This window comes from Muscardinus avellanarius (genome assembly GCF_963383645.1).
Source record: "Muscardinus avellanarius genome assembly, chromosome: 16".
In the NCBI taxonomy this organism is placed as follows: Eukaryota; Metazoa; Chordata; class Mammalia; order Rodentia; family Gliridae; genus Muscardinus; species Muscardinus avellanarius.
The window spans coordinates 40099231-40243409 of NC_137802.1; the positions used below are offsets into that span (position 1 = coordinate 40099231).

At 44.3% G+C, this 144179-nt stretch overlaps 1 protein-coding gene across 2 annotated transcripts; it reads right to left on the reverse strand.

Moving 5' to 3' along the window:
- Positions 1 to 44822: 44822 nt before the first annotated feature.
- On the reverse strand, positions 44823 to 98932 carry HLF (HLF transcription factor, PAR bZIP family member; the record flags this gene model as incomplete). 2 transcript variants are annotated; one of them, XM_080712699.1, is made up of 4 exons in its annotated part: positions 44823 to 45038; positions 49969 to 50189; positions 96543 to 96878; positions 98818 to 98932. In XM_080712699.1, 4 exons carry the CDS (start codon positions 98930 to 98932, stop codon positions 44823 to 44825), a joined length of 888 nt encoding a protein of 295 aa, XP_080568825.1. The 2 variants fall into 2 exon arrangements, with proteins under 2 accessions (XP_080568825.1, XP_080568824.1); XM_080712698.1 differs by having other exon boundaries at positions 44823 to 45041.
- Between the last annotated feature and the right edge of the window lie 45247 nt (positions 98933 to 144179).

The following is a 144179-nucleotide window of genomic DNA, read 5'->3' on the forward strand; positions in this document are numbered from 1 at the left end:
AAAAAACAAAACTAAGTATATTTTGAAACAGCGTCTCACTGAGTTGCAAAGGGCCTCACTAAGTAGCTGAGGCTGGCTGTAAATGGAACCTGGATCCTCCTGTCTCAGCCTCCCAAATGCTGAGATTATAAGCATGCACCTCCACTCCCGGCTTCTAAATACATTTTTTAAATAAATTTTTATTGGTGCATTGTAGTCATACATCTTAATGGAATAAAAAACTTGTGGAGATATACATGCATACATGCACACATCACCCAATCAGCCCCTACCCAAACTCTAAACCCTTCCCTCCCCCTCCCTCCTACCCATACTTGGCTTCCTGAATGACTTTGATATGTTTAAGTACATCATGTGTTTTAAAGAGTTTCCCTTATCCTCAGATATGTCATCTTCATTGCTCCTCTGTAGGGTCCCTTCTTCATTTAGAGTTCTTCCTGTTACCCATTTCTCCCTAATATTTTGCACATTAAGAAAAGCATCTGATTTCTTTTTCTTTCTTTCTTTTTTTTTTTTTTTTGGTGACGTTTCACTGTAAATGCCATAATTTTGTTCCCCCTTATGGCTGGGCAAAATTCCATTGTGTACATATCCCATAGTTTTGAAATCTACTCATGCATTGAAGGACATCTTGGCTGGTTCCACAGTTTGGCAATGATGAACTGTGCAGCTGTGAACATGGTTGTTCATGCATTAGTTTGGTGTTTTGGTTTTCATTCTTTTTGGTAGACACCCAGAGGTGGTATTGCTGGATCATATGGTAAGTTCATTTTCCTTCTTCTGAGGATCTTCTATACTGTTCTCCAAAGTGGTTGCACCAACTTGCAATCCCACCAACAATGTATTAGAGCTTCAATTCTCCACACTTATTCATACTTACTGAAAACCTGAAAGCAAGAAGGTGAGTAACTTTGACAAGATAATCCACTCACAACCAATTTTTTCTAATAGAGGTCACTTGGGTCTGGAAATCTGCTGAGAGGTTAGATGAGGCAGCAGCAGCTTCTAGGGCTTCCTGGCCACACACCTGAAGAAACCTGCTGGCCCTTTGCTGTGGAGCAGGCCCCAGTTCTAGGCCTGCCACGCAACAGGCTCCTGATTTAGGAGAGATTTTAGGACATGTATTTTAGGAGATAAGTTTGAAGAAGCTGGATCACAGAGCCCCTTGCAAGCCATGCTAAGGGCTGAGAATTTTCCCCGGAGACCATGCTGAGCTAAGCAGTAGGGAAGCCACTACCTCCATGGGACTAGAGGGCATTAGAAAGGTGGGAATTTAACCTTTAGTAAACCTTAACACAGGTATTTAATTCAGTTGTTGAAACATGTTTAACTATGTTTGGGACAATTTTTTGTTGTTGTTGTTCAGGAGATTGAACTCAGGGGCATTCTACCTCCAAACTACACCCCCAGCCCTGTTTTTTTATTCTTTATTTATCTGGTGGTACTGGGGTTCCTGGAAACCCTTCCACCTCAGGGCTACACTCCCAGACCTATTTTATATTATTTTATTTGGAAACAGGGTCTCTTAAATCAGAGAGGCTGACTTCGAACCTGTGCAATCCTCCTGTCTCTGCCTCCTAAGCGCAGGGATTACAAGCATGCACCACCATGCCTGGCTATTCTTTATTTTGAAACAAGATCTCACTAAGTTGTGGATGGCCTAAGTAATTGAGGCTGGCTGTGAACCTGCCTCCAAGTGCTAGGATTACAATGATATGCTAAGAGAATTTGGATAGGTACAACTGTCAAGCCATTGTAAATTTTATGAAATCTAACACCTCTCTCCCTCTCTCTCTCTCTCTCTCTCTCTCTCTCTCTCTCTCTCTCTCTCTCTCTCTCTCTCTCTCTCTCTCTCTCTCTCCCCCTCTCTCTCTTTCTCTCTGTGCTGAAGGTTGAACCAAGAGGTATTCTATGTCTGAGTTATACCCCTAGCCCTTTTATTTTTTGTCTTGAAACAGGGACTTGCTAAGTTGCTGACTCTTGCTAAGATGCTGACGCTTTCCTGGAACCTGGAACCTGCAATCCTTCTGTCCAGCCTCCCCAGTAATGGGATTACCAGTATGCACCACCATACCTGGCTTCAATATCTAACATTTTAGCAAGTCCTCCCGGCGATTCTGATGCATGCACTAAATTAACCTTCCTATCTTGCTCCCGAAGCTCTTAAGAACTTCATCATCTCATACCTGAATTCTTGTAATCATTTCCCATAGAGTGAACTTTTCCCTAGCCTGGTATCTCTCCAATCTAACCTTCTTCTTCCTAACAGGTTGTTCTCTCTAGAATGGAAAGGTGATCATGTCTCTATGCCACACAGAATTCCTCAGTATCACTCCAATGCACAAGAAGGACTGTCCAGTAGAAATACAATGTGAGTCAGACATCTAACCTTATGTGGTTACTAGAAAAAGTAAAGAGTAAAAAGAAGGGAGCCAGGCATAGTGGTGCACACCTGTAATCCCAGTACTTGAAAGGCTAAAACAGGAGAGTCATAGGTTCAAGTCCAGCCTCAGCAACTTAGCAAGGTCCCCAGCAACTTAGCAAGACCCTGCTTTTAAAAAGTGTCTAGGCATAATCCCGATATGTAAAGAGGAAAGTACTAGGGGGTGGAGCGGGATGTGGATGGAAATACACTAAGAGCTGTGTGCAGGTATGTATGCTTATATCCCAGTGAACCTCACTATGATGTAAAATTGTAATGCACTAGTAAAATAATTTTAAAAGAGGAAGGTACATGGTCACAAATGCCACTAAATAAAATGGAAATAAAACAAACAAACAAAAAAACTGTCTAGGGGTATACCTCAGAGGTAGAATACCCCTGGGTTCAGTTGCCAGTACCAAAAAAAAAAAGTAATTGAGCTCAATGTACCAAAAATATTATCATTTCAACCTGCAACTGATATGAAATCATTAATAATTCACAGTTTTTTCATGTCAAGCTTTGAAATCTGGTGTATATTTTCACACTTATACCATATCTCAATTCAGACGTTAGATTTTCACTGGAATGACTTGAATCATCTTTAGATTCATAACATTTACAATTTTAAATGTCTGCAGGTTAAAAATTAAAATCCTTCACACTAGCCACATTTGAAATACTCTGGAGTTACATAGAGCCTGTGGTAACCATACTGTAGGGATTTCTGCTGTGGCCACACAGCTAGGGATGGGAAGAGGAGCTTGTTTGGAACAAAAGAAGATGGTTTCAGTTTGAGTTTGAGGCTCCTTTGAGACCCTTAACAGGAAATATCTAGTGGGTAGTTGGATATGTATGACTGTAGAACTCAGAAAAGAGACTGAATTATAATTAACAACTTGGAAGTCATCAGAATATTGTTGGCAGTGAAGGCCAACTTTAATGGCAGTGAGATTGCCCAGAGAGAAAGTGGGAGCTGAGAAGACACCCAAGGATATAGTCACGTAGATAAAAATCAGTTTTAGTCAGAATCATCTATGCTCAAGAAAAATAAGATAGGCATGAATTTCCACTTGTCATTTTTAACCATATGCCTCTTGCGTTTGGTCACAGTGACCTAGGATTACATAACAATTACATTACATAGCTTCAAAGTCCTTCTTAGGATTCTAATCACCAGTTACCTATATTTCACAAAATACATCAAAACAAAGATTTCATTTGTGGATTTTATCAGTAATAAATTCTGGGAGGTAAGTAGCAAAACATTTCTGAGCTTTAATTTCTTCATCTATTAAAATATGGGTACCTATACCTCTCTAACAGAGTTGCTAGGAAAATGAGGATAATGTATGTGAAGCATTGTACCTGACTGCCACGCAGTACCATCTCAATCGAGATAATTATCACGGCCACCTGCTAGGTGAGACTACTTCTCTAACTCTATTAAGTGGAGGTCAAGAAAAGACTCTTTACAGGGAATCCCGTTCAATGCAATGAATGATTAAAAAATCAGAAATAGCCAAGCATGGTGGCACAAACCTGTAATCCCAGTACTTGGGAGTCTGAAACCGGAGGATCACAAATTCAAAGCCAGCTTCAGCAACACAGCAATGCCTTCTGCAACTTAGCGAGACCTTGTTTTAAAAATGAAAAATATAATACAGCTGGAGGTGTAGCTTGGAGGAAGGTAAAATGCCTCTGGGTTCAATCCCCAGTATCATGCGTGTACGTGCGCGCATGTGTACACACACACACAGAATAAAAAACAGCAGTAATAGTTTCAAAATTGCACATTCATAATTTAGAGAGAGAAGATTATTTTGAGCAATGTGTGTGGTCCATTTATTTTATAACAATTGAATTGGAAAGAAAATAGCCTTTGTGCTAGGCAGTCTGAATATATTATTTCATTTAAATTATCAATGTAATAGCTTCAAAGAAGGCCCTAGTGGATTTCTTCAAGTGTTTTATTGAGATGAGCTGGATCTCTCTGATCCTAACCAGGGGCCTGGCTAAGCTCATCAAAAGTCCGGTCATTGCAGGGGGATTGGGGCCCTGTATTCAGAGCAAGCAATAGTGGGCCTCTGTCTGACTCCATCGATGGGCAGGGCAGACCTGTGCACACTACACAGCCTCTTTTCTTCTCTTAAGCTTTTTCTCTATTACCTTCTGTTCTCAGCCCTGCCTTTGATTTGTCTCTGTATTTCACCAAACAAAACCCTTCTCCACCTGATAAAATCTTCCTCCTATTACCTTTAATCTGAGTATCAGTTTCAGCATCTTAACCAGAGAGCCTTATCTGGTCTAGCTGCTTTGATTTAGATGAGGTCTGAGAAGAGGTAAAATTAAATTTGTGAGGCTTGGCTGACATCTCTCTTAGTCCTCCTGGACTTTTATTTCCAGAGATTTCTCACCTCTCCCCAGGTCCTGGTGTGCTAATGAAATAGATATTCTTTTTCTGTTGCTGCTGGGCACAGAGTGAGGCCCAAATGCATTTGCTAATGGTTTGTTTTCCAGCTGAGCTGAATAGAATCAAAGCCACAAACCACCAACTAGAGCCGGAGATATCTGAAAGAACAGAGGAAGCCATTTAAAATGCTAAAAATAAAATCAAATCAGAAGCCAGTGGGATTTTCTGTTGTGATTTTATTAAGGAGTAGAAACAGATCATTTTATATGCATATGAATGTATATCATTAACAAATATTGTTATATTATTTACCAAACAACCAGCTATTTTGGTGCTACTATCTTTCTTTTTGGGGGGGGGGTGTTATTGGGGATTGAACTCAGGGGCACTCTACCTCTAAGTGACACTCCCAGCCCCTTTTTAGTTTTGAAACGGGGTCTCCTTAGGTTACCAAGGCTGGCCTTCAACCTGCAATCCTCCTGTCTCAGCCTTCCAAATACTGAGATTACAGGTGTTTGCCACCACACCCAAGCTAGTGTTATTTTTTTTTAGCATATCATATAACCTCCATAGATATATATGTATATGTATATATATATATATATATATGTGTGTGTGTGTGTGTGTGTGTGTGTGTGTGTATAATCTTTCCCTTCCTCCAATTCCTTTCACTCTGCCGCTAAGAACCCAATATGTGATCAGCATACTCACCTATATCTTCAAACACTTGTCTAAGCTGAAATCCAGCATAACTGCAAGGCCTTTGCCAGGGTCTGAGTGTTTGTGTCCTCCACCATTTATATGTTAAAATCCTGGCCCCCAAAGCAATATTATTAAGAGATCTGGTCTTTGGATTAAATCATAGGAAGAGAATCCTCACGAATGGTACTAGGGCACTTACAGAAATAGTTGGAGAAAGCTTGTTTCTCCCTTTCACCAGACATAGAAACAAGGCACCACCATCTGTGAGAAACAGGCTCTTAACAGACACCAAATCTGTTGGCACCTTGATCTTGAGCTTCCAAGCCTCTCAAACTATGAAAAATAATCCCCTGCTGTTTATTTATTTTTTAATTTTTTATTGGTGCATTGTAGTCATACATCTTAATGGAGTACGAGATGGTACAGGCATACATGCACACATCACTCAATTAGCCCTTACCCAGTTCCCACCCCATTCCCTTCCCACTCCCTCCTTCTCACGTTTGGTTTAGTGATTGACTTTGATATGTTTGTGAATGTACATCGTGTACATTAGGGAATTTCTCTCTTTCTCCCTCCAATCCCCATCAGTTAAATTGCCTTATTTGCTCATCTATACTATCTCCTTCTTCGTCTAGAGTTCCTCCTATGACCCATTTTCTCTCTAGCTTCCACATATTAGGGAGAGCATCCGATTATTTACTTTATGTGACTGACTAATCTCACTTAGCATAATGTTCTCCAGTTCCAGCCATTTCCCTGTAAAGTTGTAATTTTGTTATTTATGACTGAGTAAAATTCCATTGTGTACATATCCCATAGTTTTGTAATCCGTCCATCTGTTGATGGACATCTTGGCTGGTTCCATAGTTTGGCAATGGTGAGTTGTGCAGCTGTGAACATAGATATGCACGCATTAGTTTGGTAATTTGATTTTCATTCTTTTGGGTAGATACCCAGAAGTGGTATTGCTGGTTCATTCCCATTCTCTGAGGATCCTTCATACTGTTTTCCACAGTGGTTGCACTAATTTGCAATCCCACCAACAATGTATTAGAGTTCCCACTTCTCCACATCTTCGCCCAGCATAAGAGTCAATTCAAGATGGATCCAAGACTTAGAAATTAGACCAGAGACCTTGCAGCTCCTTGAAAAAGGCCCAACAAACAGTGCAACACATGGGCACAAGTGAAAACTCTCTCAACAAGACCCCCAAGGCACAAGAAACTAAAAGATGGATCAATACATGGGATTGCCTTAAACTGAAGAGCTTCTGAAGCTGGGCATGGGAGCACACTCTTGTAATCCCAGCATTTGGGAGGCTGAGACAGTAGGGTTCACAGTTCGCAGACAGACTCAGCTACTTAGTGAGGCCCTTTGCAACTCAGTGAGACCGTGTTTCAAAATAAACAATAAAACATAGTGCTGAGTGTGTAGCTCGGAGGTAGAAAGCACCTGGGTTCCATCCCCAGTACCGTAAAAAACAACAACAACAACAACAACAACAAGAACAACAAAAGCTTCAGTAAAGCAAAGGAAACTGTCAAGAAACTCAACAGAGAGCCGACAGAATGGGAGAAATTTTTTGTCAACTATTCCTTTTTTTTTTTTTTAAACAATCTCTCACTGTGTTGCTAAGAGTCTCACTAAATTGCTGAGAATGATTTTAAACCTGTGACCTTCTTGTCTCATCTTCCCAAGTACTGGGATTACAGGTGTATGACACTCTACTGGCTTATATATTGTTTTTAAACTCTCATTCAACTTAACCTGAATATCTTTCATTTCAATAAATATGCATTTATCACTTCAGATGTACTTAGGAATTTAGTTTCTAGTTACAAACCTATAAGACCACACTAGACAGAATCTTTTTAGGAATAAGAGTAGGATCTTTGTGACTAAGAAATCTTAGAGGTAGATTCTACACCTTAGAATAAATATCCAACAAGTGAAGAGTTGACACCTGCACTACCCCCAACGAAATATAATGTGGACCACAATTGCAAAGCGCGTATGTAATTATAATATTTTTACTTTTCTGTCCTAAGTTGTCTGAATCCATGTGTATTTCACATTTACAGCACTCCTTCCTTCCTTCTTTCCTTCCTTCCTTTTTCTTTCCTCCTCCTCCTCCTAGTCCTCTTCCTCCTCCTCCTCCTCCTCCTCCTTCTCCTTCTTCTCTTTCTCCTCCTTCCTCTTCTTTTTTTTTAAATTTTATTTTATTGGTGCACTGTATTCATACATCATAGTGGGATACAAACTTTTGTAGACATACATGCACACATCGCCCAGTCAGCCCCCACCCGATCCCCACCCCATTCTCTCCCCATCCCTCCTTCCCATGCTTGGCTTAGTGGTTGACATCTAGTATTATAGCAATTTATCCAAAATTAAAAATGATAATCTCACATAACAGTTTCATTTGTCTGATACCAAGCGTTTGATGATTTAAAGATAGCATTTCAATATTTCTTTTTGCTTTCTTTCTTACTAGAGCATATTTTTTTCTGTTTTTTTAGGTGAAACTATCATATATTTATATATTTATTTTTCAGAAAAAAATCTATCCTAATATGGAATATGAATTCTAGATACCCAAAACGATCTTGAAAAAGAACAAAGCTAGCAGATATATATTTTCTGATTTCAAACCATATAAAGCTACAATAATTGAAACAGTGTAGTACTGTTCTAAAAGCAGATATATAGACCATTGGAGTTAAATACAAGCCTAGAGCTAAATTCTTCCCTATATTGTCAAGTTATTTTTGACAAGGTTTCCACGAACATTTGGTGGTGGAAATAATATTCTTTTAACTAAATATTGTTGAAAAATAATAATTACATGGAAAAGAATAAAATTGGACCTTTACCTAATCCCATATACAAGTATTAACTCAAAATAGATAAAAGACCTAAATATAAATCTTAAGACTATAAACTTTTAGGAGAAAATCTGGGTCATAAAACCTCACAACATTGAAATTGGCAGTGATTTCTTGGATATGATTTCAATGGCACAGGCAACAGAAGAATATACAAACTCCCTAAAAAATAAAAGAAAATATTGTATATCCAAAGACAATGTAAACAGAGTTAAAAGTTACTAATAGAATTGGATAAAATATTTCCAAATGCTATATCTGAAGGTATATTAATATTCCAACTAGAAATCCTAAAAATTAACAACAATAAAGGCAAACAATACAACTTAGAGATAGGTAAAAGACTAACATAAATAATGAATCTCCACAGATAACCAATCTTAGTTGTCTGTTGGATGTAAACTCTTGTTTCTCTGGTTCTGGTGAGTGTTACCTATTTCTTCTTTGTAGTTAATCTCTTTGAGTATTTTCTCTAGCGCTGGTTTTGAAGACATAAATTCCTTCAGTTTCTGTTTGTCATGGAAGCTTCTTATTTCTCCATCTAATTTGATAGAAAGTTTTGCTGGATAGGAAATTTTTGGCTGGAAGTTGTTTTCTTTCAGAGTTTGGAATATGTTACTCCAAGCCCTTCTGGCTCTCATGACTTGGTTTGGGAAGTCTGGAGTGATTCTAATTGGTTTGCCTCTGAATGTCAGTTGGCCCTTTGTTTTTGTTGCCTTTAAGATTCTCTGCTTGGCTTCCACATTGGTCATTTTGACAATTATATGGCGTGGGGATCCTCTTCTCCGATCCTGTCTAAAGGGAGTTCTATAAGTTTCCTGGATCTGTGTATCAACCTCTTGCTCTATATTTGGAAAATTTTCTGCTATTACTTCCTTGAAGAGATTGTTGATCCCTTTGGTATCACTTTCTTTTCCCTCCTCTATTCCAATTATTCTTAGGTTAGCTCTCTTAAGATGGGCCCATATTTCTTCAATGTCAGATTCCTGCTGTTGGATATTTTTTTCTAGATTAGAAACTATGCATTCATTTTTGGATTGCTCATCTTCTAAGAGCGAGATTCTGTTCTCCATGTGGTCTAATCGGTTGTTTGTGCTTTGAATTGAGGCCTTTACTTCATTAATTGCATCCTTTATCTCTTTTTGGCTCTCTCTGAGTTCTTTTCAAAGCACTGCTATTATTTCTACAGTTATTTTCCTGATTTGATCTTCTAGAAATCTCTGATTTTCTGTTTTATCAGGTTCTGATGTTGTGGGGTTGTGGGCATTCATTTCTCCAGTGTTATTCCTCTTTCCCATGATTTCGGAGGTTTGTGCCTTCTCTGGGTTCTTCCCTTGGGTCACTATGGCTTCACTTAAGGTGCTCTGGATCTCGAGTCTGTATTATCTCAGACCCCACTACTCCTTTACTGGGTTGTATCACAGAGTCTCCGACCCAGGGAGTCGATAGAGGCTGCTTTAAACTATGGGGGGTGCCAGGTTGCACGTTCTCCTATGGTGTGATATCTCTGCCACCACCACTCCCTCACTGGGTCAAGTCCCAGGAGGCACAATACTGCGATTTCTCCTCTGTGGCCCGCAATTTGACTCACTGTTCTTGAGTACGCAGATGTAGCTGTACTGGACTCGGTGAATTCACTGCTGCTGCCGCCGCCGGTGGCAATATGGCGCCTCTGCCACGCCCTCGGCCATGAGGCTGGCGTATTTTTTCTTCTCTGGTTTTGATTTCCACTCTGAATCCCAGCAGCGTGTGCTGAGCTCAGCCACTGGGAGCTTTAAATGCTGTCTGCGCCGAAAGATCCCGCCTGGCTGTTCCGCTGCGGCTCACCTGGCTTGCTGTAGCCGTCCGTTGAGTTCGCCGCTGCCGCCGGCAGTATGGCGCTGCTGCCGCGTCCTCGGGCGCGTGTGTCTCCTCTGTGGCCCTGAGCTCTGTTCTCAGTCCGCTTTCTCTCTGGAGCCTGGTGGTTTTTTTTGTTTTTCTGGTGATGGTGTTTTCTGGCTATGAAAGGCGCTCTTTTTGTGGTAATGGAGATTGGTTGTTAGTGGGACTCTTAAGCCCCGCTTTTCTCGGTCGCCATCTTCCCCTCAACTATTCCTTTGATAGAGTACTAATATCTAGAATATTCATAGAAACCAAGAAACTCGGCACTAAGAAAACAAATAACCCAATCAAAAATGGGCAAGTGAGTTAGACACTTCACAAAAGAAGAAATTCAAATGTTTGCCTATAAATGTATGATAAAATGCTCAACATCATTAGCAATTAGAGAGATGTAAATCAAAACTACACTGAGATTTCATTTAACTCCAAGTAGAATGACAAAAACACAAACAACAAATCCCCTGTTGTTTATTAGCCACTCAATGCATGGTATTTTGTTACAGCAGCTCATATGGACTAAGATACACTCTCTCTGTCCTATAGCTCCAGGTCAGGTGACAGGATAGGGATCCCACTCTGTTGTCACTGCTCCTGCCAGACAATTATTTCTCTACCCTCTTATTAAAACAAAGCTAAAGCTAAAATCCACCACAATAAACCCAGCTCCTTTGAAGCTCATCATGTCCTACATTGCTGCCCTCTCCTCTTCAGTGATCAGTGTCTCTCCCTCACTGAAGAATTTAGGACCTGGTTCTTGGGATTTGTCTCTGGCAATCCACGCTCTTAATCTTAATAACTTTTCTGCAGGTAAGATGTTCGCTCAACACCTTAACTCTCTGACCTTCTCACCTCCATCTGAGCGCACACACTCACTGTCACACCCTGGGTCTCGTCATCTCCAATACAGGCATTCTTCCAAAACCATGACTTTGAACATTTAATTTTAGACTATCTCTTACATTTTGCCAGGAATTCCTTTTTTGTTTTCACAATATATATCTAATTCTTTAAGCTTTTTTATTGCTGTATTGCATCGTACATGAGAGACTCATATACGCACATAATGCTAGTAGGTGTGTTTAATTCTCCAGACCTTTCTTTTTCCTCCCTGCCTCCCTCCTTGGCCCCTCTTCACTACTCTATTGGTGGTTTTCCTTATTTATCTAAAGTTCTTTATGCTTCCTATTTTCTCTCTAGCTTCCACATATGAGAGAAAACACATGACTCTTGATTTTCCAAGTCTGGTTTATGTCACTTGGCATGATAGTCTCCAGTTCCATCCATTTTTTTCTCTCAAATGACATAATTTTGTTCCTCAATAAAACTTCTTTGTATTTGTATACTACATTTTTTTTTTGTGTGTGTGTGTGGTACTGGGGGTGGAACCCAGAGGCTTTTTCACCTCCAGGCTATACTCCCAGACCTATTTTTTTAAACTTTATTTGGAAACAGGGTCTCACTAAGTTGCTGAGATCCTCACTTAGTAGCTGACGCTGGCTTCAAACCTGTGCAATCCTCCTGTCTCAGCCTCCCAAGGACTGGGATTACAAGCGTGTACCACCAAGCCTGGCTATACTAGATTTTTTAATCCATTTATGTGTTGACAGACACATAGGTTGGTTCCATAACTTGGCTATTATGAATTGGACTAGTATAAACCTGGGTATGCATGTACACCTCTTCTGACTTTGTTCAGAAAGATACCAAGGAATAGTATAGCTGGGTCAGATGATAGTTCTATTTCTAGTGTTTTGAGGAACCTCCATAATGATCTCCAGAATGGCTGGACTAATTATAATTAGCAAGCACACTAACAATGTCTCAGTGTTCCTTTTTCATCCTCATGAGCATTTATTATCATTTGTATTCTTGATGATTGTCATTCTAACTGGAGTGAAATGGAATCGCAGTGTAATTTTGATTTGCATTTCCCTGATTGCTAAAGATGTTGAATGCTCATTCATATATTTGTTGGCGATATGTATTTCTTTTTCTTTTTGAGAAATGTCTATTTAGTTCAACTGCTCATTTATTTTTTATTTTTATTTTTTTGTGGTACTAAGAATTGAACCCAGATGTATTCTATCTCTAAGCTACATTTCTAGCTCAATTTTTTTTCACAACTGGAGGAACCCAGAGGCTTTTCTACCTCCAGGCTATATTCCCAGACCTATTTTATACTTTATTTGGAAACAGGGTCTCACTAAGTTGCTGAGAGCCTCACTAAGTAGCTGAGGCTGGCTTCAAACCTGTGAGATACTCCTGTCTCAGCCTCCCAAGCACTGAGATTACAAGCGTGAGCCTCCACTCCTGGCTGCCTGGCTCAATTTTTTTGTTTCTTATTTGGAAATAGGGTCTCACTAAGTTGCTGAGAGCCTCGCTAAGTTGCTGAGGCTGGCTTTGAAACGGCAATCCTCTTTTCTCAGCCTTCCAAGTACTGGAATTACAGGCATGTGCCACCTCTCCCAGATCAATTGTCCATTTATTGATTGGGTTAGTTTTGGTTTCATATTTATTTATTTATTTTTGGTGTTAGATTTTTTTTTAGTTCTTTACATATTCTGGATATTAATCCTCTGCCAGGGTAGTAGCTTTGCCAGGAATTTTTTAATCCTCATGGAAGTCTCTAATCTATTAATTGAGATGCCTTTTTTTTTGCCTTCCCTTGCCATCACTGATAGCTATATGGCCAATAGTTCATGACTTATCTGTATCATTTTGCCATAACCTTTACCCATTTTGTCTTTCTCTCCTTTGATCACAAACAGTTCCTGTGCCAGCCCTTCTGGGAAGGGCTATAGAAAACCACAAAATGGAACAAATTACTGTCACTCAAAATTAAAGACAAATCACTTGAAATGGGCGTGTCATGACGCCAAGGATTCCTACCAGAGCTCTGTAGTCAGCTCAGTCTCTGTGATGACTGATGGTAGGTGTCAACTTGGCTGGGCTAAGGGAAGCCTAGAGAGCTGGTAGGTTTCTGGATGTGTCTAGAAGGGTGTTCCTGGAAGAGATTAGCACCAAATCAATAGGCCAGTAAAGAATATCTACCCTCATCAACGAGGGAGGAAAGACATCAACCAATTCATTAAGGGCCTGAATAGAACAAAAAGATAAGAGAAGGGGTAATTCTCTCTTTCTCCTTGAGCTGGGACATGTCTCTCCACCTTGAACATCTGAGCTTCTAGTTCTTGGACTCTGGGACTTACACTATTTCTTTCCACTTTTTCTTTCTCTCCGGGTTTTTACCTCTGCTTCTCTGGAGACTTATTTTATCCCATGGTATGTATCTGTCTTTCATGCTTACAAATCTGCTCTCTGAATTTCTCCACCCTGCTCTGTGCTCCAGGAAGCTGATTCACAAGCCTGACCTGACTCATCTGCCCTCTGAGTTCATATTAGGTCCGTCCAGCCAATGGGAGGCTTCTACAGGAAATCAGAAAGCAGCAGGAGAGTAAGGATGCTGAACGTGTTGCCCAACCCTGGCCCAGAAGGGTTGCTGGGTTGACTATGTCTTACTATCAAAAGACTGTAACTCTATTTATTTATTTATTTATTTATTTATTTATTTATTTATTTATTTATTTATGGTACTGGGGATTGAACCAGTACCATACTCTACTTCTGAGTTACACCCTAGCCCTATTTTATTTGTTTTTCATTTTGTAACAGCATCTCACTAAATTGCTGAGGCTGTTAAGTTGCTGAGGCTGTCCTCAAACCTCCTGTCTCAGCCTCCCAAGTCCTGGGAGTCCAAGCGTGTGCCACCATGCCTGGCTCTCAAACTTTTGCGTTGTCTCTTTCTCTCAACCGGTCTCTCTGTGAAGGCAGTAGGGATGGTTTATTCAAAGCACAATGCATTCTCAACTAAAAGAGGACTGTGTTCTGAAGGCTTAGCAGGTGTTTAGAATTCTTTATGCTTCCCCCAGAGCGTTATGCTAAAGCTTCTGCCTAGATTTCGGGTCGACTTTGCAAAGGCTGCTGGAGGCATATTGTGCTTGTCGACTTCTCCAGGGCCAGAATCTTGTCTAATTCATGTTTTGAAAAATCGCTTCATTAAGATAGGACTCAAACACCACAAAACCCTCCCATTAAAAGTGTATAATCCAATGGTTTTAATATCTTCATAGCACGTCAATTCTCACCACGCTCTAATTTTAGAACATTTTCATTCTCCCCTCTCCAAAACAAGTCCCATCCTCATTAATAGTTATTCCCCTATCCTACCTCACCCGGTTCCTAGGCAATCCCTTTCTGTCTCTGTAGATTTGCCTGTTCTAGATATTACATATAGATAAATCTCATGTAACAAAGAATTTTTTGTGACTGGCTTCTTTACCTTAGCATGATGTTTTAAAGGTTCATCCATGTTTCCTGTTTGTGCTTGTTTGCTTGTTTTGGTACTGAAGGTTGAACCCAGGGACCTTCTACCTCAGTTACACCCCCAGCCCTTTTCTATTTGTTTGTTTATTTTGTTTTGCAACCGGGTCTTGCTAAGTTGCTGAAGGCCTTCCTCAGTCCTGAGGCTGGCCTGAAACCTGCAACCCTCCTGTGTTGGCCCACAAGTAGTGAGATTACAAGTGTGTGTCACCGCACCTTGCCAGGTTCATCCAGGTCGTAGCATGTATCAGCAACACAGCCATGCCCCTGCTGCTAGTTCACATCTGTGTCTAGTGAGTTATTCCTTTTGTTTATTATACTTTTCTTTTTCTTTCTTTACTTCCCTCCATTTTTCCTCTTTCTCTTTTTCTTCCTTCCTTTCTTTCCTTCTTTCTTGGAACTGGGGATTGAACCCTGGGGCATTATACATCTGAGCTAACCCCCCAGCCCTATTCCCCTGTTTTGTGGTTTTTATTTTATTTTTATTTTTATTTATTTACTTATTTATTTGCAGCACTGGGGATGGAGCCCAGGGGCATTCTACCTCCGAGCTATACCTCCAGCTATATTTTTTATTCTTTTAATTTGAAACAGGGTCTCATTGAGTTGCAAAGGGCCTAAGTAGCTGAGGCTGGCTGTGAACCACGATCCTGCTGTCTCAGCCTCCCAAATGCTGGGATTATAAGCGTTTGCAACCATGCCCGGCTTATGCTTTTTATTTTGAAACAGGGTCTTACTAAGTTTCTGAGGACCTCACTAAGTTGTTGTGGCTGGCCTTAAACCTGCAGTCCTCCTATTTTAACCTCCCAGTACTAGGATGATAGGCATGCACTACCATGCCTGGCTTGCTTCTTGCTTACTAGAGTTTTCCACTCCAAAATTTTTGCTTATTATTATTATTATAATTTTTTTTTTTGCAGTATTGGGGATGGAATCCAGGGGCATTGTACCTCCGAGCTACACCCCCAGCTCTATTTTTTAGTCCTTTATATTTCTAAAACAGCATCTCACTGAGTTGCGAAGGGCCTAAGTAGCTGACGCTGTCTGTGAACTGCGATCCTCTGGTCATACCTCCTGAATGCTGGGATTACAAGCTTGCATCACTACACCCAGCCTTCTGCTTCTTTTTTTTTTTTTTTTTAATAATTTCTGTTTCTGTACTGATATTTGGTGAGATATTTTCATCATGCCTTTATTCCAAAAAGCATATTTTTCTATACTGCCTTTTTTTTTTTTTGCGGGTCTGGGGATGAAACCCAGGGACATTCTACCTCCGAGCTACACCCCCTGCCCTATTTTTTATTCTTTATTTTGAAACTGGGTCTCACTGAGTTGCAGAGGGCCTCACTAAGTAGCTGAGGCTGTCCGCGAACCGCGATCCTCCAGTCTCAGCCTACCAAATGCTGGGATTAGAAGCGTGCGCCACCATGCCCGGCTTCATATTTTTCTTTACTTCTTTGAATGGCACAGTAGTCGCTTCAAGATCTGGTCCATCTCAAAAGCAGTCTTGTTAAAGTGGTGTTGCTTGCTTCTTCTTATTTCTTACTCCTGGGTCGTATTTCCTGGTTTCTTGCCTTTGTCTCACAATCTCCTTTGGACGCTGGACGTTTTGGATGACACATCGTAGTAGTTCTGAATACTGGGGTTGTTGTTTGTTTAGTAACTAGGCTGAAGCAATTCTGCAAAGTCTATTTTACCTACTGTGTGTAGCCTTTCATGACTGCTCAGATTCTCCCCCCATCATACTTTTATCTTTTCGCCTATCTAAATAGGGGTTTGTCCCCAGATCAGCATGAGCCACTAATTGGTCGGAGACGTGTCTAAGCCCCTTAGCTGTGCAATGTGGAGCTGTTATCAGAGCGCGGGAAGCCTTCCTGTTTTTGTTCCGTGTTCACCCAGGAGCTCGTTTTTTTTTGCTGGTTCCCTTTCTGATTTCCTCTTTGAGGGCGCAGCCTTGGGCACACACATGGTCTCCCCGGCTGCAAGAGATGACTGTGATATTTTAAGTCCAGCTTTCTAGGAACGGCTCCTGAGTCAGAATAGCTTGCTGTTCAGACAGCTTTTGATCAGTGGTTGTGTTTAAGCCCTTTATGCCAATAAAGTTTCCACTCTGCAAGAATGGGTCTGGGTACCCTGAGGACCGTTCTGAGGCTGCCCCATTTCCAGCTCTGATTGTTTCTGACTGAGTGCAGCCTAACACAGCCTTTCAGACCCTCGATGTTGACTGTGATCATCAGGTGTGCTTCTCTTTCCCTGTTCAACTTCCAGTCCCTCTGCCTTTTATTTTTTTATTTTGGTGGTACTGGGGATTGAACACAGGGACATTCTACCTCCAAGTTACATCTCCGGCTCTTTCTATTTTTATTTTTGGTTCTGAAACAGGGTCTTTCTAGGTGGTTAAGAATCTCACTAGAGCCGGGTGTGATGGCGCACGCTTGTAATCCCAGCATTTGAGAGGCTGAGACAGGAGGATCGTGGTTCGCGAACAGCCTCAGCTACTTAGGCCCTTTGCAATTCAGTGAGACCCTGTTTCAAAATAAAGATTAAAAAATGGGGCTGGGGGCATAGCTCGAAGGTAGAATGCCCCTGAGTTCAGTACCGAAAAAGAAAAAAATCTTGCTACGTTGCTGAGACTGTCGTTGAACCCGTGATTCTTCTCTCAGCCTCCCAAGTACTGGAATTCCTGGTATGTCCCACCATGCCCAGCTTATACATTTTCTTGAAGGTGTTTCTCTTTGTTGTATGTCCTTAGGATACTTTCCAGATACTTTAAATGATAGATGTTTTGAATAATTTTCTTTGGTTCAGTTGTTATTTTGGTGGGGAGAAGGTCCACTGAGCTATGCCATTGTTCAGAGGCTCTATCCCTTAACCCATCTTTATATAACCCATAAAGCTCTGCACATACTACAGGGCTCCAGTCTCACCAACCTGGATTCAAGTCATATGTATTCTGCCGCTTGCTAGCTATGTTTCTTGGAACATGTTATTAAACTAATTGTAGCTTCCTCAACTACTATTAGATTGTGGTAAGGATCAATGAACGAATCCATGGAAAATTCCTAGGATGGTCTTTGGCTCAGAATCCGGCACTCACTAAATGATGGCTGTTCTGTTCATCTCGGTAACTTCTGCCTGGTGACAGACCGCCACAAGGGGGCATCCAGAACCAGGTGTCCTGATGTATTCTTTGTCTTTCATGGGTTCAGTTAGGCCATCTCAATGGTTATTTCTGTAGTCTAACAGTTATATTAGTAACCTCACCAGAGGTGGACATTTTTTTTCAGGCAACAGAAGATGAAAATTGAAGTCATTTCCTAAATATCACCATAGCATTTCCCATAGAAAACAAATTCAGGACCCTTCTTAATTATTTTCAGGACATTTTTTAGCTATGCACAAAAAAGTATGCTTTGAAGTAGAATGTCTCCTCATTCAATTTGAAGGTACTGTTGTGTGCAATGTCCTATTCAATGACTCAGAAGGGTGCAAAGTTTTCCTTAAGGAACAATCAAATATAGTAAGTTGGCATTGGCATCCTGAGTGTCAGCTTTGCACCAAGGATTCTAAACAGACAACCGCCTAAGGCAGCATCTCTCTCTTTCTGATTGAAGAGGGCTCCCAGAGGCTGGGCTGAGGGTTTGACCTGTGTCCAGAAGATGATGAAAAGTCAGAAAATATTCGGGAGCAGGGAGGGGTAACTTAATGAAGAAGGCACTTAGCATGATTTCTTTAGAGTGAAGTACAGGAAACAAGAACAGTAAAGTCAAAGATGCTACTGGTACTATGGGAATAGATGAGCACAAAGTCAAACTTTGTCAAAGCAGAAAATCATAGTAGAACTAATTTTGTGTGTGTGTGTGTGTGGGGGGGTGTCCGGGGATGGAACCCAGGGGAATTCTACCTCCGAGCTACTCCCCCTCCCCCAGTTTTTATTCTTTACTTGAAACAGGGTCTCACTAAGTTGCAAAGAGCCTCACTAAGTAGCTGAGGCTGTCCATGAACCGTGATCCTCCAGTCTCAACCTCCTGAATGCTGGGATTACAAGTGTGCGCCACCACGCCCAGCTTATAAAACTAAATAAAGAAACCATAACAGTTGGTGGTTCACACCTATAATCCTAGGACATGGGAGGCTGAGACAGGAGTATTGCAGGTTTGGAGACAGCTTAAGCAACTTAGTGAGACTCTGTTTAAAAAATAAATAAAATAAAAAGGTAGTAGTTTGAAGGTAGAATGCCCCCGGGTTCAATACACCCCCCACCAAAAAAAGTAACAAAGAAGGAAAAAACTTATAAGATGTAAGAGAAATAAAAATAAAGCTATTGGAAGAGTATTTTTTAAATCACACAAGAAAAAAATTACAAACAAAAATCCACTCATATTACATTTTATATTCACCTACATAGTTGCTTTTGTGTCTTTATTTCTTCATGAGTGCTTACTTTATGCTCTAGGGTCTTTTCATGTCAGCCTGAACTTCCTGTAGTATTTTATAGGGTAGATCTGCTAAGTGACAAATTCTTTCATTAAGAAAAAAAAATCTGGTAACATCTTGATTTCTCCCCACTCCCACCTTGCTGTCTGTCTTTCTTCCTTCCTTCCTTTCTTTTTTTTCTGGGGCAGCTATTGGAGATTGAACCCAGAGGTGGCCTCCCTTTGAGCTATACCCCCTGATCTTTTTGTTTTTTATTTTTATTTTTTATTATTGAAACAGGGCCTCAAGTTGCTGAGGCTAGCTTCGAACCTGTGATTCTACTGTGTCCGCTTCCCAAGAACTGAGATTACAGTCATGTACCACTACTCCTGGCTCTCTCTAATTTTTGAATGACAGTTCTGGAAATAGAATTGTTTATTGACAATATTTTTTTCCTTCTAGCACTCTGAATATGGCCTCTGAGGATTCTGATAAGAAATCAGTAGTTAACAGAATGGCAGAAACACCATGAGCTGTTTCTATTTTGCTGCTTTAAAGATTCTGTCTTTTTGACAGTGTGATTATAATTTGTCTTTGTGTGTATCTCTTTGCATTTATCCTACTTGGAGTTCATTCGGCTTTCTGAATCTATATTAGTTGTTTACATTTGGAAGTTTTACACACACATTATTTATATTTTGGGTTGGGATTGAGCCTAGGGCTCCCCATGTATTAATTGCTCCTAAGTCTTCATCAGTTTTCAATTTTATTGCCCCATTTTTTTTTCTCCTCTCCGTTTAGAACTCCCATTATGAATATGTGGGTAGATTTGATGGTATCTCACAGGTATCTTGAGGCTCATTTATTTTCTGAATTCTTTTCTTTTTCTGTTCTTTAGACTGCATAAATGTAATGAACCCACCTTTGAATTTCTTGATTCATTTCAGCCATCATACTTTTCAATTCTAGAATTTCTATTTAATTCTTTTTTTTTTTTTCTTGGTGAAGCTATAGATTGATCTCAGGGGGCATCCTACCTCTGAGCTATACCCGCAGCAGTTTTTTGTTTGTTTGTTTTGTTTTGTTTTGACACAGGGCCTCATTAGGTTGCTAAGAATCTTGTTGAGTTGCCGAGACTGACCTCAAATCTGTGATCCTCCTGTTTCAGCCTCCCAAGCACTGGGATTATAGGCACACGCCACCACGCCTGCCTATTTAATTCTTTTTATAATTCTTCTCTATTGATATTATTCATGTGACAAGGCTTGTTCTCGTATTTTCCTTTTGTTCTCTACATATGGCTTCCTTTAGTTCTTTGAACATATTTATAATAGCTAATTTGAAGTCTTTGTCTAACATTTGGGTTTCCTCAGAGACAAGTTTCCATTGACTACTTTTTTTGCTGTCTATGGGCCATAATTTCCCTTTATTTCCATGTCTCATATTTTTTTTGTTGAAAACTGAATATTATGAATGATACAGTGTGGCTTTCCTAAAAATCAGGCCCCCCTCCTCTCCGCACTGCTCCTCTTTGGAAATTGGGGCAATATTAGTCTACCCTCACTATTTTTAGCCCCTCTTCCATTTCCCTGCATTTCACAAAGGACAATAGCAACTGTATGAAAATTAACTCTGTAACCTCAGCCATCTTGTCTCAGTAGATTGTAGTCAAATCTTTTGGCAACCTACTTAATATCTTTGAGGTTTCTCATTTATAAAATCAAATGATATCTCTTACAGGATTTGTATGAACGAAAACAAATGTGCAGTAAATCCCACACAAGAGGGCCAACAAATTGTACTTTGGGGAATTTAATTCCCTGGGATCCTTTCTTTCTCAGAAAAAAATTCTCACCTATACCACCAGATGGCGCCCAAGAGCAGAGCTACCCTTCCCAAAGGATTTTACCCAAAGGATTTTATTTCCACCCTTTGGTCGCTAGGTAGTTATCTTCTTCAGGGTTCAGGCTGGTATTTAAAATCCAATGCGGCACACAGACTTTGTGTTTTTTGATCCATCTGCTCTATGAGGAACTGTGAAACTCTGAATTACCTATTTCTAGCTAGACATCCATTTCTCCTAAATGGATTTGTCAGATAATAAAACTGTGATGTTAACCATGCAGCTGGGTGTTCGAAAGAAATACAACAACACTTAATTAGGCATGGTGGCTCATTCCAGTAACTCTAATACATGGGAGGTTGAGACAGTAGGGTTGCAGGTTCAAGATCAGCCCCAGCAATGTAGTGAGACTCTCAATAATTTAGTGAGACCCTATTGTAAAACAAAACATAAAAAGACTGGGGGTAGAGCCCAGAAGTAGAATACCCCTGGGTTTAGTTCCCAGTACAAAAAAAAAAGTAGTAATCTGTTTTTTGTATGCTTGCCTGTATTATAAGTTAGAGAGGCTAAAAGGATTCAGAGTCTCAAAGTCTGCTCTTTGTGGGTTTGAATCTCAGTATCAGCAGCCACTGAGCAACCCTGGGGAAATTATTTGATCTCTCTGAACCTTGCTTTCTTCATTGATAAAGTGGTAATAATAATGGTAGCTGCTTCATAGGATTGTTGTGAGAATAAATGAAATCATACACACAGGATCCCAACACAAACCCTGGTACACAGTGCGTGCCTACTAAAGAGAAATAATTTCAACTATCTGAGCATGAGCTTTGAAGTCAGATGGATAGATGTGACTCCTCCTAGCACTTAGACTTAAAAGGCTGCGTGACTGAACAAATGGTGTGACCCCCTGAGCCTCACTTGTCCTGACAGATGCAAGATTATTATGAAAATCATAGAGATGTGTGCACAATACCTTTTACTTGTTGTTTACTTCTTTCATGACCCATTTTGGGCAGGACTTGCATTTACTGGCCCCAAAGAAAAAATAGCCCAAGGGACATTTGGAAGACAAGACCAGTTAATTGAAGCAGGGTGAAAGGAAAGCAAGGGTAGGAAAAGACAAACAAACAAAAAGGTCCTGGATCACAGGTTAGAGTCCTGGATCACAGGTTAGAGACCTGGATTACAGATCCTGGATCACAGGTTAGGGTCCTGGATCTCATGTTGGGGTCCTGGATCACAGGTTAGGGTCCTGGATCACAGGTTAGGATCCTGGATCACAGGTTAGAGTCCTGGATCACAGGTTAGGGTCCTGGATCACAAGTTAGAGACCTGGATTACAGATCCTGGATCACAGGTTAGGGTCCTGGATCACAGGTTAGGGTCCTGGATCTCAGGTTAGGATCCTGGATCACAGGTTAGGGTCCTGGATCACAGGTTAGGATCCTGGATCACAGGTTAGGGTCCTGGATCTCAGGTTGGGGTCCTGGATCACAGGTTGCATCCTGGATCACAGATTAGGATTTTGGATGACAATCTAAGATTTGGTGTCCTTGCGAGCACTGGTTTTGCTTTGAGCGTCTGTGCAGCCAAGGCAAGGCAGAAGGGAAATGTGGTTGGCTAGATGATTCACCGTGCCAAGATGAATGCAGAGGAGTTCTGAAGAAGCAAGGCAGCTATTCCTAGTTCTGAGACTTAAGAGACGGTGGCACATGGTGGATACACAATAGATATAGAAATGCTAGCTGTCCTCATCTTTGAGCACAGAGGCAAGACTGAGTCTAAGAATAAAAAGCAACCAGGAAGAGGTAACTTTGGAGCAGAACAAACTCTAATTTGAATTTTCCAGGACCCTAGAGGGCTGGAAAAGGGAGGGAGTCTGTCCATAAGGGAGGTCTGTGGCAGTTTCTGGCTGGTCCCCACACATTAAACAGGGCAACTTTGGAGCCCAGGCTCCATCCGGTGGAGATGAAGTTCCCATCAGGCTAAAAGGCACAAGAACTTGTGGTATGAGGAGCTGGAGGGGAGGATGCCTGGGGAGCATTGTCCAAACAGCTGCTTCATTTTAGAGTCTCTCCCTGCTGGACATCTGGTGTTTAATGACTATCCTCAGAAGGGGAGATGGTTGTCTTTTTTTTTTTTTTAAGTGTGTTTTCTTTTGTTCTGTTTTCCTCTAGACCCAGAATTATGGCTCTAAGAAGAAAGAAAATGGTCAGAGGAGTTGCAGGGCATGTTACCTTCTTCCCCCCGGACTTATTAAACATTAAAACCAGTGAAGGAATAGTCCTAAGGCAAAGGCATCAGGCTTGGAGGTTCAAATGAGGAAGGAAGGGTTTTGGTATTATTCAAAGAGTAGGGAAAACAAACACACAGGGATATTACTGTTAGGGTTTGAAAGTATAATGTCTCTGGGACCTCATGCTAAAGGTAGCCATGTTAGAGTAGGCTGCTGGGGGTGTGGCATGAGGACCATCTACAGCCCTCACCTTCCCATTTCTCTCTGCTTCCCATCACCATTCCCTGGGGACCTATCACCCTGGCTCCTGCTTGGCAGCTGACATAAATAAACTATATATACAGATTGAAATCACCAGACCCATAATCTTCTTTCTCTAGGTGTTGGGTACCAGGTGTGAGAACACGGAAACACCACTTTAACAAGACACCTACATTCTTTTGCTCATCACAGAGAGAAGACACTCAGAGCTAGAATGTCTGCATCTGGCCCCTCAGTTTTCAGATGAAGACTGAGGTGGTGAGAGCTGGATGAATGTGCTTGGGTCATCTTGATACCACAGGTAGTAAGCCTAGGGCCTCTGCCACTGGATTCTCAGGCTTTGGACAAACTGTTCTTTCAGAACATATGTTCTTAGTTGAAGAAGAGGCCTGAGGAGAAAGAAGTCTGGGTTTCAGCTCCCACAGCAATAGGATACATGTGAAATTTCTTTAGGAGAGTAGAGATCTTATGATTAGATCTAGAATGTTCACAGGACATTCTTCTTCAGGAAGAGCTGTGTATTAATGTTCAGAGTTGATGTAATAGATTTATTGGGTGGTAACCTAGGCAGGTGGGTGTGGCTGGAGAAGGTGGGTTACTGGGGGTGTGGATTCAGAGACTGTGTTTTTGTTTTTGAATCCCCTTGCTTGCTCTCTCTTGATTCTGGCCTCCATGATATGAGGAAAAAGAGCCCTCTCTCTCTCTCTCTCTCTCTCTCTCTCTCTCTCTCTCTCTCTCTCTTTCTCTCTCCCCCTCTCCCCTTTCTGCTTCTGTGCTCTGAGAACCACAGACCCCAGTTTCACATGGACCAAACCTGAAATCTCCAAAAACTGTGAGCAAATAAATCTTTCTTCCTATAAATTGTGTGGTCAGTTGTTTTGGATTATAGCAATAGGACTGTTGACTGAGCCACGGTGCCTTCCTGCAGCAATTGCTATGTGTTTGCCTCTTGGTGCTGCATTGGCCACAACTTAATGACTGTAATCTCAATGGAGTTCTCACTGCTGACTTGTTATGGAAGATCCTGCATTGTCTTCAACCCACCTGGGATCATATTCAACAAACAAGTCCTAATCAATCACACACTGGCTATCTACTACAGGCCAGGCATTGTACTAGACTCTTATACTAAATGGCAGCATACCTATCTTAATGAGCTGAATAGTCTATTAGTCAAGGATAAGTGGAACCATCATCATTACATTATGAGGGTCTGAGAATTTGGAAGAGAATAGTTAGCTTTGGAGTGAGAAGTGGTTAGGGAAGGTTTGCTGGGGGGAAAAAAAAGGGGCTACCTGAATCCAGCCTGAAAGGAGAGTAGGCACTGGTAAGAAGAAGAGGGAGGGGGCATTGCAGGAAGACAGTGTCCCCTGAGCAAGGGTGTGGTGGTATGAGAAATCAAGACAACTTGCAAAAACTGAAAGTGGGTTGATTTCCTTGAGGGAGCAGGGTGTGTAGAGAAAACCTACCTGGTTTCTGGGGCTGCAAGAAACCACAAACTGGGTGTTTTAAAACACGAGAATTTATTTTCTCATAGTTCTGGAGATCAGCAGCCTGAGGTCAAGGTGTCAACAGGGCCAATCTCCCACTGGAGGCTTTCAAGGAGCATCCTTCCTGGGCTCTTCCTAGCTGCTGGTGTCTTCCAAAAGCCCCTGGCATTTCTTGGCGTGCCCTGTGTTGTATATGCTTTATGGATCTCTTCCTCCATCTCCACATACTCTTCTCCACATAAGAGTTATGTGTCATGTGTCTTCTGCTCTTTTTATAAGGATACCAGACACTGGATTCAGGATCCACTTTGTCTTAACAAATTACATCTGAAAAAATCCTTATTTACATATTAGGTCAAAAGTCTAGTGTGTATGCCTGTAATCCCAGTGCTTGGGAGACTGAGTAAGGAGGATTCCAGATTTGAGGTCAGCTTCAGCAACCTAGCAAGATCTTGTTTCAATACAATATTAAAAAGGGCTAGGTGAGTAGCTTGGTGGTAGGATAGGATGTCCCTGGGTTCAATAACCAGTCTCCTCTCCCACAAGAAAAGCCATATTCAGAGGCTCTGGGTGTCTAAGTATACTTAAATTTTGGGAGGAGACACTATTCAACTCACTCTAAGTACTTTTTTCTGGAGAGAAAATTCACAGCTTTTATTAGATTCTCAAAAAAAAAAAAAAGCGTCCCTAATCAAAAATGTTTGAATCCCTGCCCAGGTGAATTTTGAATGGGGAAACTAGAAAAAGTACAAGAAGCAGCAAATTCATCTTTTTTTTTTTTTTTTTTTTTTTTTTTTTTGGTGGTACTGGGGGTGGAACCCAGGGGCTTCTACCTCCGGGCTATACTTCCAACCTATTTTATATTTTATTTGGAAACAGGGTTTCACTAAGTTGTTGAAAAACCTCACTAAGTAGCTGAGGCTGGCTTCGAACCTGCGCGATCCTCCTGTCTCAGCCTCCCAAGCGTGGGGATTACAAGCGTGCGCCACCACGCCCGGCTGCAAATTTATCTTGACCAGGACCCTAACTCACGCATTCCCAAATCTCAACACCCAACCGTCTGAGCAAGTCTTGCTGTTCTTCCAGTACCACTCACCAAAACATACCCAAGGAACCAATGGGCATGAGAAACAGGCTATTGCTGGGATCTACGCCTCTTTGAAACTCTCCAGGTCCCTCATCTGTAAAATGGGGAACGAATCATTGCCCAGCCCGCCTTCAGTTCTGGATAACCAATTGAGAAAGTGTTTTGCAGGCTGTTGAGACTGCAGAATTCTCAGGGAATGATGCTCTAATTCCATCTCTCCTTCCTCCTTTTTTTCTAATTCTCTCTCTCTCTCTCTCTCTCTCTCTCTCTCTCTCTCTCTCTCTCTCTCTGTGACACTGGGAGGAGGGATAAACTTTTAAGAAATCTATGCTTCCCTTGGCTTTAGACACCCAGAGGGGCCAGGCTCTGTGGAGTCCTCTATCCCTTTGGGATTTTGCCCTAAGTAAACTGGTTTGTAAAGACAGCGCTCAGTTGCTTCGAGGTGTTCGTGGCCAGGAGGCTGAAAATGAGCTAATTAGTGATGGCAATGAGGTTTGAATTCCCGAGCACGCGCTTGGTGTTAGAGCCTCCCGCTCAGAGATAAGAGGTTTGATTTTCGGGAAGTCAGTACCCTTTGGGCTCTTCCTGGCTGTCCAGGTTACACAGCAGGACCACAGCAGCCTGGGTAGGAGCCTGTTATCTCAGCCATCATCCGCTTGCTAAGAATTCTCCCCAGGGCCAGTTCTGAGTATGATCGATGGTTATCTCTGCACACTCTGCGTGACATTTGAGCTCACTCTGCTCAGGCACGGCCACAGGGGACAGGATCCGCGACCCAGGATATGTGGCTTCTAGGTATGACTCTTACAGACAGATGCGGTGGCTTTGGATAAGTCGTTTCAGTTTTCTGGCCCTCTATTTTACCATTTGTGCAAAAATAAATAAATAAAAATTTTGTGTCTTTAAAAATGAACTTTCTTTTTATGGCACGTGTATAACTAGGGATTAAATCCAGGGGTATCCCACCTCTGAGCTCTGGCCCCAGCCCTATTTTATTATTTATTTATTTGTGTGTGGAGGGAAGGGGCTGGGGATTAAAGCCAGGGGTATTCTACCTTCGAGTAGAATACTCCAGCCCTATATTATTTTTTTTATTTGGAAACTGGGTCTTGCTGAGTTACTGAGGGCCTCACTAAATTGCTGAGTGATGGCCTCCACCCCGTGATTCTCCTGTCTCTTCTTCCTAAATACTGGGATTACAGTTGTGTGCCACCACACTTGGCCTCTTGTTTTTTTTTTTTTATTTTATTTTAGAACAAGGTCTTACTAAACTGCTGAGGGTCTTGCTAAGTTGTTGAGGCTGGCCTCAAACCTGCAATCCTCCCGGCTCAGCCTCCCAAGTCCTGGAATTATAGGTGTGTGCCACCAGGCCTACCTAAAACAAAAAAATTTCATGTACGGATTTTTCTGGAAGAAAGGGTCCATTGGTGTCACTGTTTCCTCAAAAGGGTCTGTCATTGGCAAAGATTAAGAACTTAGAAGAGTTCTTAGGTTCTTTTGGAATGCTATTCACCAAACTGTGGAGCAAGTTTTTGCTGATTGCCTACTGTATACCAGGTCCTTCGATATGGTCCAAGGATGCAAATTAAGTAGGCCAGCATCCAGAGCATCCAGAGTCCACTCTTCTGTGGGCGAGACAGACCTACAAAGAATTATAGTATGATGTGATATGATATAAAATATAATAATGCTGTCCAAAATATGGTGATATACGCAGGGCATCTGAGGAACACAAAATTCCTAGAAATGTCTATAACTTTTCTTCTCACCCCCAGAGGGGCAATGAGCTTCTGAAAATAGAGGGCAAGTTTTCCCGGGCTCCCCTGCGGGGTCCCCTGCAGTTCCTCTGAGTGAATGTCCCAGGCTCCCGTGATCCTCCCTCCCAGCACCCTGCACCTAAGGACCCGCCTTGTGCTTTCCAGCCAGCTCGTTGCTCCTAAGTAGAAAGGGGCAGTCTCTTACCTGGACATATCCTCTACCATGCATTCCTCAGACCTCCTCCTCGGGGTGAGGACCCCACACTGAGGAGCCCAGGGCTCCAGCTCTCCCTTTACTGCCCTTGCCGGGTGGGCTCTCCAGCCCTTTCCCTGCCCAGCGCCCCAGGAGAGCAAACTTGAGCAATTCTGATGAACACATCATCACATGCAATGTCACCCTTGCTCCTGGTTACAGCTCAGCGATCCCCAGGAACTTGGGGCTCGGCAGAAAGCAATGCCGAAGGGAAAATTCATTGACGAAAAGAAAAGCAGGCCAGTGGGCAGATGGTACGGTGGGCCTAAGTGCTTGTCTCAGTTCCTCTACTAACCTGCTGGGTTTTCCCACAGAACTGCTACCCCTGGCCCGGGCTACCATCGCTTCTGCCTTCGACTGCTCCATTTACCTTCCAGGTACGTCTCAGTGTAATTCAACCTCCATCTGGCAGCGAGAGGGAGCTTTGAGAAATGCAAACCAGAGCATGCCCCTCTCCTGGTAAAACCTTCTGAACATCGTCACTGCTTTTAGACTGAAATCCAAGCTCCTTACCACGGCCTGCCGCATCGCCCATGATCTGGCACCTGCCAACTTCTCCTGGGCCCCTCTGTGCCTTCTTCACTAAACTCCCTGACCTTCCGTCTGTCCCTGCAGCCCGGTTCTGCCCAAGGGCCTTTGCACCTGCCGGGTTTTGTTGATTTAATTGCTCTTCCCTCCAATTTAGGCAAGGTTTCTTCCTCTTAGGACTCAAGTCCCAGCTTAAATGACCCTCTTTTTAGCAGAGTGGGATCTTCCCTGACCAGCTCATCTAGAGTTTCCCCACCTTACCCTCATCAGACCTGTGTCCCTCTGCTTCGTTCACTCGCTTTATAGCACTTATTGGAACCAGAAACTATCTCGTTCATTTGTTTATTAGCTGTCTTCCTGCCCCACTCATTCTCTGTCCCATTTGATGTTATAGTCCTGTAATCTAGAATATAGTTCATCCCATAATAGAAAATATTGACATGTTGACGGACTGAATGACTATGGTAAAAAGTTATTGAATGTATTTGAGCCCCCGAGTGTTTTTTATAGTACTGAAGATTGAACCACTGAGCTGCACCCCAGCCCTTTTTATTTTTCATTTTATTTTTATTTTATTTATTTATTTATTTTTATTTATTGGTGGTACGGGGATTTCTGGAAACCCTTCTACCTCTTGGCTACACTCCCAGATCTATTTTTTATACTTTTTTATTTGGAAACAGGGTCTCTTAAGCCAGCGCGGCTGGCTTCGAACCTGCGCGATCCTCCTGTCTCCGCCTCCCAAGCGCGGGGATTACAAGCGTGCGCCACCACGCCCGGCTTATTTTTTATTTTAAAGTGGGGTTTGGCTGGTGTTGAACTTGGGATCTTCCTAGCTCAGCCTCCCAAGTACTGGGATTACAAAGAGATACCACCATGCCCAGTAAGCCCCCCAATTTATTTTAGCAATAAAACGGAGAAAGAAAAAAAATATTTGTCTACATTTTTGACCTTTTATGATCCTTGGAGAACTATCTGATGTAAATATTACTACTATATGGTTGTAATTATAACATGGTTTAATTATAATATGGTTTAATTATAACATGGTTGTCATAATTAAATAAATAAAAAGCCAGGTTGGGTTAAATGATTTGCCCCAAATTGTAGCTGTGGCCTGAAAATTTATCCTCATTAACACATTAAAAAGATTTAGGAGGGAGGGAGGGAGGGAGAGAGAGAGAGAGAGAGAGAGAGAGAGAAAGAGAGAGAGAGAAGCAGGGGAGAGACATTCTCTCAATTCTTTCAAATTTTAAATCTTACCAAAATGTTAGCCATCCACTAGGGACTGGAACCATATGCCACCTATCTAAGTACACTCAAAAGCAGAGACTGTGGCCAGGGCCCTATTCCCACACGGGATTCTTCTGCATCTGATTCATTCTGAAGACATCCACCACACCTGCTCACTCATTTACTTGAATATCAATTCATCACACATTTATTGTCAGCAGACAGCGGCAGGCGCTGTGATAGGTACGTGGTGGCTGTAGGGAAGGACTCTTGGTTCATATCAAGGGTATGTCTCTGCTCTTCCCCAGACATGGATAGATCCCAATAGGATCTAGTAGTAAAGTCTTTGACTAAATAAGATAATGAATGTCAAATGCTCATTAGCCAGGGCTCTGGCACAGACGAGGCACTCAGAACATAAGTAACAATGATGATACTGGAACTTGGACCTCCTTCCTCCACCAAGCTGTCTAGTAGAAGAGACGACAATTAAAAATGCCCTTGGTAATCCTTCCCTCCCAGAGCCATCCCATTAACAAACCCAGCGCACGTGACACCCATTGCCTTTCCCCCCATCCACGGCCTGCATAAGCAACTGAAACTAATAAGCATAATTCAAATGCTCTGTCTTTCCTAGTTAAAATCCACCCAGAAAGGGATGCCAGAGCTATTTTAGTCCGTGTGACAGAGGAAGTTCCATTATATAATTCTTAGCAGAGTCCAAGGGGAGGTGTGCCGTGTGTGTGTGGTCTGTGTACATGCAAGCATACATGCACATGTATGTCACATAAGTCTGGGGTGCTAACCGAGAATGCACAGTTGGCTCCGGACACGTTGGAAGATCTGCATTTTCAGAGGGAGCTGCTGATGGAGCCATTAGGAATTGCTTCTGAGGCTCCTTGAGCTGGCCAAGGACCCTGGGGCCTGCCTCCGCCCTGGCAGGCGGTTCTAAAGCAGTGCACCAGCACGGCTTTTCCATGAGGGGCTTTTGTCCCCCCTCTCTCTCGGCAGAGACCACGCAGGCTTGGCGGCCCTTTTGGGAGGAAACAGCTTTCCAGAGCAGCCGTGTCAGCCTGGCTTCCCCAGAAGAGACGGGCAGGCCAGAGGGGCGCCCTGTGCTAACCCAGGGGCCTCGTTCCAGGGATGACTCCCCAGAGCAGACTTCCCCAGGAAACCCCATCCAGATAGAGGAGAGATGACAATGGAAAACAACGAGGAAAGAAGAGAAAGAAGGAAAACCGAGAAGGAAGGGCGAGGAAACTTAGAATCGCTAAGGGACGTCCTCCTGGAGGGTAGGCTTGGATATTCCAGGGCGGGAGCTCGTTTCTGTGCAGGAGACGGCTGGCTGCAGCGTGACAACAATCTGGGACAACGTGCTTTTGATTTTCACCTGGCCCAGAACCCTCGCTCTAACTCTGCTAATGGTTCTGAGGCACATCTCAATTTCTTTTTCTCTTACCGATACATTGCTTCCAGAAGCCTTTCTGCCACACTGCCACCGGAAAGAAGTCCCACAAATTAAGACAGAAGGCAGATGAGATGTTAATAGAACTCCCTCTTAGGATTTAGGGGGCTGGAACAAGAGGGTCACAGGTTCGAAGCCAGCCTCAGCAACTTAGGCCATTGGCAACTTAGGGAGACTTTTTTTCCATATAAAAATTAAAAAGTGGCTGGGGGTGTAGCCTTGAGTTCAACCCCCAGTACCACAAAAAACAAACTCCTCACTCAACAGGAGAGGGGAGCAGATGATTTTAAGGTCTGAGGAGGAGATTTAGAAGAGAGACAAGACAGTAGGTTTTATGCTCCTCTTCTGGAGGTCAAACTTAGGGGTTATTTCAAGTAAAAGGGAAGAACAAAGGTCACACGAATAAGAAAATAGGATATTTTACTCCTGAAAAGTGCAAATGTAGCCGGGAGAGATGGTGTACACCTGTAATCCCAGCACTTGGGGTGCTGAGACAGGAGGATTGCAGGTTGAAGGCCAGCTTCAGCAATTTAGGAAGACTTTTAGCCACCTGGAGAAACCCTCTTTCAAAATAAAAAGTAAAAGGGACTGGGGTTGCACCTCAGAGGTAGAATGCCCCTGGGTTCAGTCCCCAGTCTCTCACCTCGACATACACACACAAACACACACACACACACGAAATGTCCTAGAGACAGCCTGTGGTCAACCTGCACAGCATCCTGATGGCTGCAGAAGGTGTCCAGGTGAGCTTAGCACAGGGACCACATCTGATGCCCCAGGGAGATGCAGAAAGAAATGAAGAACCTGAACAGACTGGGCCGCTCAATAAGATGGCTGCCAGGTGCAGGGGCCTCAGCTCTGGAGCCAGGTTGGGGACCACACACAAAGCTCCAGAAGACACAGCACAATTCTCCGCTCCCCAGGTATGTACCTGGAGCCAAACCAAACTGTCCCAGACAACAGCACAGACCTGCAGCCAACAGGTGGAAGTGAGACTCCTCCCCATGCTACCACAGATTTGTAATCGTGCCTGCAGCCAGGAATCACCTCCAGAAAGGGAAGGTGGAAAGATGCCTTCAAAGAGAAACTATCTTGGGCAATTTTACTTTGATTGAAGTCCTAACTCAAAGATATTAAGTTGAGTAAAAGAGCCTGTTTTACGAAAAAATTACCCTTAGTCGTTCGGTTTTGTGGGGACTCAAAACCAATTATAGATCAGTTTATTTTTTTATTTGTTTGTTTGTTTGGTACTGGGCTTTCTGGAAACCCTTTTACCTCCGGGCTACACTCCCAGACCTTTTTTTGGTTTGTTTTTATTTGGAAACAGGGTCTCTTAAATCAGCGAGGCTGGCTTCGAACCTGCGTGATCCTCCTGTCTCTGCCTCCCAAGCACGCACCACCATGCCTGGCTAGATCAGTTTTTAAGACTTGCATTTTCCCCCACAGTTCACTGTAGTATAAAAGTTTGACCTGTCTATAATAATGACCTTCTATAGCTGTGCAAGTCATTTTCACATTCCTTATGTTTTTTTTAACTTCACAAATCAAAATAGGTGTTATTACTCTAAATTTACAGATGCAAAATAAATGGAGACACAGCACTGATAGGAGCCCCACCCCCCAAAACACAAAGATGGCCCCCACCGGGGCATGTCACTACAAACTGCTGGATTTCAGTCAAGCACAGTGGTTCTCTTCTGGGGTGATTTCTGGAGGCGCAGTCGGGGAGAAGGAGGTTGCTAGTGGTATTTATTCGATAGAGGTCAAGGATGTAGCTAAACTACCTCCAATGTTCACAACAGAGAAGTGTGGGTCCTACACATCAATGTTCTCCAGGTTGGGAGAATCTTTTTTCTAAGGGATTCCAAACAGGAGCATCTCTCTTTCTCTCTTTTCACACTTGTGGAAACGAACAAGGACCCAGACCTAAGGTGATTACCATGTAACAAGAAAGCCCCAATGGAACGAACTTAGTGGCCAGAGGCACAGACTTGCTGTAGCTTCCCCTCTGAGACGCCGTGGGGGACGGGCGCGCCGCAGGCCTTGCCAGGGGATTGGGAGGAAATTGTGTTCACCAGAGATTGGGTAGTAGCCAGGGCTGTACTGGAAGCAGAGAGATTTTTATCTCCTCTCCTCTGTACAAGGCAATTATTTTCAAGAGCCATTATAAAATAAAACGCGGAATAATAAAGGCCGGAAAACCATAATTTATCTTTCTTTTATTGCCATATAAATAATCATGTCAGCAAGGCGTGGTGATGCACACCAGTAATCCCAGCACTTAGAGGGCTGAGACAGGAGGATCAAAGGTTGGAACCCAGCCTCAGCAGCTTAGTGAGACCACAGCAAGTTAGCGAGACTCTATTAAAATGAACGAACAACAAATGAATAAACAAACAAACAAACAAGTAACTAAATAAATAATGGGGTAGCTTGGAGGTAGAATGCCCCTGAGTCCAGTCCTCAGTTCCAAAAAAGTCATGTCAGTAAAATAAATAAATGTGATGAATAAAGAAAAAGACTGGTAGAATATTACCTTTAATTACATTACTGTATTTTTATTTTAAGGGGAAAAACTCATACTTGCATAATAGCTTGTTGGATTAATGAATAATAATAGTACAGGTTTGATGTCTATGCTTTAATTTCTGTAAATTTGTTAATCATTGTGTCAAATCGGCTTTGTGTATTCATGTTCAGTAAACAGTACAGCCCGATTTATCAAGCCCTTTTCACTTGTAGTTTATTGGGGAACTTTTTTTTTATTAACTTTGATTTTGAAACTTTCACATATATAAAAAGGCTTATAAATAGAAATTTTCGGTGGTGATATTGAAGGAGATTCATTTAAAAAAAATTTCCCAGTAAATTCCACAATTGTAACACTGCCCATATCTTTCTTCACCATCAGAATCTATTCTAGTAGCTTTCCAGAGTCTCCACAGTTGAAAAAAATTTACCAAAATACCTTCGGCAGAAATTTCATAATTTCTGTTGTATTTGGTAAAAACTTGGAAAATGGTTTCTTCTTTTGCAAATGGTTGGATAATAAAGAACATTGATACTGTTCCTTCTAAAATCCTTTAGACAAGGGACCCCCTTATTGCTGGCCCACCTGCCAGCTAGCCTTTAGCATGTATGTGTTCAGGGCTGATTCCTGGAGGAGTCAAGTTTCATTGTTTAGGAAGGGTCTATGTGGTAGGGCAGGCTTCCTTGAGTCACAGCTTTCCAAGATAATATTTTTTTAAAAAAAATATTTTTAAATAAATAAATGTTTGCAAAAGACATGAAAACACAAAAATAAAGAATCAAGATCACGTACTGAGCGAGTCAGGATTAGGTTTGGTTGAAATCCATAACATCCAGCCCCTGCCCTCAAAGGTACTGATATCTTCGCAGAAGGGGCTATGTTGTAGATGGTTGTGCGTAAACCACATGGTAGGAAGCTAGCTCTGGAAAGGGAGGGTTAGAGGGAGAGCTTGGGTTGGAAGTGAGATGTCGTTCAGAGGTGGGGGTGACCACTACTTAGGGGGAGACTAGCGAAGGTTTCATGGTAGAGTGACGTTTCAGTTGAAATGAAAAGTAGGACCTGGGTACTTGAAGTCAGTGATCAGAAATGAAAGTCTTTGTGTCTCTGTTTCTTCATCTGCAAAACAAGAACCAGGCCATCTTTGACCTTTGGATCCACTGTGGAAAACAGTAAAAGCAGAGACATGGTGTTTGTTATATTAAACGGCCTGGGCTGGGAAGTAGGGAGTTGCCATAATGCAATTTGTGTAGCTGTGTAGAACATTCAGCAAGTCACATGCCTTCTCAAGACCACAGGGGTTCTCATCTGGAAAGTAAAAGGATTCACCAAAAAAGAGAAAATACCGCTGGACAAGGTGGCCCATGCCAGCAATGCCGGTACTTGGGAGGCTGAGACAGGAGGATTGCAGGTTCCAGGCCATCTTTGGAGGTAGAATGCCCAAGATTCCATCCTCAGTAACACACACACACACACACACACACACACACACACACACACACACACGGGCTGGAGGTGTAGCTCAGTGCTACCACTAGATTGCCACTAGATTCAATCCCCAGTACCCAAAACAAAACAAAACAAAAAAAACAAGCAAATGCATCCTTTGTGATCCTAAAAGTGTTTGGGGAGTGGTTTCTGGCAATGGGAAGTGGGCTTCATGCCTAACAGGAATCTTTAGTGAGTGGGTCTCAGGACTTGTGTGTATACCAGGTCCTGCCAGGGGACCAGGAAGCCTGGGCTGCCTGGGCTTCTGTCCCTATCCACTACCCAGGACCATCCTCACTGCAGTCCTCTGACCTCTTGTCCACATCCACCCACTCACAACCCCTGCAGCACCCTGCACACACAAGGGAGGAAAGTAAGAATGGAGAGGGGAGGGAGGCTGAGAGAGAGAGGCTGAGAGAGGAGGACCCTTCGGTACACAAATAGCTCAGATCCAAGGTTCCCGCTGTGAACCCTGAGACCAAGGGAAGTCACATCTCCTCTTTGCTCACCCGCCTCTGTCTCTTCTTTTAAATTAAATTCCTGCTTCTCAGATTCATCTTCATTCAAAAGAAAGAAAGGACTTTGGTCTTTTAAAGGTTCTTTTTCATGAGGCTTTTCTGCGCCTCTGCTTCTCTCTATAGTCCTGGCAGCAGGGCAATGGGGGACCTAAAAGAAGGGTGAGGACTTCTGCATGGCTGCCCAGGGAAGGGGTGGCTGGGCCGGAGACAAGGAACAGGATTGCTAGGCTGTCACAAAAGCCTTGTCAGAGGACACTTATTTTCTGGTTGCAAAGCTAGGAACAAAAAAAGTTAGGAAGAGGAGAGGGAGCTGGGTTACAAATGGGGGAGAATCATTTTGGGAAAGACAGAATGTCTTGGAGGGAGTCTTCTAAACACTGGCTCCTCCCTCACAAATCGTAACCTTCTGTCTCAGAGGTGGGTGGGTAGAGAAGCACCCGTAGGCAGGCTGAGGCACCAGCCTACAAATGCATGTAAACTCTTTATTAAGATTATTTAATTATAGCTGAGGACATCAGAATATGTTTGCGGAATCTAGGAGGCACTTGTGAGCTCTCCCCAGCCCACACAGGATCGGGCAGAGGTCAGCACACACATTCTTTGTAGGGATGTCAAAACACACTCTGGGCCGGGCGTGGTGGCGCACACTTGTAATCCCAGCGCTTGAGAGGCTGAGACAGGAGGATCGCAGTTCGAGGACAGCTTCAGCTACTTAGTGATGCCCTTTGCAATTCAGTGAGACCCTGTTTCAAGATAAAGAATAAAAAATAGGGCTGGGGATAGAGCTCGGAGGTAGAATGCCCCTGGGTTCTGTCATCAGTACCACAAAATCAATCAATCAATCAATCATTCGACACACGCTGCTGCATAGGCACAGCCCTCCTCTCAGACCTTGGACAAGGCTGGCCATCTCCAAATCTGTTTTCTTCAATCTACACTGAGTAGAATTTTTATTCTAACCCGAGTACCTCCCAGGGTTACCAAAAGGGCTAAAATGAAATACAGATGGGAAAATGTGCAGCTCAGCAGTGGTGCTTAGACGTGGTCGGAGCCCTATCACATGATGGGTACCATCTTCCCTTCCCGAGAGCCTCCTTCTTTTAGGGGACGTTCATGAGGACACCCTCCCCTGTCTTTCCCTCCTCTTACCCCCTTCTGCAGTCACGGGATACTGCCAAGGTAAAGGAGAGAATGGCTACCGGAAGAAACCTGGATTGTAGCTGGGCCTTGTGACTCATGCTGGAAGATCATCTTGTCTCCTTCCACGCAATTTCCAATTGGCTGGCGACGGCAGGTTCAACTGAAGGGCATTGGCCTCTGATCTTTTATGTCATGGGACTCACTTTCAGTAGTGACTTCAGCGTTGCCACACATTGGGGTTTGGGGCTGCAATCTATGTGAGTGGTGGGGGCCCACAGCTAGACCTTGAAGTCATGCTAGCAAAACGAGAACTCGGGTTACTTGAGTGTGTCGATCTGCTCTTCAGTGCTGTGACAAAATACTTGAGAAAAACAACTTAAAGGAGGAAAAATTTACTTTGGTGTGCAGTTTCAGAGGTTTTAGTCCATGGACAGCTGGCTCCATTGTTACGGGTGTGTGGTGAGGCCAGGAAAGTGTGGTGGAGAGGATCTGCTTACCTCAAGGCAGTGAGAAAGGAGAAAGAAAGAGAGGAAGGGACAGGAACAAGATTGGGCATGCCCCAAATAACCTATTTCCTCCAATTGGATTCTACTTTTCACAGTTTCCACCACCTCCAATAGTCCCCTTTTTTGCATATGTGGTACTAGAGATTGAACCCAGGGGTGTTCTACCTCTGAGCTACACTCCCTACCCTACTTTATTTTTTTATTTTAAAACAGGGTCTTGCTAAGTTGCTGAGAGCCTTGCTTAGTTGCTGAGGCTAGCCGTGAACCTGCAGTCCTCCAGTCTCAGCCTCCCACATACTGGGATTACAGGTGTGCACCACCACACCAGGCTCTAATGGTCCATTTAATTGTGAGTTTTTCAGTGGGCTAATCCACTGAGAAGGTCAGTGCCCTCATGGTCCAATGCTTTCCCCGAAGCCCCACCTGGGGATATCGCTGCTTTGGCAACCAGACTTTCAACACATGGGATTTGGGGGGCCATTCTAGAACTAAATGATAAGTGTATGCCAATTTGGGGTGGCCTTTGGAAATGAGTAGTGATTGTGGGGTACAAAAGCCTATGATGCCTGAATTACCAATTTACTTTGAGGGTGCAAGTGATGGCTCTTAGGGGCAAGATATAATAGAGCATGAGCATGAGACTAGGGGTTTGCAAACTTAGGGTGGAATCTGGTCTCCATAAGCAAATATTTTATTTCCCTTCTTAAAATAAGGGTAGTGGTTGAGGGGTTCTCTCACACTTCTTTCTTATTCCATTTCCTGTCCTCTAAATATTAGGATAGAAACCTTACAAGTGCACCTACCCCACGGAACAAAAGCGCTACATGGTCTCACCAGGTTTTCTTAAGTCCCTGGGGTGAGTTGCTTGGTATTAAAAGGCCAGAGAGAGGACACTGGACCTGAGCTGCTTCCTTCTAGAGGGTTCTTACCTATCTTCTGCAATGTCCAGGGAGGGAAGGGAAACAGCACATGTGAAGGAGGAACCCATATTCATTGAGTGCTTAATACTCCAGCGGCTCAGGGCTTTATGTTATGTTGCACAATGCAAAGAGTACTAAGATAGCATTAAATGGCTCTGAGATTCAGAAAGATTAAGAGTAATGTTACCAGGTAAAAAGGGTTTCTCTTGGGTGGATGCTCAAGAAATATCTGCTTGTTAAACAAGTGGATGCCAGAGACAGGATTTGAAATGACATTTAATTCAACGTGTGATCTTTCTGTGTTGGATTCTCAAGCCCATCTTGGAGAAGGTGGCCACTGACCTCCTCCAAAGAGCTGTATGTCCCTGGTAAGCTTCATCCAAAGAGATGATACCACTCCGGAGAAGCTCTTTTGAGATCAGGCACCCAATTACTAAGGATGACTTGGTATGCCCTCTCTGGTGCTTGAAGTGCTCTGCAAGGCCTTTTGATTAGAACCAAATGACCTTTACAAAGCAGGGGTTTTGTGGCACCTGTGGTTGTAAGAAATAGAATCCCACTCAAACTAGCCCCAAAGGTAGGGTGGGAAGGGTCATTATAATGCTATGTAGAGTTTTGAATCCAAGAAAAGTTGAACAATTATATACCAGGAAGGGTAAGAATCAGAAAAGTCGGAGGATTTTATTATTATTATTAATTAGTGTGTGTGTGTGTGTGTGTGTGTGTGTGTGTGTGTGTGTGTGTGTGTGTTACTGGTGCTTGAACCCAGAGACATTCTACAGCCTCTGCCCTATTTTGTTTGAAACAGGGTCTCACTGAGTTGCAGAGGGCCTCACTAAGTTGCTGAGCCTGGCTGTGAACCTGTGATCCTCCTATCTCAGCCTCCCAAGTATTAAGATTATAAGCGTATGTCACCACAACCAGCTGCAAAGACATTATTGATCTGCCATTTGCTCCTCTACTGACCCATCTAGCCCTCTGTATCATTTAGAGGGGTATTTTGCAAACTTTAATGAGCTTTAAGCCAACACAGTCATCAAACTGTGGGGAGGGAGGGTACATAAAGCATACCCAAGGGGTAAATGTGCACAGGCCAATGTTAAGAGAATTTCCAAGTCCCCAACTTTCATATGTAAGTGTTTCCCTGAAAATTGACCTCCCCCAAAAAATGCCTGTTGATGAACCCTCATGCTTGTTCTTTTTCTCTTTTCCTTCCCTTTCTTATACTGGTGCTGACAGGTGTTAAGTAGTTAGGCCTAGGGTGGTTGCTTCTAACTGAGCATACATGGATTTTTAATTCCCCTCATCTGTTATTTCCTAGGCAATACAACTACTTGCACAGCATTTATATTGCACTGGGTATTATAAGTAATCCTGAGATGATTTACAGTATACAGGTTGATGTGCATAGGTTATATGCAAATACTATGCCATTTTTACATAAGGGACTTAAGTACTCATGGATTTTTTTTGTACCCATGGGGGTCCTGGAATCAGTCCTCCTCAGATGCTGAGGGACAACTCTAGCTGGCTGGGAGTTAGCTGAGAGAATTTTTTTTCCCCAGTACTGGGGATGGAACCCAGGGGCATTCTACCTCTGAGCTATACCCACAGCCCTATTTTTTATTCTTTATTTTGAAACAGGCTCTCACTGAGTTCCAAAGGGTCTCACTAAGTAGTAGCTGAGGCTGTGCTCGAACCACGATCCTCCCGTCTCAACCTCCCAAATGCTGGAATTACAAGCGTGTGCTACCATGCCTGGCATAGCTGAGAGAATTTTAAAAATTCAGGTTTCTGGGGGCCCATCCCAGATCTGTTTCAGAATTGCTGGATCTATATTCCTGTAACATGTCTCCAGGTGATTTTTATTTATCCAACAAGGGCACGGTCAGAATTGCTTTTGGGCAGCACCCCTTTAAATGATGCACACCGAATGGATGAGATCTCTACAAGTTACTGAAACCTTGTCACCTTAGGTAAGCTTCTTAGCTGACCTAGCCTTCAATTCTTCTTCTGTAAACAAGGATAGCAACTGAACCAATTTCATAGAGTTGATACGGGATTAAATAAAATATTCCATCTGTGTGGTACAGTGTCTGTCACATAATTATTCAGTAAATATTAATTTCATACTAATTATACAGTGGCATCATTTTATCATCAGTCATTAATTGCAGTAAATAGTCTCTTGGTTATGGAGGTGCAAACAGGACCCAGTTGCTAACTAGCGGTTAACAAAAATACATGAAAGAAAGGAAAAAATTCAAAGTTTATTAAACATGAAGAATAACAGACAGATAAAAGTTTGGACTTAACAGCATAAATACCACCAATATCATGGTGTACAATTAAACTAACCTCGTGTTAACTTGTACCTGTGTAACAGATGCGATCTTTGTGGTGTTGCCAAAAAGGTAATGCGTTATTGTTGTTTGGTAAGGTGCTCAAAAATTAAAGATTTTATGTCTTGACTCAAATATTCATACACACAAACACACACTTCCCCTGTATGTCCAGAGCCTCCCGCAAAGGGCACTAAATTTAGTTATGAAGTCCAGTTCATCCTGACCTAGGATAGAGTTTTGCTCAGTTTTTAAAGACATTAATTTTAGCAAATACCTGGAGAACTTGGTCTCACCGGTGGGGAGTACCTAGGAGCCCTCAACAGGAAGTGGGCACACTGGGAGAAGGCAGCGTCTGCCGCATGCAGAGGTAACCACCTCTTCTCAGTCACCTGCAGGGGACTGAGCCCAGTGTTAGTTAAGTGGCCAAGCAGGCGACTACCTTCGGATCCCACTGACTAACTCTGGTAACACATGAGTTTTCTTAAAAGAAATATCAAGAGGAAATTAGCTGAAATATATGAAAAATCAAGATCTAATGTTGTATTTTACAGGATGTCTATTGCTCTGCTCTGGGGCAGGGGGAGGGGTACCACTTAAAATTCTCCTTGACTCTTTTGAACATAGACTCTCAACCTTGTGAATGTCCATTTAGAATTATGAGTCTCCACCTCTGGGCTATCTTATACAGCTTCTCCCCCACACAGTGCCAGGACCCCGTCTGGTACCACTCCTTAAATAAATAGTCCTTCTGCCTGGAGGGATGATTCCATGGAGACATATTGTATTCAAAGACCAAGGCCCACCCCATCCTTGCCTCATGTGATTTCTGAATGGTCCAGAGTGAGACATCATTTAAAGCCCTCCTATCCCCTACCTCTCCCTTCAAGGTAGCAGGAGCAAAGAGAGACTGATTATTTTTTTGCCTTTCTTTGCAAATATGATCAAAAGAATTGAAAATGTGACCTTATCAGGAAGTCCTCTGCTGCTCACTCCAAACTGTGTCGATGTGATGTTGGCATCCTACGAGTTGTATTCATTTTCAATGGCCAAGTCATTCCTCTCTGGGGGATAAACAGGATGAGAAGGTGCACTATGACAGCAAGACCCTCATAATACCTGCAGTCTGTGGGCAGTCACTCGGCACTGGACCCAAGTCCCTCCAAGTCAGAACACGGCTTCCCACTGCACACCCCAGAACTGCTACTGGTTAACTGTCCTGAACAGACGGCAGCCAGTCCAGGAGCGTATGTGTATATGTGTGTGTGGTGACAATGACCTACATATAAGGCACCTGTACAGACTCCAAAGTGTTGATTTTTTTTTTAAGACGAGGTAGGTTTCTGAAACCTCTCCTGGCACATCAAAGAATACATTTTATTAAGATTTTTAAAATTTCTTCTGTAGAAAACATTTGTGATGTTCATTGGGTACAAACAACCTAATGTCCAAGAAAGACCACAGCTCAAATATGTTTTTACCATCTCCCATTTAAAACCTCCATAAAAAATAAGATGGTCCATGGTGCAACCCTCTGATATTTCTTCCCTTAAAGATAGAATTTGTCTTTGCTTTAATGACTATTGCCATTTAACAGTTCTCCAATTACTTTTTTCAAGTGTACAAGGGCCCACTCAGTTTCCACTTGTGGCTTTTACTGAATATCTCTTATTTAGTACTGCTTAAGATCATCAAAGGTTTTTTTTAATGTTGTTTTTATTAGTGACTTACCTAAACAATGTATTTTTAGTTCCAATATTTCCCCATCTGCCATCTGTGGCTTGGAACAGGTTGGGTACCTGGTAGAAATATCCTGCTGGTCACATTTTCCAAAACTGAAATATCTCAGAGAAGCACAACTGATGGACCAACAAGGAGATCACCAGATCATTGGGGAATTAAGATGCCCTGGAGGCAGGAAACTAGGAAATTCCCACTGGTGAAAGGGGATTTTAATCTAGCACAAAATGTTTCTTTGCGGTAACAGCAGAATCTCTTGACATTACACAACTGCGTGGAAGAGAAGAACAATCATCTTTACAGTCAAAACGTCAGCCAGATCATAGGCCATACACGTAGCACCGATGTCAGCCCTGTACTGCATAGGACGCACGGGTTCGAAGAGGAGGATAGAATTGTTTGGGGCACCGGCAGCGACGCTTCATCCCAGAAACTCAAGAATTTTGAAATGAACATTTTTTTCATTTCTTTCTTTCTTTTTTTTTTTTTTTGGCAGCAGATGCTTTTCCTAAAACACGCTGTATCATCCAATAAATATTTGACTAAAATCCATTTTGTGCTTTTGGATAATGTTAACTGACTTCTTTCTGGGACCTAATAAGAGATAAGAAAGCGTCGGAGCAGGATTCGTCACGGCAAGCCTTGATGCGGTCATAAAATTTTAATTTAAAGCAGAAAACATGCTGATGTGTCAATAATAGGCTTAAAATATTAAAGATTTCAAAAACTCCCAAGCGCCGCTTCTCTGTACAACATTGGCGAATATATATCTTTGCTATATAATTTTAAAACATGGAATAGTTTTCCGTTTCTCTTTTCTATATATAATATATGTCTTTCCAAAATACATTGTCAGTATTTATATCTGAAAAATACTGTACAAAAAAGAACTCCCTATAATTACTCTGTATAAACATTAAACAATTTAATAGTCTCTCCTTTTGGTCTATAGTAAACATTTAAATCGATCGGATGAACCACAGTTTGTGACAACACCATCCCCTTCTGAGATACGCCAGTGTCTTTTACATTCATTTTTCAGAAGTCCACTTTATAAGAGCACAGACTTTCAAAAGCAAACAGAATAAGAAACATAAGCTCCAAAATCATTAATTTATGAGGCATTCCAAAATGAGACCACGAGGAAAAAGGGCCTTACGAAACATCAACTTACTAATTAGCCAATTGTTTTTAGACATCAAAATATAATTCACAAAATATATATATATATTTAAAAATGGGACAACTGAATCTTAAGGAATTGTTTAAAATATTAAGAGGGATATGGGAAAAGTGAACTAGAAAAGTAGGAGTGGAGTGGGATGGGGAGAGGGAGACAATAAAACCAAACATGTCAATGTCAAAGGCTATTCCAAGACGCATTTGTTTTTGGCTCAAGTACTGAGAAAATAACCCCTCGTTGTTAGACCACCCATTGCCCTCTGCTTCCCTGTCCTGGGGATGTTCCAGTCATGCTCAAATGCATTCCTTTAAGTTTTTGTTTTTTAAAAGACAGTGAAATTCTTAGGTAGGGAAAAGATATCCTACGCCCACTAGTATTACTCAGGCAGCATGCTCTAGCGTACAATAGGATTATTGCTTTAGGTACAGACAGTGCAAAAACACACTCTGTGTTCGATAATAGTACTCTTACTTATCTGGGGCTGGTAGAATCAAAAAGGAAACTTAGTAAGTAGCAGTAAGTAAATATGGGACCTAATAAATCTAAACAGCACTTTAAATTTGAAGACCATTACCACCAAAACTGAAAAAAAAATGAGGAAAGCAACCTATAAATGAATAGAGCTGCAGTGTAGTGCTAAGTTAACTTTTGTGCACGCTATTAGCATGGTAACTTACGGATTAAACAAAAACAAGAGTTTGTACTCCCGAAAACCGAGATCGACTCTTTTGCCAGGGCCCTTCTTAGTGATTCCAAAGAGAGTCCTGGGGGAGTCGGTGAGCTGGACCATGAAGCGAGGCGGATGGGGCGGGTGGAAAAGGAGGAGGAGGAGGAGGAAGAAGAGGAGGAGGACGACCCACGAGGGGTATCCAAAGTCTAGTAAAACATGGCACCTTTCTTTGTTCAGACTAAAAGACGATGAGAAGGGCTATCTTAAAATGGCAAGTGCAAAGGAACACGCACACATGAGCACACACAGCTGACCACGAGCACGAGCACATGTACACACCCCCCCACACGCACGCACGCACATACACACACACACACACTATGCACACACACAGATGCACACCAAAATGTGAGTCAGTTGCGTTTATGCCTCTGGTAAAGTGCTGATGTCAGAAAGGTTGGTTTGGGTGTGGTGCTATCAGACAGGAAACAAGCCGTCCATCTATTCAGAAGCCAGCCTGCTAGGACGCTGGGCTACAGGGGCCCATGCCTGGCCTCGTACTTGGCAAGTATGTTCTTGCATTTACCCAGCTCCTTCCTCAAGTCAGCCACCTCCTGGCGGAGAGCTGAGTTCTCCTTCTCAAGGAATGAAGCTCGGATGGCAATCTGGTTCTCCTTCAGCCGCCGGGCATCGCGGGAGCGCTTGGCCGCCATGTTGTTCTTTCTGCGCCGTGCCCAGTACTTGTCATCCTGCTCATTAGTTACAGAGGGAAAAAGAAACAAGATATTAGATTTCAGCAATGTGCAGTGTCAGTGAGAGTGCGGGCAGCCTCTGGGGTTGGGCTGAGACGTTGGTCCAGGTTTCTGAACTTGCGTCTCTTTCCTTTCCAGTGTGCATGACTGAGAGAACGGTCAGGAGCCCTGGCTTCCTTCCTGGAGCAAGGACCCACCTGCCACAACAGGCTCCTACTCTCTACGCGCGAGGAGCATGTGCCCAGTGAGGGAGGGATCAGAGGGGGAATGAAAACAAGTGGCTTGCCTCACGCCCTAAATTGCATTCCAACTTTCTTTACTCTCTTGGCTGAAATCATTAAGAACCCTCTTTTCTTCCTAGGGCACTCATATGCTTTTTCTTTTTTTGGCAATAAGTTAGTACAATATTTTTAGAAGGCAATTTAGCAACATCTCTCAACTATTTTAATGCATATACTATTGAGTTAGTGATTCTACTTCTGGGATTCCATCCTATAGCAATCTTCATGCATGTGCACAGAGACACAGACACAAAATGTATACTGTTGAATTGTTTGTAATGGGGAAAAACCTATTTATCGGTAGGAGATTTAATATATTATGACAGAGTCATACTAAGGGATAGTCTAAGGGTGCTGTTAAAAATAATGACCCAGCTGAACCAAGAAAGGTGGTCATGATATATCACAATGTGAGTGGAAACAATGTCAGTCTAATGATAAATACTTATGGTTTCACCCCACTTTTGATGAAAAATTATAATACAATATGTTCGTAGAAAGACACCCAGAAGGATTTGTAAGGGGTGCCTCCAGAAAGGGGTCTGGAGAGACAGACAGAAGACAGAGTGGAAATTTTCATCTTTCATTTTATTTCCATCTGAACTACAAGAATATTCCATAATAGGTATGCACATTTTGGTAGTTGAAAATGAAAGTTAAAAAAAAAAAAAACCTTCAGCTTGACACTAATCAGTATATTCGTGTTGGGGGCTAGCATTTAAATAATGTGCTCTAATTTCCTGTTTGGCCATTCTCTAGGCCTTGATTACCCTGGGTAATATTTAACTGTGGTCAGTGTGAAAGCCATCCCTCCTCTCCCTGCACCACCATTCCCCTACCAAGAGAAAGAAAAAGCCTCTTAGAAAGGCTAAGAAATGTGAGTCTTCTTTTAAGACCGTCTCAAATCATCGATGGATGCATTTCACAATCCCCCCCCCTTTTTTCCCCAACAACTTGCAAAGCAAATCCTTCAGTCCTAGCAAAGCTAATACCTGAGCATTTACATGTCACTCCATAAGTGGTGAGGCCAGTCCCTACCCTCCAGTCCATTCCAAGGGACAGGTGGCTTTGGAGGATGTCACTCAGTTAGGTCAAGGCTGCAAAGAAAGTCCAAGATGAGCGTTCAGCCCCCAGACCTGCTCATAGCTCTGCAGATGTTTGCTTTGCGCAGAGACATGAGATGGAACTCCTAGGCGGGCCTCTCCTGCCAGCTGCTCACAAGGTGGTACTGTCATCATTATAAAGCACCCCTAGCCTTCTATATATTTCATAATAATATGTAACAGAGTAAACAAATGATCTTCGTTGTGGCTGGTACCAGAATTCTCGCTAGGGAGGAGGCTGCCCCTTGAAGAATACCTGGATGAGCAAGCTTGAACAGGTATGCTAGGGTTGTTGGCAGAATTTGTTGTTTGTGCTTCTGGAAGGGAGTCGGAGGAGCTGGAGGAAAGGGAGAGAGGCTGGAGGAAGCTAGAAAACCCAACGGTGTCACAGGGGTGGGGGCTCGGAGGCACATTCACATCAGCGAAGCCTCCGGTTCCAGTGGAGGTCTTTCGTGTCACTTGTATGTAAGCCCCTATCCCAACTCCTTCGTACTGTTGATACATCTACCACTCTGGTCAAAGTGCCCGGGAACGTGTCCAGGAGCATTCCAAAGAGGAGCTGACTCAGGGTTTGTCAAAACCTACACACTGAGGAACAGGAGGCCCGGAGGTGAGGGAGTACCTGAGAACAAGCCCCAAGGAAACCGCAGGATCTGTGTGTGGTAGGAGGGGGTGGGGACCGCCATAGGTCATGGACTTAGTGGTCTGTGATAACCCAGGACTTAAGGACCAGTCTCTTAGTGCTCCTCTTTTCACTTCTAAAGTGCTTTCATTTCTCAGCCTCACCTGTCCACACACGCAGGTGAGCCAGCAAAGGTGTGCAATGGAGAACAAACCTCTCAGGTGGGAGGGGAGCAGTGCACAGCGGTGGAACAAAGGATGCAGAGGCAGGAATGATGGAAGGAGGAGTGTTCTGGTCTAGAGAAACTAATCTGCCTCCCGTTGTCATTACAGAATGGCTGGTGAGGGGAAGCAGGGTCCGGAATGGGGCTCATCCATCCAGCACGACACCCGCTGTCCCCTTCTCCTCCACCTCCCAATGCTCAAGCCATCTGGGAACCCTGTTCCTCTCACCCAGAAAAGACTTACTCATCTCTGCCCCTTCTAACAGGTGAACAATCCTTTTTTCCCCCACCAGACTAGGAGATCCATGAGGCCAGGCAGTGTCCACACTGGCTCACCTTGGTAGCCCCAGCCCGATACAGCGTCTGACACACTAGCATTTGAAAGATATCTGTCAAGTGAACAAATGGATCCTAAAAAGTATTAAGGTATCAAAGCAAATAAGCCGATTTTCAGCCCAGAATCTCAGTACATCGTCGCTTCATTCTCCCAAGGTGGGCCTGCTAGCTCAAGAGAAGGGCAGGCAGCTGCAGTGGGGAAGACCATTTCTGATGCACATCAACCCATGTTGTCCAATGCTGGGGGCCACAAATTCCTTCCTCCTCCCACCCCAGCTCAGTCCTCTCTGCTTGAAGAATGTCATAGATCTTCTTCCTGTTTTATAGCAGCTCATGGTCTGTGACTTCAGGTTTCAACCACAAGTGAAAAAAAATCCAAGGGTGCATGGTGGGAGAATCCCTGCCTGTTCCCCAAGGCGACATGAATGGCTCAGACCCGGCCTCCACAGCAGCAATGGGTGTAATTCCAGCGTCAATGGTTTCTTTGTGGCTAAGGTCACCTGGGGTAAGTACTCTTGCTCTTTGGTTTGAACAGGTAAATTTGAAGACTCTGGGAAGGTCTGGCTGGAAGATCTATCTACTACTTGGCAGCAGCCTTTCAAAGTACTCTCCAGTCAAGAAATACATGCTAAATAGGCTCGCTGGTTTAGGATAAGAGAGAAGACTCTGAAATGCACAGGGAACTGGATGTCTAAAAACACAAGACCATGGAAGGTGTCCAGTTGAAAGCAAGTACCTACTTCCCCTGGATCTAATCCTGCAACTCCCTTGTCTTAGCTCATCCAGTCAATCAATCAATGCCTGACTAGTGCAGACTTTCTGATGATATTACCATGCACGGTCCTGTTTTGATTCTAAGGCTCTTGGTTTTTCACCCAGGGGCCCCTTCTATAGCTCTTGCCAGGCTGACAAGCCACAGGGATCTCTCTGGAAGCAAGACAGCCTGGGAGCCAGCCTTCCTCTAAAAGTAGAGTTCCCCTTAGTTCCCCTTTCTGCTTCTCTCTTTCCTCAACCAAGAAGTGATAACACTGGTCTAATGAATCTCTATGGTCTCTTTTAGCCCTGACATTTCCTCGTTCTGCAACAATCAGAGTAATCTCAGACATGTCTACAACAGTAGTAATTTAGATCTGCTAGGTACTTCTGCCTCCTGTGTTCTTCCTAGATATGAAAAACAGCAGAGACTGGTGTAAATCAGTTCAATGTCCCCAGCTCCCAACCCATTAGTGTCTCTACACAGGAGCATTATTTAGGTTTGAAAATGGTGTGTCAGATATTTGAAATTATGTCTGGCTCCAATGCCTTGAATACGCATAATCGTATCTCCATTTTCTTTATGATTGGAAAGAAGCGTACACTACAAAAAGTTCTAGAAATGGCTAGTTAAAAGGGTTCCGTGTTAGTATTAGTAGACGTGCATAATTTTAGAAAGAATTTTTGTTCTAAGGTACCCCTAAGTGTGTCAGGCTAATTTTAAGTTGTACTTGACTTCCTAAGAGAAATCTATTTCCCCCTTCTAAGTAATGTGCCCCTTCAGCACAGAAGAGAAAACCATCTCAGAATTAAACTTTTTCTGAGAGACTCCAGGGATCATTAGTCACAACATGAAGAGCACATGACCCATAAATTGTATCTAGGGACCCACCAGCTTTGTTTATAGTATCCCATGCTGGTCATGGAAGGTGGCAATATAGAGGGATGTTCTATCTCTGCCTGTTATTCTCTGAAGCCTTCAGGGAAACAGTAGTAGATAATTATCAATAAATGGAAGGTGACAGACACTGGGAGGACTATGAGGCCCAGATGGCCTCCCCCAATGATTCCCTTTCTCTTTCCAACCTGAAAAGGTTTGGGTTTAATAGGTGGGTCATATGTCATGGCTTTTCTTGAAGGTGGTAACAACACTTGTTTCTTTCACAGGCTGAACATTGCTCCAACATTTTACTGCTCCTCCTTATTTCTGTTCAGTATCAAGACATGAATGGATATTTCAGAAGACACCCAGAGAGGTTGGGCATGGTGGTACACACAGTATTTGAGACAGAGGGACCGCAGGTTTGAGGCCAGTCTTAGCAACTTAGTGAGACCCTGGGCAAATTAGCAAGATCCCGTTTCAAAATAAAAAGGGCTGGGGTATAGCTCAGAGACAGAATAGCCCTGGTTTCACCCTCCAGTGCCCCTAAAAGAGTAAATACCTAGAAGAGGAGGCAATGTGTTGAGAAGCTACCAGCCAAGAAACAGGATAAAACATCTCGAGTCCTTCGTTCATTAGCTTAAAAGATCTTCCTGGAGTCACTCCTTTAATTTGTCTCTTAATCCCACTCTCCATCTTAGCAAAGCCTGATTACCAGTTCCAATTTACCTTCAGATCATCGGGAATGAAGACTTTGCGAGCTTTCTTAATCATGGGCTGAGGCTTCAGTTCTTCCTCAGAGAACTTGCGTTTGCGGGGATCAAACATTTCCTGGCCAGGGATGCTGGAGAGCGCGAGATCGGCTGGATCCGGCTCATAGCCCACCGGGACCTGGATGGTGTCAGGATCGATGGGACTCGGCGTATTGCGGTTAGCTGGCAACAACTGACCTGGAATGATACAGGAGTTTTAAGTCACAAACATTCTAGGTAGACCCGGTAGACAGCTACTTAACGATGCTCCTGAGTGAGTGGCAAGAGTCTTTGACTAACGTATGGATGACCCTAACATCATTTGTCTTGTTCATCTTCACCACGTTTCTGAGACATATACAGATTTAACTCATGTCCCATCAGGCAAAACAACAACAACAACAACAACAAAGACACACCTGCCTATGTTCACAAACTGGGGAGGAAGAGAATATTTAAAATGCACATTCTTTCTTTCCCATCACATGTTCACAGAGCACCAATCATGTGTCAGGCATGCTGCAAGGTGCAACGGAATTTTACCTTTAAGGTGTGTTTGATGAGTCATAGAGATGGACCAATAATTAGCCAGTTAGGATAGAGTTTTAATTTTTTAATTTTTTTATTTTTTGGTGGTACTGGGGTTCCTGGAGACCCTTCTACCTCCGGGCTACACTCCCAGATACCTATATTTTATATTTTTATTTGGAAACAGGGTCTCTTAAGCCAGGGCGGCTGGCTTCGAATCTGCGCGATCCTCCTGTCTCTGCCTCCCAAGCACAGGGATTACAAGCGTGCGCCACCACGCCCAGCGTAAGGATAGAGTTTTAATACAATGATGAAACCAAATCCCATGTCTTGCCAGAGTGTGGGGAAATGGTAACATAACACACAGGAAGATTGGGAGCACACCCTAGAGATGATGCTTCGTGTAGCTGTACCTGGAGATAGACAGTAATTAGCAAAACCACAACAACAACAACAAAAAGGTTTTCTAGGCTCAAAAATAAAAACAAGTGAGAAGTTTGCATTTTCGAGGAACCACAAATAGTCTTCAGGAGCCAGAGTCTTGAATCAGGAGATGAGATGGAGTAGGGAGAGGCACAGACGCAAGAGACAGGGCCACCAGCAAGGCAAGCAGCGCGAATACAAAAGGCCCCGTCACTGAAGGATTCTGAGCGGTGAAGTGGCACGTAGCTGGAGTTGGGAGAAAAAGACTCGAGCAGTGTACCTAAGAGATGAGAGTGGTATGACAGGGGACAGGGCAGATGCAAGCAAAGGCTGTGGTGAGAAGCCATGTGCACATTAGTAGGGGCAGCGGGGACAGCAAGGAGGAGACGAGTTCAAAAATACTGAACCAATTAGCGAGGACATGATGGAAACAGCCTAACTTTCACTTGAGGGTTCTGCACCCTAAACCACCAAAACGCACAAACAAGCACAGAACAATGGGTTTACTGTGTTTCCGGACATGTCTCACTGGCAAAAGTGAGCTTCCTAACAGACCCAAATGTTTATGCTGGGAGCTTGGAATCTGAACTTCCGGTTTCATCTGAATTTTACCATTGTTCCTTTCACACCCAGGGAATAAATAGAGGAGACAGCTTGGCTGTGTTTGGCCCCTCTCTTCCTCTTCCTCACTGCCAATGGCAGGTAGCCTTGAGGTTTCATTAAATTCTACCCTACCCAAGCTGAAGCACAGAGCCTCTGGCTTGGTTTCTAGCAAAACTATGAAACGGTGCTTGTCTGTTTTTCCGGAAAGGCTTGGTGGGGAGCTTGCAGAATGAATGCTCCGGGTGACCTTTTAGGTCCTCACACTTTGCTTTGAGCTTGCTCTGGATCCTGCTTGCCAAAGAGGAAGCGATGGGCCCTGAAGCGTTGGCAGAGGCCGGGGATTTCTCATTAGCTGAGCTGCAGTTCAGCTCCAGCTTCGAGAGACCACTGAGCTCTGTACCGCATGGCGTCAAGCTAGATTTGATCTTGTGCCTCTTGACATTGCCCCAGAAAATGAACCGCATCTCAGTCAAACAGAGATTTTATTTCTCTTTAGAAACTCTCTTTGAAGTTAATAACAAAACTACCCAAAGGTCCATCCACACAGTCCCTACCACCACCCCACAGGCTGGGTACTCTTTTCCTACCCTCTCAAGGAATCTCTTGATTAATACTCCACAAGTCTAATTGCTTCTAGTTACTTCAAGTTCCTCTTCAATATTCCAGTATTTTATTATGCTATATTGTATTCTTAAGCTTTATGTGCTCTTGCATGCACGCGTGCGTGCACGCGCGCGCGCACACACACACACACACACTGCTGAGTCTTTTTCTCCCATCAGACCATAAGGTCTTTCATGTTTTGTCTGTTTTCTGCCCACCCATCTACTTCTCGCTATGGTACCTACTTAGGTGTTCAGCTTCTACAAAGGGCATTCTTCATCTTTTTCCCCTTCTGAGATGCTGGACTCTGACACCATTCGTGGTCATTCTAACAATAACACTGCCCATTGTGCCAGACTTTTCTCATCATTCTGTCTCTCTAGCCCTTTCCTCCAGGGGAAGCAGGTCAGCCCCAACTGCAGAACGGAGATAAACCTAACTGGACCACAGCCCAGGTAAATGGCTTCCCCAGTGTCAAGCAGCAAATGGCAGAGGACCAAGGGACAAAGCCAGGTTCCCCCCCCCCCCCGACTCTCCTGCCAAGTGATGTATCCATATTTTCTGCTGAATTAACTTTGTTGGACTCATTTCCCCCCACCCCTTTGTTCCAAAATGTCAACAGTGTCATTGTTGGGACTGTGGGGAGAGGAACTTTTACTATTTGTTCCTACCTTCTATGGACTTCAAGTTTTTAACATAGTAATTATTGATTCAAGAATGCATCATGACAGTAACTTTTACACTACCCCAAACTGTTCATTGTAAAATTTCAACAAGTACAGAAATGACCCCAGAAAATGAAAGTCCTGCTTGCTGCTCTCTTCTCTCCCCTGGTCCCAATTCATCTCTCCCCAGAGATGACCATCCGCAACCACCTGTGTGAACCTCTCATGGCTTGGTTCTTAACACACAAACTATGGAACATAAATGGGATTGTGTCACCCATGTGATCTCAAATTACCTTTTTAGATGAATCAACATACCAGATGCGATTGCTCACCTAAGTACAAAATAGTACTACTTTGTTCTTTTTAACGAACGAGTACTATTCCATAGTCTGGATATAAAAATTTATGTGACCATGCCCCAACAGATGGATTTTTAAAGTATATAATATTGCAGAAGACATTCCTAGAAGTGGGACTGTTCACACAAAAGGCACGCACATTTTTAAAAATATTCCTAAGCACACTGCCAAATAGTGCTCCAAAAATGTAATATCTACTTACACTTGCACCGACATATATGATAGCATACAGTCCTACCATTAAATATTCATTTTTAAAATGTTACCAATCTGCTATGCACGGATATCACTGCTAATCTCCATTTCTCTGGCTAATAGGGACACTGATTATCTCACATTTATCAAGTATTTATTTTTCTCTGTGTACCTTCTCTTCATATCTTTTGTTTTCTTTTTTGTTTATTCATTTCAAAAGATATCTTATAGACTACGGATATAATCTTCTCATTTGTTTTGTCTATAGCAAATATTTTCATTCTTATTATTGTGTTATAACTTTGATTATAGGGTTTTTCACTATTGAATGAACTTATATTGAAATTATTGATATATTGAAATATTCTCTTTTGAAGGGACATATGTTTTCTCTAATATGCTCAAGCTAGGGTGTATTAGGGATACCAGAGGAACTCCAGATAGTGGAGGGGAGACCTCAGCAAAGCCAGGAAGGAAGGGAAGGGGAGGAAGAAGGCTGAGGTTAATTAATGGAAGCGCTACATTACAGTATGTATATACATGTGACTATACCATTGTTTACCTGGACACTCAGTATTGGGAGGAAGGGAAAAGGGAAAGGAGGGGAGGGCACCAAGTATTGTGTGATTATATGCCATTGTCAACAAGATCCACATTATGATGTGAGAATATAGTGTACCAATAAAAAATAAAAATAAAAAATAAGAATAAAAAGATTCTCTTTTATTCCTTCTAATTTATATTTTCTCCATTTTCAAATCATAATATATATATGTATATATGGGTGTGTATATATATATATATATATATATATAGTATACATGTATATTTGGGTCTAACTATAATTTTCTCTAATACAACTATAACTGGCCCAGAGTTTTAAGTCACCTGTAATTTATTTTGGTATATAGCACAAACAAGAGAAAATTACTTGATGTTTTCCAAATTTCTTGCTAAAGGGGTATTAGTAAGGTTTTATATTTGATAAGGAAAATTCTTCCTTCCTCATTGTTCTTCAGAAAATCAGAAATATATTTTTAAAGTTATATCTAAATTTATTCTTGGGAATTTGAGTTAAGATTGCATGAAAGCCATAAGTTAATGTGGGGACAACGATATTTAAAATACGGAATATACCAAAACTATGTTCATTTATTTTATTTTGTAGTACTGGGGGTAAAACCCAGGGACATTCTATTTCTGAGCTGCACCCCCAGCCCTATTTTTTATTCATTTCGTAACAGGGTCTCACTAAGTAGCTAAGGCTGTCCTCGAACCAGGATCCTCCTGTCTCAGCCTCTCAAATGCTGGGATTATAAGCGTGCGCCACCATGCTCAGCTTTCATTTCTTTTTGGGGAATATCTTTTCTTTTCATTTATCAGTTCGGTTTTCTGTGTTTTCTTCATCTTTTCACATTTTTGTTACGTTGATTTCTTTCTTTTTTTTTTTTAATTTTGGTGGTATTTGGGTTCCTGGAAACCCTTCTACCTCCAGGCTACACTCCCAGGTCTATTTTATACTTTTTTATTTGAAAACAGGGTCTCTTAAGCCAGCGCGGCTGGCTTCAAACCCACGCGATCCTCCTGTCTCCGCCTCCCAAGTGCGGGGATTATAAACTTGTGCCACCATGCCCGGCTACATTGATTTCTTAAGTGTGTGATAATAGTTGTTACCAGTATAAATTTCCGTTTCCTAGTTGGTTATTACTGGTATATAGGAAGCTGCTGGTTTTAAAATGCTGGACTTATATTTTACTCTGCTATTAGTTCTAAGAGTTAGAAACGTTCTAAATTTTCTTAGTTTTTAGGTAAACAATCTTACCTATTACCTCTACGGGTGGTTGTGGCTTCTTTTCAATGTGTAGGAGTCCTACCATCTTTTATTTTTCCCCCTGTGGGTCTGGGGATGGTATGGAGGGGCATTCGACCTCCAAGCTACACCCTCTGCCCTATTTTTTATTCTTTATTTTGAAACAGGGTCTCACTAAGTTACAGACGGCCTCACTAAGTAGCTGAGGCTGTCTGCGAACTGTGATCATCCGGTCTCAGCCTCCTGAATGCTGGGATTACAAGCGTGCGCCACCACGTCTGCCTGTCCTACCTTCTTTTTAAAAAATTTGCATTCTTCCTGCCTTAGCTAGACTCTGCAGGATGATGAGGAAGGAGTCAGGGCACTGAGACAAGTGATCCCCTCCTTGCCCCAGATTGCAATGGACATAGACTTTAATGCTTTACAACCTTAAGTCTGAAGGGTTATTCTAGAATTCTAGTCGATGCACTTTGACTAGCAGAGGCCATTCTGTACTTACTAGCCCCCTTGCAATGAGGGTTTTCTTTTTTTTTTTAATGAAAAGTGATGCATTAAATTTTTTTTAGATGCCTTTCTTGGTATTTATTAAGATAATCATGAGGTTGGTTACGTGTGAGCTTGGTGTTCCTCCAAGACTTTATTTGAAAGATTCCCAGGGGACATGATCAACCCCACTACATAGACCCAACAATCTGCTGGACATTCCTTTCTTCTTCTAAAAACATCTCACAATGAAAGTCAACTTCCAGAACCACCATAGAGGATTTCTGAGGGAAAGGGTGGAACAAAAGGCTTAAAGAAATTTGAAAAAAAAAAAAAAAAGAGAGAGAGAGAGAGAAGTCATCTCCAAACCTCAAGTTGGTTTCCGCTTGGATCACAGATCGGGTATGCCTAAACCTCCAAAAAGTACAACTGAAAACAGGGTGTTCCTGGGCTTACATACTTCAGTAGAAAATTTTCAGCTCATGTTCACTTAGCCATTTAGTCACCAGTCATCAGTGAAGGGAACAGCAGCGATCCAGCTCCTCTATTCTCAGGTCAATGGCTTATTTTTAAAATTTATCACTGCATCAAAGTAATAAATTATGGTTTTAGTCATTACTTAATCCTCGAGGCTAATTGTTAACACCTCCAACCCTTCTGATGTGTTCCTCGCTCACGCAGTTAAATAAACAAAGCACGACATTTGCAGCAGCCTTGTCGAAACAGACATCGTCCTCCACGCTTAACACGGATGAACATTATCCTCTATCAAGAAAGGATGATTTTCAAGGGGAAATGATTTTTATTTTGGCTAGAGGGTTCCCTTCAGAATCGATGGGTAGAATTCCTTATGACTCAAAGCTTGTTCCTGGATCATTCTCTCCTGCCTGCTCTTCCCTCCGGCCCATCACCGGTTTGGGCATGTTTCCATGTCATGGTCTCCTGCACCCCAGAAAGCCATAATTTGTGTTTGACATAACATTCTTTACCCTCCTGGAACTTCTAACTTTCAGAAAAAAAAAGCCACCACCAGGGCTTATAGCTTCTTCAGGACAAAACATCTCTGCCTCTGGAGACCCTTTAAAACACAGGGACAATTATCTTAGGAGGTTGTAGTCATACTACTGGGATTCTAAGAGTCGATAAAAAAACCAGTCATGGTGGTACACACCTGTAATCCCAGAACTTGGGAGGCTGAGACAGGAGGATCACAGGTGAGAAGTCAGCCTCAGCAATTTATCAAGGCTTTCTGCAACGTAGTGAGATCCTGTTTCCAAATAAAATATAAAATAGGGCTGAGGGTGTAGTAGGATGTCCCTGGGTTTAATCTCCAGTATCACAAATAAAATAAATAAAAGTAAAATAGAAAATAGAAAAACAAATAGATTCAATGAAGAGTGGGGATAATATGTACAGATATGAATAAAAAACCTCACAAGTGAATCTTAAGGGGAGGGGCTCTTGGGGGTCTGAGGCAAGATCTCCAGCCTTTATTCCAATGGCAGAGACCTGTTAGTGCATACAACACGCACTCTGCAAAAGCACCTGTGTCATAACGGTCCAAGGTCTCATCCCTTTCTCTACCCACGTCCCAGTCCATGTGACCTTGCTGACTCAGCCAGAGTCTACTCCCTCCCTATGGGCTGGCCTCTTGACTTAATCTGAATGTGGCAACAGAGTGTGGCAGGAGTGACCTCGTGCCTGTCCCAAGGCTGGACCTAATGAGACTTTGTTTCTTCTTCTTCTCTGGCATTTCTATCACCACCATGAATGTCCCAGGCCTAGCCCGCTGGAAGATGAAGGATACATGGAATGGGCCAGTCTAGGTGAGCAAAGCCATCCTCCCTGGAGGTGTGAGGCCAGCCAAGGACAGACCCACCTGCCTGACCCAGAGCAGCTACAGAAGGGGGAACAACAAGCCTGCTTATGTATGCTGCTGAGTTTTCCTGACTTTTGTTAAACATCCTTGTGACAATGGATGACTGACCCATGAACAGGAGCTATTGTGTATGGGGGACAATTCCAATCACAATAACTTTGTAGCAGGATTTACACTTGCTCAGGGTGGTGGGTAAGCTGTGAAGTGAGTCACACCTGGGTTTGAATTTGGATTCTGCCACCTGTACGTTATACACCTGTGCATTTATGAATAAAAGGACAAAAAGAATTGCCCCTCCACGGTCTTACAGAATCTGTTTGGGGGAAAGAAGTGATTGGTGATTTTATCCCCCTCTTATCTCTCTGAGTTTTGGTTTCCTCATATGCAAAAGGAGATTACTCTTTGTGTATAGTTGTGTGAAAAAATTGACTAAGGTAATGTCAACAGGAAAAGTGCTAGCACGAGGCCTGGTCCCTGGAAAGTCCTCAATGAATGGTCTCTATATAAACACAAATGCAAAATCCACACACTGTGATCAGAGAGATTTTAAAATGAATTGCACATGCGGTCTATTCCCCCTATCTAAGTTAGGACCATCTCTCCTCTGGATTACTGTGATGTCTTCCTGTTCTTCATTTTTCCACCTACATCCCTATGGTGCTCCACAGCTGCCAGAAGATATTCTACAAATGCAGGCCCGTGCAGGTCACTCCCCGTATCAAACTTCCCCAAAGCCCTCCCTTGACACATGTGATAAGATTCAAGACTCTCCCGATGGCCTGCTTTCTGTTCCTCTCAAAACCCAAGCGTGACCCTTCCAGGCCTTTGATACTTAGCATTCTCCCTACTCACAACATCCTCCCCTGGCCCTGTCCTTTTGCTGCCTGGTCCTTTACATCATTTTGATGCCAGCTCCAGCACCATCTTCTCCAGTTCTCTGATGTCCTCCTACCCCCACTCAGTGTCTAGTAGACCCTGTTTGATTTCCTTTACAACATGTATCTCCATGCAAAGTGATTATTTTATTTGTTGGATATTATTGACAACCTCCCTCCACATGCACGAAAGCTCCACAGGGCAGGTACCTCATCTCATGTGCAGCTCCGGCTTCTAGATGGAGCCTGCAGGGAGGGGACAGAACAAGCTACTGTGTGGCCAAACATAACTTCCCCCCAGATTCTAACCAGGACTGATGAGGAACAGGGACTATCTTTTCTTCTTCTTCTTTCTATATTTTCCAAATTGCCTTTAATGGGCATCTTTACTTTCAGAATCAGAAAATGAAAACATATAATTATTATTACTATTACTATTACTACTACTACTACTACTGTTGTTGTATATGGGTTTGAACCCAGGAGCATTCTACATCTGAGCTAAACTCCCATCCCTATTTTATTTTTTATTTTGAAATAAGGTCTGACTAAATTACAGAGGACCTAAGTTGCTGAGGCTATCCTTGAACCTGTGATCCTCCTGTCTCAGCCTCCCAAGTACTGAGATTACAGGTATGCACCACCATACCTGGCTGAAAACATTATTTGTTAAAAAAAAAAAATGAACTTGGTTTTGCTTTGAACATGCCTGGAGGCCACACTGAATACTGCTGAGAACAAACTTTTCAAGCCCCTGGAAAAAATGAGGAGGAGCAAGAAGAGGGGACACAGAAATGAAGGGAAACGGAGTGGAAGAAGAGAAGGAAGAGGAAAAGGGAGAAGAATAAAGTGTGTTGCAGTGCCAGAGGCTGCCGCTTTGCCCTGGAGGGAATACCGTTGCTAATCCAAGCTGGCCCTGGTCAAGACATGTCACGTCCAAAAGGCCAGAGCAGCTGCGAGCCTGCAGATGTGTCATCAGTGCCCTGAGTGTGCTGGGGGCTGGGAGGGAGAGGGAGGAAAGGGGAAGAGAGAGGCAGGAGCTGAGGAAGCCAAGGAGGAATACAAAAGGAATGGAAGAGGAGATAAAAGAATAAGGACAGGGACTGTGGAAGGCAGCAGAGGCACGCCAAGAAGGAGGAGGAGGAAGAAAAAGAAAGGAGAGACAGAAAAAGCTCAGCAAAAGATTAAATTGCAAAGGGCCTTTCTGGGTCTCAGCAGCTAGAAATCTGTGATGACTTGGATGTTTCATTTTAAGTGGCCTGAGCATTATATGGCTGGTATGCTGAATTTAAAGCAAAAACAAATCACCAGTGCACATGCGCATGCACACACACACACACACACACACACACACACACACACACTTTTTCTTCATGACATGGTCAGACATGGTACCCAGCCAGTGCTCGGTCTATGACTGCAGAACAAATACAGTGAAAGGTCCACTGTAAAATGCCTTTGATCTCAGCGGCTCTTATCCAACAGCTCTCTTCACAGAGTAACAGGCTGTCAGCAGAAATCAGGGTAAAGTACAATTCTGAAAAGCCAGCTCGGTCCTTCTGTGTAAACACTGGGCAGGCCGCCTGTGTGTTACCACTTACGGCAGATGAAGCCCCGTGGGTGGGCGCGCGGGCTCCCGGCCTGCAGTGATCGATGTACGTATTACCAGTGGGCTACTGGGCAAAGCCGTTGCTTCTACCAGGCCCTTCAGACATACCGCCTCATTTAATCCTCCCAATAGCTCTGGGAGCGTGGGATTCTTAGAATCTCCATTTATTTCCAGATGTGGAAATACAGGAATGGAAACAGAAGGTTTAAGACAAGCTCAGAAACTCTGACGCCTGTGCCCTAGGTGGCCCAAGAGAAGATGGAAAAAATAGAGCATCAATTCCCCATTTTTTTCCTCTAAAACCCATGTTCTTCATCATGCATGGGCCAGCAGGTAGAGCCAGGAAGCCTAACCTTGCCTCCAGGGCCAGCCAGGAGAGAATCCAGCACCAGGACCTAGGCTCGGAGCCTTTTGAACAGCCTGGCACTGGACCCTCAGCCTGTCCCCCACAGGGGACACTGTGCCCCGCATCTTATGGCAGAAAAAGGGAAGGGTCAGAGGGCTAAAACCACCTGCATGAAGCCACTCAGCCAGAAAACTGCAGAAAGGCTGGGTGGAGCCCAGTCTCAAATTGGCCTGACCCCCTAGCCCAGGCCCTTCCTTCTTTAGCTCATTTGCCCCTCAGAGAGACAGAGAGGAAGAAAGGGGGGGCCTTGCCAGGTGCCCTTCCTCTAGTCCAGTAGGTTCCTAGACAATTGCTGGTCTCTCCCATCAGGTAGGTGCAGCCCCTAGGAAGCTGCAGGCACCAGCATCCCAGCTCCCTTCTTTGACCTCCCTATCCTCCTCCCAAATGGGAAGCTGGTGCCCAGGGCAAGACCACACTGCCAAAGCAACAGCCGACCCTCATGCCAGGGCTCCTGTCACTGCGGCTTCTCATGCACTGCCATTTGTAAGGAGCCTCTGGATACGTGGGAGGTCCTGCCTCCCAAGGAAATGGGTGAGGACTACAGGCAGACAGGGCATTGAATCTACTGTTATGTGAATGGAAAGTTGGCTTTAAAGATCACTTCATGGGAGGAAGAGTGTTTTAAATCTACAGCCTTCAATGACCCGTATGCCAACTGATGCTTGGTCTTGTTTTGAACAAAGAGACAGTCAGAACACTGTTCTGAGGCTCCTGCTCAGGTCTGGGCCCTCTGCTTGGGTCTGTCTGTCGGGCCATCATAGTTCATCAGAAAACAGAGAGAAGCTCAGGAAGCATCAGGGCTTTGTCCTCACATAGTTCTGTGATCAGGGGCTGGTCAGTCCACCTCGAAGAGTCCTGTCCCTCATCTGCCAAGCAGAGGGGATGACGCTTCCCCTCAGGGAAAGCCCAGGCAGGTGTGAGGCCTGACCTCCCACCGTCACTCCCTGGCTCCCGGGTTCTTCTCTCTTCAGCCCCGGTACAACTTGTCAAGGATCACCAAACGTGACCCTGCGCCCAGGACACGCACTCTGCCCCAGAGTGGTGCATCCGTAGTCAAAAATGACCCTGGCTTGACTCGGCAGCTTCTAACTTGGCAGGAGCATGAGCCGAATTACCATAGCCTCTCATTCCAAGGGCGTTTTGTCATCACACATCTTGCCAGTGCCGTCAGCACAACCTCTCTCCTAGAACATGCTGAGGTGCAGTGGGCAGAGTGGCTCACAGCCGCAGCCTGTCACAAGTCAGTGCAGTGCAGCATGGCCTTGCCCCCAAGAAAGGACAATGGAGCACCCCCTCCCTGCTCTGCCCTGGGCTGAGAGCCTCTCCCAGACACGAGGGGTCAGAGAGTGACAGGGGACGAGCACGTGTGGCTATGTGGCTTTTACATGGGCCTCCTCCTTCCTCATAACTGCACCTCACCTTGGGGTGCAGAGAACATGGGAGCCACAGTGCCAGAGGTCCCTGACACCAGCATCAGCCTAACACAGATCTTGCAACACTGGGCCCCCAAAGGTGGGTATGGAAGGTCATGAATGGGAAACAAGAGGCCCTGTGTCCCCCCAACACATGCCCTCATGCTCTGCTCCACACTCCAGCACAATGTTTGCAACTTGGTGGGACAAGAGTAGCTAGCTCCCTAGTTTCCTGTGCACTGGTGAGGAAAGGGTAGTTGGGTGAGTAAAAGGCTGGGGGATGCAAGAAGTCAGCCAGTTGCAGCTGGATTAAAGTCTCCAAATGGCCTAGTGCAGCAGCTGCCCCTATAGCCACACACACTAAAGGACAAGCCAGTGACCATCAGAGGGGACAGAATAGAGATCCAAGTTCCACGCTCACCTCGGCCCTTCGAGGAACTCCCTCCCCTCGAGTGTGCAGGGTGCTGACAAGACTCCCAGCTCTTTAGAGAGAGGCTCTGAGGGGAGGGGTCTCTGTTTTCAACACCAACATCTGGAATTGGTTGGATTATATGTATTCGACCTCTAGCCTCCTTCCGCCCTCCTGCGACCCTGTGAAATGGGAAGGAGCCAAATGGGGACATTTGACCTGTGCAGAAATCGAGCTGCTAGGCAATTTACCCAGCTCCCCCTAGGACGGGCAACCTCCTGGTCAGGCAGAGAAAATAGACTTCTCCCATACCTGAAGTCTATTTTCAGAGAGCGGCTCTTCCCACTTTTAAGGACGACAGGCACCACTTGAATCAGCACCACCTACATCCCGGGAGTCTCTTCAATTGTCCGACTATGTGGAAATGTGCAGGCCTGGTCATTTGAAACCTGAAGTTTTCAAAGTGCTGCCATGGCTAGTTATTGAACTGACCATTCTCGTTTGGGCTAGGTTAAGTTTTGGGTCATGGTTTAGGGAAGAGAGTGAGGCTGAATGAGCTACAAAGCTGATGTTTGCTGTGAACCCAGGACCTAAATACACACAAAAGGCCTGTCCTCTCCCTAGCGGCACCCTTCCCCTGCCCTCTCCAAGCCAAACTAAACAAAACAGAGAAAGAAAAACAGGATTGTTTCAAAGTCTGCATTTCCGGATGAGCATAAATAGGATCCAGGTGTGTCTGCGTTTCTGCGGCTTCTCCAGGAGATCCACCAAGATTCTTCCTTGCACGAGTCTCCAAGCTCAGCACCCAAAAGTAAACATGCTTTTCCCAAAGTTTCCTTGGCCTGGCTTCTGGCCAGTGTTTCTGTAATTCTCCGGCACCGAAGTTCACAGAGTCCTAATCTGATCCATGGACTACTAGTCACAACCTTTAGTCTGGCTAGCATCTAAACCCACATGTCCATCTAAACTTGTCCTTCAGCCTCTTGGCAACCCGGAGTCTCTCCTGCAAGCCTCCCAGGCCTGTGTGTTTCTTAATTCTGCTCCACATTAAACTTAAGCCTCCCTCCCAGCCAGGACGGCGAAATGATCCATGGACTGGAATACAAAAACGACATGGGTTATGGAAAGTCTCCCTGGGCCCCTATTTTCACACCCATTAAATCATGGAGTGAGAGGTTGGGGTGATAGCAAAGGTCTTTTCTTAGAAAAAAAAAAAAAAACGATTATTCTTGGAGTTTGGCAAGAGTTTTCCTCTGTGTTTTAGATCCCTGTCACAGGCAGGTGCAGGCCATTTCCTGAGGGACTTGGACAACTGCAGACCTGGCTACCTGCAATCCATCTCCCAACAGAATCACCACATTATTCTTCCTACACCATCTTCACCATGATCAAAAGCAACCAGTGGCTCCCACTGCCTCTCAATCCAAACTCTGGTATTGAAGGACTTGCGCAGTCAGGTACATCGCTCCTGTCTGGTACTCGCTGCTCCAGCCAAGCTGGCCCGCCTTGCCTCTAATTTCATTTCACATCTTTTCCTTCCCCAGTTACCCCAATGGCATCAAGGTCTGATTCAAGCCCCCCTCCCATCCAGTGTTAGTGTCAGTCCCTGCTCACTTCTCTCACACTTCATCCCTATTCCATTTTGTAACTTAGTATATGGCAGCCTAGAATTTATGTCAGGTAAAGTGACACTCTTAACTTTTAAGCAATTATCTACTCTCAAACTTGACTGGAAATCTTCCCAGGCAAAGGCCAGGCTGATGACTTGTACAGAGGATGATTAACAAAGGCTTGTTGATTAAAACCTTCATTTGCATAAGACACTCTTGGCACCTGCTCTGGGATGGGCTCTGAGTACACATAACACCCAAACTCTGGGCTCATGCAGTCTACACGTGGATACCGGAAAGTGAGCAGAGGATTAGAAATGTGGAGTGCCAAGTACTCAGGAAGAGCTTCATCCAGGGAGCCAAAGGTTGGGGTTCAAAGGTGGGTTGATTAATCTTTGGGGGTAAGTGCAGGGAGAAGGGGAAATGCTTCTCGGAGTGAGTTGGCATCTTGGCCAAGTCTTGAAACTGGCCAAGCCTGTGATCAGGGTAGAGAGCGCAAAGTATGGGAAGACACAGAGTCATGAAAGAAAGTGGCGGGTGGAGCTGGTATTCAGGGTCAAGAGGAGTAGTATGACTTGAGAACAGATAAAAGAATGGCCTTGGCTGTTTGGATTTTATCCTGGAGGGAATGAATGGACAACTGATAAAATCAGAGCAAGGGGTTGCTTGAACAATTCATTTTGGGAATGAAATGTAGCCACTGAGCGGGGGTGGGATGAGAGGGCAACCAGGTTTGGGGAGGGCTCACCCACATCAGGGACAGAGGAATGAGATGGGACCTACGCGAGTCTCAGCCAGCGGAATACTGGGAAGAGGAGCAGAGGGCGAGACTCGCGTGGTCACCTGGACAAGAGGTGTTATCATTCACTGAATTAGGAAATTCAGCAGAGCAGGCATACTTGGAGGAAGAGACCATGTCTGATGGTGAATCCATTAAGTCTTGGGTGTCCACAGATTCCCAAACAAGCTGCCTGGATGACATGGCTCATGTATGGAGCCATGAAGAGCTTCAGAAGAGCAACATTAACTAGAGGTACAGCTGTAATCATCCTGCTATCTCTCCGGGCTCAACTACAGCATGAAAAAATCGAAGAAAAGGCCCTGGAGAACAAGGACATGTGAAGGGCAGGTAGAAGAGGGAGACTGTGGAGGGCATTTAGGAGAGGCCAGAAAGCTAGAAGGTAATCCAGTTTGGGGACAAGCCAGAGAAATGGGACTGGCCCAAAAGAGGTCCTCCTAATTTATATTTGCTTATACCCCATAGACAGTCACCATGCCTCCTAATCAAACAGCTAACTACATTACCATCTCTATTAAATAAGTAAGAAACACTACCATTAAAGAAGTCCAATAGCTAATGGGCTGGAAGAGTTTATATTCAAAAGCAGAGCCAACTCCAAAGCCCTAACTTTCTTTTGATTCTTCCACCCCAAACCACACACACCCACCAGCACCAAAGACACCATGAATACCAAAAGCTAGGTAGTATCCAACAATTTCTTTCAAGCCACATTCCCATGGCCCTTAGGTGAGGCATGAAAGCTGGGGTCCTTCCATGCTTCTTGGGATGTTAGGTGTCCACCCCGCCGTCTCTGCTGAGGGGTGCTCACAGAGCATCTTTGGTAAGATGAGCCATGCAACCTGGACTGTTGTACCTATTGCCTAATATTTCGTGTCACTTTTTTTTTTCTTTGCGGAAATGGGGACAGAACCCAGGGGCATTCTACCTCTGAGCTGTACCCCGAGCCCTATTTTTTTTTCTTTATTTTGAAACAGGGTTTCATTAAGTTGCAGAGAAGGCCTCACTAAGTAGCTGAGGCTGGCTATGAACCTGCAATCCTCCTGTTACAGCCTCCCAAGTACTGGGATTACAAGTATACGCCACCATGCCTGGCTTCATTTCACTTTTTTTTTTTAATAGTTTTTATTTCTTGGTCTGAAGTATGATGTTATGGAGGTAAAGAGAATGCTAGGTAAAAGTGTCCTTAGAGCTACAATCTGAGATGTCTGCCCCATAGGGCACGGGCATTGTCTCCCTTATTAGTTAATGATAACAGTGAAAGGTTACTAAATAATAAAGATTATTAAATAACTGTTGCTAGGCAACAGGAGTTCCCTGCGGTGGTGGTGGTGGTGGTATATGCTAAGTCAGGAACATAGATTCTCGGGGGATAGGTCAACTTAATTCCACAGAGTCAGCTGGTACCCAAACAAAATGGCTTCCATGCCCCCAGCGTCTCATCTGGGATAGTGTGAGCGATCACTGTGGGGCCTTTCAGTGCCTGCTTCATGTGAGTATTCATTGCATAAGTCTTATCACTGCCCAACTGACAGATTCCTGTGTGATAAGGGGTCACAGGAAGAAGTGCAGTATAAAGAGGTGCCAGCTTGCTCTTCGGTCCTTCAGACAGAGGGGAAAATATAGTTTACAGCTGTCTATAATCCGAATTAACATGCGTGAAGGGCGTATTTAATTTTTACATTCAGATGCAAGCCAAGACTTGGGAAAAGGCATACTTGGGTTTTCTAAATAAGTCTGAGTCCCACATTGGAGAAAAATTGCCCAACAGCCACTGATTGAGATAAGTAATAAAAAAAAAAAAAGAAGAGGCTCATTCAATCTAGTTATTTCTGCTACCACAATGGTAGGGGAAAGGAGAGACACAGGTAAATTCTCACATGTATTTATAAGCCTGCAGGAATTTGGCCTTGAACTACAGCCATCCAGTTCTCTTTTCTACACTAGAATAATATTCTAGACCAGACATTTTCTTAGAAATGTGTTGCTTCGGGAAAATTGAAATCTCCCAGCTTGTGCAAAGATTAGCCAAGCTAAGCCCATCTGGCTCCTGCTTAATGTAGACTGTGGAGAAAGCTTCGTGGGACAAAGATCTGCCTTTCTATTTCATGGGCACAAGGTAAGGCCGGGGGTGCCTCCTGGGTAAACAGACACTAGACATTGCATCATTATCAAACACTTATATCCTCATCTTTACCCTTCTCCCTCCCACCAGGACCACCCACTAGCAGGAAATCCCACCATAGTCTGAAACCTTGCCCTGCACCAAGGCTATCCAGACACCTCTGAACTCCTTTGTCACTCAAATGTTTTGACAACCCCCAGCCCAATCAGCTTGTATTGCCTAACATAAAAACCCTCCCCAGCAAAGGGAAGTCAAGTCCTTCCCTAATCTTGGGAGTGAGCTGACTGGTAGGTAGCTGGACTGTGAAGATGTGTGGAGCAAATGCTAGGTAGGTTTCAGGAGTCAGAAAGAAGAAGGAAGCGCGATTAGACAAAGACAAAGCCTCTTCAAGGTGTGGGTGGTGTGTGGGGGGACGTGTCACCTGGCTTCCTGATGCCAAAAAGCGGGGGACACCTCAGGAGCCCGGAGGACAGAGGCAGCGACAACAAGGCGCAGCCTCAGAGGATAAGACTGAAGAACTGGAGGCTGGTGATTTTTTTTTTTCTGAAATAGACTGTAAAGAAGGAGAATACTTGAAATACTTAAGATGGATAATTCTGAGAACAGATTTTCTAGTGAAGCAATGCCTGTCTGTCTGTCTGTCTGTTTCTCTCTCTGGAGGCTACCGAAGCAAGACTTACTATTCTCTTGTCTCAGCTTCCCAAGTACTGGGATAACAGGTGTGCACCACCACACCTGGCTTCAAACTCTATTTTTAATGGAATTAAAAACACCACAAAGGGAATTAAATAATTCTTCCTTAAAAGCCTATGAAAAGAAGAAGTAGTTTATGGCTAAATAACCACAGAATAGTGATAAGAGTATCAAATGGCACCTACGTGCTACTTCTCCGGTTCTTGTGGTTTTTTTATTTTATTTTTTAATTTTTTTATTGGTGCATTGTAATCATACATGACACTGGAATACAAGATTTGAGAGGATATACAAGCACACATCATCCAATTGGCCCTCATCCAATCCCCATCCCATTCCCTCCCCCTCCCTCGATCCCATGCTTGATTGGTGATTATCTTTGATACATTTGTTTATGTACCTCCTGAGTTTTAAAGAGGTTCTATCCTCCCCCATCCCATCCCCTCTGACTGGTCACCTTAATTGCTTCTCTATAGGGCCCTTTCTGCACCTTGACCTCCTCCTGTTACCCCTTTCCTCTTAGATTTTGCTAGCTAGGGGAAGCATCTGGTTTTTACTTTCTGGAACACACCATTTGAATAAATAAAGATCCATTTAATGTTTATGTCTGTCTATATAGATATCACAGGTTATCAGGAATTTTGGAAGAAATGAGTCATTCTATTTCTGCCTACTGACTGCGAGGGACCTTGAAGGGCATGCCAGTGGCATCACCCTTAAAACTCTGAATCAACCTCTGGAACTCTCAAGTTGTATAGATGTTGGGTACTACTCCCCACCTCCTCGCTCGATCAAAAGATCTGAACATGGGGCCTGGGTGTTGTTGTTGTTGTTGTTGTTGTTGTTGTTGTTTTTAAATGAAAGAAAAAAATGGCTTTCTCACAGGCTTTCAGTGGGAGTATGAACAAGTTCATTCTTTTGGCGCCTACAGACTTTGATCCAGCAATTCCACATCTAGGATTTAAACTCAGGATCTGTTGTACTTTGACATCCATGGAGGAAAACAATCTAAATGCCTAGGGGCAAAGTTTAATAAATGACGGCACAACCAGACAATGGGATTCTATGCAGTTGGCCAATCTGCACGTATGAGTGTGGAAGGATCTCCAAAAGATATTAAATAAAAAAGGCAAGTTGCATAACACTTTGTATTGTGTGTCTGTAAGTATATGTACATATATTTCCATAGTCTCATATACAGAATATATATACACACCCACACACATACACATACATACATAAATTATGTATGTATGTGTGTGTATAAAGACAAAAAATGTTTTGAAGATGTATCTATAAGCATTCTTAAAGCCATAATCTATATTATCTGACCACATAACTTAGAGGTAAAAATATTTTCTTAATGTTTCAGATTCAGTCTGTGTGAGGCTAGGTACCATGGATTTCAGGGCTTGGCAGCCAGAGGCAAAGGGAAAACACTGGGCTGTGCTCTTTACATCATGGAGGTCAGAAGCCAAAGAGTAGGGGGAGGAGGGGCCTTATGTAATTTCCAGGGTCTCATTCCCCAAGGATCCACCCACTCCCAGACCTATTTTATATTTTATTTGGAAACAGTGTCTCACTAAGTTACTGACAGCTGAGGCTGGCTTCAAACCTGTATGATCCTCCTGTCTCAGCCTCCCAAGCACAGGGATTACAAGTGTGCACCACCATGCCCATCCAACCCTGAATATCAATAAATGAGCTCTTTAGGGTATATTTTATTTCTAACTATAATAGAAGAGTATTCAAGAAACTGTCCACAGTTAACCTGGGAATCGACTACAGGAACTCAAGCTATATTCCTGCATAGTCTGATGTTATTTTGACCATGATCCTATATTGCTTCTGTAATTAAATATTTTTAAATCTCCCGTAGTAGTTCTTATGTGAGGCCAAAGTTGAGAAATGCTAGTCTGGAGGAAATAATCCCTGTGGATAAAAGAAGCCTGCTGTAAAGAAATACAGGGCCCAGTGGGAGTTCACACATGTCATAAATATGGCTCGCCAGAAGGTGGCGCTGCAGAAGCAATCGCTTAAACCAATTTTTCATTAACCCAAGTCTATTTGCTACTCTACTTTATTTATGCCCCAAAGCATTCCACGCTACTGCTTCTGCCAAAGGCAGTTTACACACGTAGATGCCTGATACATTTATTTTTTCCCAGAAAGCCATGGGTCACTTAATACATTCAAATAGAACACTGGGGAGATGTTTTCCTAAAAAAAAGTTGGCTTGCTTAGGACTCCCCCTTCCTCTCTTCACCTTGTCCTTGTAGTCTTTGCTCTGGTTTACTCATTCTCTTATCTTATTTCAGGGCTAATTCCACAAAGACGGGCAGCATGTGGGATGTCTGTCCTTTTGAATTTGTCCAGACCTTCAGTCCAGAACAGGGAATGACACAAGGCACAGGGCAGCCTAGGGCATGGGGAGCCACGCGCTCCCCCGCCCTCCCACTAACACTGGTGTTCTGGAAGTGGGTGTGTTGCCACAGCAACTTTTAAATCACATCAATTATGCCGCCTCTAACCTCCCAACATCTTTAAACACACCACCACGTTTGAGACATGTGGCCCCGCTGTCCTGGTAGCTCAGAGCTTGGTGCCCCTCAAGTGGCAAAGGCCCCTTTATCTGGGTAAGGGGGAGACGGCCCCTTTGTGTGTTTACTAATTGTCATACACTCATTTTTCTTCTATTTTTTCTCTTATTTTTATTTTATTTATTATTTCTGACCCAGGTCTCATAGTACTCTGATTAGAATGACCCTTCCCTATGAATTGCTGGTGCATACTGACTAGAAATCCCCTCTTAGTCAAGAAAAGCTCACTGAGCTGGGCGTGGTGGTGCACGCTTGTAATCCCCGCACTTGGGAGGCAGAGACTGGAGGATCGCGCAGGTTCGAAGCCAGCCACGCGCGCTGGCTTAGGAGACCCTGTTTCCAAATAAAAATGTAAAAATAAGTCTGGGAGTGTAGCCTGGAGGTAGAAGGGCTTCCAGGAACCCCATTACCACCAAAATAAAAAAAAAGAAAGAAAGAAAGAAAAGAAAAGCTCACTGGGTCCTACTTACTGTACCTTCCTTTCTAGTGATTTCTTGTTTACTCCTTTAAGACACCAGTCAGGAAGCAACCTCTGATCCTCTTCTCTGTTCGCTGATCAATCTTGCCTTCCTGGTTCAACCTTATACATTCCCTTATGCCATCTATCACACTCCCATTCACAACTATTTATCTATTTGCAATTCATAAGCTTCTCCAGTTCAAAGGGCAACATCGTCCTTATCTCTGAATTTCCAGCACGGAGCTCAGTGTTCGGCAAACAGTTGCTCCTGAGTGAATGTCTGGTCAGAAAATGAACGCATTGACTCCCACGCAGACATCCCTGCACATGTGGGTCTCTATTAATTGTGACTATTTGATTAAGTCATAGGGGAAATGGCCCGATGACCATGTCTCTGGCTCGGGAGTCAGGCCTCAAAGCCATAGGTATGCAAATACTTGAGAAAACAGGAGACCACAGAACGTCCACTCCCTGAGATTTCCCAACCAGCCCTTTTCGTTCTTGCTTTTTTTTTTTTTTATTTTCCCAGATCCAAGAAGTACATTTTAAGGGAGGCTCCTCCATCTGGAGAGAAGCCACAAAACCCTGAAGAAGGAAGCCGTAACATTCCTTGAGTCCTCACAAGGCAGCCTGACATCTGGTCCACACTCGGGGAAAAGAGGCCACATCCTCACATGCAAAGCTATTTTTGCAAGCTGAGCTGCTGAGGCCGCGCTCTCCAACTTGCCTTATACACAGGAAGAGGAGGGGAACTAATATTTACCAAGTGCCCGCTACATGCCCCATGTCACTTCCTATTAAGTTTCTCTTAAGAGGTCATTTCCATGTTGAGTATGTGCACAGAGTGCCCACTAAGCATGCATCTGAAAGCACACGGGGCAGAGGGATACCGGGTAAGCCCTGGACTCCTTCCCCACCCCCTACCGATGGCAGAAAGCACAGCCAGAGACCCGACCCCCCCCCAAAGAAACACTTGTGGACTTCGAGCTGTGCAGGGGGCATCTAGTCCTGACAGACTGAGATTCTCTTGACTATCTGTTCCCCTGCTGGGCTGGGCCAGATCAACACTGCGTAGGTACCAGGGCAAGGGACCCTGATCTCTCCTGGGACTTCCATGGACCCTGTCCACAGGGATGCAGGACAACACTCAATGTTCCTGATACCCCCCGGTCACCCTTACGTCTTCCCGGATCCCTGTGCATATAATTTCATGGTGCTTCTCTTCTGAGATCACATCAGAAGGAGCTGTCTTTGAGATGCGTGCAGAAGCACAGGATTCATTTTAAACTAAATCCTTCAGGATTTAAAAATAAAGCCTGCGTTCTGAAAGCTAGCCTCTCTGTTCCTTCAAGGCAGATTCCCCAGGAGTTGGCAGAGACCTCGGATCTCCACAGAGGAACCTTTGGATGTGACTCCTTCCCTCTTCACCCCATCCACATCCGGGTTCCCAGGACGTGTTCTCCACCATGTTATACCATCCACACAGGTGTTCCGAGGGCTCCAGAGGCTTGGCTCCTTCCACAGGCAGAGAGCCTCTACGGATAATGGTGGCCACATGCCCGGGGTCTGTCCTGCCCCAGCCCTGCCGTCTACTGATCACTGACCACTGCGCCGGTTTGCTCACTTTCTCTGAGAAACTCTGGCCTCAGTTTCCGCAGATGTAAAAGGGCACTAACAACCTAGTACCTACCTAGTCCTGATATGAGTAGTACCCAGGGATAGTTTTGAGTTTTCCTGAGATAACAAAAACCACATAGCCTAGAGCACAAACTAATAAGCTCTAGAAAAGGGTGGTGGTTATCGTAGACTTTCATTTATACTCACCATTGGATGGAAGTTATATATTTAGAGAAAAACTGGTGTGCAGTTGATCGCCCGGGTCAGGTTTTCTCACTGTGTGTTTGTGTGCATGTGCGTGTGTGTGATGCTCTACTGCCTCTCCTGGGAACACCATGGTGACTGGCCATTGCTCAGTATGGCTGCCACAGCTAAGGGTCATTCCAGCAGCATCTGTCACACCGCAGGTGGGCGCGGCTCCTTGCAGCTTGTGGTTAGGCCAAGCCTTTTATTAACCTGAGCTCTACTCCTGGAGAAGGGTTGTCTGCAGGGAAGAAAGATCATTTCTGTGTGGGTCCTCCTCGAGTTATTCAAGGGAGACTCATCTTATATTCCAAGTGAAACACTCAGGACGTCTGGGCTGCCCGGCCTCCGCCTTCCCACTGTGTGGAATCCAGGGGAATGGAGGATTCAATAATCAAGGCTAAAGCCAGGCTCTCCTATTAACACAATGGATCCAAAATGCTAGAAAAGATTGAGAACTGAGGAGACAGAATGATTGCAGGTGGCCTTTAGAAAGAAACACATTTCTTTTATTTAATAGATGTTTCCCAAGACCTCAACTTGATCTATAATATTTAGATCTATAGATAAATACAAAAGTTAATTTACATGTGGGTATATATATATGCATTAATGTGTGTGTGTGTGTGTGTGTGTGTGTGTGTGTGTGTGTGTGTGTGTGTCAGATTGTTAATTCTGGGTGATAGGAATAAAGTTAGTTGTTACATATTTTTCCCCAAAAGTTATTCTCAAAATAATTTCCAAATGCCTTTGTTATTTGATTAATCTTATACTCTGTTCCATCCCAAGAACTTAGCTACTTCATCCTGGTAAGAGGGACATTATTTTCCTCAATAAACTAATAAATTAAGGCTCAGTAAGCTGAAGAGCAGCAGGAAGTGTGAGAAGTGTCGACAACTCCAGCTGTTGCCAGAGGCTCATGCTGTATTCCCTGGTGCGGACAGGTACCCACTGCAGGGAGGCTTGATGGACAGTGATCAATCCTTTCTATCCTTGACTTGCTGCTGTCAGGCAGTGAACCAGAAGGGCAGCTTCCCCCAAGTAGCTCATAACGTATTGCAGGTGACTGCTGGGGTGTGGTCCTTGGCAGCCTCTGTCCTCTTCAGCAGGGCCATGCCTGTTTAAGTGATCACAATTGGCCAGAGTGGACAGAAGTGAACCAATCAAGTCCCACACCCAAAGAAGCTTCAGCCTGACATGATAGGTGGAGAGACGTTCTGAAAACTCTCTTTATGTTTGACTGTTACACAGCCAATCAGAAAACATTAAAAAGTGAGAAAAGCCGTTCCTGGTAGGGTCTGAGGAGCACTGAGCAGGCACCACATCAGCCCCAGCGCCACACACTTCACCTCTTTTGAGACAGGGCTGACTCAGGTCTCCCTGGAGGAGCTCACGGTTCCATCAGTACCCCTTGCAGACACCAACCACATTGAAAACACACTTACCAGCACAGAAGCTTGCTTAACCCACTGCTAATGAAAGTAGTATCACTGTAAGGTCATTCATTCAACCCATGTTTACTGAATACCAACTCTGGTGGTTGGGTGATGGAGATAAAAGCCCAGTCTCCATCTCTGCAATCTTGCAAGTCATTGCAGGGGGTTGGGAGAAGTCATCCAGAGGTACAGAGTGTGGTGGGAGCCAGGAAGATGGGCTCCATCAAAGCTTCGTGCAAAAGGAGAAAATCCTGCAGAGTGAAACATTCACACTGGCAGGAGGGGAGGCCAAATTCAGGCCCCACATCCTAGAAGGGATTTCAAAACAGTCGAGACACAGTCTTGAAAAAACTGATCAGCTGTTATAATGTTCTAAGGAAATGCACCACGCGCGTTGTTTCAGTTAATTATAAAATACAATCATGTTCCCTGAACTTCCCAAGCGGGTTCAGGGGTAGGAGTCTTAAGATGCTCTTCTGCTGGGTGGCAATGGCCACCAGCCAGGGCTTACTTATTTACCACGGCTAATACACCAAGCAGATAAACCACACAAGAGTAGCAGAAAACTGACACTTGATGCTGACTACAGCTGAGTTATCAATCGTTGATGGGAAAAAAAGTGATGGGACTGGGGTGTAGCTCAGTTGGCAGATGCATATTTTGTATGTGGGAGGCTCTGGGTTCAGCATAAAAAAATAAAAGAAGCCGGGCGTAGTGGCGCACACTTGTAATCCCAGCATTTGGGAGGCTGAGACCGGAGGATCGCGGTTTGCAGACAGCCTCAGCTACTTAGTGAGGCCCTCCGCAACTCAGTGAGACCTGGTTTCAAAATAAAAATTGGGCAGGGTGTGTAGCTCAGAGGTCAAATGCCCCTGGGTTCCATCCCCAGACCCGCAAAAAAAAAAATAATAATAAAAATAAAAAAATAAAAGGAGGAAGAAGAGGAGGAGGAAAGGAAGGAGGGAAGGAAGAAAGGAAGGAGAGAGAGAAAAGAAAATATGACTTTAAAACAATACCAGCCCCATTTATAAGGGGAAGAAGAACACAGCTCTGGATATAGCAACTATTTCTCACCACCCTCAGAAGACCTCTTTGAAAGTGCAGGGCAACTTCATCTCTCCAATAACCTTATCTAACCTCAACTGGCATGACTGATGTGATTCCAACAGCACTGCTCTGTGAAGTAGCACTCCCCTCCCTCCAACTCCACTGAGCTAATGCCTCTACCAGCCATGTGAGAACTTGGCATTATTTTTAAAGCTAATTACCAGCAGGTTTTTGGAGACAGGTGGAGTGGGTCTCTGTCACCTGCCTTCTGCAGAGTAAGCAAAGGCTTCAGCAGGTGACCAGCGGGAGGCTGCTTCCTGGCTCCCAAGACTCTGGGCATCCTGCATGCACCAGAGCCGAGGCCGCCCATCAGTGGTGCATCCTATAGAGAAGCAGCCTGGCATGAGCATCTGGCTGGGCTTCTTTACATCTTGATCGGTGGCTTCTTGGCTGCACGATACTGACAGCAAAAGTAACCTTCCAAAGCAGTGAAGTCTAGAATCGGAAGAAAGCCTGGCCCTTGTTAATCCCTATGGAGTTTATGGGTTGGGGTGATGAGGAAAAAAGAATTTATCTTCACAAGAGCGGTCTAGTTCATTGAGAAAAGAGAAATCCCTACTATCCCAATAAATCTTTTGCTTTCTAACCATTCCCATCTTCCCCAAGGAGGCTTTAAAATTCCAAATCCAGCTTTATTTCCAAACCCAAGTTAAGCTTCTAGCAGCCACCTATAAGAACAGATTATGGGATGGTGGTGTGTGTGTGTTTGTTGTGGGAGGGAGATTGCCCAAAGAAATAAATCATACCTCCTTCCTTCTATGTTTTTGAAATTAGTTATTGTTTCACTGAAAGCAAAATAGTCAGCTTGGTCCCTGAGAAAAGTGAGCTGGAGATGGGAATGGGAGCAGAGAAGGCGGAGCGCTACAGAGTGGTAAAGGTACAAGGGGGGGGAGAGAAACCAAAATAGAGGCGTAAGGACAAACCGAATGGAAGAGGCCCATCTGTTTGCTTTCGCAGTGTTTGCCACTCCAGGATGCTCACTGAAGTTCCTTTCTTCAATGGTTGGCTACAGCCCAACATTAGAAAAGTCTCAGATCTTTAGAAAGAAAGATTTGGACAACAGCGTTGTTTTATCTGGGAGAGTAACCAGTTTACCCAAGAGTTCCAGGACTTTGGTTTTGATGTTATTACCTTGGCCTAAGTTCCTTCATCCCCCGCAGGGGGTCCTGACTACGTTTATGGATTTTGCAAAGGGGACAGGGCGGTCCCAGGAGGGAAGGAGCTTCTTGTGTGCTGCTACTGTGATAGTTAGCTGGATCATCTGAATACCTGGGCATCTCAAAGAAGATGAAGATGGGGGGAGAATAAAACATTTTCCAAAGGTCCTATCTCTCAACACTCGTAAGAGGGAAACAACACTTCTCTAACTTACTCCCCAAATAGACACCGCCGTGGATGTTCTGCCAAGGAGTGATGCGAAAGTGTGTTCCGAAGTGAAATGTAAGCTTGGCCCCGTGCCCGGCTCTCTGCTGTATTTTGCACAGAGAGCTGCAGGCTGGCGGACCAAAGAAACACATTTCCCTCCACGTGACTGCAAGAGCCAGGCAGCCTAAGCAGATTGCTTTGTGTTAATAAAATGTGATCTCTAGACTGTACATACACACCAACAACCCTGGGAAAACGTGAGTCAGGGAGAAAGACCTAAAGGGACAGTGGTTGCAGCCCCACCCTGTGGCACCAAGTCAGGGGGATACAAGAGGAGGACAGGGTCAGGTGAGAAGCCATGTCAGGTGCTGGGGTGGATGTGGCTTAAGACATGGAAATACAAAGGAACTGCAGTCAGAATATTATAGTGCTCCATGCATATCCACGTTTACAGCAGCTCAACTCACAACAGCCAAATTAGGGCACCAGCCTGGGTCCTATCAACAGATGAGTGGATTATAAAATTATGGCATATACATACAGTGAAATTCTACTCAGCCTTAAAGAAGGAGAAAAGGATGCCATTTGCAGGAAAATAAATAAATCTAGAGAATATTATGCTAAGTAAGGTAGCCGATCACAGAAAGTGAAGGGTCACATGTTTTTCCCTCATATGTTGAAGCTAGGGAGAAATTGGGATAAAAGAGGGACTCGAGATGAAGAAGGAGGAAACCCACTGGAGCAATGGAGGGAGTCTACGGGAGAAAAACTTGATGAAGGAAACAGTTCCATTGATGCTATGTACGTATGTGAAATTACCAATGCTAATCTCAGTATGATGTATGGTGAAGGGGAGGGAGTAGGAAAAAAGTCAGGGGAAGCTCACCCAGGGCCCTGTGTATGTCTCTGTCATTCTGAACTACATTATGATGTGAGATTAGAATGCACCAATAATTTTTTTTTCAGCACTGGGAATTGAAGCCAGGAACAATCTACTTCTGAGCTACAGTCCCAGCTCTTTATTCTTTATTATTTTGAAACAAGGCCTTGCTGGGTTGTTGAGAGTCTCAGTATGTTGCTGAGGCTGTCCTTGAACCTGCAATCATCCTGTCTCAACCTCCCAAGTACTGAGATTATAGGCATACACCACCATGCTCAGCTAAAAAAAATGTGTATTTTTTTTTTACAAAGATAGGAAAATAATCCATGGAATCCCATTGAACAGGATGCTATGAATATATTCGCTTATTCTTGGTGGGTCACAGGCCAAAGGCCTCAATGGGTACCTTCTCCAGATTTAGGGTGTACCTAGGATCTGAGGTATCTCTTCCCAAAATTGAGATCATGCCAACTCTGGTCAGAGCTTGATTCCTCTGGTAAATGGTGTAAATTTTTATCTGGGGCAAGGTGTGACGGGCACATGTATTTCTACTCTCTCACCTTGCAGGGCCTTGGATAAATGCAGTCAGCTTTCTCTGAACCAAGGCCACAATGGCAATCAACCTGATCACCATGGAAAGTTGGGACCCCGAGGGGCTCTGCAGCCCGCCCTGCCCTCCTGCCACCGTGACCTTGGCCTCCAATGACCTCAGGAGGGGCCCAGTGCTCACTGTCTTAAGCCTGTCCTTCTACATTTTTGGTGGGATGAGGTTTACAGGCAGAGGAGGAAAAACGGGATTAGCAGCCCCTGATCATGGGGCCTCCCTTCAGCATATTAGATTTCTAAATCTCCTGGCCTTTCAAATTCACCATGCCTTGTGGCCAATGTGAACTTCCTGATTTGGAGCAGGTACTAAGGGCTGGGTCTGGAAGGTGAAAGGGGTGCAGTGACAGGACCCAGGGTACTTCTGGGGCTCTCAAGGGCTGTCCTGGGGAAATACACTGCTGATTCAGAGGGCGGATGGACACGGCTGTTGAAGGGAGCAGAAGGTCCAGGCAGGAATTGCTCTAGGTCTTCCCCTGCAGTAGGTAGCCCAGCCCCCAGATCCCCAACCCTGGGCCAAGCAGGCAACCAGCCAGAGCCAGAAAAGTGAGAAGCAGCTGAGTTGGCCAGCACCTCCCAGGCCCAGGTGAGCTTTCAACTTGGTTAATCTGCAAACTGACTAGCCAGACTCAAGAAAATAGGAAGTTAATCGTATGCAGAATTCAAGTCCACACACTGGGGATAATGGGAAACAGCAGTAGCTGAGAAGTCAGGTCCACTTTCAGTGTCCTCTTCTAGAGTCTCCATAGATAATGTTTAACCTCCAGTCCACCTCACCCCACTGCCCAGCACACTTCTGGATTCACTACTTGTCACACAGTTACCCGGATCCCGGGGAGCACACAGTTGGTGCTCAATAAAAGGCAAATGAGTATGGTTCATGGGTTTCAAGTAAGGAGGCTGGGAGGGCTCAGAGACATTTGGCTAGCTACAGGAAACATATTGGGGGAGCTGTGAAAAGCACTACTCTTGACTGTTCTTTACAGGAAAAAGAAAATAGCTGAAGCATTCAAATATCACCAGGAAAGAAGACCAACAGCACAAAAATATAAAGCACATTCCAATGCTGATGACAAATAGACCTCAGATGATCTGTCCCACTAACATGGATAACTGAGTCACCCTCAATCCAAAGTAGACTGGCAAGTCTCCCGGGGCCCCCTTAAAGGCTTAAGGTGGCAGTGCTTGTATTTTTAACGTCACGATGGCAGATAATGGCCCACGAAGGGGCCCAGTTTCCAGAGAATTTGCAGCTGTGATCTCCGGTCACAGTCCACCTGTGGTTTGTGGCTGCCTGGGCTGGAGCAGGGGGCACCCACGCTCATGTTCCACTGGAGTATCCTGGAATTATATTGGGAATTTCAGCTTCCTTCCACCTTGCCACTCCTGCCTCGTGACCATGGAGCAGAATCAATAGACCTCCTTTATTCCATTCGCTCTGTTAACCAGAGTAAGCTTCTCTCAGAGAGTAAAGCAGAACGTGCCAGAGGCTTGCAAAAACACTCTTTCAGGAGACCGGAAACAACCCTGGCCTGAGTCCTTGATCCGCTGCCCAGTGTGGGGACAAGAACTAAAGGATCTTCCCAATCTGTTCTGGCAGGACAGCAAATACCTGGCATAAGAGCTGCCTCTCCAAAGTGCATGGCAGACATCACTAATTCATCACAGAACTCTTTCCACTCAGCCTAAGAATCTATCAAGATGACATTCCAGACACCTACTAATTGACTGAAGCTGGCTGCCAGGTAAAAATCTACTACCACGCACAGTCCCACAAGCCTGATCCAGCCACCCCGAGAAGGAGCCCAAAGCCCAGCTGTCCACTGTGCATCTGGAAAAGTTTCCATCAAAAGAGGTAGCTGTGGGCCTTAGGGGTTCTCCTTCTGTGGTTTTCTTTCTTTTTTTTTTTTAATATTTTGTCTGGCTAATAAATCACTGCAAAGAAATCCAACCCTCTAAGCAATGATTCCAGACAGATAACTGACTTCTTCCAGGGTTGCTCTGGAATGCTGAAGTCCAGAAAGCAGCCAGGGGCTCCCATTCAGAAGAAAGACCACTTCTCAGGAAGTAACTGGCTGTAATGTTGTTGCATTTCTCCTCCAAAAAGGTATCAAATGACTTTTGCTTTTGAGCTTTATGTTTTAAACTGCTATCCTTTGTAAGTGGCCGAATATCAGATTCTTCAGCCATCTATATGGCTTGAAGGCAGCACCATTACCCCTAGAAGCTTTATGTTATTTGCACCAAAATACAAATGGTTATCTTATAGTGCCTATTAGTCTCAGAGCACAGATCACCAAGCTAAACACAGCACTTGCATTTGACAGATGAAAAAACTGGAACCTTGAGAGATCTGGTGACCTGTCCAGAGATAGATGCCATAATCCTGACACATTGGCTCTAGGAACTACATTGGCTCACTTTATTGGCTCTTGGTAACTAACCTGCCTTTGAAGTTGTTGCTACGGGTTTTCCCCTCTTGCCATGCAAAACCTGGCAGAAATAATAATGTTAACCCAATTTGGACCTCTCTTTGAATTTTGTTTGGTCAACTTTCTATTTGGCTATCTCGTATTTATGACATACTTGGAAATTATGCATGACTGGACAAGCATTGTCAGGAGGGGTGGTGCACGCCTATAATCCTAGTATTCGGGAGACTAAGATAAGAGGATGACAGGTTCGAGGCCAGCTTCAGCAACTTAATGATACCCTGCTTCAAAATGAAAAAATAAAATTGAGCCGGGCGTGATGGTGTACGCTTGTTGTAATCCTAGCGTTTGGGAGGCTGAGACCGGTGGATCGCGGTTCGCGGACAGCCTCAGCTACTTAGTGAGGCCCTCTGCAACACAGTGAGACCCTGTTTCAGAATAAAGAATAAAAAATAGGGCAGGGGGTGTAGCTCAGAGGTCAAATGCCACTGAGTTTCATCTCCAGACCCACAATAAATAAATAAATAAATAAATAAATAAATAAATAAATAAAATTGGGCTGGGAGTATAGCTCAGGGGTGAAGTACTCATGAATTTAATCCCCAGTACCACACACACACACACACACACACACACACACACACACACACACACACACCAGGCATTATTCCCATTTTATAAATGAAGAAGTAAAATCCAGAGAGGTTGATAACTTATGGTTATATTTCTAGTGAAGAGCATAGCTGGGGCTGTCAACCAGATCTCACTGTGTATACCCAGACAAGTATCACTGAGTTTGCAAAGGCTCAGCCCAGCACCCCGAAAACCTGCAAGTGAGACTCCATATCTAGATATGAACCACAAATACCTCTTAGAAAATTATCTTTAAATGCCAGATTCTGACTCTGAGTTAAAACTTACTGAGTTGCAACTTTGAGCAGACAGAGTCCCAGGATGTTTTACTGATACCATGTCAATGTCATTTATCTCTTCAGACAATCCTATGAAACAGGCCACCACGTATAAATGAGGAAATGGGGGCTCGGAATTGATTTTCTCAAAGTTTCATGGCTTCCAAGAAATATTTGACTTCAAATCCAATTTAGTTTGGTGACTAAAGGGTCAAACAGTAATGTTCTGATGCCATTAGGGCTGTGTTGCTCTGAGTATCTTCGTCCAAGTGTGTTATTTCTGCCTTGACAGTGATTTCATCCCGATTTCCATGGTTTCTGGCCACTGAGATATGCCCAAATTTATTTTTAAGCTGCCTGCAGTCAGAAAGGAAGGGCTGATGGAGGAAAAAAATCAACAACAAAACATATTTTGGCAATGGATCTACAAAATACCAGCCTCTTAGAAGCAGAAAAAAATCTCAGGGATCACTATTAAGTCTGATATGAGTTGATCCTGTACATTTAGTGCTTAGCACTGTAGTGTCTTAAATACCTCCTGGGTATTGCCATGATTTCATATTGCATTTAGCTGATTTAAACTTAGGAGCACTGGACCCACTGTTTTATAAAAAGTGAAGCTCGGAGATATTTGATAGGATGTGAAAATATGCTGAGGGAGCTTTAGCTAGAATTAAACATCCCTCTCAAGAGGGGAAAATCTTGCTTTGTTGGAAGCTGATGTACTTCGTAATCCCTTAAGACTGCTGCACCTTTAATAGCTTTATCCTGCCACACTTATGTGTACAGTACACAATATACTGTATCAGGACCTGTGCCAAGAACCCCACACCTCAAACCTGGCTGAAAAGCAAAGTCATATCAGGTTAATACCATTTCTTGTGTCAATCAACTTCCAGTTGTCTCCTTTGGATAAAACTGGTTTTACACAATTCTCCCATATAATCTCCTTTTATTTCTCAGGCTCCCTCCATGTTTCCATTGTAATTTGACAGAAAGGTCCAGCTTTTCCTAGCTGAGACCTCCCTGCCACATTTCTAGTGAGTGGAGTATTCAAAATATTTGAGAGACTCATTGTAGGGAAAGTTGAAGCCAGAAATTTCCTTGAGTATGGGAAGCCATCATTCTGCCTCTTTCCCACTCAGCTAACGATCACCCACAACTGGGGAAAGAGCCAGCTCTCTTCTTTGTGACACAGAGGTTTCCCCAGAAAGAAAACAGAAGAAACCCAAGGCTCAAACCTAACACCACGTTGGAAGGATTGGAGAGCACTACAGGAAATGTACAGACGCTCCCGTTCACCCCTACCCACTCAAGCTCTTTCGGGAGGGTGTCAGAGGATGGGAGCATACGGAGATGCTAAAGCAGATGCTGGTTAGAGGAGCGATCCGAGAAAGCAGGCGGTTCCTGCAACCCGCTGAGGACCACAGGGCCACAAAGCAGTTGTGGGGCGGGTGCACCTTTCCACAGGTATAGGTATACAGGGTGCTCACTGCACTGCCACCCTGTGAAGCTTCTCTACCCTGGCTGAAAAGGTGGGGAGCAGTTTCTCCACTATGATCACCCTAGAAGAAGATGTGTTTCTAAGTGTCCATATGATGACAAAAGAGGTGGAAGAAAAGAAACAGTAGTGGTAGAATATAAATAAAAGTGGTGAAAGCCATTTATATACTGAGTGCTGCTCTATATGCATTACAAAAATCATCTCAGTTCCTCCTCCTCCTCCAGGAGTTCTCAGTAGCAGGCATTCTTAGCCCATCTTCAACACAGAAGCAAAGGCAGGGGCCTTACAGCACCAGTAAATGGTGGAACAAAGACTGAAGCCAAGGCCAGATGTTTAAACACCAGGTCGTTCATTTTTCTTATTGAGTTTTTTTTTTTTTTTTTTTTTTTAGTGTATTTTGAGTTCTTTATACATTCTAGATAGCAGTCCTTTACCTGGTAAGGATTTTCTCCCATTCCTTAGGCTCTCAATTCAATTCAATTGCATCCTTTGCTGGGTAGAAATTTTTTTAGTTTGATGCCATTCCATGTATTGACTCTGTTTTATTTCCTGAGCTTTGGGGGTCTTATTGATCAAGTCTCTACTAGTGTCTACATGTTGGAGAATTGGTCCTGTGTTTTCTTTTAGTAAATTCAAAGTTTCAGGTCTAATTTCTCAGTTTTGATGTATATTGAGGTGACTGGTTTTTTGTTTGTTTGGGGTTTTTTTGGTGGTACTGGGGGTGGAACCCAGAGGCTTTCTACCTCCGGGTTATATTCCTATTTTTTTGTACTTTATTCGGAAACAGGGTCTCACTAAGTTGCCGAGAGCCTCACTAAGTAGCTGAGGCTGGCTTTGAACCTGAGCTATCCTCCTGTCTCAGCCTCCCAAGAGCGGGGATTACAAGCATGAGACACCACGCCCAGCTTTGAGGTGACTCTTGTGCAAGGTGAGACACAGGGTTCTAATTTCATTCTTCTGTATGTGAGAATTCAGATTTTCCAGCACCATTTTTGAAAAGGCTGACTTTGCTCCAGTATACGGCTCCTTTGGCACAAAAGTAAATTGGTTATAAGTGTGAGGATTTGTTTCTGTGTCTTCTATTCTATTCCATGGGTCTGTGTATCTGTTTTTATGCCAATACCATGCTGTTTTTGTTACCACAGCTCTGTGGTATAATTTTTTAAATTTATTTTTATTGGTGCATTGTAATCATATATCACATTGGAATACAAGACTTTAGACGACATACAAGCACACATCATCCAATTAGCCCTCATCCAGCCCCCATCCCATTCCCACCCCTCCCTCAATCCCATGCTTGTTTGGTGATTAACTTTGATACATTTGTTTATGTACCTCCTGAGTTTTAAAGAGGCTCCATCCTCCCCTATTCCATACCCTCTGATTGGTCACCTTAATTGCTTCGCTATAGGGCCCTTTCTATAACTCGACCTCTTCCTGTTGCCCCTTTTCCTCCTATTTATTGCTGATTAGGGGAAGCATCTGGTTTTTATTTTCTGCGATATTTCTCTGTGCATGCCGCGTTGGAAGCACCGCTCTGTGGTATAATTTGAAGTCAGATATCATGATGCCTCCAGCACGGCTCTTACTGCTCAGAATTGCTTTGCCTATTCTTGGTCTTTTGTTCTTCTCATGAATCTTAGGCTTCTGTGTATATGTAATATATATTTGTATTACATTGAAACTCGCTATGATTTATAACTTTTTTGCAGGTCTGGGAATGGAACCCAGAGGTATTCGACCTTTGAGCTACACCCTCTGCCCTTTTTTTTATTCTTTATTTCGAAACAGGGTCTCACTAAGCTGCAGAGGGCCTCACTAAGTAGCTGAGGCTACCCGTGAACCACGATCCTCTGGGCTCAGCCTCCCAAATGATGGGATTACAAGCGTGCGCCACCACGCCCGGCTTCTATAATTATGATGCGCCATGTATATTAGATATCTGGGCATGGTGATGCACATTTATAATCTCAGTACTTGGGATGCTGAGAAAGGAGGAATGCAAGTTCAAGGATGGCTTCAGTGACTTAGCATGACTCTCAGCAACCTAGGAAGATCCTTTTTCAAAACAAGACGTTAACCAGATATGGTGGTATATGTTTGGAATTCCAGTACTTGGGAGGCTGTGACAGGAGGATCACAGTTTGAGGACAGACTCAGTTACCTAGAAAGGTCCTCCAAAAGTTAGTGAGACCTTGTTTCAAAATAAAGAATGAAAATAGGGCTAAGGGTATAGCTCAGAGGTAGAATGCCCCTGGGTTCAATGCCCAGTACGCATAAATAAATAAATAAATAAATAAATAAATAAATAAATAAAAGGCTGGGGGTATAGCTCAGAGACAGAATGCCCCAGGCTCAATCTCCAGTAAAACACACACACACACACACACACACACACACACACACACACACTCACTCTCTCTCTCTCTCTCTCTCTCTCTCTCTCTATCTATCTCTCTCTCTTTCCTCCCTCCTCCCTCCCTCCTCTCTCTCCTGTCTCTCTCCTCCCTCCTCTCTCCTCCCTCTCTTCTCTCTCTCTCTCTCCTCTCTCCTGTCTCCTCCCTCCTCTCTCTTCTCCTCTCTCTCTTCTCCTCTCTCTCTCTCTCCCTCTGTCTCTCTCTCTCTCCCTCCTCCCCCATGCTGTGCTGCCTCTCAATGAGGAAAGGAGGACTGAGAGACAGCTTCTCTGAAAGATGAATTTTTCACTAGTAAAATTCAAGAGAAAAGCACCATCTTTGGGGTCTGATTTATGACATCCTCTCTGATGGCAAGTAAATGAACGAAAATGCTCCTTGGGTTCCCTATACTTATATGAAAACTGAATCGAAAACATGAAAATTTAGCCAGGCACAGCAGATATAAATATGCAGGATGCTCACCTGTGCTGCCTTCTCTGTGAGGCTTCCCTACCCTTGCTCAAAAGGTGAGGAGCAGCTTCTCTGCCATGATCTCGAGCCTCTCAGGTAGTTGAGAGGCTGAGGCAGGAGGATCGAATGCTGCAGAGGAGTCTCAGCAACTTAGCAAGACCCTGCTTCAAAATAAAAAGGGCTGGAGGTATAGCTCAGAGGTAGAATGCACCTGGCTTCAATCCCCAGTAGCAAATATAAATAAATAAATAGGAATTTAGCAGTGGGGCAGCTGCAAATGGAGGAGGGGGCAGGTGGAGATAAACTGCAACAATGTGGTGGGAATGCTAATATGAATTAACAGAAATGTCAGCAATGGCAATTCTTTTGCTATCTACTAATATATCCTTGTGGTTAAGGACATTATTTATTTATTTATTTATTTTGGTGGTACTGGGGATGGAAACCTTCTACCTCCGGGCTATACTCCCAGACCTATTTTCTATATTTTATTTGGAAACAGGGTCTTTTAAGCCAGCGAGGCTGGCTTCCATCCAACCTGCGCGATCCTCCTGTCTCAGTCTCCCAAGCGCGGGGATTACAAGTGTGGGCCACCACACCCAGCCCAAGGACATCAATTTACACACACACAGTTAAAGTCTTTAGAAACTATTTTGTACTCGGATAAGCTAAATATACCTCCCAACGTTCTGTTTGCACCATTCGTCTGTTCGGTGATATCTTTCTTTAGGAAAAAGACAAAGGATATAAATTCCACTTTCATCCACTCGAGATCAAATGATTATAAAATCCTAGTCAATGCAATGTGTCTGTCTGCCAGGCAAGCTAAAGGCCCAGCAGAGAAGCAGAACATGAGAGGCTTCACATACGGCTGGTGGAATACGAAATCTTCCTGCCCTCCACCCTCAAACTTCTAAGGAATCCCCAAACCGAATACCACTAACTGGCCTACTCTGTTTTGGTGAATTTCACTTATAAACTAAGAAACTTAGTTTTTAAACATGAAAAATATTATTTTGAAAGTCACTCACATGTCACTGGCCATTTGAACTAAACCTACTTTCGATTTTATGATAAAACATGACACTCAGCTTCCCTGAGAAAGTGTCTCCATGTACAGAAATCAATCGTAAGGAAATGAATTCACTGAAATTCTTATGAAGTCAGTTCTGCAAATCTGACTTTTCTTATCCTTAGACGCACTATCAAAGATTTATTTCTATCTCCACATTTATTTCTATCTCCACCCTTTCCTCTGAAAATCTCCCAACGGCCTTTGACCTTTCAAACATAGGACTCCTGTAGTTGGGACTCCTATGTTTCATGGTTCTGTCTAGTAAAGCTTATATGGTTTCCTCCAGAGACATTAAGCTCATTCCATAATGAATCCATTCTAAGGCGAATTAAGTCTGTGCAAACCATGGGGGCAGACGGAGTTCATTTGCTAATACCCTTACAAGAACCTTTATATATCGCAGGGTATTTCGATCTGTGTTCTGGTAATCTGATTAGTGCGTACCTAGATGATCTCGTTGGTCTGGTTTACAGCACCGACTCCCATTGGTCAGGACCCAGTGGCATCCTTCTTCCAACAAACCCTCACCTTCCCCATTCTGTCCAAGTCAAGAGGCATTTATTGTGTATGAGTGGACAGTGTGCTTAACCCTCTCCATGACACGCAGAAGCACTTAGCAGCAGTGGGAGGGCTCTGCTGTCCATGCCTGGGATCCTCAGCGAAGACATGGGAGCAGGCTGCTACCCAGAGCTAATTAGAAAAGAAGCACTGCTCTTCCCCACTCGAGGAGCGGCTGCCAAAGCATTTATTTCTGCCGAACCATTTATGCAATTCCACTTTCTGAGAGAACATTTTGTCACAGATGATTTAGTGCTGCAGCTCCCTTGAGCGTCTTCTGCAGTGTGCACTCATTGTTTTTAGGAATCTAGGGTCTCCTGAGCAAGACCAAAGAGCCCCGGGGGGTTTAATTAGCCACAAGCATTGTCCCATGATAAGACCCCAAATTTCAAAGCATCCTTCCAACAATCATTACTACTAATAATGATGATAAAAAATCCCAGATTAAACTTCTAAAAACTAGCCTTTTAGGAACTCAGTGTGACAGGGGAGCTGTGTCATTTTTCGGGAGAGAAAATGAGACTGGATAAGTTGTGAGTGAAGACCGTAATGATATTTGTTAAAAGTCAGAAAAGAAGAAAATCGAATGTCTTAGAAATGAGCACACCCAGCCATGGCGTGTGTGTCCAGCAGATACTGATAGAATAGCACTGTATACATTCTTCCCCATCAGACACTCAATTCTGCCAACATTCCTGCAATTGTAATTGTCTACTGTGTATAGCTGGAGGTGAAACTACACACGTTGTTGTTGTTGTTTTAACTTAGGTGAACTGGTTTGGGGTATGGCAACATTTTCAGCATCCTGTAATGCTGGCTTGCTATCAGAGCACACTTTAGGGGAACTTGAACAAGTCATTTCATGTGCCTGTCATTCAGCAGCAACTACCTACCTGTCCCACAAAGACAAAGGCCCTTTCCTCCAGCAGGATTCCCATTGTATGTGTGTGTGTGTGTGTGTGTGTGTGTGTGTGTGTGTGTGTCACACACACACACACACACACACACACACACACACTCCCTACACCTAAGCATGATGTACAGTTCATTTTTGTTTCAGGGAAGACAGGAGCCAGAAATACAAGGTCAAGACTTAAGCATGTAAAACTGCAATAATGATTCCTTTGTCTCTCAGGAGTAAAATTAATAAGCTGGCCAGAAACTTGGCTAAGTATTTTTAGCTTGATATCACCGCTGCTGCAGGTAATCTTTAAAATCAAGTACTATTTGCGCCACTGAGGCAATAACTCCTCGTCCCACATATACATGCAAGTACACTCAGGTATGCATGCGTACACACACACACACTCATAAAAATCGGTTCCGTATACTTGTTTGCAAACCTAGTAAGCCATATAAAATAGAGGCATTTAAAATCAATGGATGTTAATGGGTTGAGTTTATTAAAATCTATTTTTTTACTCCTATGAGACCAGCCCTGCTTTTGGACGTCTAAATTCTAAACCATTCAAATCCCTCAAACCATTTTCTTGCCAAAGAGTGTTTCCCCCAATCACCAAAATTATGGGCTTTACAAGTGAAATATAAACCCTGTGTTTTGAAATGATTTCATTCTAGCTCATTAGAACATCGTGTTTTGAAAAGCTGTTTGATGTTCAGGGAGAGTATTTATTTTCAAAATAATAAAAAATAAGGAAATCCTGGTTTGCCAGAGGAAACTATTGTCAAGTTTCTAAAAATGTTCCAAATCCAACCTTGAACCCAAGTGAGAAGGTCCACATGCCATTTCCCTGCTCAAAAACCTTCCATGGCTCCCCACTGCCTACCGGACAGAGTTTAGGCTCTGGAGCCTGGTCCTCATGAAGCTGCCATCCTGACCCATCAGCCTCTTCCGTTCATTCCCCTGCCCCCTTCATACGAACTCTCTGCACTAGCCAAATTAGATCTGCACCTTGTTCCCTAAACACCCTGTAGGCAATCCTGTGTCTACAGTGTTGCGGCTCCACTGCCCATACTCCAATCTGGCTCTCCCACCTCTCCTTCCAAGGCCCAACTCAAGGTCCAGCTGTTCCAGGAAGCCACACCCCAGGTGCTCTTGCCCTGAGCCATGGCTGCTTCCTGTGAGGTCTGGCAGCGTTTAGGGTCTGCAATGCTCCCTTATTTATTTTTAAACATTTAACTCACTTTCCTGATTAACCTTTCACCCTCCTCTTTTCAACAGATATGGAAAGCCTCTCTCTACCCATCATCTGGCACCGGGAGCATGCTAGTTTGTCCTGGCATTCAGCAATTTGCCCTTAAGTTCTGCCTTCCATATTAAATGGTATCTCCCTGAGACTGGCAGCCGAGTGGTACTCTTGTCTGTCTCCCCCGTGGTGCATAAAGCAAAACAAAGCACAGACTGAGGCTATTTCTGGGACCACCCACCTTGCTCTTCTCCCCCTACCACCTCTTCTCTGTTCCATTCTAACCATTGTATCTCTTACTAGAGAAAACTCGTGGAGCTAACTTGTGGGAGAGGCTGGCCCACTGTGTGCCAGGCTCCAAGCTGAACTCTTCCTGCCCATTAGCTTTTACACAGCTCACATAAACCCAGTGAGGATGTTACCTTGCAGATGAGACAATGAAGGTTCAGAAAAAAATTAAGGATTTACCCATTAAAGGACAGCTTGTGGGGAGGAAGAATTATTTTTCTGGAATGCTTTATGGAAAGTCTTGCTTATAAGCAGAAGTATGAACTAAACTCCTCTCCTTTTCCAACATTGTAACATGACTTTATGGTTTGTTTTGTTTTTTTTTTTTTTTTTTACCCCTGAGGTCATTATATGGCCTTTATGTATAAATATGACATGGAAGAAATCTAAGTGAGAACTTCTTTGGACTGCATCTTGTTGGCTGGTTGGTTTTGTTTTGTTTTTTAATTCTTTGAGCAAGGAGGAATGAATAAAGTTCACCTGAGACTCAAAGACTAAGAGAGGACAAGCAAGATGAGGCCAGGGGAGCAGAGGAGAACTCCAAATTCCTTCTCCACCTTTCTTTGGCTAAGAAGAGGACAGTATCAAGATGCTGAGTCCCACACAGGGTTGTCTACAAGAAACAAGATTCAGTGGTGTTGAGGCTGCTGTTCACAGCAGCACTGTTTCCCAGCACTTACTGTGCCTTCGATCTACTCGTCCTGGCTCGTGTGACCTTCAACGGCCCTAGGAAGGAGATCACATGAGAATTCCAGAGTTCCAGAGGGGAAACTGGAAGCTCAGACCACCTAAAACGCCTTGCCTGAGAAAACGAACAGGCCTGGAAGCGGTAAATCGAATTCACATTCGGGTCTGTGTTATCAGATCCTGCGTCCTGAACAAGGTTGCCATGTTGCCTGAACAGGTAGATCTGTCTCAAACACTCAAACACAGGCAGCTCCTATAGACATGGTGAGTGGGGAGCCAGCGAACAACTATGTCTTCTGGAAATCTAAGTTTATAGCAAAACAAAGGTTCAGTGGTTTCGGCTCAAGACATTTGCTGGAGGAATGCTAAATATAACAAATAAAACGACATTAAATGCCCAGTATTCTCCACCACTCCTATTACAGAATCAGACACAGACCCTGGCCCTCCCTAACAGATTCTTTCCCAGTTTTCTTTTCCGTCTTATTACTCCCCCTGCTACCTTCCCTCTTCCCTCTACTTTCACCGCTGAGACATAAAAAATGATTCCTGGGTAAAGTGATTAGTGCTGGTTGGAAGAGAGGTTTCTGAGAAACCTAATAAATCACGGCTGTCTTCTCACACTCTGGCTTCCTACATTAGGATGTTATCAAGGCTCTTTTTTTTTTCTTCCCACCTCCCCCATCTTCTTCCCTTCTCCACCTAATTCTGTCTTTCTATTGCTATTTTTCTAGTCTGGTAGGCACAGCGCTGAACTGGAAAGACTCTGCCAAGACCCTTGGCAGGAGCCGGCCTCCACAAATCCTGCCCACCGCAGCAGTGTAGAGAAGACGAGGCCTCTGGGCAGAGGCAAGCAAGGGCAGGCTTGGGGTCTGGCTAGCACGCTGGACAGGACAGGTTGCCCTGGCCTAGGAAGCATGCTCCCGAGCTCAGCTTTTTCCTGCCAGGGCCAGGATGACAAGTGCTCACTGCCTTGCTGTCGTTCTCCCGGGAAGAGAAGCAAGAGGGAGGAGGAGGAAGAGGAGGAGGAGGAGGAAAAAAAAAAGGCAAGCCAGCACACCACCCAGAGCTGGGCAGGCTCCACAGGGTACAGCCACGTGCCTAGAGTACATGGTCCTGCAGGCAGCCAGGGTTGCCAGGGCTCCCACGAGAGCTGGGGTGGGGGGACCCAGAGAGCGAAGCGGCTGTTTCCACACCGGCAGAACAAGAAGAGCTGCTAGCCCGGAAGTGAGGCTATGAGGTTAACCCCCGGGAAGGGCTTCATCCTAACCCAGAAGGAAGAGTCAGGCTGGCTGCAAAGAGTAAGTGTTGGGCATGCTAGGAAAAAAAAAAAAAAAGAAAGAAAAAAAGAAAAGAAAAGAAAAGGAAAGGAAAGGCATGTCCTATTTTTGCAGAGGAAAGAGGACTGTATGAACAAATTCCTAAATAGAGAACAGGGGCTGGGAATTCTGTCACTCTCTTTTCCCCATACCCATGCCCTGCCCTCATAGGGGTTGGTGCACTGAGTCTTTCTGTGCCAGCACCCTGCGTGATCTTCTTTAACCATAAAACTCCATAGTGGAGGGGCTATTTATAATGACCGTTCTTTTGATGAGTATAACTGAGGCTTAAACAGGTTAAAAGATTGACATCGAGCCAGGTGTGGTTGTACATGCCTGTAATCCCAGTACTTGGGATGCTGAGATAGGAGGATCGAAGGTTCGAGGACAGCCTCAGCAAGTTATGAGGCGCTCAGCAACCTAGCAAGACCCTGTTTCAAAACAAAAAAATAAGAAGGGCTGAGGGTGTAGCTTGGAAGCAGTATGCCCCTAGGTTCAATTCTCAGTACCACAAAAAAAAAAGAAAGAAAAGAAATTGACACCAAATTATGAGACATACCATAGACAGATCCAGGATAAGAACCCAAGCTTACACTCCCACCTACCAAGTTTCCCTCCCTTTGCCATGGGTTCGGGACTACTGTTCTGTGAACGTCACCAACATCATGAAGCCAAGTGAACAAGCCTGTCCTCTACAGAGGATATAAATAATCCTCAGAAACATAAGCAAGGCTTCTACCTCCAGAAACAAAGTGGGATCCCTCCTCTACATGATCCCCTGGTCCTGACTCAATGAGAAGCCCTTCCAAGATACTCGAGGTGCTGTGGATGGCAACCATCCACCACAGTGCCCCGACCTACATATGTGTGTGCTGGACGGGGAAATGCAGGTTCTGCACGTCTTAAGGGGAGCTTCATCTCACGATACTGGGAAAAGCAAGAGAATCCTCTTGCCTTGGTAGAACCTACCATAACCCCCAAACTACCAGCACAGAGTTCCTTTCCATCATTGTGCAGATCCAATGATTGACATTCTCCTTCCATGGCAAAGCCTGTCATAAAGGATGGTCGGCAGAAGAGACTGCAAGTGCCACACTGCAAAGGCACCATGGGATTCCCCCAGCCCCCTCTCTAACGCCACTCACTTAAGCCCTTCTCTACCCACACCTAACACACGGAAAGGTTTTCACTGTAAACAAGCCTTCATCATAACCTGGTCTTTGTGCTCAGAACTGGAAAGAGAACCTTCTTAATTATCAGCTTGAATATGGGCCTGAAAGTGGCAGGACACCCCTAAGTTATTCAAAGAAAAACCACCAGAGGAAACAGTTTCAAATCTAGCTTTACAAGCATGGGATTTAAAAATAACTCTGCCTTTGTCTACTATAGATGACTTTCCCTAAAGGGATGGCTGTCCTTAAAGCAAGCACTGGATTCTCAGGGCAAATAGATTTTTATTTTTCTCAGTACCCAACACATACCTCCAGTAGCGCACCCCCCTACACCACACCCGATAGCATCTGAAGAGCAAACATCGAAGCCTTTGGAATGACTCCGCCACCCATGCTGGCCTGGGAACATCTGGGATGCCGCAGCTCGGATGACTAGAAGCCCCTGCAGGCAGCTCCAGCATCCAAGAGAGGGAGGCCCAGAAAGCACCGAGACTGCATCACCACGCCAGGTGTCAGTGGATCCCTAAAGGATTCCTTCTGGGAAAATCAGGTTTCTTCAGATATTTGATTCACTCTTTGATCATATCATAGTCAGGGGAGCAGAGTAGAGATACACAAACTAAGAAAGGGGGCCGGGAAATCAGTCATGGTAAATGGTGATAAGAATTCCCAAGAACGCATCCCTTATCATTCCAAGACACCCTTGGGGTACACCTTGCCATGCATAATTTGTTAATTTATAGCTTCCTTTCAACCAGACCAGGTAGCACTAATGACACAATGTCACTATGCATAACTCAGAAGATGCACGCTGAGCAGGCAACTGAAAACAAATGTTTGGCAAATTGCTGCTTAATCAGCTCCTGATTAGCCTGATGACTTAGTTGGATCAACTAAAAGTGTACAACGATGACAAGAGGACGGTCATCCTAATACTCTGGTTTTTGTTGTTGTCGTGGCTTTTGCGGTACCGGGGATGGAACCCAGGGGCATTCTATCTTCGAGCTATACCCCCAGCCCTTTTTAGTCTTTTTCTAATATTCTTTCTTTATTGATGTTCCCCTGACCTCTCAAAAGGTTTTGAATAAAATATTTGAGGAGGCAAAAAATCAAAGGTTTGTGTAGCAAGACCCTTAATTTTAAGTCCAGATTTTGCCATGCGAGTTGTAGGTTTAGATCAATGGTTCTTAACTGGGAGTGATTTTACCCCTGGAAGTGACTGGAGACACTTTTACGTGTCACAACTGGAGGGTGGGTGCTACTGCCATTTAGTGAGTAGAGGCAGGAATGTCACTGAACATCCTAGAACACACAAGGAGAGTGTCCCACAAGACTTACTCAAAATGTTAGTAGTGCCAAGGTTGAGAAATCGCATCCAGAATGGAATTATACAATTCCCAGAATGTTCAAGGCTACATCTGTACTCTTCCCTTTCCGAGGACTTTTTTCTTTAATATTTACTTAGTATTTCTATTCCGATCATTCCCATAAACTACATGGAATAATTGGGAGCCTTCAGCATTTTCAGGTTTGCTCATTTGTCAAGACCAAACCCCCAGAACTTTATTTTTTTCATTGTAATCTGCATAATGGCCAACACTGGATGAACAGCAGAGTGTGACTTTCTCTGTCTGGCACTGGAAGAAGAGCTTTAACTTCTTTTTTTTTTCCATTAAGACTCTCATTGAAGTTTCCACTCAGGAAGATTCTGCAGTGTATTTTCCATTATTTAAAAAAAGACATTTAAATAAAGAGCTTGCTTCTAGACCCTCAGTGTGTGTGCCTTTCCACCACAATCTAACAAAATAATACCCAATGAAATAAGACGATACCCAATGAAGCACTGGAGTTCTTTGCTATGGATCCCAACCCTGGGTGGAGCATCCCAAGTTCCTGAGAGTCACTGATGGATACAGGTGCTAACAAACTCTGGAAAAATGACTTAAGCATCCAATTCCAAAATCGTGATTTTTTTTTTGACTGAGTAGGAATACCCCAGTCCAATAACTATTAAGCAAAACCTCCTGCTCTTTTCCTCCAAAGGAAGGGCATATCCGACACCTAATTCCTTTAAGAAGGTATTTCAGAAAACAAGGACTGAAATAAATGGTAAAAAGTTCACAATGATATAAGAACCATGACCAATTCCATGACTAGAACACCTGGCATTAGTCACCGGACCCTTTATGCACACTCCCTCTAATGTTCACAATACCCTATCAAGTAGAAATCACACCCTTCTCCACCAGGGGAAACTGAGGCTCCAAGAGCTTATGCCATCCCCCAAGCTCACAGAGCTGCAGTGGCAAAGTCTCTCTGCAGGAGCACCAGTGCGTCCGCTCGCTCACCGGGCTCTGCTCCCTTCAGACCTAGTTGTTTCCCCACTTGGAAGGGTTATTTATTTTGCTGCTTGTCTGTTCCAGGAAGAAAACCAAGAGAGCAGCACTGTGCATTCCACAGGGGAGCAGGGGCTCAGGTTCACTTACGGGAGTGTTTGCTCAAGTTCCTGCAGCCTCTGGGGGTGGCTGGAGGCAAAGGCTTCATTTCATTCCAGCCTGTGACCTTGAGTTATCATTCAAAGTGGATTTTGGACAAGGGACAAGAGAGATGTGAAAGCCTAGAGACATCCAAAAGGGTGAACTCTAACTCCAATACTAATATATCAAGACATTAGGATTCTCTTCCTCCTCTACCTTTTCCCCTTCTATTTAAAGCTCGCTCTGGGTGTCGCAGAAATTTCTGCCTGAGTCGAGGACATGGAGTTCAGGAACCATCTCTAACACAAGTCTCACATTGTCCCGTGTCTGTCTTCCCCTGCAGGGAAGGCCCTCCACTCGGTGACCTTCCGGTCAAATTATCGGGCTGAATCTTTGTTCCTGGTCAGCTGTGTGCATGAAGCGATCTTTCCTTCTGTTTGTTTTGCAGGATGGGGTGCTAAAGGCACAAATCCGGGGCTGCCACGATCTGTGTTTATCTCTGAGCCTTCAATGTTGGGTTTTAAAGCGCTAGTCTTTTCAGGTGATGTTTCCATGTCAGATTCCAACGTTATTTACAGCCGACTTTGCAGCCTTGCGGGTTTTGAAGGGTGGACTTAAGTGTAACAGACAGATGAGAATGAAAACCAAATAGAAAAATGGTTTGGTTCACAGGGATAGCAATGGGTTAGAGATGGCATTTGGCGCTAAGGAGGAGGAGGCTAAGCCTCAGGGAATAGGAGATCTGCTTTCAGATTCTATTTCTCAGTGGCAAATAAGATGGATAAAAAAAAAAAAAAATACCTGCCCCACACCCCTACTTTCTCCCTGCACACGCTCCAGGCCAGAGAAGCATAAATGTCAATAAACTAAAAGAGTTTACCCAAACCATCCGGCAAGATCCTACTAGCTGTGGGTTTGGAGAATGGACAAAATAGAAGATGAGATGGATGCTTAAATTATCCAAATCATGAACTGTACGTTAGTATATCTTAAAGTGCAGCAGTTCATAGATTAGCTACATCAGAATTCCTTGGGGAGCTGGTTAAAAATGCATATTCCTGGGCCTTCGCCTCAGACTTGAAAAAAAAAAAACACCACAATTTCCAGGGGTGGTCTGTATTTAACTGGCCCTCCAGGTCAGAGACGTAGATGCTCATGGAAGGTGGAGAACCTGTGCTATGGGTGGAATAGAAGGTTCCCCTCTAAAGACATGTGCTGAAACCTCAAGTGTAAAGACAATTATGCCCCTGCCTCCACCCCTCTCCCCTCCCCATCCCTCCTATTGGAGGGGAAGACTTCCAGAGAGTTTACCTGGTCTGATGGGGCTCTGCATACAGTTGGGAGACGGGATGCCAGGGTGGATGGGAGCAGAGGCCCGGCTGCTGAGGTCCATGACCGAAGAGGCCACTGAGGAGGCGGGCTGCAGCCCCGGAGGGTGGGGGCTGTGGTCGTGCTGAGACGGGCTGGGGGGAATGCCATTTTCCGACAAAAACTCCTCCAAGTCCATGTACTCCAACTGGAACGTATCTCCGTCATAGGGAAGGGTTTTGTCCCATAAGGTGGGCCCCAAGAAGGCAGACTGGGGGACCGTCGGGCTGTTGCTCTCATCATCCAGCTTCTTTTCCTTGTCTTTATCTTTACTAAATGCTGCAGAACAAGGGAAAGTGGGGCTTTAAAAAAAGAAGGCAGGAAAAGTAAAAGGCTCCTTTACCACCCTTCCTGGCCTCTGTTACAAAATACTTCTTGGGAACACCAGGGTCCTCTGGCTGCTGTCTTTTGTGGATCTAGAGTTAAAAGTTCAGGCAGGACATGGATCTCTGCCTATTTTTTTTTTTTTTTATCTTCCTATTTACTTTGGAAAGAAGGCATTAGCCCGTGGGACAGGGTTACGGGCTGATTTGGTATAAAAACAAGAGACCGTCTTCAGCGCTTTACTGGAGGAGAGGAGCAAAGGAAATCTAAAATGGGAAAGCAATACCCCGGATTACATGAAACTGCTGTGATTTTTAAGAAAATCGCCAATAACCTGGCTTGACTTATCTTTCAGAAATTCACCACAGTATAAAAATGAGACCATTCGGACTCAAAGCCAGTGAGTTGGTGCTCTTAATCTTTAGTAAAACAACTCTCCATCCTTCTGATACCATGCCTTGAGTACTCAGAAAGCCATTGGGGCACAATAATTGTTTTTGTTTTCAAAAGAAATAAATAGGGTTTTCTTCTTTCTCTTCCCAAACGCTGAAGTATTACCCAATCTACAAAAATTCATATATCTATGCAACCTATACCTCTGATGGAAGTATGCAGCTATCTCTTAAATGGAAATACTGCTCACCAGATTAGATCTTTATGAGATAGGCACACGGATTTTGCCAATTCTAGTACTCAGGCGTGGGTGGAATCTGGGATTAAGGAATTTGCTTCTGAGTTTTTTTTTTCTTCTTCTTCCTTTTTTTAATCTCAGAGAAACACAGCCTCCACCACCTTCCACTCTAACCCTCTACAGTCTCATCCTGTGATCTGGCTTAAAAATCCACATTTGCAAAAGCCTGCCGGCAGCCCCTCCCCCTGAATACTATTCCTTAAGAGGAGGCAATGATCTGCAGAGTGCAAGCGAATACCCCAATTCTTGCAGTGCAACAGGTTACCTTTCCTGAGAGAGAAGACGCGAATATTTCCAAGCTATTTACAGCTAAATAATCTTTCAAGACTTTATGCATGAGCCGCTGCAAAATTCGCATGTGTGACTGCGATACCAAACACGCCTAACAGCATAGACCCACAACGCAGATCCCTGGGGGGGCAGCAGCTGGGTCCCACACCTGTCTGGTCTCCCATAACCCTCACCCCCACCCCTTGCGCCACAGCCAAGGTAGCCTAGGGAAGGTTTGGGACTTACCGAGAAAGGGAGCCTGCCAGAGGAGGCTCCTGCGCGGTTACACGTGAGCCTGCTCCGCTCTCCCCTCCCACCAGGAAAAGTGCACGGGCAGAGTGTCAGCACTGGAGGCGTGCACGGCTTCCCGCCGAGAGACCACTCCCCCCACCTGCCCCTACCGCCCCGTCTGAATTACCCTGCCGCGGGAGAAAAGGCTCACAACTCCCGAGTTCCCAATAATAAGCAGTAACAAAAACAGGAACACAATTCCCACACTTAGGCTACGCCGGGAGACCCCTCGCTGGAGCCCCTGGTCGGGACCAGGCCCCTGATTCCTCCTCCCCTGCTCGGGAGGCTCGCCCTCCCGCAGCCTCTTCTCTGTTATCTTAAGCAAGGATCCCGACCTGTCAAGTTTACCTTCCACCTGTACCGCAGAAGCCTGACCCCCGCAGGCTGGGCCAGATCCTCGGTGCTATTTTAAATGATGGTCTAGAGGGATCCCCTTTTTTATTGAGAAGGAAGGAGATGGGTGAGCTCTTCAATGTCCTCAAAGCGGGGCCGGGGCGCGGTGGGGCAGGGAGGGAGGGAGGGGATGGATGCTCCCGCCGGCCAGCGGGGGTGCCTGGCCAAGGAGGGGGACCCCGGGGTCGTCCCTTCCCAGAGCGGGGCAGCCGGGAGGGAAGGAGCGGCGGCGGCCGCGGCAGCGCTCACCGTCTTCGTGATGAAGGGGGAGCTTCAGCGGGTTCTCCAGCAAGGACCTGAGCACGCCGTAGGGAGGCGGGATAAAGGTGGGGTTCAGGGGGAGCTGTCGGGACATTTTCTCCATCGCGATGAGCTCAATATTTTTTTTCTTTTAAAAAGAAAACCCCTCGAAATGTTGCTGAGTTTTTCCTTCCGTTCTTGGCTAAAAGTACTGGCTTTCAAAAGCGGTGGAGAAGACAAGGGAAGAAAAAAATTACTTATATCTTTATAAATACATCTGCATAAAAATATATATTTGAAAAAATTAAAAACAACTTTCGGGTTCTCGGTGCAGACAGTCCCAGGAGAGCGCGCCAAGTGACCGCGGGCTCCTCGGCCACGCGCAGGATGCTCTCACCTGCTTGAACCCCTCGTCTGGCAAAATGTTCAAAATTACAAAAAAAAAAAAAAAAAAAAGAAAGAAAGAAAGAAAAGAAAGAAAAAAATTGTAGACAGCTGCAGAAGGCCAGAAGGCACCGCACCAGCCCCAGTCCCTCGTTGCAAACACCCAAGGCAGCGCGCCGTCCCACCCCACCCCCCTCCCCGCGCCGGCAGCCGCTGCTCCCCGCGCTCCGCTGCCCCGCAGCGCCGGCTCAGCGCATCCGGCCACCCATGTGCCGCGGCCCTGACAAGAGTGACGTCAGAGCCCGCACCGCGCGCCGATAGGCGTGCGGGGGCGGGGCCTCGATAGGCCCCGCCCGTCGCCCCGCCCCGCCGGCGCTGCCTGGTTGGTCTCGCCGCGCGCGTGGATATTTCTGGACCTTGCAGTGCTGGCGGGCTGCTTTGCAGAAACAGGTGTCAGGTTTCCTGAGGCAGTTGACCTGAGCTTAGAATGTATATATAGTCAGGTTAATTCTCAAATGGACACATTTCTGCAAATACAAACACACACTCACTCACACATATATTATGTTTATTTCTTTGGTCAGAGTGAGAAGAGAAATTAAGAATTTATATTAGTAGTTTTCAACCTAGGAATAAACTGGGGAGTTTATAAAAACCCTCATGCCCAGGTGGCACCCCAGATCCATTACAGTAGACCCTCTACAGGGGGTTGACCCCAGGCACATTCTGCCTTCAAGCTGCACCCCAACTCTATTTTAGCATTTATTTGGAAACAGGGTCTCCCTAAGTTGCTGAAGGTCTCACTAAATTGCTGAGGCTGGCCTTGAACCCGAAATCCTCTTGTCTCAGCCTCCCAAGTACTGGGATTACAGGTGTGCACATAACATCCGGCTTCATCCATAGTTTTTAAAGTTCCCTGGTTTAAAGTTCTCAACAAGCAGCCAAGTTTTGAGAAGCACTGATTTAGACAGAATTGAAGGTAAAGATTTTGTTTCTCCTGGCCTCAGCCAAGTTTAGTACCTTCTTTCGTGTCCAGGTGCTCAAAAGAACGCAAGACCCCGGCTTTGTGTAACAACATCATTCAGCTTCCCCCAAAGTCTAGGCTGCTTATGCTTCTCTGCACAACCATCCAAAAATTACTTCCTAGAAGTCCAAATGGGTTGCAAAAAGTAGAGTGGAGGAGGTGCTGCGAGCTGCCTCCCAGGCTGTCAGGGGAGCACTGATGAACTATTTCCTGAACTGGCACAAAGGCAGGAGAGAGACATCCATACTGAATGGGATTTGGGGAATATTTACACTAGAGGAGAACAGGACCCAGAACAGCTGTGCTCAGGTCAAGTTACAAGGTCTGCACAGTAATTAAAATAATTTGTAAAGTATTTCTTAAGAGTGTCTCAGCATTCTTGGCCTAAGCAGCAACTGCAGAGCCTCCCTGGGCCAGGCTGACCCCACAGTACTGTGTGCATCCCCAGGTGTGGAGTGGAACTCTCCAATTGCTGTGGCAGGACGCGGACATCCATTCTCAAGGGTCTGGAGAGCTGAGCACCTACTGGCTTGAGCCTCCTCCTCCCTGCATTTTTTTCCTTTGTCTTTTTTCTTTTTTTCTTCCTTTTTTGATACTGGGAATTGAACTCAGGTGCATTCTACCTCTGAGCTCTATCTCCAGCCCTATTTTATTTTTTATTTTGAAACAAGGTCTCACTAAGTCGTGGAGAGCTTCAATAAAATGCTGAGGCTGACAACAAACCTGTGATCTTCCTGTCTCCACCTCCCAAGTACTGGGATTACAGGCATGTGCAACCACGCCCAGCACCACCACACCAGACTTGGAAGGCTGAGACAGGAGGAACACAAGTTTGAAGCCAGCCTTAGCAGTTTAACTTAGTGAGACTTTGTTTTCAAATAAAAAATAAAATAGGGCTGGGGTTGTAGTCTGAAGTTCAATCCCCGGCAACACACACACACACACACACACACACACACACACAACAACAACAACAACAACAACAACAACAACAAAACAATATAGCAGGGCTGGGGCTAAGGGTCTTCCATGAACTTTCCAAATTCTTCAGTTCTATTTTGTTTTTCATTCAGGAAGGGACTTCCTTTCCACTGTCCTTTGGGAGAGGAGGAGGCCATTTTTCTGACTTCATTTCCCCCACATCCTAGCAAGCCCATAAACTGGGATACTTGAGAGCATCCTCTGAGCCTGCTTGGAAATAGATTACAGATCCCGGGCGCTCAAAAGAATGCAGAGCCCGAGCTTTGTGGAACAGACCTCTTCACACCACCCAGTGCACCCCAAGTGCCCTGACGCTCCTGGTTCTCTGCACTCCCTCCAGACACAAGCCTCCAGACACAAGCCCTTTCCCACTCAAGGCACCTGGCAATGTCTGCCTGTGCCTTGCCACCTGAGCAGGCCTCCCACTGTGGCTTAGAAATTACATTGTGTATGGCAAGTAGATAAACCAGCATTGTGGTCTCTGGGGAGTCTGGTTCATGTAATTCGATTTCCTTGAGTCTGATCAACTCTGGATATGGACCAGATGGAGGCCCAGCCCCTTGGACCAGGGCGACTCCCTCTCCCTCCTCTCTAGCTCAGCCTTCTTTACTTCAAGTGTTTTTAGTGTTGTCTTAAAGTTGTAAGCATTGACTTGTCCTCAAACTAGCTCCATCCCTTAAGATAAATGAAGTTGGTACACTTTTCCTACTCTGGCTACACAGCTATTTAAATTTGGGTTTTCATTAAACTGAGCATTTCTCTCTCTCTCTCTCTCTCTCTCTCTCTCTCTCTCTCTCTCCTCTCCTCTTCTTTCTCTCTCTCTCTCTCTCTCTCTCTCTCTCTCTCTCTCTCTATCTTCCCCACAGGAGTGATAGGTGGCTTATCAGGTAAGAATAAGAGATCAACAGAAGAAACCAAATGTTAAACCGGTTAGAGAGTATTTTTATATTGCTTTTTATAAGAGAAGGGACTCCCTCAGGCTAATGCTCAAATGGACCTATCTCTGTAAATCAGCACAAAACTCAACCTGCACATGTACCCAGTGATAACCACCCCTCACAAACACTTAGCACTTGTCCTTTTGCAAAGCCCCAGTACAAGTGTTATGTCACTTAGGCCTGACAACTGCACGAAGAGAGCCATGGTTCCAGTTTTCTATTGATGTATAACAATCATCTTCAAAACCTCATGGCTTAAAAACAACAGCCCAATTGCTTCATTATTTTCTATCATCCTGGGCTTGGCTCAGCTGCAATACTGGTATGGCTGGGCTCCTTGCTTCCTGTAATGTCAAGGCCTCTTTTCACATAATCTCTTTAACACAGCCTTTTTATTTATGTCTTTTTTTTTTTTTTTTTTTTTTGGTGGTGGTACTGGGGTTCCTGGAAGCCCTTCTACCTCCGGGCTACACTCCCAGACCTATTTTATACTTTTTTTATTTTTGGAAACAGGGTCTCCTAAGCCAGCGGGCATGCAGCTGGCTTCGAACCTGCACGATCCTCCTGTCTCTGCCCCCCAAGCGTGGGGATTACAAGCGTGCGCCACCACGCCCAGCTCTATGTCTTTTTTTTCCCCAGCAGAATAATCAAACTTCTTATCTCTCCCAAGGTATGGTGGTGCACACTTGTAATCCCAGTATTTGAAAGGCTGAGATGGGAGGCATAGGTTCAAGGCTAGCAGTGCATGGTAATTTGGCAAGACCTGTAATCCCCACGCTTGGGAGGCTGAGACAGGAGGATCGTACGGGTTCGAAGCCAGCCTCAGCTACTTAGTGAGGCTCTCAGAAACTTAGTGAGACCATGTTTCCAAATAAAATATAAAAAAGGTTTGGGAGTATAGCCTGGAGGTAGAAAGCCTCTGGGTTTCACCCCCAGTACCACCAAAAAAATAAATAAATAAAATAAAACTTAGAAACAAATAAAATAGGGATAGGGATAGAGGCATAGATCAGAATTAGAGCGCCTCTCAATTCAATACCCAGTACCACAAAAACAAAATAGCAACCTCTCAACAACCACAGCTCAGGGCTGCTGAGAGCCAGCAATCCAGGATAAGTCCTAATGTGTAACCCTCAGCAAGCCTTTGCTTGCTGACATCCCGCCAGCCAAAGCCAGACATATGGCCAAGTCTTGAGTCAATACAGAAAGGGACTAACTAGGCCATGGAAGTTGGGTGGCATAGATCCATGTCACCATCTACTTCAGTCAGTCTCTGGTTTTATCTTTGTGTGAAGGCAAATAACATCAGAGAGTTTATCGACCATCACTGGGTCTTTGGGGGTGTATGTTCCAAGTGTCACTGGTTGAAAACATGTCCATTCATTCATTTGTTCAATGTTAGTTCAGAAGAACTATGTGTGCAGCTGCGGTAGGTGTGTGTGATGCAAAGATGAATCCTACGTAGCAAGAGGTTGTGCAGATGTGAGCCTCACAGTCTGCTGGGGGCGTACCACGTGCAACCACGTGCACTCCAGAGCATGGTGTCCTAGGAAGAGCGCGGGAAGGGTGCTGAAGGCGTGTGGACTCTAAAGAGATTTGTTTACAGAAGAATGCCTACCTGTTTCTGCTAGTTTTTCTTAAATGTCTTTACCCATCTCATAGGAAAAGAGTGCTCTCTTTTCCCATGCCCATCCCTGACTTCCACAGGTGCTAAGACTGTGTGTTCTTAGTGTCCTGATTTGAGGAACCTTGCTGGTTGTCCTTCTTTAAGCCCTTCAGTAGGCGTTTCAAAGGAGAAATAGCAGAGGCTCCAGAGGCGTGGAACTGTCCTAAAAATAGGAATGACCATAGAAAGGAAGGTTTCTCAAAATCAATTTCACAGTGAATATCACAGTGAACCCTGGCTCTCTCTCTATCTATCTCTATCTCTATCTCTTTTCTTTTTCTTTTTTGCTCTAAAGTTCTGGAATCAGCCAGTGGCTTTCAACTGTCCTGTCGTTTCAGGAGTTTTACCATTGAGGTTAGGGAGGGGAGTCTCTTTTTGCAGCATGGTGGGGCAGATGTGAGGCTCCATCTTGGCGTGGGCCCTGCAGGCTGCAGGGAGATGTTTGCAGCGTGAGCAGCATTTGTGCTTAAGATCCCAGTGGTGTGAAACTTAGTTCAACACACAGTGCTCCCCACCCAGCCCCTTTGCCCTGAGGCGGGGAGCCTGGGTAGACACAGGTAAGTGCTGTGATCATGAAGGGCTTTCCACCCTGGTGAGCCCAAGTTCTAGAGGAACCTGTTGCCAAAAGGGGCACTTTATCCCAGGAATTAATTCAGAAGTAAAAACATCAATATGCTACACCTGGGCATGTCCCTCCTCTCCTTCCTGAAGCCTCCAGCTCAACTAAAATAAAAAAAAAGAAAAATTATGTTTCATTAACTCAGCTACTGAAGACCTTCAAACCTATTCTCTGGATGCAGGTATATTCAAACCAAAAACAAAACAAAATTAAAACATTTGAGTCGGGCATGGTGGCACATGCCTATAATCCTAGGATTTGGGAGGCTGAGACTAGAGGATCTAGGTTCACTGCCAGCCTCAGCAATTTAGTAAAGCCCTCTGCAACTTTGAACCCAGGGGCATTCTACCTCTGAGCCATACCCTCAGCCCTATTTTTTATTCTTTAGCTTGAAACAGGGTTTTACTAAGTTGCAGAGGGCCTCACTAAGTATCTGAGGCTGGCCACAAACCTACAATCCTCCTGTCTCAGCCTCTGAAGTACTGGGATTACAAATGTGTGCTACCACACCTGACTTGGTACACCCTTTTTTTTAAAGAATGACTCTTGTAAAGGATCATGGCTAGGCTTACCTACCCCTTCCCTAAGTCTTCTGTTGCTCTGGTAAATTTGATTGACAAAAACTAAAATAGACGTGTATAGGAGTTACCAAACCAGGCATGTATATGTATTTAAAATCAGAGGATAGTAGGGTTTATGCATGTGTGATAGGAAGGATGATGAAGGAAAATTGCATAGAAAAACAAGAAAGAACATAATATATGTGGTAAAGGGGGGATCAGCTAGGCATGGTGGTGCATGCCTATAATCCCAGTACTTGGGAGGCGGAGAGAAAAGGATTGCAAATTTGAGGACAGCCTCAGCATCTTAGGCAGATCCTTAGCAACTTGTCAAGAACCTGTTTTAAAATAAAGAGGGGTGAGCCAGGCATGGTGGCGCACACTCGTAAAATCCCTACGCTTGGGAGGCTGAGACAGGAGGATCACACGGGTCCGAAGCCAGCCTCAGCTACTTAGTGAGGCTCTCAGAAACTTAGTGAGACCCTGTTTCCAAATAAAATATTTAAAAAAAGGTCTGTGAGTATAGCCCGGAGGTAGAAAGCCTCTAGGTTCCACCCCCAGTACCACCAAAAAAATAAAAAAATAAAAAAATAAAGAGGGGTGGAAGTGTAGCTCAGAAGTAAACACCCCCCTCCATTCAATCTCCAAAACCAAAAAATAAAAAAATAAAAAAGAAGAAATCAATATATGTGTTGCAGTAGAGTCGAGCATAGGGTTTGGAGCCAGAAGAAGGCATATTTATCAGAGATTAACTGTGTTCTGGCACAGCATCAACTCTTTTCTACAAATCACCTCATTTATGACTTGCATCGACAGTGCAGGGTATATAGCATCATTATCCTATTTTACGGGGATATGAGGCACTCACTATGTTCCTGTGGCCAACTAATACACAGACAGGCTATGAATTATAGCATCTCCACTTGACTCCCAACGGGTATGCTCTTAACCTCCATCCAGTAAATAAACGGCAAATAGCCATTCAACAAATGCACTGGGCTTCCTTCCCGCTGGTCCAATTCCCGCCTCTGTCCTATGACCTTGGCTAACCTCTCTGGTCTCGGTTTTTCTTTGTGTGAAATACAAGCCGATGCCTGTGCATCCCAGCCTGCAGAGGTGCCAGAGAATTCTAAGGCAGCAGGCATAGCGAGGTGCCTGGTAACTTGTGAAGGGGAAGCGACTGCGAGGGCTTGTTATTCGGGATATTTTTGCGTTTTCTGGTTTCTTTGCTCTTTTGTAATCACGCTCCCACCTGTGAGTCTACATTGGGCCGGTGGTACTAGAAGCCACTTTCCCTCTCAACAGGCACGTCCATTTTGCTCTTCTCATCCTTTCCTCCCTCTCACCAGGGGGCAGCTACATTCTTTAGCTCCCAGCCTTCAAGAGAAAGGCAGGCTCCAGATAGCCATTAGGCCAGAATTGGGGAGGAATACTCATATTCTGTATCCTACTCAGGTGTGAAGGAACTGACATTTGTTGGCCAAGTAGCACTTAAAATTTTTTTTTAAGTCTAGTCAACAAGAACTGAATGTAGACAGTGAAGCAATAGAGGAAGGGAATCATCATGACTCAGGATCTATTATTTAATTTTCTTAGCATCCAGTGCTGATTGGATTTACCAAAATTGACTTGGAGCATCCATGCTCTAAAATACCATTTCCAGATATTAGCTAGTTGGAGTTTATTATGATGATTTTATTATTTTAATTTATTATCAGCTAATTGGAGTGTATTATTAGGCCAGACAGGAGAAAGGGAAGATCACAGAATGGTGCTAAGACCATGCAGGCTATCACACACCAAGTATTTCTAGGAAGAATAGGAATGATGGCCTAGCATCATGCAGAGATTGAGGACCAACTTCTTCCCACTCATTGTGTCCTAATCTCAAGATGATGGTTTCGGCTCATCAATATTGTCACCATCCTCCATGAAGTTCCTGGGGCTTCACGTGAGCCACGTCATAGGTGATTGGCCAAGCTTGCCCCTGTGAATGGGTGTCTTTGTTGAAACATCGCTAATGGGTTCAGTGATTTGAGGCTACTGCAGCTGATTAACTCAGACATGTTCCTTGTACCATATGCAAACAGGTTAGCCTGGCCTGGTTTTCCTTTGGAAAAGAACTTTTTCTCAGGATCATGCCAGGTATGTTGAACTTCAAGCAGTACTTAAAAATTCGTGTCAGCTGGACAGTGTATCCCTTCCCGTGGGGCTGCTCTCCGTGGGCGCTTTCTTGCTGAGCCTTGGACTCAGAGCCAGGAAATTGAGTGCAATGACTTCAATGGCATGAGACCGTGCCAGCCCAGCCAGGTGCACACATGGAGGAAGTGTGTGTCCACAGGGACTCGGAGCCCGGTGAGCCACGCAGGGGGAAGCGTCCTGAAGGATCTTGCTCGGCCCGAGGTGGTTTTCGGTCTCCTTACTCGCACGTGGACAGACGCCTTCTGAGGGTACGTTCTTCCCACTCATGATGTCTGGCAGGCATCGCATCTGCTGGTCTTTGCACAGTGCCGGAGGCAGCGTTTCTGACTCTTTGGACTCCAATTTCACCAGGTTCCAAGCACACCACTCCCCATCTGTTAATGCATTTTGATGTCAGGTAGAGAACATTAAGATGGATGGCTTTTCAGCAGACCTGCTTCCCTGAGACGACAACCTTGCCATCTTCTCCTTGATACAGACAATGCTGGAAAGGGCTCTGCGGGGCCCAGCACTGATCTGAGCTGGACGACTAGTTCATAGGGGGAGAAACGTGGTCATGAAACCCACCACTCAGGTGGGGAGACAGCAATTTAGCCAAGTCCCCAGCTCAGGGTGATGAGCATCACTGATAAGGGAGTAGGAAGGAAAAGGGATGAACTCTGAAGGGCTCAGGAAAATCTTCATAGAAAAGCCCCTGGAAAGGCTGTGTAGATAGACGAGGAGGAGTCAAGGAGGCAGGGATGGAAGAGGAGTGGCAGGTCTGGATACACAGGCAGGAGCGGCACAGTTTAAACTAAAAGCTGTTCAGTTTTCTGGAATGTAAAGTTTGCTAGAGGAAGAAAAATCCTGAAGACTGGAACAATAACCACTAGCACTTGCCAAGCATGACCAGGCACTGGGCTAGAAGGTTTGCAAGCATTATTGCAAGTCTATTTATTTATTTATTTATTTATGGGAATTGAACCCAGGAGCATTCTACCTCTGAGCTATACCCTCAGCCCTTTATTTTAACTTTTATTTTGAAACAGGTTCTCATTAAGTTGCTAAGGCTGGCTTTGAACATGCAATTCTCCTGTCTTAGCCTCCCAAGGACTGGAATTTACAGGTATGTTCCATTAAAGCGGACTCATTGCAATTCATCATTTAAAGAAAGCTGGGAAGCAGGTTCTAATGTTTATTACTGGTGAAAATTCTTGGTTGTATCATATCCCCAAAATCAAGCCAGCTGAGGCAAATGGAAGAGCTTTGAAAGCCTTTCCATCACCTCTCCATTTTTTCTTCTCTGTGTTGTCTTCATTCTCTGGAAACGCCTCTTCCACACACCAGAGTATGCAATATCTAGGAGTTCAGGAATTCTACATCCTCCACTAGAAAGGGAATAATTCTCTTCTTCAGTTTTTTTTTGGGGGGAGCACTGGGGATTGAACTCAGAGGCATTCTACCTCTGAGCTAAACCTTCAGCCAGATTTTATTTCTTATTTGGAAACAGGGTCTCAGTAAGTTATGGAGGGCCTTGCTAAGTTGTCGAAGCTGGCTTCAAACCTGCAGTCCTCTTGTCTCAGCCTCCCAAGCACTGGGATTACAAGCATGTGTCACTATGCCCAGCTTTCAGTTTTTATTTTAAAAATTCTAAGCCAAAGCCGGGTGTGGTGGTGCACACTTGTAATCCCCGCGCTTGGGAGGCGGAGACAGGAGGATTGCGCAGGTTCGAAGCCAGCCTCGCTGGCTTAAGAGACCCTGTTTCCAAATAAAAATATAAAAAATAGGTCTGGGAGTGTAGCCCGGAGGTAGAAGGGTTTCCAGGAACCCCAGTACCACCAAAAAAAAAAAAAATTTCTAAGCCAAGCATAGTGGTGCATGTCTGTAACCCCCATACTTGGGAGGCTAAGACAGAAAAATCTCAGGTTCGAACAACTTAGCAAGCAACTTGGTATGGCACTCTGCAACTTAGCAAGACCTTGTTTCCAAATAAAAAGTAAAATAAAATAGCACTGAGGGTGTAGCTCAGAGGTAAAATGCCCCTGAGGTACAGAGGGCATTTTATTAAAACTGCACCAAAGGTACAATGTACCAAGAATAACACCATTTTACCAAAAAATACACCAGAGTTACAGAGGAATGGTTTAGATAAACTCAGTTTAAGGCACCTACTTATTCTTGAATTAATGGGCAATGTCCTGGGGCTGGGAAGAATGTGACCACTTCAGTTAAGACCTATGGTTGAAGGGAAAGGGAAAGAGGAGTGATTTCCCAGAGAAGGTCAGGCTTCTGGAGCTCCTGACACTGGCGGCTAGCAGGTGGCCTGTTTCAAAGCTAACGTTTTTTTTTTTTCTCTTCTCACCTCTTTTGGTCCTTCCCCTTTCCTTTCTTTTTCCCTCTGTTAACAAATATCATGCTTTTATCAGTTTACTGATTTCAGCTGGTCTTTTTGTCATGCTATGGTCACATATAAAGTTATCAATACCAACTTCAATAGTATGTACAGGGAGGAGGAAGGAGTGGGAAGGGATCCACAGGGAAACACACCCACTGCTGTGTGCGTGTATGTTTGTGCCACTCCAGACCTCATTATGCATAATTACAGTGCACCAATAAAAGCATATTAACAAAAATAAAAAAAGAACTGATGTCCACAAGTTCGAGAAAATTATCTCAAGGACAATGTGGGCATGAATTGTGTCTTTCTGATAAGCATACTTCTGTGACCCAGAAGTGCTAGCTCTTAAAAGGCACATTTGTAGTCAGGCGTGGTGGCATATACCTAAAGTCCTAACATTTGGGAGGATGAGGGGGAAGAACTGCAGGTTCAAGACCAGCCTCCGCAAATTAGTGAGACCCTATTTGAAAATTAAAAATAAAATGGGGCCGGGAGTATAGCTCAGAGGTAGAATTTTTCCCCCCTTGAATGTATGTTTACTGACATTTCCAATTTGCTAGCACATCAATAAAATTTCTTTTTCCAGCCAGGTGTGGTGGCACACGCATGTAATACCAGCATTCAGGAGGCTGAGATGGGAAGATTGTGGTTCGCAGACAACCTCAGCTACTTAGTGAGGTCCTCTGCAACTCAGTGAGACTCTGCTTCAAAATAAAGAATAAAATAGGGCTGGTGGCATAGCTTGGAGGTAAAATGTCCCTGGGTTCCATCCCCAGTACTCCCTCCTAAAGAATTTCTTTTTCTCTTTTCCCAAAACGTGTCCCAATTATTTTATTTGCAAGTTGCGACCATTACTGAATCTTTGGCTGCATGTCCACTGCCTTCTTTATTGGATGGATATAGATACTGGAACTCAAGGAGGCTGCGCAACAGGTTGAAATCACACAGCTGATACAGGGCAGGCATGGATCCAACCCAAATCTAGCTGGGCAATTTTCAAATGGGACCTCAGGAGCAAGACTCCTGGGCTCCAATCCTAGCTCCATCGCCTGTGAGATGGGTGACTTTGGGCGTGCCACTTAGCTGTTTGTTGCTTTGGGTTCCCCAACTGTGAAATGAAGCTCGTCCTTGCACCGACGTCAGACGAGGATAGAGTGCATTGATACCCATGAAGAGCATAGACCAGCACCTGGCTCGAGGGGAGCCCCTCAGGTAGGAGGTGTCATGCCCTCTCACTTTATGCCTGTTTCCTTCTCTTTATCTCACAGACACCCATCTCAACCTCTGGTGCCCTGACACTCAGCTGCCACTCCTTGTCAAGGCCTCCCTGATGCCCCTAGAAAAAGTCAGTCCCAATCAGATGCTCTCCCTAACATGTGGAAGCTAGAGAAAATGGGTCATAGGAGGAACCCTAGACAAGAAGGAAAATCTATAGATGAGCAAATAAGGAGACCTAACTGAGCGGATGGGAGGGGAGAAGAGGGAAACTCCCTAATGTACATGAAGTACATTCGCAAACATATCAAAGTCAATCACTAAGCCAAACATGAGAAGAGGGGAGGGAGGAGGGATGGGGTGGGAATTGGGGAAGGGCTAGATGGGTGGTGTCTGCATGTATGCCTCTACCATCTTGTGCTCCATTGAGATGTACAACTACAATGTACCAATAAATAAAAAAGTCAGCTGGGCGTGGTGGCGCACACTTATAATCCCTGTGCTTGGGAGGCTGAGACAGGAGGATCGCACAGGTTCGAAGCCAGCCTCAGCTACTGAGTGAGGCTCTCAGCAACTTAGTGAGACTCTGTTTCCAAAAAAGTATAAAGTAGGTCTGGGAGTGTAGCCTGGAGGTAGAAAGTCCCTGGGTTCCACCCTCAGTACCACCAAAAAAAAAAAAAAAAAGAAAAAAGAAAAGAAAAGAAAAGAAAAGAAAAGAAAAGAAAAAGTCAGTCCCAACACTATTGCTTGTCTGTCCCTCCCTCGCTCCACAGATTCCTCAAGTGTGTGGTTCCTTCCTCTTGATAATCGCCATCCCACTGAACACCATCTCATTTCATAAAGACATTTAGTGGTTGCTCTAAGGCTAAATATATGGATTCTGTTGGGACGACACCAAACTTCAGAGTCACCTGCCTGGATGCTTTAAAGGGACTGATTAGTTTGCTGACGGATTGCTTTCCTCTGCTCTTGTTTCCATCCTGCCCACTCCTGAAAAAGAAAAAACATACCATTTATGGAGTTGAGCAGCTGGCCCCTCCTTCACCTGTCAGCTTTTCTCCAAATCCGAATGCCAGTCTTGTTTGTTATCAGTGCTTCCCAGATTCTCCATTACCTCTCCAGCTTGGGTTTCTGTTTACCTGTTGTGATTTAACCCCGACCATTCAGCTCTTCCTTGTTCGTTTCTGTGCACACCGGGTCTTAATGGTTTCCCATCCAGCTGAGACCTACTGTCATGTTTTCAGCCTTGTGGCTCCAATTGCTACCCAGTCAGTGCTTAAGTAATTACATGTCTCTGGTAACTAATAATCCAAGTATCTCATATCACTACTGAGGTGTACTGAGTACTTTAAGAAAATGTCAAACCACCTATGGGATTTCCATTTTTATGAAAAAAATGGAAGGAGAAGGAGGAGGAGAGCAGAAGAAAGAGAGAACGAGAGAGAAGAAAGAAAACAAAAGAAGAAAGAAAGAAAGAAAGAGAGAAAGAAAGAAAGAAAGGGAAAGAAAGAAAGAAAGAAAGAAAGAAAGAAAAAATTGAGTATTGAGTAAATTCAATCCTGAAAGACAAACTAGAACTTGGGAGGCTAAGGCAGGATAATCACAGGTTCAAGGCCAGCCTCAGCAACTTGGTGAGACCTTGCTTCAAAAAAAATTTTGTAAAAGATGTGGGTGTGGTGTAGAATGCCCCCGGGTTCAATCTTCAGTACCAGCTGGATGTGGTGGAACGTGCCTATAATCCCAGCACCTGTGAGGCTGAATCAGGAGGATAGCAGATTTGAGATCAGCCTCAGCAATTTAGTGAGAACCTCATCAACTTAGTGAGAGTCTGTTTCAAAATTTAAAAAAAAATAAAAATAAGAAAAGGACTGGAGTATATCAAAAGGAATGGAATAATTTTCTCTTATTTTAATTCATTCAGGATTTTATTAAAACTTGATTTAAAATCCAACCTCTTTCCCCTCAATAATCCTCATTCAGGTTTCCCCTTCCTATATCTTATCAGTATAATTTTACCAATGAGATAAGATTCCTCCTCTTTCTCTTCCTGTGTGTTAGTCACCTTCCCCATCCTGTTACAAACCAAAGGCTTTGAAACCAAGGAGCTGCATTAATACCCCCTCTTTCTGCAAGAGTCTAGTTGTCTTGATTTCATGGCCGCAATCTGCCTGGTCCTCCAGAGCCTCAGGTTCATTTCCTGTACACCTAATCCTCCCACGATCAGTTACAAATCCTTTAGCTGGCTCCCTCTCCTTAGACAGACACACTCTACCTTTGATAGCTCCTCCTTAATCGTTTATTCTCCCAAGCAGTTCCGGGGCTGCTCTCCAGAAGCTATGGTCCCACGTTGACATCAGGGGAGAGAGCCATTCACACTGGGTTCCAGCCCAAAGCACTTACTCCCTCTGCTAACTCCATTCTCACAAGTGTTCTTGGTGGCAAAAGCCAGTCAGAAGCACCTCCTTACTGGTGCTCACCCCTCCCTGTCTTTCTGTTCTTCATCGCCCCCTCCCCCACTAAATCCTCTCCATGCAACAACATGGTCAAATCTCACAAATCTATGCAGATGGAGCCAGAGAAAGCAGATCCAAGAAGCGTGTGCCAGAGAGTTTCTATGAGTTCACAAGTGGGGGGTCGGGCTGATAAATGTCTAAAAACTGGATCTCTGAGCAAGAAAACCATGATCTGTGATGTTGATTTTTGTTTACCATGGCCAATTTCAACTACTAATGTGATGGCACCTAATACAGAGTTGGAAAAAGGTGGAATGTTACAGGATAGAATTTGACTGCCTCTTCTTCCCTTCTCTCCCTCCATCCTTCCTCCTTCATGTCCTCTTTTCTTCCTTCTTCCCTTTCTTCATAGTTTGAAAAAATGTATAATTGCTTGTTTGGCCTGTGCCTCATATTAAAAATGTCCATTCTGCAAGGACTGGAACCTTGTGAATCTTGTTTATCAGTGTGACCAGGTACAATGTTAGGTGCCCAGAAGATACTAGATACATTTTTAATAAACAACAAGGTACTTGCCTCTTGTTTTTCTTGAAGAAAGAAGGAAAGCTATGGCCAAGGGATGTGTATAGATATAAAAACAGAGCAGAGGAGTCTGAGGAATGAGAGCCAAGGAGCTGGACTAAAATGCTGGCTGGGGAGCCCTTTGGGGCATTCCTGTGCCACCTGAAGATTCTGCATCCTTTCTCCAAGAGCCTGAATTCATTTAGAGACATCCAGCATCCCCCTCCCCCTTCATGCTTTAAGTTATGGATACTGAAGCCCAGCATGGCCAAGGTTATTGAGTAGAACTGGAATTTCCATTTCCTGACTCCTGACCCAGAGTCTCTTTATAGAGATGGGATGGGAATGGGCCTGAGGCAGAGAAGAGAGACCACAAACATTTAACACACACAGACATGGCAGGAAATCTGATTTGCTAACTGCCTTGTTCAGCATTCTTAGGCAAATAGCCAAAGTTCTCAGGCCTCAGTTTTTGCATCAATAAAGTGGGACTCATGATAACCAGGGCATAGGAGCTGCGTGCAGATGAAGGAGACAATATGTGCAAAGCACGCATCTCATTCTTGGTGTTTAGTAGAAACCTACTTGGCTGCCTTTCCTCCCTGTAGTGACAGCAGCCGATGGTAGCTGGGCAAGGTGAGGCCTCTCCTCACTATTCCAGGAACATCCTAACCATGGCTCTGGTGGTTCACCTGTTTAATAACCCCCTGGCAGTGGGTTGACAGTCATCGGCTTTCACTGTCTAAGAAAAGCATCGGGCACCTCAGTGCTCCTCGAGCCATCAAGCTTCTGCCACCGAGAGTCTAATGTATTCATTCCCGCAGGCGCTCTGAGAGGACTGAGAAAATTAAGCCATAGGTTGGATGAAAAGCTGCCCATGACAGTCGTTGGGCATGAAATCGATAATGCCCCACTTTCCCAAAGAACTGAACATTTGTGATGTCAAAAATTCCTCTTCAAAGATACCTCCTGACACACGTATCCAGCCACGCTCTCCTTTTGAGAATTATATTTTCTAATTATGGACTTTTAGTTCCCCATTAAAACTTCATTACAAGGATCTTTGGGTTCCAGGCATCAGACTGATATACTGAGTGTAGTGGAAAGGGGGAGAGGAGGGAACAGATGTATTTACTTTGTTTCTGATACTGTTCTCTCTCTCTCTCTCTCTCTCTCTCTCTCTCTCTCTCTCTCTCTCTCTCTCTCTCTCTCTCTCTCTCCTCCTCCTCCTCCTCCTCCTCCTCCTCCTCCCTCCCTCCCTCCTCCTCCCTCCTTCTCTCTCTCTCTCTCTCTCTCTCTCTCTCTCTCTCTCTCTCTCTGCAAGAGAGGCTTACCCTTCTTCTTGTTAAGGAAACCTGATTTCATTTAAGTGTAGAAGGAAATATAACAGTTGGTTAACTCTTAAGATTCCATAACAAACAGACTCTGAAAGCTCCCGAGTTCCACTGTATGAGAAGTCTGTTTTCACCCAGGGAGAGGAGCCTAGGATTGCAGGGCGTCTCTGGCTTCCTCGAGATGACACTTTCACATCTGGATATAAGATGCTGCTCTGTCTGCTGATGTTGTGTTGTTGTGTTTCCAGCCCAGACAGCCACAGCAGGGAAAGGCGAGGTGACCTTTTCTTGAAGGGCAGAAGTGCTACACACAATCTCAGCTCCTATCTTCAAAAAGCAATGACTTAAAAAACATGGACGTCTTTTCTTTCACAAGGAATAGTCTGAGGATACGTAGTCCAAGAACCTCCATAGGGTCAGGAGCTACACTTCTTGTCCCACTATTTCTCTGGCATCTTCTCTTGGTATCTTCTTCACAGTGAAAAGTAGTGTACCCTGTGAAAATCCTCACTCTAGCCAATGGCCTGGGGAAAGAGAGGATAAGCCCAGCTTCTCTTCCTCCTCCCTCTTCTTTTTCCTCTTTTATGGTACTGGAAGTTGAACACAGGGTCTTTCTACTTCTTAGCTACAGTCCCAGCCCCATTTTATTCTTTATTTTGAAACGGAGTCTCACTAAGTCACTGAAGGTCTTGCTAAGTCAGTGAGGGTCTCCCTGAGTTGATGAAGCTGATCTTGAACCTGCAATCTTCCTGTCTCAGCCTCTCAAGTTCTGGGGTTACAGGTGTGTGTCACCACATCTGGCTCAGCCTCTTCGTCTGGAAGGTACAACCTCAGAACTGTTCACATCACTTCCACTCTCACATCCCACTGGCCAGAATTTAGTCACCTGGTCGAAAACTGGATGCAATGGAAATGTAACTAGCTAGAACAGGACGATTTGGTTCCTAAAGGAGGAAGGAGTACTGTAAATGGTTTCTCATAGGAAGTGACCCTCTCTGTCGAAGGAAAGCATTGTGAAGATTTGTACATGACACAGACTGACTCATTTTTCAGAAGCTGGAAAGTACACTCCAGAAGGCAGGCACTGAATAGAAGCGGAGAGAAAGCTGAGATTAAGTTAGTGAGGCTGAGGGTGGTAACAGCAAATGTGGTGAAAAGTGGTCAAATCTGAGATACGTTTTGAAACAAAAGTCCTCAGCAGGACTTTCTAAAGGGGCTGGGTGCGGAGCTAAACAAAGAAAGAGGAGTTGGGATCTTAGGGTGGTAGCCTGTAATCCCACGACTTGGGAGACTGAAACAGGAAGAGCACAGGTTCGAGGCCAGCCTCAGGAACTTAGGCCTCAGCAAATAAGAAATAGTTGCAATGTAGCTCAGAGATAGAATGAATGCTTCTGGGTTCAATATCCAGGACTACAAAAAATAAAATAAAAATAAAAAAAAACAGTTGAGGATCTTTGGATCACAGACTTCTTCAAGCTGCTCAAGGTTCAGCTGCAAGAGTAAAGTTGTCTTTTTCTTTTTTTTTTTGGTGGTACTGGGGTTCCTGGAAGCCCTTCTACCTCCGGGCTAAACCCCAGACCTATTTTTACATTTTTATTTGGAAACAGGGTCTCCTAAGCCAGCATGCGCGGCTGGCTTCGAACCTGCGCGATCCTCCTGTCTCTGCCTCCCAAGCGCGGGGATGACAAGCGTGCACCACCACGCCCGGCTCAGAGTGAAGTTGTCTTGACCGACTGGTTTCTCTTCCTAAAACTTATCTCTATCTGAAATTATCTTGCTTAATTTTCTACCTGCTTAATTATTTTCTGTTTCTGCCACGAAAAGACATGCCCCATGGAATGGAAACTCTCTCTCTCTTCCTGTTCATTATTCCTGTGTGGGTCCCCAGAACAGTGCTGAACACATGGTGCCATAAAGAGTAGCAGCCAACACTTCTTAATATTTGCTGAATGGCTAAAGACATTAGGGAGGTTGATGTTGCTAAAGATGATGGCAGAAAAAGTCAAATAATATAATACGAAAATGGAATGATGAAAGCCAGAAATCTACACATTAGAGAATCTATAATGTTCTTTTAAAATGATTAAATGTCGACTGACATTGCCACCTATCTTTGTGAAGTTGTTTACCTGAAGTCAACAGTATACAAGTGCCCCATCAGAAAAGTCAGTCTTTTTTTTTAAAGGGGGAAATGATCAGGCTGATCTCAAATCTCTCAAATCTCTCTTCATTCCATTAAATTAAAATAAAAACAATCTCAGGCAGGCACAGTGGCACATGTCTGTAATCCTAATACTTAGGAGGCTGAGACAGGAGGATCATGGGTTTGAGACCAGTGCACAGTAAGTTAGTGAGACCCTGTTTCAAAATAAAAGTAATAAGGGCTGGGAGTGTAACTCAGAGGTAGAGAGTCCCTGAGTTCAATCCCCACACCATAAAAATAAACAAATAAGATAAAAATAAATTAAAACTGAAAACAATTTCTAGGGTGTTAAGAAGGAAAGGCGTGACTTGAAAGTTCTAAAAGAAATCAAGATGACATTTAAGTAAGTAAATTATTATTATTATTATTATTATTATTATTATTACTACTACTATTACGGGTCTGGGGATGGAACCCAGGAGCACTTGACCTCTGAGCTACACTCCCTGCCCTGTTTTTTTATTCTTTATTTTGAAACAGGGTCTCACTGAGTTGCAGAGGGCCTCACTAAGTAGCTGAGGCTGTCCGTGAACCGCGATCCTCAGGTCTCAGCCTCCCAAATGCTGGGATTACAAGCGTGCGCCACCACGCCCGGCTCAAGTAAGTAGAATTTTGAAAGCGTGTTACTCATCTGTCCTTTCTGGGATGGGAAGATATCATCAGGGTCCTTTCTTCACATGATTAGAACAGACAGTGTTGAAGACCATAGGGATATTGGTGAGCACCAAAATATATTAAACCTAAAATAATGTCTGACTATTTAAAACGATGATATTTATCAAACATAATGAAAATGATACAATTCTTGAAAGTAAAGTTATGCAATGTAAAATAACAAGAGTATTAACTTAGACGCTTTTACAGGTAACAATAAAACAAGATAGAGGTTTATTTCTCTCTGTACAACAGCCTGATTCTAAGCAGCCCACAGCTGGTCTGGGGTTTCTTGGTACAGACACAGAGGTTTCCTCTCTTGTTACTCTGTCTCCCCTTCATGGTGACCTTATAGCTCAACACCACATTCATGGGGACCATATCCTGACATCAAAAATGTTTAAAAGATGGAAAGAAAGGAGAGGGGAAGAGGAAAATCTCTAAAACACACAATGTACTTAAACATATCGAAGTCAACCACTAAGCCGAGCAAGGGAGGGAGGGAAGGGGAGGGAATGGGGTGGGAATTGGGTAGGGGTTAAATCAGTGATGTGTACATGTCTCTACACACAAGTTTTTACCCCAATATGATGTATGAAGATAATGCACCAATAAAAATTTAAAAAAATAAAAGATGGAAAGAGAGAAGCTGTACTCATCTCTTCTATTCACATCCAATTACTCAGCCACATGACCACACCTGGCAACAAGGGAGGCTGGGAATTGTAGTTTCCAGTAATGACTAGATATTATTTTTAAGTGAAAGTAATCTTATTTCATCTTACAGAAATGCTAATGTTAATGATAAAATATTCAAACAATATAAATAATATATATACACACATGAATTGCTGTACAACCCCACCTTTAGAGTCAACCTTTGCTAACTCCATGTTCATACCCGATAATGTAATATATAAAGTATTTGAGTACCAATATGTGGTAACTTTTACATATGTTTCAGAACTTAAAAAGAAAGATGCATTTTCTATTTACAGGATAAGTAGTTGGCATGTGTATGTATTATTTCAACCCTATAAGTTATGTTTTATACTTTAATGCTATTTTTTTGTTATTTGGTACAAAGATATTTATGGCAGTTACACCTGCATTGGACTGTGCCATTCATAATCATCAAGTGCTTCATATTTTCCTTGGACTATAAATGTCTGATATTAAATCATGATGCCTTTATGCAGTCACTTGTCTGGATACTCAGTTTGATCCATAAATTTACTTTCAAGCAAGTTCAGCAGCTGAAGAGCTTCCCTTTTTTAAAGGGCTGAGCTTTCTCTTTCCCCTTACAACTATAGTTTATAGCCACTTGCTATGTACTTATTAATATTAGGGTTTATGAGAACCTGAGAGCTTTTAAATACTACCTATTTTATTTGGTTACACTTCCCCCATATCAAAAAAGACTGTGCTAAATTAGGCTAGCAACTCAACTCCACCGAGTCTTGAGTTTTTACCAGACTTCAAATGAAGATTCCAATTCACACCTCATAGGTAATTCAAAAGCATTTTAAGGGCTTCGTTTGATTCCTTCAAAAAAATGTCACGTTCATCTTAATAATATTTTGTGCCTCATCTATACAGAAGCAGCCACTTCAGAATTGGCACCCTATTTACAAAAAGGCAAATATGAGCTTTCCACACTTAGTCTAATTCCTTTGGGATTTATCCCATTAAGATGAAACTACGAAGAAAAAAATATCTGGATTGTTTTCACCTGCCTATTTTTTTTTCCCCCTAAGAAAATAATAAAACTGATGCCGGTGCCCATTTGAGGTTCCTAGTATGCGCCGATATTTATTTATTTATTTATTTATTTTTTATTGGTGGTACTGGGGTTCCTGGAAACCCTTCTACCTCCGGGCTATACTCCCAGACCTATTTTTAAATTTTTTAATTTTGGAAACAGGGTCTCTTAAGCCAGCGAGACTGGCTTCGAACCTGCGCCATCCTCCTGTCTCCGCCTCCCAAGCGCGGGGATTATAGGCGTGCGCCACCACGACCGGCCTTGTGCCCATCATTTGATACGTACTGTCCTTCCCATGACCCTCACAGCAGCCTTGCCACCTGAGCGTGACTCTCGCCGTAGACTCTCGCCATCGCGCAGATGAGTTCGGTGAAGCTCTGGAGGTGAGGTGTGGCCTGCAAGTCCACGCGTAGACGAGAAGCTGCAAGAGGCAGCCGGGGGCTGGGGGCAGCCTGTTCTGTTTGGCTCCAAGAATTCTGCTTGTTCTACTGCTCCATGAGCTGGACCTCCAGAGAAAACAGGCAATTCTTTGCGTAATGCATTGAGTACGTTTAGGGTACGTTTCTTCTTTTTCTCTTCGTGGATGCTCTTTGCTGGGTTCCACATGCAGCTACAGAAACACAAGAAAACCGAAAGAATTGAGAGCTAGAACCTGTTTAACTCACAGTTCAGCAAACAATTTCCTTAAGTAAACCCTCCGGGAGGGTTTATGGCATGAAGCCTCTTGTTTTTTTCAGTTCTGTGATTCCAGAATGAACCTCCGCCACTTTAACAAAAAAAAAAAAAAAAAAAACCACTGATAGCATACATTGTGTTCTTTTTTGTAAGTGAAATACAGAGTTTTGCTGTGTTTAGAATACATAAGTTCTGTAGCAAAATATTATACTTAGCTGCAGAAATGCTAACTGCATTTGCAATGGCAAAATAAGTAAAATTGTCTGGATCACCTTAATTTTATATTTTACAACCAATGAAAACTTCTAATGTGTACCTTCTTTTTTTTGGGGGGGGGTTGTCCTTCTTGATCCCAGATATATTTCTACTCATGTAAACTGTACTGTTGTAATGCTTTATTGTCATTAACTCAAAGGACCTGGGCATGGCAATTTTATTTTTATTGTACTTATTTATTGGCACTAAGGATTGAATCCAGACTCATTTTTACCTCTGAGCTAAATTCCCCAGGCCTTTTTCTTTTTTATTTTGAAACAAGGTCTCACAATGTTGCTGAGGCTGGCCTTGAACCCGCAACCTTCTAGTCTTGGCCTCCTCCATACTGGTATTACAGGCCTGGGCCACCAAGTCCTGCTCTGGGAATGATTTAGTGAATGTGAGAAAATGATTTAGATCAAAACCCCCAGCGCTGAACTGGTGGTGTACAGTATTCTACCTCTAGAACTTTCTACAAACCTAGGCACTTCCCAGACTTACCGATTCATACTTTTGAGGAGTGGTGTCCCATGCAGGTGTATCTAGAACACCAAACAGGTGATTTCGATGTGCATTCCTGGTTCAGATCCTCTGAGCTGGAGCGTGCCTTCCTTGGATGGATCCTTGGTATAATGAGTAGCCTAATAAATAATTCATTTTACTGGCTTCCATTACAAATAATCATTCTGTCCTGCTCCTTTCTTCACTCCAGAAAAAATTAATTATACAATAATGAAGACAGGCAGATATTTAGAGATGGGAGATCTGGATCATCTTATCCTCAGAATGCACCGTTGGGACACAGATGGGGTTTAAGAGCCCCTTGCATGCAGGGAAGGAAGCATTCTATTAACAAATCCCAATACAGAAACTAAAATGCTTTCTTTTCATTGAATCATATGGTGAAGATGGACGCAACCTCAGACATCATGGGGTCCAACCACTTCATTTTGCACCTGGAGAAACTGAGACCAAACTGGGAAAGCGACTTTCTCTATGTCACTCCCCCCCCCCCACAGCACAAACAATTCAATCCGATGGCTAATCCAGGAATGTAAACCAAGCTCTCTATTTTCTTTTGGAACTCTGCCTTACTGAAATTAGAAAGAACACTGAAACAGCTGTTCAACTGTGTCCATAAATGAGATTCCACTCTTCAATAGAACACCAACACGTTGGCCAAGAAATGTTAAAGGTGGGGGGGGGGGAGTGCAATATCAGCCTGAAACAGGTTCTTTATAGTGGAAAAGAGTTAAGATCTTCAGCCAGGTATGTTGGTGCACATCTGAAATCCCCAGTACTTGGGAGACTGAGACAGGAAGATCGCGGGTTCAAGGCCAGCCTCAGCAACTTAGGGAGCCTCTCAGCCACCCAGTGTGACCCTGTTTCAAAATAAAAATAAAAAATGGCTGGGGGTACAGCTCAGAAGTAGAATGCCCCTGGGCCTGGGTTCAACCCCCAGTTAAAAAGATTTAAGATCATCAAAGCTCTCTCTTCATTTGCTCTCTGACATCAATGTAAATTGTTCTTTTAGGAAAGATATTTAACAGTGGATTTTTTTCTAGAGCTTCAATACATGCTATTTTCCTGAATTTACTTTGGGGATTGGGAGGGTTCTAACCTCATTTTATACTCTTTCTCTAGTCTCTAAAAAAACTTGGACAAGACAGCTAGGATATGGCTGAAGATCCAATATCAAATAATTTGTATTAGCTGGCGTGGTGGCGCACGCTTGTAATCCCCGCGCTCGGGAGGCTGAGACAGGAGGATCGCGCAGGTTCGAAACCAGCTGTGTGCGCTGGCTTAGGAGACCCTGTTTCCAAATAAAAATGTAAAAATAGGTCTGGGAGTGTAGCCCGGAGGTAGAAGAGCTTCCAGGAACCCCAGTACCACCAAAATAATAATAATAATAATAATAATAATAATAATAATAATAATAATGATGATGATGATGATAAAGGCGTAAATGAGTTGAAATGTGGTCATTAGGGTGAGATCTCATCCAGTACGACTGGTGTCCTATAAGAGGAAATTAGGATGTGCGTAGACACGGGGAGAAGACGCCATCTATGAGCCCAGAAAAAAGGCCTCAGAAGCAACAATCCCCGCACACCTCTCAACCTCAGACTTCCAGAACTCTGAGACAATAAATCTCTGTTGTGCCAACCACAACACTTTGCTATCACAGCCCTGGAAAATGAACACTTTGGGTCATTGTGTTCACCTGCTGTGGAGATGAGGTTTCATTCATTCTTCTCCAAGTTCATGCTCAGAAATGAGATGCCAGTATTGTCATTTTGCCACCTCAGTTAGAATGTGGACCTGGGTGTGGTATCAGGTGGCCTTTGTGGGTAAATAACAGAAAACCCAACCCCAGGGGCCAAAGTAACAAACAGCACGGGTGTGCGCAAAATGTCAAGAGGTAATGCAGCTTCAAGTACAGTTTGATCAGGGTGTGGCCTTCTCCACCTCTTCCTGTTTATTAGGTGAGTGGTTGGGTCGGCTCCCCTCAAGGTGGAAAGGTTGCACTAATGGTTCTAGGCCTCTTCACCCTCACCCAAGGACAAAGACTGACATCACCTAACCATGACAATCTAATCAAAACAGCTACAGTAGCAACAAGTAATATTCAATGAACACTTAGCATGTGCCAGACCCTCTTCTAAGTACTGTTGTAGTACTACCTCTTAATCCTCAGGAAAAGAGCAACGGTGTGGGAAAAAACAGGACAGGCAATGATGGAAATAAATGTCCATCAACAAAAGAATGGATAAAAAGTGGTACCTGTAGTCTACGGCCATACCACCCTGAACGCACCTGATCTTGGAAGCTAAGCAGGGCCGGGCCTGGTTAGTTCTTGGATGGGAGATGGCTTGGGAATACTGGGTGGTATGGGCTTAAAATAAAGGTGGTGTGTATGTACAGTGAGACACTATTCTGCAATGAGACAATATTGATGAATCTTGAGGACATGTTTTTAAGTGAAACAAGCCAGTCACACACAAAAAAACAAATACTGCATGATTCCACTTATACAAAGTATCTATAGTCACCACATGGAACTGTGGTGCCCAGAGTCTGGGGAAAGGAGAGATGGGACTTACTAGCCAGTGGGTATGAAGTTCCATCAAGCAAGAGGAATAAGCGCCAGAGAGCATCTCTACAACATTGTACCCGAGGTCAACATCGATGAGCTGAATATTTAAAATTTTGATAAGATGGAAGAACAGATGCTAAGAATCATTATCACAATAAAAATGTAAGAACAATAAAATAAAATAAAAAAAGCAACTGGGCCACCCTGATGATGGGACAAGCTGAAGATTCAGGGACAAGCTGAAGCTGAGGAGAGAGGAGTTCCTTTAATTTTCCGAATGTAAAAGACAGATACACAAAGTGCAGAGGAGATATAAGAGAAATAACCACAGTCTGAACTACAGCCATGTCTCTGAAAAATTGCAATGGTGCCATGGTTCACTTTTTCTTAATGATGTAGCTTAATACAGACAAAAAGCAAAGTCTCCTCATTTGTTGTCCATGGTACCTGAATTACCTTTGATCCCAAGTGTTCTTTCGAATACCACAGTATAATATCTCCTCGCAGATGCTGATGCCAACACACACTGAGTCAGGAAGCAGGCAGGTTTCCAGGAATTCCCAAACACACCACCAGCCAGCCCCCTGCAAGTGACCGTGACATCTTTGGTCCAGCCTAAGGTCTCTTGAGCCTGCTGCTGTTACTCCACATGTGCAGAGAGAACCCTGCAGTGTAGTTCAGATACGGAGCGTCACCCAAAGTCTCATATTTTAAAGACTTGGTCACTAGACTTTAGGAGGTGGGAAGGAAATGAGGTCATTGGCGCGTGCCCTCCAAGGGGATGCTGACCTGTCCAGTCCCTCTCTTGATTTTTATTTTTTGGCTTCGAGACCACCATGAGCAGCTTCCTCCCTCACATGCTTTTCACCACGACGTGCAGCCTCACCACAGGCCCAAGCTGCCACAGACTGAAGCCTTTGAAACCAGGACCCCAAATGAACTTTAAGTTGGTTTTTCTCAGGCATTTTGTCACAGTAATAAAATGCTGCCTAATGCACCCTGCTGCTTGTTCTGGTTCCTTAGATCTTCTAGCTTGTTATTTTGATTCCCAGTAAGACAGAAGAGACCAGAAACAGATACTTGGTGCTTCTCAGTCGGTCCCACACATCCCGGCTCTCTAAATCCACTTTGTACACTCCAGGTGGTTCTCCATGAGGATGAAATGTGCAGATCTGATGTTTTCCAATTCAGTCAAACTTCTATAATATGGGTGACAAAACCCAGAAATGTGTGTGTTATGATTCTAGTAAATCAACTGTTAATCTCATTGGGTTTCACTGATTGAAACAAATAACAGGCAGTTTACTGTCTGAATGCTCAATAGTTAATATTATTTTAAGATTAAATATTAATATTTATTTATTTTTTTATTTTTTTGGTGGCACTGGGGGTGGAACCCAGGGGCTTTCTACCTCCAGGCTATACTCCCAGACCTATTTTATATTTTATTTGGAAACAGGGTCTCACTAGGTTGCTGAGAGCCTCACTAAGTAGCTGAGGCTGGCTTTGAACCTGTGCGATCCTCCTGTCTCAGCCTCCCAAGCGCTGGGGATTACAAGTGTGCGCCACCACGCCCAGCTCCTAAATATTAATATTTAAAATAAATATACATTTGCCATCTTGGTAAAATTTTGTCCAACTTTTTTTCCCCCCAGAAAACATTTGACAACATATCAAAAGTTACAAAATATTTGCATCTTCTTTTTGTTGTTAGCAATCTGACTCCTCGGAGTTATTTAAAAGTGGAGGGGAAAACATCACACACAGTGATGTTCATTCAAGACCCGCTCAGAATCACATAAATGTAAACAATATACATTCCAACCATATGCATAGCTAAGACAATGATAGTAAAACCTTGTTGAGGGAAATATTATGTAAGTATTAGTAGTTGTCTTTGTTTGGAACACTTTTCCACCTCCTCTGCCTCCCTGCTCTGCCAGCTACCTCCCACCTGAGCCTTCAAGACTCCCTGCGCTGGGGCCCTGCCTCCACTGTGCTTACATAACGCCGGGCACACCTTCTGTGGAAAGCATTTATAACCCACTCATTGGAACCCATTGATTTAGACTGTCAGTCTCCCTCACTGGATTGCAACTCATTGAGGAAGAGCCTGGTCTTTTGTGTAACAAAACCAGGGAGCCCGGTGTGGTGGCACATGCCTGTCATCTCAGTATTTAGGAGCCAGAGACGAGAGGATCACAGCTTGCAGGGCAGCCTCGGAAATTTAGGGGGACCCTGTTTCCAAATAAAAAAATAAAACCAAAAAGGGCTGGGAGGCCGGGAGTGGTGGTGCATGCTTGAAATCCCAGCATTTGGGAGGCTGAGACAGTAGGATCGCGGTCATGGACAGCCTCAGCTACTTATAGTGAGGCCCTTTGCTACTCAGTGGGACCCTGTTTCAAAATAAAGAATACAAAATAGGGCTGGGGTTGTAGCTTGGAGGTAGAATGCCCATGGGTTCCATCCCTGGTACCGCAAAAGAGTTGGGGCCGGGAGTGTAGCTGGGAGGTAGAACACCCTGGGTTCAAACTCCAGTACCAAAAATGAATGAATGAATGAATGAATGAATGAATGAATATCTAAAAGATGGGAAAAGAAATGAAACTATTTCAACATGTCAAATTTAGGATTCTGTGGACTCACGCTGCCTCCATTTCCTGCTCCCCCACTGCCCTCCCCAGCCCAGCAGCACCATCCTTTTTTTCCCCCAGCAGGTGCTAAATCTGCTTAAAAGCCTTCTAGAAGGAGTGTCTTTGGGGGAGTGCGACATTAAAAACTCCAGGAACCATTCACATTGTTTTGCATTTCCTGTCACAGAGTTTGTTTCTACACAAGTCCTATATGCAAAGCGGGACTGCAAAGGACCGGTGTGACACCGTTTACACTGAAAGGCATGGCGCCGCCCTCCCGTTCCAGGCAGGGCAGTGTCTATGGGCATGACGACGGGCTCCTCCGCACTCATTTTCAGCCCAGCTCGGAGGTGCCCGCACCGCGCTCCGTTCTGCCCGCCCGCCCGCCTTCAGAGAGGCGCGCTCCGGAGGGAGGAGAACCGGCGAATCCTCGCGGCGCCGGGCGCCCTTGGAGCCGGCCCGCCCCGCCCCGTCACGTTGGCTGCCGAGCGCATCCCGGCTGCGCCCCGGCGGGCGGGCGCCGAGGGTAGCTGAGGGGAGCGGGTCACGTGAGGGGAGGAGTCTGACCTACTTTCAGCGGCAGCCGGCGCATGCGCACTGCGTGGCCGGCGCCTCACGTGGAATCGCACGTGCCGGGCCCTCCCTCCTGCCGGGGCGCGGGGCGCAGGCGCGGGGCGCTCCGGGGCGCGGGCGGGCGGCGGGGTGGAGGCTGTCTGCGGTGCAGAACTCTGCACCTCTACCAAGCAGCCTCCCCGGCCTGCTGCAGCGACCCTCCAGGATCCTACTCTCCCCCGCCCCCGAGTTCATTGCATTTAACATTCGTGGCTTAGAAAATTAAAGTTATGGTGCATTTGCCCCTTGAACCGCCTGCACTGCAACTTGGAATTTTTCCTACACCTGAGCTCTCACGTCTGTGAAATGAAGCCCCCGGAAGAATAATCACGACATCGTCTTTTTTTTTTTTTTCATATCGCAAAGGATCTATATACAAACTGAATATCCATATATGCCGGCAAAATTCATGCAAATGTAAATTATGATTGAGCCAGAGTTGAGATTTTCTGCAGCCTTACAAAGTAATAGTACTATAGATGTGACATGGAAAGTCCTCCAAGAAACATTAAGAATCTTTTTTTTAATGAAGAATGGTGCTAACATGTCAAGATATTTATTTATTTATTTATTTATTTATTTATTTTGTGGTATTGGAGATAGAACCAGGGACATTCTAACTCTGAGCTACACCCCCAGCCCTATAATTTATTCTTTATTTTTGAAACACGGTCTAAGTTGCGGAAGGCCTCACTAAGTAGCTGAGGCTGTCCTCGAACTGCATCCTCCAGTCTTAGCCTCCCAAATGCTGGGATTACAAGCGTGCGCCACCACGCCTGGCTATATGTTTATTATTTATTTATTTATTCATTCATTCATTCATTTATTAATGGTACTGGGAGTGGAACCCAGGGGCTTTTTACCTCTGGGCTATACTCCCAGACTTATTTATATTTTATTTGGAAACAGAGTCTCACTAAGTTGCTGAGAACCTCACTAAGTTACTGAGAGCCTCACTAAGTAGCTGAGGCTGGCATCGAACCTGTGCTATCCTCCTGTCTCAGCCTCCCAAGGACTGGGATTACGAGCGTGCACCACCATGCCTGGCTTATGTAATTATTTTTTAAATGCAGAACAGTGTATGTGATGCTAACGTGCGCAGATTTTCTTTACATTTGTACATATATACACGAGTAAGATAGGTCTGGAAAGATGTCCAGGAAGATTTGAAGAACAATTAGGGAAGGAACGAGACTAGCTCTATACTTATTTTCATAACATTTAAAAGTTTTATATTGTGTACGATTCAAACTTTAAAAAATAAATTTTAAAAATTAAGAGTGATTTAACAGTCTGTACTGGGCACCAGGTTTTATGTAAATCATTTCCTTGTAGAAAGTTTGTCAGTACAATATCTGCCACATTTCCTGTTCTGTTCAGCTTCTCTCTGAATGTCTTAAGCATTCTGATAAAACGGGGATAAATTTTATTTTACCTCCCAAGATGAACCCAACGGGCATTCTACATCTTAAAGTTCCTCTCCAACTCCTATTTATTGAGGGAAGCCATCTCCGTGGAGATACTCTCAGCAATAAATATTTGCAGAGAAAATATAACAATTTTACATTGGTGATTAGCTTTTACTCTCCCAATTACTCTGCAGTTTGCAGGGTAGATATTACCATTACGATTATATGGGTTGCAAATACCAAAACACCACTCTCAAGAGTAAAATTCATTTAAATGAAATTCACAATAGGGATGGGCTTTGGGAGTAGAGTTACCGCTGAACAACACCTTGGTAAGCCTTGGTTTCTTTCCATCCCTCTACTAAGCTTTCCATGGTATTTTCTTCATCCAACAATTTGGGAGGTTCCCACTTGGTGAAATGCTTCTTTCCAGAGGTACCAAGTAAATATCTTCCCCATATTTCTTAGCTTGAGCCGGGGCAAGTGCCGGAGAACCTGAGCCAGTAACAGTAGCAGGAGAGAGGATTTGCTTTGCTGGGTTACTCTACTCATGGGAAAGTAGCAATGGTGGGAGGAGAAGGATAGATCTTTAGAACATTATCGCCACCACTTCTTCTGCTCTTCTTTTCTTCTTGTTCAGGGGAGGCAGTTGTGAGTTGAGTGATAGCTTTTGTCTTGCTGCAGAGCATACGTGTATTTACATTTTCTCCAGGACACCTCTCGGGTGATGGCACTGTCGGAAAAACATGTCATACAGTAAGTGTGTCAAAACAGCACAAGAATTTATCTCTACTAGTAGAAAAACATCTTGAGTGATGATGGGGAGCCGGTGATGCCGTTTTGGCATTACATAAAATGAAGGATAATATATAAAAGGAATTGTGCAAACACCACATATATGTGCTGTCTCTTCATTTATCCATTCTATAAGTATTAAACTACTATATGTGGAAGTGCAGGGTTCTTGGGGAAAAGAAAAAAAAAGACATGACAGGAAAACATTCGTGACCAAGTCCCTGAACTCAAAGGGAATCCAATCAAGTTAAGCAGACAAGATAGATACTTGGAAAACATTAAATAATACAAGACAGCATGTGATTGCTGGCCTACGAGGTCGGTAATGCAGTGTGGCAGGTGTTCAGTGCAGGGACGGAGGTTAGTTGGAAAGGGTAGCAAATAGGAAAGGGCCTTGAAGAATTGCTCAACTTAGAGAAAATAAGCAGGGCGGATGGGAAGGCTGTTTTGCTGGTTGGACACCATGTGAGCAAATGAGTAGAGGTAGGAATGAGTCTAGTGTTACCAAGATTAGGGACCAGACTTATCACCATGGGGGGTTTGCAATGGAGGTGTGAGAGATGAGGCTGGAAAGGTAAGAAGCCAGGATCCCCGCCTCAGGATCCTGTGGATATAGACACATTGTAATTACTGGCATAGTTCTGGCTTCTATGCCCACCTGCTCACACTCTCCAAGTCTCATCCAGTTATGTCAGAGAATACCCAAGGGCTTTCACGAGCTCTCCCTGATCAGTCAGCCAATTAGGAGCATCCCCAGAGCATCTGCCACATTGTTCCTCTCCTGCTCTGGTCCCCCTCCTGTCAACCTTTCCCAGGAGAGCAGAACTAGAGATGTATCGCCACAATTTGACTAGTTATCCAAGGAGGAGAGGAAAGAGTAAAAAATGAGTCCAAACACATCCACTGTTCGCTGCATGTGATGTCATCACAGGATGCATCACACGCAGAGCCAGCCCCAAAGTGACATGTTCATACTGTAAGGGGAAGAGACCTCATCTAGTACACTGGGTGATCAAATGCTTAAGCATTTCACAGCCATCATTTCAAGATCAAGGCGTCCTCTCAAGGGCAGGGCCAGGATTAGCATTGCTAGGGAGCCGGACTTGAGGCGGCACGTACACTAGGGTCATGCAAGGGCGAATGTACAGGATAGTGAGCTACCGTCTTTGTCTCATGGCCCGGACAGGCCCAAACGAGACATCTAAGCATCCATCAGAAACTGTTAGACCCATAGCATATGGAGGACATCTTAAAAGTAGGCAAAGATAGACTCATACACATTTTGTTGTTGTTATTTTTTATTCTATTAAAAATCGTTCTGCCGGGCGTGGTGGCGCACGCTTGTAATCCCAGCATTCGGGAGGCTGAGACCTGGAGGATTGCAGTTCGTGGACAGCCTCAGCTACTTAGTGAGGCCCTCTGCAACTCAGTGAGACCCGGTTTCAAAATAAAGAATAAAAAATAGGGCAGGGGGTGTAGCTTGGAGGTCAAATGCCCCTGGGTTCCATCCCCAGACCCGCAAAAAAAAAAAAAAAAAAAAAAAAAAAAATCGTTCTTAGCCGGGTGTGGTGGCGCAGCTTGTAATCCCCGCGCTTGGGAGGCAGAGACAGGAGGATCGCGCAGGTTCAAAGCTAGCCGTGCTGGTTTAAGAGACCCTGTTTCAAAATATAAAATAGGTCTGGGAGTGTAGCCCGGAGGGAGAAGGGCTTCCAGAAACCCCAGAACCACCAAAAAAAAAAAAAAAATTGTTCTTAACCAGGCATGGCGGCACACCCTTGTAATCCCAGCATTCGGGAGGCTGAGACAGGAGGATCGCGGTTTGCAGACAGCCTCAGCAACTTAGTGAGGCCCTTTGCAACTCAGTGAGACCCTGTTTCAAAAAAAAAATGAAATATAGGACTGGGGTTGTAGCTCAGAGGTAGAATTCCCCTGGATTCCATCTTCAGTACAAAAACAAAATTGTTCTTTCGTGTGTGTGTGTGTGTGTGTGTGTGTGTGTGTGTGTGTGTGTGCATGCGTGCATACATATGCATGCGGGCGTGCACACGCCACTAGAGACTAGTAATTGAATACAGGGGACATTCTACCACTGAGCTATACCCTCAGACCTTTTTAATTTTGAAACAGGGTCTTGATAAGCTGCAATATGTTTTCAAAGCTGACATTCTCCCGCTTCTGTCTCCCAGTACTAATATTATGGGTGTGCGTCACCCATCTGACTTATCCATTCTTTTTTCCAAAAGCCCAGGCCAGACATTAGACTTTGAGTTATTAACTAGATGTGAAGCCTTATGTGGATATGGATTTGTAAAGATAGGCTAGGTATTTATTAGTTCCTGAGACTATGAAGAAAATAAACAAAAATCATTGGAAGGCTTGCCTTCCAAGATAGCCCAGACCGGCAAAGAAGACAGGCTTAGGAAAAGCAAAAGACATAAGCAAGTGTAAATGTTTGTCAGAGTGGGTGAAGGACAGGAGAAAGCAAGTGGCCATCTCTGCGCAGGTCGGCAGCAGGTGGGAGATCTGATGGGACACAGCATCTTACCTGTGTGTAGCATATGACACCTGAGCTAGGTCTTCAGAGGTGAGGCCCCATAAGCCAGGTGCTGTGCTAAGCAGTTGGGGTGGAGAGAGGAGGGGTATTTATTTATTTATTTATGTGTCTATTTATTATCGCAGTCCTGAGGATTGAACCCAAGGGCCTTTTACCTCTGAGCTACATATACCCAGACCTCCTATTTTTTATTTTATTTTAGTTTTAGTTTTAAAGAGGTCTCACTAAGTTTCCGAGGCTGTCCTCAAACCTGTGAGCCTCTTGTCTCAGCCTCCCAAGTACTGGGATTACAGGCATGCACCACCATGCCCGGCTAAGGAGGGCTACTTAAATCCGAGATTTGTGTGTGTGTGTGTGTGTGTGTGTGTGTGTGTGTGTGTGTGTGGTACTAGGGATGGAACCCAAGGGCATTCTACCTCCAAGCAACACCTCCAGCCCTATTTTTTACTCCTTATTTTCTGAAACAGGGTCTCACTGAGTTGCAAAGGGCCTCACTAAGTAGCTGAGGTTGGCTTCGAACCTGTGCAATCCTCCTGTCTCAGCCTCCCAAATGCTGGGATTACAAGCATGTGCCACCACGCCTGGCTAAATCCTAGATTTAAAGACTTACAGTCTGGTTGGGGACAGGACTGAAAATCAGAAAATTGCAAAGATCTTAAGATACAACTACCAGAAGACTCAACCCACTTTTATGAATCGACAGAAGGGCAAGGTGCCTGGTGGGTGAGAATGTGTAGACATGTTTTAGGTATTACTAAGCCATCAGTTCCATACCCCTGAGGCTTGATGAGTACCAGGTGGAGTTGAGTATATTTGCGTAAAGGGACAAGTTTTCAAAGAACTGGAAAATCCCTTCCTCTTTCCTTTTTGATGTTGAGCATTATTTGAAAGTATCTATTGACTGAGACTCATAGGTAGAAAAGGATACCCAAATGTCACAGCGATGCGGAGGGGATGGCTGGACCTTGACCACCAAATGGAGAATGAAGCACATGTTAGAGGTTGGGTCATCTTGCCACGTGGGGAACATTGTTGAGGAATGACCATAATATTAGGATCTCATAAATGAGCATAACACTAGAAAGAAGAGCCTTATTTTTCTTTCCTCTGTGTTTCCCTCCCCCCAAACAAAACAAGAGACCAAACCCAACCCTGGGAAATTCTATGGCAGAAATATCTAGGGTGAAGAATCTTTTTGGAGTTTTAACATGCCACACGTTGTGCTTTGGCAAGGCACAGGAGGTGCAGCAGCTTATTCTGAGATTGGTGTTGGTATGTACATCAGGTCTATTTTTGTTTTGTTTTGTTTTGGGGGGGGGATAGATGGGATGAAACCCAGGGGCATTCTACCTCCAAACTATACCTCCAGCCCTATTTGTTTTGTTCTTTATTTTGAAACGGGGTCTCACGGAGTTGCAGAGGGCCTCACTAAGTAGCTAAGGCTGTCCATGAATGATCCTCCTGTCTCAGCCTCCTGAATGCTGGGATTACAAGCTTGTGCCACCACGCCCAGCTCTGCATCAAGTCTATTGGAGAGTTTCCTTCATTGAGTCCCCCCACCCCCACACCCATGTCCCTTCCTTCTCTGGGATTTCTCCTCCTTTTGTTGAGTCCCTCCTGTATCCTGCTTTCTCCCTAGCTTCCACTTAATGCAGGAAAACATTCAACCTTTCACTTTTTGTGACTGACTACTTGCCATGATATGCTCCAGTTCCATTCATTTCCCTGCATATGACATGATTTTGTTCTTCTTTATGGCTGAGTAGAATCCCATCGTCTGTATATCCCATAATTTTATAATCCATTCATCTGTTGATGGAGACCGAGGCTGGCTCCATAATTTGGCTATTGTGAATTGTACTGCTATAAACATAGATATGTGTGCATTATAATGGTGGTCTGATTTCAGTTCCTTTGGGTAGATACCCAGGAGTGGCATAGCTGAGTCATTTAGTAGAACATACAAAGAACTTAAGAAACTCACCACCAATCCCCCACCCCATAACACAATAAAAAATGAGCAAATGAACTAAATAGACACTTCACAAAAGAAGAAATACAAATGGCCAATAAATGTGTGAAAAACTGTTCAACCTCATTAGCAATCAGAGAGGTGCAAATCCAAACTTCACTGCGATTTCACCTGACCCCAATTAGAATAGCCATCATTAAAAGCACAAATAGTAATAAATGTTGGCAAGAATGCGGGAAAGTAGGAACTCTGACTCGTTGTTGGTGGAATTGCAAATTAGTGCAGCCACTTCGGAAATCAGTGTGGAGGGGCCTCAGAAGAATGGACTGAACCTAGCAGATGACCCAGCTGTATCACTCCTGTGCATCTATCCAAAAGGAGTAAGTGCTATTCTATCTGACATTAAGAAGGGAAAAGAGCTGGGATAATTCTCAGAAAGTACCAGAAATGTGGTATCCTTCATCTGGTGGCAACTTCAATGGGCATCCCAACTTCAATGGGCAAGTTGAAATACTTGGAAATGATCCTGATGGTGGGAATAAAAACAAGTAATATTTATTGAGCACTTGTTAGTCTTATTAGATTAGAGCTAGATATCAGTTTATGGGCTTTCCCTGTAGTAACTTTTTTTCAATGACCTTGACGGCTGAAGTGGTCACAGAAAAGGTTATTCTAGGGTAGGAAGGATTAGAGTCTCTGAACAAGAAATATAGCCTTCGAGTCATATAGATTTTATTATTAGCAGAAAAATGAATTTATTTTATGAGCCAGGTTCAAGAAGTGGGACATATTGATTTCAGATATATATCCACTCTCCTGATGTAAAGGATGAATTCAGCGTGTGACAAAAATCCAGAAGGGAGAAGTCTGAGGACATGAATGAGTTAAGTAGGACACGGTTTCTTGTACTGCAGTGTCCACAGTAATAATAGTTATGTTATCAATTCATGCACAACATTTTATTGCAGGCTTTCCTCATCCCAAGCAATCACAGGCTCCTCAAGGGAAACAATGATTAGAAGTCCTTCCTCCACATTGATTCAAGGATTATCCCCAGGGGGACAATATTAGGAGTGCTCGCTGTGGCATATTGTTTGCAGAATTCTATCAGAGGAACAACACCTGGAAAAGGCGTGTGTGTGTGTGTGTGTGTGTGTGTGTGTGTGTGTGTGGTGAGAGGAAGAGGGAGAGAGAAAGAGAGAGAGGTAGAAAGAGAGAGAGAGAAAGAGAGAGAGAAAGCAGGCATGCTTGTGTATCCCTGCTTTTCTTTTGAAGAACACTTTGCCTACCTCTTCATTAGCAGCTTATGCGAGTCTCCTTTATAGCTAATTTCACAGCCTCCAAAAGGAATCACCTATCAAGTATCTGAGTAATTGGTGCTGATTCCAGAAAAAAAAAATGTTGTATGAATTGAACAGAAAAAAAGAGTGAGATAATATTAGCTAACACTTGAGGGCTCATTAAGTGCCAATCACCCTGTTAACTATTCTACGTGGGTTGTTTTTCATCCTTAAAAGAGCCTACTGGGAGCATTACCCACTCAACTGGACACAGGAGGAAACTGAGGCCTGGAGACGTCACCAGGGTCTTACTGGCTCCAGAGCCCACGGTGGGACCTCTGCACGGGCCCTCTGCCCTCTGGAGTCTGCGTTCCGACCCCACCCACTTTTAGCACCTTTCTGTCCTCTCTCCCCTTCAACTTCCAGCCCTCACTGGCCAGCTGTTTTCCTGATGTCTCTAACCTTGTTCACTCAGCTTTCACCCACGGCCCATTCTGCCTTCACTTCCTGTAACCTCCTTTTTCTCCATCACCAGAGTCCTGCTGCACCTTGTAGGATCACTCCGTGGACTGGCTCCTTCACAAATGCCAGCACGTCCTCCTGAGCTGGTCTGGCTTTTGCACGCACTTCGTAACACGCCAGCATTTCTAACCTCTCCTGTGAGTCTCACCTCGGTCCCTGCAGCATGGATGGTGTCCTTTGACTAAGTTCATCCCCCAAGGACCTTGTTGATAGTACTGTGTGCACAAAGAGTGCTTGGTGAATGGACAAAAGGGATCTCAGAAAATGTTAACTGCTTAGGGTGTAAAATGAGAGTGTATCTCTCCTCCTCTAAGATCTAAAGAAAGACATGTTAGATTTTTTTTTTTTTTTTTTGCAGTACTGAGGGTTGAACCCAAGGGCATTCTACCTTCAGGCTCCACCCCCAGCCCTATTTTTTATTCTTTATTTGAAACAGGGTCTCACTAAGTTGCAGAGGGCCTCACTAAGTAGCTAAGGATGGCCGTGAACCTGTGATCCTTCTGTCTCAGCCTGCCAAGTACTGGGATTACAAGCGTGCACCACCAAACCCAGCCTCTTATTGGAAATTTTAAACTAGTGAAAATAAAGCTTGTTAAAATGTACTAAAATAAAAGTACATTTTGGTTTTTGTTATTGGCTCGTGCTTGTAATCCCAGTATTTGGGAGGCAGAAACAGAAGGATCACAGGTTCAAAACCAGCTTCAGTGAGGCTCTTAGCAACTTAGTGAGACCCTGTTCCCAAATAAATATAAAATAGATCTAAGAGTGTAACCCAGAGATAGAAGGCCCCTGAGTTCCATCCCCTTTACCACATACAAACAAAAATAAACCGAAAAAATATTCAAATATCCATTGATCAAACCATTTCCCTCAGAACATCATGGTGTTCTAAAGAAGTTGGACATAACTTGGGCATTCACCCATGTATTCAATAGCGACGTAAACACCTACTATGTACATAAGCTGATATTGCTCTAGACCCAAGAGATCTACAATGAACCCAACAGACAAAACAAACACAGTATTTAAAGAGAAGGAAATTCTAACTGCCCCGACTTGATCATTATACATTGCAAACATAACCTAGAAGTATGCAGAATGAAAATAATACTAATTAATAAAAAATAAGGAATCGGGTCTGTTCAAAGGTTGTCAATGCTCTGGTCTTTTGAGGGGGTGACGAAGGGTAAAGCACAATGGAGGACAGGAAAACCTGGTGTAGAGTCAGCAATGTATCCACAGTGGTCAGGAAAGGTCTGTGCAAGACATAACAGCTAACAAGCAGGTATCTGGGAGGAGAACATTCTAGAAAAAAGCAAAAGCAAGCTCAAAGGCCCTGAGGCAGGAGTGTGCTTGGCATTCAGGAGACACCAGGAGTGTCAGGGTGGCTGCAATTCACAGAGCCAGGAGGGGAGGGGAGGCGCAGGCTGTCCTGTGCAGTGGGCAGGGGGCGGTGGGGCTGGTGTAGAGGATGTAGGGCTGGGGGGGGCACTGAGGATTGAACCCAGGGGAATTCTACCTCTGAGCACTTTCAGCTTGTTTTTTTTTTTTTTTTTTTAATCAGAGTCTCACTAAGTTGCAAAGGCTGGCCTCGCACCCGTGATCCTCCTGTCCCAAGTACTGGGATTACAAGCATGCACCACCACACACCAGTTTGAGGTAGGGCTTTTTAAACTATTAAAGAGTTTTGGCTTTTACTGAGGGAGATAGAAGCTAACGAGGGTGGTATGCAGAAGACCAGCATAGCCTAAACTCCAAGTTAGAAGGATCCTCTGGCTGCTGCAGTGTAGACAGTCTGTAGAGGGCAAAGCAGAGACAAGGAGAACCAAGAATTGGTGCTACCATAATCTGAAGGATTGCTGACTTGCTGACGGCGGCTTAATCTAGAGAGCAGTGGTTCTTTTTTTTTTTTTTTTTTTTTTTTTGGTGGTGGTACTGGGGTTCCTGGAAGCCCTTCTACCTCCGGGCTACACTCCCAGACCTATTTTTACATTTTTATTTGGAAACAGGGTCTCCCTCCTAAGCCAGCGCGCGTGGCTGGCTTCGAACCTGCGCGATCCTCCTGTCTCTGCCTCCCAAGCGCGGGGATTACAAGCGTGCGCCACCACGCCCGGCTTAGAGCAGTGGTTCTATAGTCAGGGCAGCTCTTCTCTCCAGGAGACAATGTCTGAAGGTGGATTGGTTTGTCACAGCTTGGGAGAGGGGAAGAGGAATGTCCTATTAGCTTCTAGAGGGAGGAGGCCAGGGATGCTACTAAGGGTCTTTCAAGGCACAGGACGACCACCGCAACAAAGCATTATCCAGCCCAAACATTTGTAGAGCGGAGTTGAGGCAAAGAAACTGGTTTAGAGATGTCGGTAGTGATAGGGGTGCGGGTGGGGGAAGTCTACTTCAGAATGTTTTTAGTTCGTATACGTGGAATTTGATGACAGAATACAGATAGGCTGTGTGAACAAGAAAGGAGCCAAGATGACTTCAAGTCTGTTTCTGGAGCAGCAGAGAGAGTGTGGTGCTCTCATTAACTAGGATGGGGGAAGACACCGGGAGCAGCAGATGGTGGAAGCCAAGCTAGGAATTCTGTTTTTGATGTATTAAATTTCATTAGGGCATTGCACCCATCCCCAGTATTAAACAGAGGTCTCATTACATATTGCCAGAGAAAGATGCAGGGATAACCTAAAGCAGATAGTCCTTCAATTATTTATGATTTTCTGTGGACCGCATTATGCGGTATTCTCCCAGCCAGTGGGTTGCCCTACTTAGGTTTTGCTTATGTGAATGTTCACCTGGGTTTGTAGTTCTGGAATATGGTCTGTGTGCAGAGGGCAGACAAGAAAGCTTTGGAAACTAGAAAAGCAAGGCGGAGATGCTAGCAACGGCCTATTGTTAGGGTGAAGCCCAAGATTATCTTGTTTTTCTTCAGGTTTGAGTGTGGTCTCAGGGGACAATGCTTGGCCTCTCTGTTCACAAGTGGAAAGGCTGCCCTGTGGACCCTTGTCCCGTTCTCAGTGTGACACCTGGCATAGATACCACAGGATCTCCAGTAGGGTTTCCTGGTGAACATGTCCATGTCCTGTTAAACAGTGCTCCCTGGGACCAGGAAGGCCTTTGTCACTGACTATGGCCTTGTATGTGCGAGTTACACAAATTCTTTAAGCTTCAGCTTTATCATCTGTGAAATGGAGTTAACAGTAGCCTGCTCACAAGATTGATGTAAGAATTAAATGAATTGTTTTACATGTAAAGTATTTAGACTACTAGCTAGGCCAGTGCTTGATCAATATTTCACTTGTGTTATTGTGTAGATTACAAGCTGGGGGAGAGAAAGACCGGAGTTCCAATTCCAATTTCATCATCGTGAACCTTGGTAGATTTAGCTTCTCCAACTCATGGTTGCCTCTTCCTCTAAGTGACTATGTTAAAATAATCTAAGTCTTAGAGGGATGGATATTGAGCAAGACAATATACAACATAAGCGGGCAGCTGGTGGTTTGATGTTCAGCACACACTCAGAGAAGAGGCCTGGATTATCAGAGAATTAAACCAAGGTTCTTCATGGGTGGCTTAAAAGGTCCTCATCTTGACACACTGAAGAGACCCTTTACACATTTCCAGACATTGCTGAGAGGCCAGAGCCCAGAGAACCACCGGGTACCATCAGCTAGGACCGTATTGCCAGGCAAGCAGCTCTGTGAGGGAAAGACAAAATTTAAGGATAAACAGAATATGTTGTTATGGCATGTCATATATTATGATATTTTAAAGAGGAGAAGAAGAAAGAGATGGTGGTGTGAAACTCATGGAAGGAGGAAGAGGAGAATGAGGAGGAGGGAGAAGAAGGAGGAGATCCAGAGGACTCTGTTGTCCTAAGAGGAGGACAGAGCAGATTCAGTAAAGAGCAGGCACTTGTGTTGGAGATGGAACACTTGCCATCTTCCCTACAAAGCCCAAATGAGGGATGGGCCAAAGCAGGGAGGCTGCCATGAAAGTCACGCGGAAGGTGTATGCTTCATACTTTTCAGGCCAGGGGAGCAGCATCCTGATCCCACGCCTGCCCAGTTCGATTCACCCACATTCACTGAGCGCAGCCAGGATGCGGGTTGGGATCCAGAGACGGAGGAGATAACATCCATGCCCTCAGCGGCTGTATAGCATGTGGCAAGACCTACTGAGAGTCATCGGATGTGAAGGGGAGATGACAGCTTTAATCAGCCACGCCAGGCAGTGGGAACGCAGGGATTAAGAACATGTAGCCCCTCCCTTAAGCAGCCCCACAGCAGGTAAGCCCTGGGAGTGTAGGTGTGTGACTTGTCTGCTGCGGGCAGACAGGTGATCCTGTGCCTGGGGAGACAGCTGTCTCCAGCTTCTTTTCCTTGGTAACCTTTTTCTTCCTTTGACTCTCTCCATTTTGGGCTGCCACTATCCACACGATGCAGGTGTTTGCCCTCTGCACACAGAAACTCAGATTAGGGGACCCCTCAGTGACCGTCCACTTGATGGTCTTGAAGCTTTGTCTTGGAGGTTCCAAGGATCTCTCACCAGGACAGCTGGAGAGAAGGAAATGGAAAAGAGAGGTCGGCCACATCCTTTTCAATGTCAGCTAAAACAATTGGTTTTTGCTTGTTTTATGAGTCTTTGTTTTCATATAAAATTTCACTGAAACAAGGGGTTATGTAGCTAGAACAAGTGTGGAAGGCACTGATTTTTATTTCATTTTTGCTTATGGGGATTGAAACCAGGGCATTCTATCTCTGACAACACTCCCACCCCATTTTCTACTTTTTATTTTAAAACAGGGTCTCACTGAGTTGTTTAGGGTCTCACAAAGTTGGCGAGATTGGCCTTGAACCTGTGATCCTCCTGTCCCAGTCTCCCAAGGCCCGGGATTACAGATGTGTGCACTGCACCAGGCCCAATTTTAGTTTTATAAGGAAGAAATTTGGATGTGAAATAGCTTTTCAGGACAGGAGAATCAGAGAAAGCGGACAGCTGGGCCTTCCCACTTGTAGCCACTGTACTTCCATGGTGCTCAGCTGCTTCCCTGTGATGGGGCTGTATCCCTGAAGTGAGGGGATCCAGGCCATGCTATGGTTCCACACTGGGAAAGGAACAGAAGCGAGGAGAAGCCCTGCTCTTGGCTTCTGCCTGTGCCTCTCCCTGCCTGCGGGCCAAGGTGATGTCGGATGAGATCATGGGCGTGTGCTGGGAGAGGGTGCTCCCCGATTCTCAGAAAACATCGGGAGCCCCTGGGAGTCAGAGAGCTGGAAGGCGCAGGAATTAAGTGTTTTGAAAGAGGGATAGCTTATGAAGCGTCCTAGGAGAAAGAGAGCCAGGCAGCTCTTTCCTGGCACCAGGAACTTGGCAGCTTTCAGCATAGGGATTCATTTGCTGGGTGCCTGTGGGGGAAACAGGTGAACCCGATTCTGTGACATAAAGAAGCCCATGGTCAGGTGGGAGACTGAGGGCTGCACGTTTCTAATACAGGATGAAAGACAAAGGCCATGAGAAGTAAGAGGACATGTACCATGTGAGCTAGACTCCCACGAAGCGGGGGAATCACTGACGCTATCTGGAGCAGGTGGCTTCTGGCTGGAGCTTGAAGCCAGTGAGCCAGCAGGAGATGGGCAGGGGCGCCCCCTGCAGAGGGCACTGGGGAGGCAGGGACCCAGAGCGGTCCTCAATAGCTCCCAATGGGGAAGCAGGAGTACATTGGTTTGGCTTGAGCACAAACTCTCTGAAAGGTAATTTTGGACCAAATCACATCTATCCAGAACATAAGGCAAAGTTCTCAGGGGCTCCTGGTCTCTGGAAATCAAGGGAGTCCTCACTTGATATGGGGAGCTTTAGGGGATTTGACTTTTCTGCCTAGTAAGAGGAAGCCAGGATTGAAGAAAGACAGTAGGTTTCCAAATAAAGTAACATCTCCCCTCTTGTTTCATTCCTTCTCAGGGGAAGCACCTGAGGGCTGAGGATCCGTGGGGTCCAACAGCAAGTCTGACTGGGAACCCCGACCTCTTCTCCCAGCCTGAAATAACGAGAAGTCACCGTCCTTCTAAGTCACTATGAAGATGGAGTTACTCTCCCAAGCTAATCACCTGGCAAGGGGCAGAGAGGGCAGAGAGCACAGTAAGCCCCGGACAGCTTCTCTCCCCCAGAGAGGAGGAAATGCACCAGAGGTGGTGATTGGGTCGGAGACGCTAGAACCCTCCTTGAATGACATGGCTGTTCCAATACATTTCAATTTTTAGAAAATTAAGTCTGCATCAAAGAAAACTTAGGGGTAGTGGCATACCTTCCAAGTACTATCTGACTGCCTCTTGATAAAACAAACATGCATAGAACTAATTGAATATCCCTTCATGCATGTGTGACCCGGTGGACAAGGTCTCCTGCAAAGGAAACAGCAAACAGTGTTGATCATTGGACCACTTCCTGAACCAATTTTGATAATTTGTCTTCCTTTTTCAAAAAACACTCCAAGTTAACATGGAGGTGTATATGTTATTATTGTTTTTTATTTTGGTGGTACTGGGGGTGGAACCCAGGGGCTTTCTATCTCTAGGCTATACTCCCAGACCTATTTTATATTTTATTTGGAAACAGAGTCTCACTAAGTTGCTGAGAGCCTCACTAAGTAGCTGAGGCTGGCTTCGAACCTGCGAGATCCTCCTGTCTAAGCCTCCCAAGCACAGGGATTACAAGCATGCTCCACCACACTCGGTTGTGCATGGTATTTTTTTTTTAAGTTAAAAGGCAAAAAAATCCCTTCTCTATATATTTAAAAAGTTCTAACACAGGTGCCTCATTGCACAGTAGGTAGTGCGTCCGTCTCATAAGTTCTAACACATTTTTGTTTTTTCTTTCTTTTTTTCTTCTTTCTTTCTCTCTTTCTTTGCTTCTTTCTTTTGTTCATTTTGTTTTGTACTGGGAATTAAACCTAGGGGCATTCTATCTTTGAGTTAGACCTCTCCCTCGAGCCCTATTTTATTTTATTTTTTATTTTGAAACAGGAGCTCTTTAAGTAGCTGAGGTCTAAGTTGCTGAGATTGGCCTTAAACCTGTGCGTCTCTTGTCTCAGCATTCTAAGTACTAGGATTACAGATATATACCACCACACCCAGCTTCTAACACACTCTTCAATGGACTTGTGATAAAGTAATATTTATTTTCATGGTTAATAAAAATTAATACATCCTAAAGTATAAAATGATAGGAACCAATTTTTATAAGAACATGTATAGAATGAAAAGGAAAAATAGTGAAAATATATACACCTTTGTGCTTTACTGTCTTCTCCACTGACCATGCATCTGTAATTAGCTACTTAAAAAACAAAGGGGTAAGGAGATTCCCCGTTTCCTTTTCCCCAAGGAATTATGGAGGGGAACAGTCAGCCGCAGGCTACGATTTCCTGTCCCCTCATCTTAATGGCTGAGCTATAAGCATATGAGGTGCACAGAAACAAGTCCTATCTCAAGATGTGGTCTGACAATGGGAGTGGACAGAAAGGGAGCCGTGGCTTCTCACCTCAAGTACTACAAATGAAGCAAGGGGCTCACGGCTGTACTGGTGGCTTTTCAACTGGCCTTAGACTTACATCATTTGCACTGTTCTAGAGCAAGCTCAGGACTTGCATGAGGGTGGAGGACAGAGATTGAACCTAGGGGCATTCTACCTCCAAGCTACACAACCAGCCCTTTTTTAAAAATGTTGTTTTGTTTTGTTTTGAAACATGGTCTCCCTACATTGCTGAGAATCTTGCTAAGTTGCTGAGACTGTCCTTGAACCTACAATCCTCCTGTCTCAGACTTCCAAGCACTGGGATTAGAGGTACTTACTACCATGCCCAACTTTTATTGTGTGTGTGTGTGTGTTTTGTGTGTGTGTGTGTGTGTGTGTGCGCGCGCGCGCGCGCACCAAAACTGGCCAATGCTTCAAGTCTTCAGTCCTTGAGCTACACGTGGTCAGAAAAAGTACTAGTGGGCTGGACGTGGTGGTGCAGCCTTGTAATCCCAGCATTTGGGAGGCTGAGACTGGAGGATCACGGTTTGCGGACAGCCTCAGCTACTTGCTGAGGCCCTCCACAACTCAGTGAGACCCTGTTTCAAAATAAAGAATAAAAAATTGGGCAGGGGGTGTAGCTCAGAGGTCAAAAGCCTCTGGGTTCCATCCCCAGACCTGCAAAAAAAAAAAAAAAAAAAAAAAAAAAAAGTACTGGTGTACTATACCAGAGACTACTTAAAAAGAATGGAGGGTAAACCAAGAGAGGTGAAAACAGGGGCAATGGGTTCACAGTGGCAGAGGGGATTCCACCATTAGAGCCAAAGAGGAAATGTTCAATCAGAGTCTAGGAACGAGCAAAAGGTCAGGAGCTGAGAGCCAGACTGGATCAAGCTTGAGTTAGCTGGTGACCTTGGACTACAGGTCTATAGAATAGGGGCTGAATTATTCTGGAATATTGTTTGTGTAGTTTGGGAATGGTTTGGCTGATTTAAAATAACTTAGCTGGGTCAGATGTGTGATTGATTTGTTGAACCCAAGTGCATGCCTTGATATTTATCTCTATTAAATTCAGGCTTGCTATATTCGTTCCATTGTTACAGTCAAAAAAGATATTTATGGGACATGAGTCTG